At 55.8% G+C, this 104,763-nt stretch overlaps 4 protein-coding genes and 1 long non-coding RNA gene across 6 annotated transcripts; 3 read left to right on the forward strand and 2 right to left on the reverse strand.

Moving 5' to 3' along the window:
* The first annotated feature begins 9,705 nt into the window (after nucleotides 1-9,705).
* MICALL1 (MICAL like 1) lies at nucleotides 9,706-33,866 on the forward strand. Of its 2 annotated transcripts, none has more exons than XM_036237475.1 (16): nucleotides 9,706-10,095; nucleotides 14,486-14,534; nucleotides 14,912-15,053; nucleotides 18,602-18,690; nucleotides 19,777-19,919; nucleotides 21,160-21,608; nucleotides 22,693-22,750; nucleotides 23,648-24,021; nucleotides 25,393-25,808; nucleotides 28,018-28,152; nucleotides 28,768-28,894; nucleotides 29,010-29,100; nucleotides 29,255-29,328; nucleotides 31,182-31,296; nucleotides 31,495-31,541; nucleotides 32,593-33,866. In XM_036237475.1, the coding sequence occupies exons 1-16, from the start codon at nucleotides 9,950-9,952 to the stop codon at nucleotides 32,715-32,717; spliced, it is 2,580 nt and encodes an 859-aa protein (XP_036093368.1). In that variant the 5' UTR covers nucleotides 9,706-9,949; the 3' UTR covers nucleotides 32,718-33,866. The 2 variants fall into 2 exon arrangements, with proteins under 2 accessions (XP_036093368.1, XP_016017245.2); XM_016161759.2 differs by having other exon boundaries at nucleotides 9,927-10,095; nucleotides 32,596-33,060.
* A 1,381-nt stretch (nucleotides 33,867-35,247) lies between these two features.
* Nucleotides 35,248-41,631, reverse strand: CUNH22orf23 (chromosome unknown C22orf23 homolog). The gene is made up of 7 exons (XM_016161763.2): nucleotides 41,481-41,631; nucleotides 41,049-41,160; nucleotides 40,190-40,252; nucleotides 37,129-37,311; nucleotides 36,326-36,457; nucleotides 36,014-36,114; nucleotides 35,248-35,857 (listed from the first exon to the last, which is right to left on the reverse strand). The coding sequence occupies exons 2-7, from the start codon at nucleotides 41,149-41,151 to the stop codon at nucleotides 35,786-35,788; spliced, it is 654 nt and encodes a 217-aa protein (XP_016017249.2). The 5' UTR covers nucleotides 41,152-41,160; nucleotides 41,481-41,631; the 3' UTR covers nucleotides 35,248-35,785.
* Nucleotides 41,632-41,732: 101 nt separating this feature from the next.
* On the forward strand, nucleotides 41,733-50,606 carry POLR2F (RNA polymerase II, I and III subunit F). The gene is made up of 5 exons (XM_016161781.2): nucleotides 41,733-41,851; nucleotides 43,364-43,433; nucleotides 46,085-46,215; nucleotides 49,835-49,906; nucleotides 50,431-50,606. The coding sequence occupies exons 1-5, from the start codon at nucleotides 41,832-41,834 to the stop codon at nucleotides 50,519-50,521; spliced, it is 384 nt and encodes a 127-aa protein (XP_016017267.1). The 5' UTR covers nucleotides 41,733-41,831; the 3' UTR covers nucleotides 50,522-50,606.
* A 3,611-nt stretch (nucleotides 50,607-54,217) lies between these two features.
* Nucleotides 54,218-64,543, reverse strand: SOX10 (SRY-box transcription factor 10). The gene is made up of 4 exons (XM_016161780.2): nucleotides 64,337-64,543; nucleotides 63,354-63,862; nucleotides 58,548-58,816; nucleotides 54,218-56,144 (listed from the first exon to the last, which is right to left on the reverse strand). Exons 2-4 carry the CDS (start codon nucleotides 63,782-63,784, stop codon nucleotides 55,441-55,443), a joined length of 1,404 nt encoding a protein of 467 aa, XP_016017266.2. The 5' UTR covers nucleotides 63,785-63,862; nucleotides 64,337-64,543; the 3' UTR covers nucleotides 54,218-55,440.
* Nucleotides 64,544-65,990: 1,447 nt separating this feature from the next.
* On the forward strand, nucleotides 65,991-73,564 carry LOC107519279. The gene is made up of 3 exons (XR_001599077.2): nucleotides 65,991-66,265; nucleotides 72,993-73,254; nucleotides 73,468-73,564. It is a non-coding gene; the product is annotated as an uncharacterized LOC107519279 (long non-coding RNA).
* The last annotated feature ends 31,199 nt before the right edge of the window (nucleotides 73,565-104,763 follow it).

The following is a 104,763-nucleotide window of genomic DNA, read 5'->3' on the forward strand; positions in this document are numbered from 1 at the left end:
TCTCCAGTATAAAAATCCTGCCCTATCAAGGTGTGCTGTGTCTGACACAGCCTCTCGGCACTCTTCTCACTTTGCTGGGAGACAGGCCATGTCAGGAGCCCAAGGTCCCAGACCCAGAGTGTGCACCCAGCTTGGGCCATTTCCCAGTGACTTGGTCCAGGTCCAGTGGCAGTGCCGAGCAGCCACCAGCTCTTGTAAGGGGGCAGGCACAGCTGAACTCTGCCTGGTACCGCTCGAGGAATGCGGGGCATTCAGCAGCTGCAGCCAACTCGCAGGATCTTTATTCCATCTGCCCAGAGAGGAGGAAGTAGGTTCATAATCCTCCCATGAGTAAAGGGAGTTGTTGTCAGGGAATGGGAGGCTCTGGGTGCTCCCAGTTACCTAAAGTTCCTACACCAGCAAGAGAAAGTAGATCAGATGGGTGGGCTTGGGCTTGCTTAGACCTGGGTTTGAATCCTGACTCTCCACATACTAGCGGTGTGATCAGGGGCCAAGTTACCTAGCTTTTCAATGCCTCATTTTCCTCATCTATAAAGTGGGAATAGCACCTGCCTCAGGATTGTTCTGTTGATTAAATTATATAAAGCACTTAGCATAGCACTGGGCCATAGAGTATGATTAAGGAATGAAGATCATTATTAGCTGTCTGTAGCCTTGGAAATCAGAGTCATAGATTATAAAGGCAGAAAGGTCGTGTGTGGATCAGCATGGCTGCTTTGTGGTGGAGCTGGGACTCGGCCTCCAGACTCACCTAGGTGCTTCCCCGCATCCCCTAGTCCTCCGTGCACCAAAGGCAGGCCTGTGCAGAGACAGCGTAGAGGTCGGTTCAGAGAGGCTGAGACGCTTGTCTAAAGTAGCCCAGCTGCAGAGGAGCTGGGCCTCACACAGAGTGGTGGGTGGCAGCAGGCATGGGGAGAGGCAGAGGAATTCACGAGCCGTTTGGGAGGTAACGCCAGAACGTGGCAGTTGGCCGGATGTGGGGTGAAGGTGGGCGAGATGCCCAGGCTTCTGGGATGGGGCAGGTGGAGCAGTTTTGGAACGGGAGGCCCGTGCAGGTGGGTAGACAGTTGGGTTCACACATGACTTTGAAGAACTTGTGGGACATCCCAGCGGGGATGCCCAGGGCATAAGAATTTGGGTAAAGGCAGTCAACAGCGGGGGCTGGAACCTGGATCTTCAGACCCCAAGGCTGAGACCTGGTTCCTTGCCACGTAGACCAGCCTCTGGTAGTCTTGGCTTCCTTTCACAGTGTCTTTGGCTTCCTCATACACTGGACTGCGAGCCCAAGATGGGGCTTCTCTTTCCATGTGGCCTCAACCGTAGGTGGCTACTGACCACCTCCTCATCTGAAAAATGAGGCATTGGGGCCAGCCGTTGTCTGAGGGCTGCAGTCGTGCAGTTCTCGAATTCTGGGTCACATCCAGAATTGGCCCAGGAGCCCTATTTAATCACCTAAGGAAAGAAGCACTACTTGAGATCAATGGCCTTTGCAGTAAAGACAATTTGTTGAATGAATGAATGAATGAATGAATGAATGATGAATGCATGAGGAAGTGAGTGAACAAGGATTGAATGAAACGATGTAAGTGTACAGCAGGTCCTTGAATAATGCCATTTTATTCAATGTCATTTAATTATAATGTTGACGAGAAAAAAAATCAGTCCGCAGCTGGGGCCACTGTATGGAGTTTGCACGTTCCCCCGTGTCTGTGTGGGTTCTCTCTGGCTACCCCAGTGCCCTCCCACATCTCAAAGATGTGCAGGAGGTGCGCTGGCATGTCTGCATGGTCCCAGTCTGAGTGAGTGGCTAGGCGGGGGGTGCTCCCTGCGAAGGAAGGGCATCCTGTCCAGGGTGGGTCCCACCTCGCACCCCGAGCTGCTGGGGTGAAGCCACCTGTGACCCTGAACTGGAATAAGCAGGTTGAAAAATAATTCCTACTTGTTTTTGTGAATCTTTCTAAAATGTATGCGTAGCTCACATTTAGTTCAATGTTTAATATTAGAAATGTTTTGGGTCCTTAACTAGAAGTTTGGTGATGTTTTGTGACCAGAAATATGCCCTAAGAGCTTTACTCTTGTTTCTGTCAATCAGCCCATGGTAAAACTGGTTTTGTTATATGTCATTTTGCTTAAAGCCACAGTTTCCAAGAACCTATTTGACAATGCTAAGTGAGGGCTTACTGTATGAATAAGTGATGAGGTGTGCCTTAAGTCCTTTCTGGCACATAGAGCTATAGAATGAATAAATGATGAATGTGTATGCACTGTCTGGCACAGTCTTTTAGCAAATGAAAACCATGGCTGTGTCGTCACTGGCTCTTCCTAACAGTGGCCTTTCATCCTCCCCCTGCCCGCCCTGCAGACTGGAGATGCGCTGCAGTGTGCCGTGGCTGGGAGTCAGGAGCTGGTCTCCGGTGTGGGGGGAGGGCATCAGGAAGAGGCTGAGGAGGAGGCAGGGGTGGCCCATTTGAAGGTCCAAAGCCTGAACAGCAATTTCCTGATGTTTTCCAGAGGAAGGTGGGTATGAGAATCAGCGAGTCATCCTGGTTCCTGTGGCTCCACATTCCTTTCAAGCCTGCAGCTGAAAAATCCCAGCTTCTCCTTATTTCTGGCCCCACCCTGTCTTTATCCAGCCGCTTGATCAAAGTCCACATACCTTCCTTCTGCGCCCACCCCCACTCCGGTATCTTTTCCTGGGGTCAGTGGACATGGGAGAGTGGACGTCACTCACTGGTCACGGCTGGGAAGTGGCAGGGAACCTAGGTTCAACCTGATGCTGCTCTCTTAGAAGCTGGGAGATTTCAGACACGTTGCTTAACTTCTGTGAGCATCTTCCTCATCAAATGAAGAGAAAAATTCTTCCCCATGTACCTGGCACTTTTAAGTCTCAGCATATAAAGTCGTAGAGTGTGATACAAGTGTTTGGTGTTACTCATATTCATCCCAGTTGTGTTATATTGTGTCACCTGGAGGTGAGATGTGCCCTCTCTAACTTGTATTCTATTTAGAGGAAAAAGCAACTCACTCTCAGAGGCTGGACAGTCTCACTTCCTGTTTTAGACAGGAAGAGCCGCCATGCTCACCATTCCGTGTGAATAGTCAGGTAAGTGGGACACAAACAGTCCTTTTCTAGTGTTTGACAGCCTTGTCGGGTGATCTGACCTGGCTAACTGAAATCGCTCCAGCCTGACAACTCCTTCTTTGTCAGTTGGTCCTCAGAGGAGAGGTACCCTTCCTGTGTGAGGAAGGCTCAAACCATTTCCACTCTGCCTGCTTTTGACTCGTGGAGCTGGCCAGGTCGATATGGACGGGTAGTTGGGAGGGCTCCAGCCCCCATGATCTCCACCATAACCCCAGGCATCCCTAAAGAGTCAAAGCATAAACAGAGGCTGGTTTTGCAGACCCAACCCTAAGTCAGGCCCTCCAGTCTCCAGCTCCTTCCTGCCAAATTTCTGCCCTGAGCCCCTCCCGTGGAGCAGCAGGAGCCCAGCGCCAGCCCTGCGAGCCTACTGGGAGAATCCCAGGACCCAGTATGTGTATTGTGGTTGGAAGTGAGGTAGGAGCATTGTGGCCAGGGCCTCCAGGGGCTGTGAAGCTGGGGCTCCTGGGAGCTTCTTGCTCACCAACCTCACAGGTACACAACCATGAATGGAAACTAGGTGTGCAGTGGCGAACTGGACACACCGCCTGCCTCAGTCACCAGTGACACATCTTAGTGGTGCAAGTTCTTTGTGAAGTCAGAAAGGGCTGGATAGACTTCTGACTGCACCTTTTGACAGCTGTGTGGCTTCCAGCAGGCTTTCACCTCTCAGAGCCTTATCCTTATCAGAAAGCAGGGATGATGTGATAGTCCCTGGCTCCCCGAGTTGTTGCGAGGGATCGAAAAGGTAGTGCCCATTGACGAAAACATCGTGCATGCACATACACACACACACAGCTACCTTATGCTTAGTGCTCATAAAGATTAGCTCTCTTTGCTGAGGATCTCACAGTACAGTGGGAAGAGATACATATGTACAAAGCAATGCCACAAGATGTAGGCAACTCCGAAATGCCCCCTATTTCATGCAGCCTTCAGACACGTACCTTCAGTCCCGAGGCAGGAAATGAGAGGCTCCTTCTGGGAGCCCTGTGCACTTTCTTTAGCTCCCTATCACATTCTTTATCTTCTCTTTCTGGGGCCATGTTTGCGTAGGTGTTTACATACTGTCTTCCACGCTGGCCTGCCAGTCCCTCCAGAGGAAGCATGTGGATTCGTTTCTGAAATCAGCAAGGGTATTCCCTCTGGGTTCCATCTGATTCTAAGGATTGGATTCTGTGAGAAGACCAAGAGTCGTGGCTTCTGTCTAGGCCTATCAGGGAAGGCTTCAGAGAGGAGGAGATGGCTGAACTGGGCCTTGAAGGCTATGTAGGGTTTGGAACAGTAGCGATAGGCATTTCAGGAACAGCTAAAAGGGGCAAGGGACAGTGTAGCGGGCTGAGACCCAACCAAGCAGCCTGTGGCACAGAGAGAGAGAGGGCCAGGGGGATGGGGTCCAGTCTCCCCTCTCAGGCACATGTGGTCCTCTCTGTTCTGGAACAGTTAGTAGGAGGGTTGTTTGGTTTGGGGGTAAGGATGCAAGTCTACTTGCTTAGTCCCGAAAGGATATCCCAGAATATGTCTGTGTGTATATGTGGGCAGCAGCATGGTCTGTGGAGAAAGGCTTGGGATGACCGAACTATCTTCAGACATAGCTGGGATTCCAGGGGACCCAGGCCACATCTAGGCAGGCCGGAACTCAGGATGTCCTGGCGTGCTCAGGGCATACCTCTGGCCCAGTGAGGAGGTAGGGAAGCTGCGAGGCAGCTGCCACTCTTGCTACCCGAGCCTCCCACACGCCTCCTACTGTCCCTAGGCCCCCACTCTTGAGGTCCCACAATGCTCCTATTGTGCATAGTCTGCCCCTGCAGGGAGCAGCTCAGTGCCCAGGGTCCACGCAGGGCCCTGAATCCTGGGTGCAGCTGGGTAGGTAGAAGAGCAGTGGTCAGACTCACATGGAACTCGGAGAATCCTAGAGTCTGGCAGTCAGGGAAGCTTAGAAAAATAAAATCCTCGAGTTAGAGGACCACGGGTGCCGAGGCTCCAGGCCGCCTGGACCGAAGGGACGGCCCGGCTCCGCAGCGGCTCTCCCTCACCTTTTATGTTTTCATCCTAACGTTATCCTTGCTCCACCTGACTCGCCCAGATTTCTCATCTTCCATTGATCTGCTAGCGACCCTGGTGCTGTGTGGGCAAATTTCCTCTTGTTCATCTGGGGCTGGTTTTACTTTAAAACTAGAGCCTGATTTGCTTCTCGCAACATTGAACTGCAAATAACGTGTGTTGGTATGAGAAAGTTAGAATGACTTTTTTTTTTTTCAAGTGACTGGTTAATACTATGACCAGAACAAGAGTTTAATAGTTCATTAGCAACAAATACGGTATGGTTCCACTTATATTCAGTACCTAGAGTGGTCAAATACAGAAATAGAAAGTAGAATGGTGGTTGCCAGGGGCTGGGGCGGGGGGAGGGGTAGGAAATTGGGAGTGAGTGCCCAAAGGTACAGAGTTTTGGGGGCAATAACAATGTTCTAAATGAAATAGTGGTAATGTTTGCATAACTCCGAATGTACTAAAAACCACTGAACTGCATACTTTAAAAGGCTGAATTTTACGGCATGTGAATTATATCTTCAAGCTGTTATTTAAAAAGTTATACCTGCCTTTGTTATAAATTCAAACCATAATGACCTGTAAAAGGTGAATCTGCCATACCCCACAATCTCACTCCCAGAATTCGCCACCGATAGCATTTGGGCAGGCGTCCTTTCTTCCCGATGTCTTACAATTCCATGTACACGCACATGTAAATGTTTAGATACCTAAATATACATGACATACAGGTGTGTGATACTGTGTTTTGCAAAAATGGGATCCCATTATACCTGTTTTTCCGCAGCTTGCATTTTTCACTTTTTTCGCCTCTTTTGAGGATATAGTTCCATGACATCCTTTTTAACAGCTGTGTGTTTTTCTATTTTCAGCTGTGTCGAAACTGAATGACACAGTCCTTTGCTAATGAACATTTAGGTTGTTCTCAGTGCTTTGCTGCGAGCAAACAATGAACATCTTTGTATGAACATTCGGGGCCCCCAGGATAGTTATTTTGGAGGACAGAATCCTAGAAATGGGCCTGCTGCATCACAGTGTGGGCAAATGCCCACCTTTAACTGATGTTGACATTAAACCTTGGACAGGTGACATTCTTGTCCAGGGTCTTTCAGCAAGTCAGTGGCATAGAGAATAAGTGGTGGGTGACATGGGGCTTCCAGGTACTGCCTTCCACCCCCAGGAACACACGTGCACACATGGACTTCAGGCTCTGAGAAATAAGCAGCCCACCAACCTTCTTTTGAACAGGTGCAGAGTCAGGTGGACTCAACAGCTAGAGGTTGTCTGGGCAATGATGAAATTAGTTTTTCCCACTTCCTCTTCAGGCCCCCTTCGTGGTGGTTCCTCTCCCTCTCATCTTTCTGTAATCTATCTTGAGATATCTGTGTGAAATAAAGGTAAACCACAGGTCTTGGTTATTCATTCACTCGTTCATTCCCAGTGATCTTTCTTTGTTAACTTTCTCCCACCCCCAGAGGTTCTGTTTTTTGCTTCCTGCCTTTGTCCCTCCCTCCTTCACAGCCCTCCTACAAAGCAGGTTGGCGGGAGGAATGGTAAATGGAAAGCATGGCAAGAGACCCCAATTAGTCGGGGGCATCCTCCGGATGCCTGCTGCTCCTTGGGCTTCCTTTCCCCTTGCCCCTTATCATGTTGGACAGAGAAGCGAGGAGACTGTCTCGCTCACCAGACTAGCTAGCACTTACCTGCTGGAATCCTGCCCTCCTACTGGGATTCCTGCAGCTGTTACCTGCAATAAATTAGAAAGGATTCAAACTCTACCTCCCATGGCATCTCTCACTGGCTCACATTCAGCTCGCTCTCTTGAGGGATAGGTATTATTCAGCTCAAATGTCCTCACCCTAAGCAGGTCTTCCCTGGCCACCCTGTTGCCTAGTCTCTACTACAGTGCCTTGCTTTACTTTCTTCTGACTGCCTCCCTCCATCTGAAATGATCTTTGTTGATTCGTTGACGTGTTTCCTGCCTGTCTTCCCAACTAGAACGTAGGTTCCACAAGGGCAGAAACCCTGTCTAGTTCGCCCCGTGAGCAACGACGAGGCAGCAGGTGCTCAGGAAGCATTTGTTGAATCATGTTTGAATATAAATGCCTGCGCAACGTCTGGAAGGCTGTTTCAATCTGACAGCTGGAGCTGCTGCTACCTCGGAGGGTACTGGGACTGAGACATGCAGGCAAGCAGGAACGTTAGCTTTATTTTATTTTTAAATTTTAGATAAGGAGAATGTACTCACTTCTCAATTGACAGTTAAACAAACAAACAAACAAACACACTGAATGAAAGGTCCAAAGCCCTCCATCCTAATCCTGAAATTATGGCATGATTTTGGGCCAGTGACTTGCCTAGCCGTCTGTGGCTTCTGACCTCACCTGTAAACACAGCCCCACCTCCCGCTTGAATCCAGATTTACAGTCTGCACAGCATTTTTCCATCTATTATCTCACCTGATTACCCACAACTGGCAAAACAAAGATTATCCCGATTTTACAGGGTAGGAAATCGGGGTTCAAAGCAGTGAGTTGTCTGGCCTGCGGTCACACAGGCCCTTACTTCCTATCATGGTGAGCTGACTCAGAAATGAGCTTATAAAACCCACAAATGGCTAATGGGGGCCCAGAAGGCTGTGTGTAAGCTATTATTATGGCAATGGGGATCAAGGTCAGTTCTGGAGCTGTCTTCAGGGTCCTGAAGAGAGCCCCTCTGGCTGGTGAGGAGAGGGATATAATCCCTCCTGGGTTTTAACAAAAGAGTCCTGTTGGCCCTTGAAGGCCAAGGTGGGTCTGGTATTAGGGTCCTGAGGCCAAGTTCTTGATGAAATGAGAGCACCTGGAAACCTTCTTTCCTGAAGTTGCTTTCCCTCAGAGGACAGGGAAGGTAGGAGGTGGCTGCGCAGGCTTGTGAGGGGCCAGGAGGGCTGGCCAGGAAGCTGGGCATGGTAGCCCTTTCCTGGGTAGCCTGAGTCCACATTCGGGGCCTACAGGGTGGCCTTCCAGCCTCAAACAGAACCAAAGTGTGAGGCTGACCCCAGGCTGGCAAGCTGGGATCCCTGGCCCTGGGTCATCATTGTATCCTGGACTGGGACTCAGTGGACCTTTGAGGACGTGGGATTCTCCAAGTTGGCCTCTCTCCTCAATAATTTACTCAAAAAGGCCCAGGTGACAAGCTAGGTATGAAATGTTTTCAATTCATTTTACTTGTTTACTAGGTACCAGATATCGATAGTTAACATTTATGGGTGATGACTAAAGGTCAGGGTACATTACATCTTAATCCTCTCAGCCACCTTGTAAAGAAATTATCCCCATTTCTAAGACGTAGAAGCTGAGATTCAGGGCAGCTCAAGTTCACATGTCTAGGCAAGGATTCGAACCTGGGTCTATATGACTCCCAAACCCTTATTCTTTCCATACCCCCTGGCCCCCTAGGGCTGAGGGGTGACACAGATGACTAAGACCCTGCTCCTTCTCCTGTGGGGTGGGGCAACAGACATATCCAGCTAACTATTGCAGGGCTCAGAGTGATATCACTGCCAAGGCGGCTGGCAGCCGGCCAGCCGTGTGGAAGGCTGATTCATCTCCTGGAGGAGGAAAGGCCTCTGGGGAGGGGTCGCAGACCCAAGTTTTAAAGGGGGAGCAGATGGAGAGTAAAGCTGGGGAAGATCCAGGGCAGACCCCCCAATGCCCTGCCAGACAAGGGCCTGCTTCCCATAGGTCCTTCCCAAAGGAGCCCAACCCAGGAGAGGCAGGAGAGGCGCCCCAGTGGGGAGCAGCGGGGAGATCCCCGAGCCCACACAGTGGGTCAAGAGACCTTTGTAGGACAAATGGTCAGGCTCGACACATCTCTGAGTGGGGAGCATGGAGCATCTCTGGCAGGCTTCGGGGAGAGGGGCTGGGGAAGACAGAACTACCTGGAGGTCAGGGGCGTTCGGGAGTGGTGAGACAGAGTGAAGGAAGCTGGTGGCCGTGTGGGGGTGCTTCGGGTTCTGCAGGGAACTGCCTCATTGGCCTGGGGTGGGGGGATGCCTCTCCAAAGTTTCAGGCAAGGGAGGTGGGTGGGTTTAGAGAAGTCAGTGTGGGGGATTTGCAGGTCGTCAGGGCAAAGAGTGGGAAGAAGTCAGGATGGGAGGAAGAGGAGAGTTCCTGGTGGGCAGCATGGTAGAGGTGGTGGGTGGAGGAAGTCATTGTGAAGAGGGGCTAGTCTGCGGTCGGTGAGGGGTTAACGGGCTGTCCCAGTGTTCTTGGAGGGGTCACCGTGGGGAAGGGGTCACTGGGGGTCGCCGAGGAGGGGGGCAGTAGACTGCCGGGCTCGTGTGTGTGTGTGTGTGTGTGGGGGGGGGGGGGTCCGCGTCTGGGGGCGGAGCCGCCGCTGGGTGGGGCGCCAGGCCGCCGCCCCCTCCCCGCTCCCCGGCAGCGGCGGGCGGGGACCGAGGCCAGCCGGACGCCGGCGCCCGCGGCCGGCCCAGAGAGACGGGAGCAGGCGGCGGCGAGTAGGCGGCGGCCGGCCGGGCAGGTCCGGGCAGGTCGGGGCGGGGCGCGGGCGGCCGAGCCGGGACCCCGCGCCGGAGCCCGGCGGAGGACTCGGAGGCCGTGGCCCCACCTCCTCCCCGCCCTGCGCCCGCCCGGAGCTCGCAGCAGCGCCCGGCAGCGCGGCGCGGGAGCCGCCGCCGGAGCCCGGGCCGAGGCGGGCACGAGGGGGAGGCCTTGTTCGCGGGCGCCCGGAGCCGGGCCGAAGCCCGCGCGGCTCATGGCGGGGCCGCGGGGCGCGCTGCTGGCCTGGTGCCGCCGCCAGTGCGAGGGCTACCGCGGCGTGGACGTCCGCGACCTGAGCAGCTCCTTCCGGGACGGCCTGGCCTTCTGCGCCATCCTGCACCGGCACCGGCCCGACCTGCTGTGAGTGCCGGGGCGGCGGGCGGGCCGGGACGTGGGGCGGCGGGGCCCGGGCTGGGGACCCCCGCCCCCCTCAGTGACGCGGGGCCCGGGCGGTGGCAGGCGCCGCCCCTCGGAGACCTAGACCCGACCCTGCGGAGGGACTCTGAGCGCCTCGATGGGCGCCGAGACACCCCCCCGCCCCCGAATCCGGGGCAACCCCCTCCCCCACTAGGTCTTTCTGACCCTGCCCACTGGGGGGACCCTGCACCCGCCGCGTGCTGGTCCCTCTGCTGCAGGGGTGGGGGGGAAGGGGTGACCCCGCCCACAGGGCTTGGATTTCCGCCTAAGGGGCTTAAGGGACAGCCTCCAAGGCCTTGGCCCTTTGAAGGGGCGCCGAGCCCTCCTTGGGGGGACTCTGGGCCTTTTCTGTACTAAACTCTTCTCAGGCAGGCACACTGAGCACCCTCCTCCCCGTGAGGCATTGAGGCCTCTTGGGGGGGGGGGCTTGCTCTGAGTACAGTGAACCTCATTTCTCTGGTTCCCTCATGCGATCGATCTTGTCGCTGGGGCACTACTAGCACAGTGCCTGGCAGGGCGGAAACTCTAGGTTAACAGTGGTTGGATAAATGGGTGTAACCCCACCCCCCAGTCAGGACACGGACCTGCCTCCCGGGCCTGCCCTCCTCAGGGGGGCAGGAAGGCCCAGTATAAACTGGTGTCTGACTGACAGCCACCATTAGGCTGCTCCAGGGTATGAAATGGCCCATTCTTGTCCCCAGCTGCCCAGCGAGGTTCTCATGGGAAAATTTATTCAGACCCCTAGAACAATTGATTTGGGCTTCTATCTCAGCTCCCTCTTACCTTAGGCCCTAGCATCTCATTCATTCATTCATTCATTCATTCATTCATAAAAACACTGAGCGAAAGTTTATCTGGTGCCCACCTTTCCTCTGCTTCCTGTCTCATCTGCAAGTTGGGGACAAGAGTCATGGTACTTGCCTCTCTTGCCTACAGGCCCGACCAAGGGCTCCCGGAGCCTGGCAGGATCTGGAGTCTCTGTATGTGACTCACCGTAAGACCTGCACTCCCTGAGGACTGCACCTGGGAGGGCTTTGAGGAAGGCAGGCAGGAAGGAAAGGACGGCCTCAAGGATTCGATGGCTCATGCTTTTGGTTGGCTCCGTACCATGTGGCACAGTGTCTGTGGTTGGGCCCTGGAGGAGAGAGTTTTAGAGCTGTGGATGCAGAATAAATAAATAAGACGAGGTAGAGACATAGGTGGGTCTTGCCTGCTGTGGGGCATGTGACAACTGCACTAACGGAAGTGGGCAGGGAGGGGTGGGATGGAGAATGGCACCTGGATTGGAGTGGAGGACTGGGCTGGGGGCCAGGCGGCGAGACCAGGAGGCAGGGGACAGGGCCAGTGTGTGCAGGCGCTCGGGTGTCAAGCTAAGCCGCGCAGTGGGTCTGAGCCTTCCAGCGTCAAAGTGCATGCTGATTGGTTTGCTGTCTCATGTGTGCTCCCTTGGGTATTTGTGCTCCCTTGGGTAAATACCGGATCCCTCCGGGTATCAGTTTCCTCATCTGTAAGATGGGGTTGATAGATAATAAGACTGACCTCACAGGATTGTCCTGAGGATTAAATGAGGTAATGAGCATTCAATTAACGTAAGTTATGCAAATAGTGTTTGTTATCAGGCAGTAGGGGATGGTGGTGAAAGTGTCTTATTCCTTCATTTATTCAACAAGTATTTACAGAGTTACTACTCTGCTGGGCACTGTGCCGGGTGATGATGGAGACAGCAACCAACAAAGAGACAAACCCCACACAGTCTCCCACAGCCTACGGGGGTAACAGATGTAGAAGCAGGGACAATAATTCCACGTGGGAAGTGCTGGCTTGGGAAGGCCTCCCCGATGTCACTTAGTCTTCCAGGAGATAGCAGGAGCCAGGTAAGGGCGTTTGGGCAGAGGGGACCACCTGAGCAGAGCCACAGGCAGCATTGCCCATGGCACACGGCAGGGAGGGCCAGAAGTGGCTGAGCCACGGTGCGGTGCGGTGCGTAGGGCCTCTTGCTGGCTAAGGAGGGTGGGTGGGGCCATGGGGAGCCATGCAGGTGCTTGGAGGGGGGATGTGACTCAAGTCGGTGTGGAATGGAGGGCAGCCCCCTCCTGAGAAGAGATCTGGAATCACCCCAGGCATTCATTTCACAAGGCAGGCCAGCGCCTGGGCTGCCAGCCCGTTGTCCCTCAGGACAGTCCTTTTGTCCTGCCAACACAGGACAAAAACCGAGGCCCAAGGGTCACATAAGGCATAGAGAGGACCTCAGCGATGGGTAGGGGAGGATCTCCACGAGAGGAGCGGTGGGGCAAGAATCATCCCCTAAAGTGGCCCTGTGGGCCCTGCCTCTGCGGGGGGCGGGGTTCCGCTGCCGGGTGAGGAGGCTGGTGCATTGCCCGCTACCCCCAGCCCAGGCATCCTTAAGCTCCCTCGAGCGCAGACACCACGTGGGTTTCATTTTTGTGCCCTTCATCTCCCCCAGGCAAATAGAACTCCCTGGGCCTTCGAAAACTCTCAGAAAAATCTCCACCTTACGGAGCCCAGATGCTGATTGGAGACAGAGATGGGGGTGGGGGAAGAGACTGGAGGAAGAATTGTAGAATCTCGGGGGCCTTTATGGTTTTCGCACTGCTTCCCACGTTTCTTCATTCACTAAACATTTATTGAACATCTACTAAGTAGCAGGAACTGTGTAGGGTGTTGGGGACACAGGGTGAACAAAATGTGACCCTAGCCTTCTCGAAATACTGTTGGGAGATTGAAATGAACGACCGAGACAAGTTGCTTTGTCTCATCTGGCCTGGGAACGAGCCTCTGTCGGGGGCTTAGGCTGGTGTCCCCTCACCCTGTTCAGCGTCACAGACCGGGGTTAGCAATGTTAGATAGCTCGCTGAGAGTCCCAGTCTTAGGCAGTGGCAGAGCAAGGGGAGTTAGGGACCCAGCTGGGGGGAGAAGGAAGTGGCCTGGACAGAGGTGGCAAAAGGGGGCTGAGGCACACACACTGTCGCCTCCTCTCTCCCCAGTCTACCCAGCCTGGGGGTACCTCTCTCCACGGTTCTCAAGCCACCCTTTCCTGCCTCTGCCCCAGTTCGCTGTACCTGGACTCTGCCTGGAGAAGCTGGGGTGTGTGGGAGGCGGGCAAGGAGAGGAGGGCGGACCTGCCTGCTCCCTACATCTGCGAGGCCAGCCCTTTACCGAGCCTGGACACCAGTCCTGGACTGGAAGGTGGTACTAGAGCCTAGCCCGGTTCACAGGTGGGAAAATGAAGGCTGCGAAGACTGTTGACCTGCCCAAGGTCACACAGCTCGACCTGGAAGAACAGGGCCTGGGACCTAGACCTTGGAGGATGTGCTGTCTTCTCCAGCCTCTGGGCCCACTGCATCGGGCAGGCAGGCTGCAGTTTTTAGCCATAGAAGGGCAAGGCTCCGGGCGGGTGCACCCAGGAGGCTGCGCGGCAAGAAGGCCAGGCTGCCTCCTCCGGTTTCTGCCACTTCAGCAGCCTGGGGCAGGGAGAGGGAGAGGGGGAGAAATAAAGCAGGCTGGCCAGCCGTCCCCTCCCGGGGTCTCCCAGGCAGGCCTCGCTGCCTCTCGCCTGTCCCAGCTTAGAAACTAGGAAACCCTTCACTGTCCCCCCAAGAGAAAGTGCCCCTAGAAGCGGCACGGCAGGGCCAATCAGCCATTCAGTGTTTGTAAGTATGTACGATTTCCGTTCTTGTTCAAACTTGTTCTATTCCTGGGCCCATCAAAAAAAACACACTCCTCTGCAGGCTGGGTTGCGTTTCAGATTGGTGTGGCTTCTCCAGGTTTGTGACATGCAGTGGAAGGACCAGGAGTATGGACTCCAGGGCTGGCAGGTTTCCCCTCTCCAGGCCTCAGTGCCCTCATCTGGAGCATGGGGTCAATACCCGTCAGAGAGAGTCGAAAATAATGTAAATTCAAGACAGGAGCTCAGCACAGTGCCCGCATGAGGCCCAAATGCCATGGATGTCCCTGTAATTACAAGCATTCGTCTTAGTCTTATCTTTGCCACTGACTCAGGACATGGCTTCCTGAGGAAGGGTGTCCAGAATTTGAAAAGAGGGAAGGGATTTAAACTTGAAAGCTTGGAGCTGAGCCCTGCTTGTCCTGAGTGATTTGCAGTCTCCGCTTGGATGCTCCCGGGTGCCATGAGCTCATCCCGTGCCCCCACCGGGCAGCCCTGGCTCTCCGAGGGTGTGCTTGTTGCCTCGGTTTCCTCCTCAGCAGTCCACACAGTCCTCCCCCTGGGATGAGGTCACCTCCACCGGCTCCTGGACTCACACCCTTGCACAGTCACCTCCTCAGCGCTCCTCCTCCCCTTTGCCTCTTTCAGAGATTTCGATTCACTTTCCAAGGACAATGTCTTCGAGAATAACCGTTTGGTGAGTCCGCAGCTAGATGGCAGCCCAAGGGGCCTTGTGTGGGCGGTGGGGGGTGGGCAGGGGTCTTGCAGGGCAGGAGCTGTGGTCGGGGGCTCCTTCCTGGATAGCTCCCTTCGGAGTGCCCGGCACTCGGGCCCTGGCCGCTCCTCTCCCCTGCCCCCTGCTTAGGTCTAACTCACTTGTTCCCAGAGCACCAGGCCTCTCCCTTCTCTGGGTCATTGTGTGAGGCCAGAGCTGAGGGGAGCCTCTGCCCTGGTCCCCCCATCTCCCTGAGAGAAGCTGAGCCTCAGCCACGGGGCACCCGCTAAACCTGCCTCCTCTTCCTCTTCCTGCTGTGGCTGCTTCTGCCCGCACCCCTGTACCTGTCCCCACCCCAGGCCTTTGAAGTGGCCGAGAAGGAGCTGGGGATCCCTGCTCTCCTGGACCCCAATGACATGGTCTCCATGAGTGTCCCCGACTGCCTCAGCATCATGACCTACGTGTCCCAGTATTACAACCACTTCGCCAGCCCTGGCCAAGGTGAGAGGAAGACAGCCTTTCAGGGAGACTGGCCCTGGGGGTGAGACTGGGGGTGTGTGTCAGCAGGCAGCTAGGAAGGCAGCACATCCTTCATTCACTGGATCATTCCTTCACGCATCGAAATGCTGTTTATTGAGCAAAACCTATAATCGAGCAAAATAATGTGAGAAGAGACAAAGCAGGGCGGGTTCACTGCTGTCTGTGAGTTCACCTCTGCACCCGCCCTCACTTCCTGTTTGCAGGTACTTCCCTGGGGTTTTCCTCCAGCAGGGAAGTGGCCTCCTAGGGCTATTGCGCCTTGTCTTCTCCAGAAGTGACCTTTAAGGACTGAGAATGGAGAAGCCGGGGAGTTGAGGGTGGGTGGGCAAGGGAGAAGGGGGTTTGGGGGGCACAAGCATATTTCTCTGCTCTGAGTCAGGTCACTGGGGGGCCACAGAGCCTCCTGCCTAGAGAATCTCTGTGCAGGAATCTCCTGGGGACAACTGGGCCTCTCCTTCTGCAGAGAAGTAGGCCCAGAGAGGGGAAGGAGGGAGCTCAAGGCACACAGCATGAAAGCTCAAAGGCTGGGTCGAGAATCGAGGTGTCCTGACCCTTGCGCTGGGTCACTGCTGTCCAAAGGTCCTGAGGGGGTGGGCGCCTCGCCCCTCCCCTGCCCCATTTCAGCCCTACCTCCTGCCTCTGCTCTCCACGTGGACAATCCCAGCCCATCTCTTTAAAAAAGCATTCCGTGAAGTCAGGTTTTTATTTTTTTTTTTTAGTTTTTAAAAGTAAAACATGCTTAGTGTGGACAATTTAGAACACAGAGAAAAGAGCATAACAATTAAAATAATTCTTTACTTCCCCCTTCCTGAGATAATGCTAGAGATTAATGTCATACTTGAATAAATCGCATTATGTGTATTTTGATAGAAATCAAAATAAAAGTCTTTGATGAGAGGCAATAGGGTAGAAGTTAAGAACACAGACTCAAAATTTTTTCTCTGGGTGACAGTGGGCCACCATGGTCACCTCCCTACCTCAGTTTCCCCTTTGCAGTGGGGGTGAGAACAGCTCCTGTCTCACAGTGCTGATGTGAGGAAGTGTGAGCCTGTGTCTGGCTCTTGTTTAGGACTCGGGGTTAGTAGGATGTCTTCACTCCATTGGGTAGAGTCGAACTTACTTACCTAGAATCACAGTCCAGCCCTATCTTTTGGAGGGTTCCTTATTGCAAACCCCAATCCTCTTCCCTGGAGGGCCACCTTCTGGGGAGCTTCAGGGTAGGGACCCTCAATAATACTGTCGGTGGTAGCCATTCTGTTCCTGGGTCCTCACAGGCACCTAAGTGGGGGAGGGGAGCTGGTAGCCCAGCTCCCACACCCCCCGGGCCGGTGGGGATTCTTGTTCCTGAAGTACAGCTTATGCTGTTCATACAACTCAGTCCCCAAAGGCGAACCATTTTCATCCCGCCTGCTGCTCAACCAAAGGAAACGCTGTGCTGCGTTCCCAGCCGGGAGGCAAAGCCGGCTGTTAGGTTCTTCCCGCCCGTACTGTACCTTGTGGGCGAGTGGGGGGATTTCAGAGGGTGACCTCACTGGGCCGCGTAACTTTGGAGCCCGGCCCTGGCTGAGACACCGCAGCGCTTGCTGAGCGTTCAGCTTGTGCCAGGCTCCATGGGTGCCGGTGACCCTGGGCACATCAGCTGACCCCTGACTGCCAGTAGCCACTCCTGGTCTGGAACCAGCGTGTGAGCGAAGGGCACCCAGCATCTCTGGGAAATCAGAGGAGAGGTCCTTGCCCCACAGGGTGGCAGGGATGGGTGTCATCGGGATAAAATCTGTCTTTTTACTGGGGCTCCCGAGGGCCTCCCCCCACTTCACCTGAGCCACTCATTGCCCCAGCTGTGGTCCTACTGAATTTCTTATGCTTCTTTGAACACATCACGTTTCTTCCCTGCTAAGCCTTCTTCGTGATCCTCCAGCCCCAAACTCCACTTTCTGTTCTTCCTTTCTCACCCTCGCACATTCTTTCCACTCCTCCTCTAACCTTCCCTTTTGCCACCTCCAAGCAGCCTGCCCTGATATATTGCAGATGCTCCTGTAGCCCCCTGCCCCCAGGTGAACATAAGACTAGTGATAATATCTTGATTGTTCCTCTCTCTTCCCCTGCAGACTGTCTTCGCCTAGTTTACATCTATGTAGCTCCAGCACCTGGTACTTATTCATTCATTTAACAGATATTTATTGAGCCCTACTGTGTGCCAGGGACTGTGCTAGGCAGAGGGATGAGAACAGGACAGACTCACAGAGCCTGCAGTCTAATGGATGGGGGATGAGAAGAGAGAGCAAAGTAATAAGTGATATAATTTCAGGAGAGTCTAATATGGAAGGAAAATAAGGTAATGGGATGGAGAGCAACGGGGGTAGGAGCAAAGGGTGGCTGCCTTAAATGAGTGGTTAGGGAGGGCCTCTCCGAGGAGGTGGCGTTTAAGCTAAGCCTTGAACGAGGAGGAGAGGGAGGCCGTGCGAAGATCTGGGGAGGAATGTTCCAGGCGAGGGGGCAGCAGGGGGCCCGTGTGCCTCAGTAGGCGGCGGGGAAGGAGGAGACGAGGACAGAGGGGCCCGTAGGGACTGCGGCGTGATTAGGCTGCTGGGCCCCAAAAGTGTGTGAACATGACTCTTGGTAAGAAATAACATTTCACAGCACAATCTCAGTTGATGCACATGTATGTAACTGAAACAAGTTTCAGGAAATGATTCTTCCCCTCACGACATGTGATGCACGCGGATCTGTCCTATTTCACTTTTCAAATGTGCTGGTTGCAGTTCACCAAATTGATTTCAGGGTCCATTAGCGGATTATGACCTGAAGTTTGATAAATGCTGTTTTAGACCACAGTAAGGAACTTGGGTTTTATTTTTTTAATTATACAATAAAATACCATTTTTTTTTTTTTTTTTTTTTTGGAATACAGTTCGTGAATTTGGGGGTTTTATTTTACTCACTGGGCGCAGAGTAGATGCTCACTGAATATTTGCTGAAGTAATGAAGGGGTGGAGTGCTGGAGGAGGCCGATGGGGGTGGGATGGGCGGGTCTCTTCTCATTGGAGGGCAAGCAGGCAGGGTTCTGGGCCGCACCTGCCCACGTGGGCGGAGGCAGGGCAGCTCCTTGTCGGCCCAGAGGGCCAGCCCATTTTCCTGAACCTTCAGGCCAGCACCGTCCTGTCCCCTTCGGCCCCCTTACCCGGGGGGAGGGCAGCGACCCGTCCTATCACGTACTGGGTGCCGTGACTTCTGCGATCGCGCCGTTGCTTTATTGTTCACACTGCCCCAAGCAGTAGGAGTCACTGTCCCCCTTTGCAGCAGCTCAGTGAGGTTCAGTAGCTTGGGCTCAGCACTCAGCCTGGAACTGGAGGTGTCCCCTGGCCTGTGTGAAGAGGGAGGCTGCTCCGGTCTCACTGCATTGGGACCGAAGGTGATGCCTGTGGACCTTGAATCTCAGGCCAGACTGGGGCTTCCTGTGACTCCAGGGTTTCCACCTGTCTCAGAGCCTCTTTCTTGTCTCTTGGCAGCTGGGGTCTCGCCACCCAGAAAGGGCCTGGCACCCTCCTCCCCACCATCCGAAGCATCTGCTCCAGCGGAAGCAGGTTATAAGGCTCAGGTAGGCAGATATCTGCGGTGGGTGAGTGGGGTGCAGGTGGAGAGGGTGGCCTCGGGGTACAACTGCCAATGCAGAGTTCACAGAGTGGTCTATCCTTTTCCTGTTGGCTTTGGAAGTAGAATCACAGGCCAGGGTAGGAGGTGGTGTCAGGAGACGCCGGGCCTGGGAAGGGCGCATGGCGCAGTCCACAGCACTGGCTTTGCCATCCTGGGACTCATGGGATCTAACAACATGGTAAATGCTCCCTCGGTTCCTGTCGAGACAGAGATTTCGACTTCCCATGGTGTTTGCTTAATCCTCTCGACAAGCCTTGGAGGTCAGTATCGTGTGCCCCGATGCACAGATGAGAAGACAAACTCAGGCTTGGTCATTTGCCCAAGGTCTCTCAGCTGGGAAGTGGGGGTCACACAGCCAGTCACCTGCTCCAGGTGCTTAGAGAGATGACACTAGCCCTTCACATCTGGACAGCACTTCACAGTGTGCGAAGGACTCTCCCTCCTGCTTCCATCTGCTCCTTGTCGGAGGCTCCGGGCTCAGGGTCGGTGCCCAGTGAGCAGGTGCGGGGCCCAGACAGGCAGGGGACAGGGTTCCAGTTTGCAGGTGGGAACTCAAGGCTCAGAGACACCAACCACTTGCTCAAAGTCACGGTGCTTAGAAGTAGAGAAACCAGGGCTTAAACCTGCTGGGGCTCTAGGAGGGGAGGCAGAGAAGGCGGGTGAGGTGAGCCTAAGAAGAGAGTCACCTGCTGGGGGCCAGCCCGCCTGGACGGGAGAGGCGCAAGAGCAGCTGAGGGGAAGAAGTTCTTCAGCCGGTAGCTGCCTTTCTTGGGGCGGGGGGAAGGCCCCAGAAACTGAAGACAGGACTTTCATGTGTCTGTCCTGACTCAGTGACCTTGAGCAAGTCTTTCCCCATCTCTGGGCTTCAGCTTCCTCATCTATGAAACAGCGCCACTTCCACCACCCGCCCCTCTGGGGCTCTGATGAACTGCATTAGCACCGTGAAGCTCAGGCGCCCTTGGGGGACAGCAGCCCTCACGAAGGCTGGTGACGATGCCCCACCCCCACATGCTCACCCCATTCGCTGCAGGGCGAGGAGCTCTCCTCCAGCTGCCTGTCGGAGCAGGGTGCCCACCGGACCCCCAGCAGCACCTGCGCGGCCTGCCAGCAGCACGTGCACCTGGTGCAGCGTTACCTGGCCGAGGGCAAGCTGTACCACCGGCACTGCTTCCGGTGAGTGGCGGGGGGGGGGGGGGGGGGGGGCGGGGCCTGGGGGCAGGGGCCTCCCTCCTAGCACTCCCGCACCAGAGAGGGAGCGTCCGTGGATTCAGCGCCCCCACGCGCCAGGCCCCGTGGCAGGCTCTTTCTGCTGGAGCGTCCAGCGTATCCCCACTTTACCAGGGAGCAAACTGAGACCTACTGAGGGCACGAGACTTGCTCAGTCCCATAATTAGAGACAGAAATGGGCCGGAGCTCAGGGGTTCTGCCTCCAGTGCCGGCGCTCTTTGAGGTGAACTACCCGGTGATGTTTAAGGAGCAAAATAGGCTTTAAATGCCACTGGGAAAAAAAAACGATTAAAAAAAGAATCATAGTAACAACTTGCTTTTCTTGTATGGCTCCCAAAGGAAACCAGGCTTAGAGAAAATAGAATAAGAGGCCAGGAAGATGCAAATAACTTAGAAAATGTGTGAGAACATTTTACATGTTATACAAAAAGAAATCAGAAAAGAAAATCGAGACGTCAAGGGGAGCCGGTGACTGAGAGTTGCCACATGCATTCGGTCGTGGTTGTGTGTGTGTGTATGTGGCGTGTGTGGCCGGACCTGGAACCCAGGGACCTGACTGCCGACCTGAGATGTCATGGGGGAAGAATCTCAGGGAGGGGAACCGTTACACTGACCCGGACCTATCTGTCCACTAGGGCAGTGTTTTAAAATTTTTTACATGACCCCCAGTAAGAAATCCATTCAACACTGACCAGTTGTAAAGACATACCTGAAGCGCAACGTATATAAAGAGATACACAACTAGAATTAGAGTTTCATGAAACAAGCGTGATATACTCTGACATTTAATTTAGTTTTAATTTTATTCTCTTCTATGAAAAAAAAAAAACAACCCTGATTGGTTGAAAACTGCCGAATTGATTTCCTGAGCCACTAATGAGTGGCAGCCTGCACACCGGATGGCACCCCTTCGGGGCGACATCTTTGCTTCCTCGTGCAGCCTAAACTGAAGGCGTGTTTCAGGATTGATGTTGCTGATTTCACGTGGTTTTATTGTTCTACTATGATCCTGACAGTTGCCATTTGCCTTTTCCTCTGGAAAGTCCAGAGGATGGAGAGAATCCAGGCTGGCAGGTGGGAGGAGGGGAGGGAGGCGGCAGCCTTGGCTGCTGGCGGCGGGGTGGCCAGCGCCTTGGGCCGGGCTGCCGAGCCAGGTCAGATCCCCTGTCCCCCTTCTCCCTGGCAGGTGTCGGCAGTGCTCCAGCACCCTGCTCCCCGGGGCTTACAGGAGTGGGCCTGAGGAGGGCACCTTCGTGTGTGCGGAGCCGTGTGCCAGGCTGGGCCCGGGTGGGCGGTCGGGAGCCAAGTCTGGGCCCCCTCCGCAGCCGAAGCAACAGCAAGAAGCAAAGGAAGCAGCAGAAGGAGCCGCGGATGTGGAGGAAGGCGGCCCCGGACCTGGCGCAGCTGAGGTGGACGCGCCCAAGGCCAGCCCCGAGGCCCGGCCCCAGATCCCCACCAAGCCTCAGGTTCCTGACAAACCTCAGGAGCTGGCCAGCCCCCCAGCGGGCTGCCCCACGCCTGCCCCCAGGAAGGTCTCCGAGAGCACAGCCCTGACGCCCCCCACGCCCCGGCCCCGGTCCAGTCTGCAGCCTGAGAACTCGGCGGAGCAGGGTGGCGGCAGCGGGCTGGTGAACGGTGAGCGTCTGGTGTTTAAACACCGGGAGCGTTCACGGGGCCACCCTGGGTGCCTGCGTGTGCCTCGTGTGGGCGGCGCCTGTTTCTGCCATTGTTAGTTTGTGCAGCAGGTAGTGGCTGAGGGCCCTGTGCCGGGCTCTGCTCTCCATGCTCGGGCCACAGGCTGGACAAAAAAATGTCCTGGCCAGTCTGAGTGCACACCCCAGGCGACCTCCCCCCTCACGCCCAGCCCATGTGCTTGTCGCCTGTCTCAGTGTCTGGACGACTGGCAGGGTAGGTCTTGGGCTGGGGGCAGGGGGCAGCGGGCCCCTGGGGGCTCCCTTTAGGCCGGTCCGAACTGTGGTGGAGACCTCTGCCCCACCCCCCATCACAGGGCCTTCTCAAATGACCTTGCTGGGCTCCCCAGGCTCCTTGTGACCTGAGATGCGCTGGGTGGACCTGATCATTTGGTTAGGGACGGTGGTTAGGTTAGGGGACACCACGAGGGGCCTGCGGGAGAGAGGCTCGGGGTCGTTCAGTTCAGTTCTGCTCCAAGCCCAGCCCTGAGCTGGGCACTGGGGACAGAGATATTGTTTGGACCCGTCTCTGCTCTCAGGCACTGCCAGTCTCCAGGGGCAGACAGGCCCAGGCACGGGGATTTCAGTAGGACTTAGATGCCTGTTAAGATGGGGGGAGCAGAGGCTGTATGGGGTTCACCAAGGGCTCTTGGAAGTCAGGGGACAGACTTCCAGGAGGTGACACTGGGGCTGAGTTGTGACAGTGTTTCCTGTCTACTTTGGGGAAGTGTCTGCGGGGCACTTGGATTCCTCTTCTCAACTGAAGTGCACATGGGGTCTCTGGTGCCCTGGCCTGGCCCCTTTGACCTTCTCTACCGGTCACCTTCGGAGCTTATCTGGTCTCCCTGAGTGCCGGGCTGGGGAAGTAGGTGTGTCCAGGTGCGGCCGAGCTGCCTGTAGGAAGGAAGGGCGGCCTTGGGGGGGCAGGCACTCTGGCCGCCTCGCCAGGTGCCTCGCCGGGTGCGCCTCTCTGCTCTCCAGCCCACAGCTGCCCATGAAGGCCTGTCTTACTCTCCTTTCTCATCTAGGAAGGCTGCACGAACCCCCCGTCCCCAAGCCGAGAGGGACGCCCAAGCTGTCGGAAAGGTATGCCGGCCCTGAGAGGCTTTCAGGGGGGCTGGTAGTGGGAATGGGGGTCCCCCTGGGGCCTCTGTGGGGGGTGCGAGGCTTTCTGCGGGCACCTGGCCCACCCCACACGCTCCTGGGCATGGGCAGGGCTCATCTCTGGGTGGGGCAGGTTTGCTGCGCTCCCTTCCCCGAGGCCCCCCTTGGAGCCTCCCCTGTGGGTGGCAGTGGTTGATGGAGACAGCCCCCTCTGGGGTCCCTTTACCTCTCTGAGCCTCCACCACCTCTGTAGCGTGGGAGACCCAGGTCTGGCTCATAGAGCTGTGAGAATTAGCAGCCAGGTATAAAAGGGCCCAGAAAGGCTCAGCCGTTACGTGGCTCAGGTCTTCGACCCTGGGACCCTGCGTCCCAGGCGAGGACACCCGTTTCCAGCCGTTCTTTGGAGCTCTGCTTCTCCTGCGTGTCTGAGCGGAAGGTGGGCCACAGCCCAACAGCAGTTAATGCTCAGGGAGCACCCGCCGTGTGCCAGGTGCCCACTGGGTCCTTACGGTGACCTTGTGAGGTGAGGCTGCTGCTTGTTTCCATGTCATGGTGGGAGACTGATGCAGAGAGGCCGGGTGACTTGCTCAGGGTCACACAGGGAGCCCCTTGTGGGCCCTTTCCTGGGCTGCGCTTACGGAGGCTGCGTGACGTGAAGGTTTTACCCTCTCTGGGCCTCACAGGGCCCAGCTGGGATGTGACTCTAATAGTCCATTTTATCCTCGGGCCCAGAGTGGCCCCACTGGGCTGGGGGTGGATGAGGAGCAAGGTGCAGTTTCTCATTCACCCCCCTTTGAAATAGACTCAGAACCGTCCAGAGGGAAGGACGATGTCCCCCTTGCCTCTTAACGGTTTCTGCCTCTTCCTGCCGCTCTCCAGGACGCCAGCCCCCAGGAAGGACCCCCCATGGATCACGCTGGTACAGGCAGAGCCAAAGAAGAAGCCAGCCCCGCTGCCCCCAAGCGGCAGCCCCAGGTCTCCGTGCCGGCACAGTGGGCGGGTGGAGAATGGAGGCGTAGAGGGGGGCGCCCCAAGGAGCCCGGCGGTGGCTGGCCCGGAGCCCAAGCCCTACAACCCCTTTGAGGAAGAGGAGGAGGAGCCCCCGGCTGCACCCAGCCAGGCCACCGGCCCCGCTCAGGCCCACCCAGAGTCCACACCCAAGTCCTTACACCCGTGGTATGGCATCACCCCCACCAGCAGCCCCAAGACAAAGAAGCGCCCTGCCCCCCGAGCGCCCAGCGCGTCCCCACTCGGTGAGTGCCATCCCTGCGAGCTCTCCTGACAGTCGCCACTCGGGGGCGGGGCTCCTGGGTCAGCCCAGGGCCCCAGGGCCGGGCAGGGGGTGTGGTGCAGTGGGATCCCCTCTCGGCCAGCTGCCACGTGATTCACGTGTGTCCTCTCACTTAATGCTGGAGCTAACCTGCGAGGTAGGTAGCATCCCCCCATCTGCAAGCGAGGAAACAGGCACAGAGAGGGTAAGCGATTTGCCCAAGGCCTCACAGCACTTTAGCAGTGGAAGCAGGATTTGAACCTAGGCTCTAGACTCCACGCCTAATCCTGCGTGATCTACCTCACGGGTCTTCCGTGAGAATGAAGTGCATGATCTGGTGAAGCACTTAGCACAGTCAGGCTCACGGAAGGCGTGGGTTAGCTGGACTCTCGTCCCTATCTAGTCCCTCTCCTCCGTTGCTGGCAGCCTCGGGCTCTGCCCCGGCCCTGTGACTCAGGCCTTGTGACTTTGAGTAGTTCCTTCCCTGTGTCTGTCCTCGGTCCCCCAAACGGAAAGTGGTGGTGGGTCCGCTCCTGGGCGTGGTACCCCCTCAACCCAGCACCCGCTCTCTCCTCTAGGAACATTGTACTTTGGGCCTCTCACTGGCTTGTAGTCTTAGGCTCTGGGCCCGGTCACCTTCCACCATGGCTGGGGTCCAGCTACCCCCGAGACCTCAGTGGGAGCCCATCAGACAGTGGGGCCGAGAGCATGTTAGTGATTATCAGAGGCAGGTGCTCAGGTGGTGTGGGGTCCCCGCCTTGGCCCGTGCTGGATCCCTGGGACCCTCTAGCTGAGTGTGGTCAGCCAAGTGGAGGTGGCGGGCAGGCGTGGGCCACAGCCAGTGGGAGGGCTCTGAGTCAGACACAGCCGGGCTCGCCCCAGCCCTCGCTCAGGCCAGTGCCTCCTCTCTCAGCCTGTTGTCTCACTTGGAAAACACGACAATACTTTCAAGCGTAGTAGCCCTCACCTGCACGATGATCAAAGTGCAGGGCGGCGCCTGCCCAGAGCCGGCCGCGGCGAGGGCTGCCCGCTCCTGCCCTCACCTGCTGCCCTCCCTCCCACCTCTGCTCCGGGGCAGGGCCGCAGGAGAGGCCAGTCTCGAATATGCCTGTGCCCTCCCCTCCCCTGGCAGATTTGCCATTTAAATTCGGCTTGGCTTTGGGTCAGATGAGACGCGGGAGAAGTGGAGGTGGCAGCCCCGCTGGGTGAGGGAGTGAGGGTGGGTTGTCTGGGCCCTGGCTTCGTCTGGACGTGGAAGGACATGGGTTTCCGAGAGCGCAGCGTGTTAGGTGAGGCCGGAAGCTCTGACCGTGCCCCCTCATTCGTGCGCCCACTTGCTCATCTGTTTGTACAGCTCTCCACGCCTCCCGCCTCTCACACTCGGAACCACCCTCAGCTACCCCATCACCAGCCCTCAGCGTGGAGAGCCTGTCATCCGAGGGCTCCAGCCAGACCCCCAGCGGGGAGCTTCTGGAGCCACCTGTTGTGCCTAAGAGCTCCTCAGAGCCTGCCGTTCATGCCCCTGGCACCCCTGGGACCTCTGCCAGCCTCTCTGCCAACTCCTCCCTGTCCTCCTCCGGGGAGCTGGTGCAGCCCAGCATGGACCAGACACCTCAAGCCAGTCCTGGCCTTGCCCCCAGTCCTAGGGGCGGCCCGGGGTCCCAGCCAGCCAAGCCCTGCAGTGGTGCTGTCCCCACCCCTCTCTTGTCGGTTGGAGAAAAGAGCCTTGTGCCTTCCCCTGGAACCTCATCCCCGCAGCTCCAGGTAAAGGTGAGTGTGTCGCCCTCACTAGAAGCTGCCGTCCTGTCTAGTGGATGGGGGGTGGGGAGTCTGGTCTCAGGGGAGGAATGTCCAGGGCCTTCCATCTTTGCTGGCCTCTGACTTCTTGACTGACCTTGGCCATGTCCATCTGCCATGCGCCTCTCCATTCACTGAGGTACAGATCCTGCCATCCATCCTTCCATCCACGGGCCAGACCCCACCATCTATCTAGTCATCTCTCCACCCGCCTGGCCCTCCGTGCATGGATGCCTTCAGGCACCTGCTTACCTGCCTGGCCCCAGCCACTGTCCATCAGCAGCACATCCTTCCGTCTGCTGGTCCATTCACAGAGGCCCTGTTTATGCCAGAGGCCCCTTCCCAGACCCGCTCTGCACTCTTCTGTCTTCTTGGGGGTGGAGTGGACATGAGGCGAGCGACCTAGGGAGTTCGTTTTCCAGATGACATTTGTGGGCTGTTTGCACACTTGTTTCCATCTCATGCCAAGAACTGGAGGTCGCCAGGGGTCAAGACATTCCTCTGGGCATCTAGTTCCTAGGTTCTATCACCCACTTTTGTCCACTTTTACCCCACGCTCTGCAGCCCTCTGAAGGCTTAAGGCTTGTCCAGCCCTGGTGGAGGGGGCAGCTGTGCCCCTGGGGCAGCTGTGGTCATGGCCTGGCCTGACAGCGTAGGCTGGGGAGGGGGCTGAGCTGTTGGTCCAGTGGCTCCCCACGTGCCTTTCAGATAACCTTCCCTGTTAACCTTCCCCATCCGGGCAATGGCCTCCTGCCCAGCTTTGCCGCCCAACTGCTGTGAGACCTTGAGAAGGCCTCGCCCCTTCTAGGGGCCTTAGCTGGCTCAAGGAGCCCCAGGGTTCCTTGGTGGTGGGAGGTGGGGGAGGGGCTGGCTTTGGACAGCTACCCCACTGGCAGCTTGTTCAAACACTTGTTTTCTGTCCTGGGGGTATGTGTGTAAAAGGTCGTTTGAAGTTGGGTGGCTAAGAAAAGGCAAAGGGGCTAAGGTGTCAGGCTTTTGGGCCCTACTAGGCCCTTCTGGGTGTGAGGCAGAGCCCCAAGTGGGCTTTTTCTGGGGTGCCCCATAGCCCCGAAATTAGGAGAGAAGCCCAGAGGCAGTAGGGGCAGGAAACAGGGGGCTCGGGTGGTGCTGCCCTGCGGAAACCAAACCTCGTCTCCCTGCGCTGCCCGGACTCGGAGCAGCTATGGGTCTGAGAAAATTTCTCACGGGCTGGTGCAGGGGAGGTGAGCAGGGCCCCCTCCTGCCTCCCCCAGCTGCTGGGAGAAAGCTGGGTAAACACTCAGAAGAGCTCTCCACAGCCTCAAGTGAGGCCTCTTCACCGAGGCCTTGGAGTGCCGTTGAACCCGCTGGGTTGAACCCGCTGGATGCCCTGGGGTCGTGATGATGCATCTGTTTCCAGTGAGCTGGGGAAAGTGACGGGAGGTCGTTGGTGTGGCCCATGTGGCAGGCAGGTCCCTTTCCCAGCGCTGGGCCACCCGGCTGTGCCGGCCTCACGAGGGCAGGGCTCTCCCCAAAGGGACAGAAAGATGCAGGGCTCTGGGCACAGGGAGAGCAGCATCAGAGGACAGGGGTCTTTCCTGGGCGGGGAGGGAGCTACCCTTCTCCATCTGCTGGTCGGATGGAGGTGGAATCTCTGCTTTCGGACTTCCTGGCTGTGTGACGCTGGGCAAGGAGCTGTACCTCTCTGAGCCCGGTGCGCCTGCTGGAGAAAGGGTGGCTGTGAGTCCTGAATGAGCTACACTATAGCTCTGTCTGGCCTGAAAATCCATGTCCACTGTCCCCAGTGCTGGATGACTGTCGTGCCCTGAAACAGATTCTTACCCTAGCTTGGGCCATCGGGAAGTACATGGCCTTGAGCCAATTACTTAACCTCCCCGAACTTGAGTTTTAGCTGTCAAATGGGCGTGACAATACTCATCACTTTGGGAGCCATGTGAGAATTCAATAAGAACACATACAAGTCTCCAGCCGAGCAACCGCACAGGGGAGGTGCTGGGAAATAGGAGCGTTTGTTGAATGACAGTGCATCGGGGACTGGAAGCTGGGAGATTCTCTCTGCCTGGGCCCTCCTCCCCCTTCCTGTGGGGTCTAGCCTGCTTTCCACAGTCCCAGGTGATAAGGCTACTGGGGTCTTCCTGCCCCCTCCACAGGCTTATCCTCTGTCATGTTGCCCTGCCTTTAGTCTTCCTGCAAGGAGAATCCTTTTAACCGGAAGGCATCACCCACAGCGTCCCCAGCCACAAAGAAAGCCACCAAGGGCTCCAAGCCAGCGAGGCCTCCTGCCCCAGGACATGGCTTCCCACTCATCAAGCGGAAGGTACCAGCTGGGAGCTCCCAGACTGCCTGGGCCCGGCCCCTCCTTGGTCGCTTTAGGTTCCCCGTGGGACGCTTCAAGAGGATGGGCCGTCTGGGCAGCTGCCCTCAGATGTCGGAGAGGGGGCCCTTGGGTGACCCAGCTGGAAGGTTTAACTCGCAGCCAGAGGGATTTCTGGCGCATCACCTGTTCAGGAGCGATGGGTGGTGCATTTCACTTGTTTCTAATAATAGTTTAAGGATCGAAGCACTCACGTGATACACTTCTGGATAAATAGCTTAGAGTGTTCTCAAGTTTATCTTTCTAATGGGGTCACTCTCACACTGGGAGTGGCAGAGAAGGGGGCAGGGCTGCCGCGACAGGCAGGGAGGGAGTCGTGCCTCCCTCTGGGTGTGCCTGTCCGTGCTGGAGCCAGGGGCATGGAGGGGTCGCGGCTGTCTGCACACCGACCCTTCCCCACACTGGGATCCCGCGTCTCGCCCCACTGGGGCGTGGGACAGAGCTGGGCCCTGGGCCCGTGGTGGCCAGTGCCGGCTGGAGAAATGGCAAAGCTCCTGGCAGCAGGCAGGCGGGAGGAGAGGGCGATGTCCTTTTGGTGACCGGGGTGCTGTTGAGCAGGTCCAGGCTGACCAGTACATCCCCGAGGATGACATCCACAGGGAGGTGGACACCATTGAGCGCCAGCTGGATGCCTTGGAGCACCGCGGGGTCCAGCTGGAGGAGAAGCTGCGTGGGGGAATGAACGGTGCGGGCTCCTGGGAGCGCCTGGCGGGCGGGACCCAGGGCTGGCGGGAGCCCCTCTCCCTGGGGGGAGTGGGAACTGCTGCCAGCCCTGGCCTCAGTGCGCATCTGGCTTCCAGAGAGCCGTGAGGACGACATGCTGGTGGACTGGTTCAAGCTCATCCACGAGAAGCACCTGCTGGTGCGGCGGGAGTCCGAGCTCATCTATGTGTGAGTCCTCCCTCCCTGCCCTGGGCTCCTCCCCTTCCTGGAATCTGCAGACCTTAGGACAGAGAGCCCCCTGTCTTCCTTCCTTCATCACGGACAGCGCAGGCCAGGGCAGCTGTGCGTGGGGCCGGATTAATAGCTTATTCCCACCCCCTAGCTTCAAGCAGCAGAACCTGGAGCAGCGTCAGGCTGACGTGGAGTACGAGCTCCGGTGCCTTCTCAACAAACCAGGTGCGTGCAGCCGCATGCGTTCCTTGGGCACCTGCCCCAGGGACTGGTTCTTCCCCGCCACGCTGGCAAGTGGACAGATAGAGCCCTGACGGGGACACACAGGCAGACTCTGGAGACAGGGTCAGAGCAGAGGGCCTGGAGGTGTCGTCTGGGCTGGCAGGCTTGAGCCACGGTGAGAGAGGAATGTGGACACAAGGGGTGTCGGGGATGACAGGCTCACAGGGAGCGTCAGGCTCAGGAGCAGACTGCCTGTGGCCGTCCCCTCTCCCCGAACATGTGGGTGGGCTGGTTCCCAGCGGGGAGGGGCTCCAGGCCCCAGGGCTGCTCCGCTAAGTGGGTGACAGCAGAGGCCTCTCAGGGGCAGCTGTGGGTTCACGGCCATCAGGCCAGAGCATGGCAGGACATTACGATAGGGGTAAGGGAAGGTAGAGTGACTCATGCTCGGAGTGACTTGGAGTGACTCTGGAAGGGAGGGGCAGGACGGACCCAAGTGGTGGAGGGGCAGCAGGAGGGGTTGGGCTTGGAGACAGTCCCGTGTTCAGCCACCAACATGCCAGTGGACGGGGATGGGAGGCCGGTTTCTCAGCCTCACTGAGCCTCAGGCTTCAGGTGTTAAGACAGGCGAGGCAGAGCCTGTCGGTGGTAGAGCTGAGCTTTGGTTCCTGGCTCCGGCCTGTGCCCCTCCCTGCACACACATGGTCAGTGGAGAGACAGGATCCTGGGAAGCTGGGAGGCTGGATGAGACCCAGAGGCAGGAGGGTCCATGGGGAAGCCGTAGAAAGACCTAGCTTTCTGTTGCTGTTTCACTCCCAAATCTCGGGGGCTGGGATGTGGCTGCCACTCAGAGGGAGCCACAGAGACACCCTGTGGCCAAAGTGGGCACAGCACCTGTGTACCCCAGGCCAGCCTGGCCCTACTGTGTAGCTTCTCCAGCTCTCTGCAGGGTGGCAGCATATCCTGGGCTCATCAGATGTTGCTTTTGCGGGGCGAGACTGGTTTATGAGGCCCCCCAAGTGGGTTGGACCCATGTCTACCACAAGGGCTGTAGCCTGGGAGTATCAGGCTGCCCAGGCTCAATACTGGCTCCACCCCTGCTGTGTGACACTGGTCAAAGACTTAACTTCCCCGAGCCCCAGTTTTCCCACATGTAGATCGGGGTCATAGCTTGTCTAGGACCCAGATTTGGGACGTGGCAGAGTAGGACTTGAACTGGGGTGGTGACTTTGAAGCCCATGCTGTCCCTAGAACTATGCTGGGCCACCTGCCCCTGAGTTTTGACGAGGTGAGGTGGTAGGGGGTTGGGGCATGGCCGAGGGGGACTCAGGATGCTTATTTTGAGACAGGGAGGACTCTTGTGGAAGATGTAGAGGGAAGGCCAAGTGTGGGCATCCATCCTCTGGGAGCCTGTGGGCTGGGCGAGAGGGCAGGTAGGGCCTTAGGGTGGTCGTCAGGGTTTTTGCGAGGAGGCTGGAGACATCAGGGACACTTCCCGGCTGGTGTCCCTGTCCCCAGGGTCCCTCCAGTCTACCGTTCTTCATGGCATTAAAGTCCCAGCATGCCGCACGGGTCGCACTGCTTTTCCTGCATGAGGACCGTTGGGGTGCCCTTTTCTTTCCCCACCCCTGCCCACTCTGGCCAGCCCGCCCTCAGAGGCTCTCAGTGAGCCCAGCCCAAGTCCTGCCTCCTCCAAGAAACTACCTTGAACATTTATTGAATGAACGACTAGAAGCAGGAAGCCGTCTGGCATGCGTCGGTCTCTGTTCTCAGAACAGGTGTGCCGGCCTTCCCAGAAGGGTGTTTTGGTAGGCAGACCAGTATCTTTAGTCTCTTCTATAACTTTCCTCCTTGGACAGAAAAGGACTGGACAGAGGAGGACCGGGGCCGGGAGAAGGTGCTGATGCAGGAGATTGTGACCCTCATTGAGCAGCGCAACGCCATCATCAACTGCCTGGATGAGGACCGGCAGAGGTGACGTGGCTGGGTCAGGGGCCTCCTTGGGGGATCCTTGGGGGAAGGGCCCAGAGCAAGTCGGGCTGGCCCTGCCCTCCCTGCCAGCGATCCCAGTGCACCCTTGCTCAACCTGAGGGGAGTCGGAGGCGGGAAGGGCCCGAGAGATTTTCTGGTCCTTTCTCCTGTGGGACCCTTAGCTTCCCTTTCTTGATGCAGGGAGGAAGAGGAAGATAAGATGTTGGAAGCCATGATCAAGAAGAAAGGTGAGGGCCCCTCCTGGGACTCTGGCCCACTTGAACTCCTGGAGTGGGGGGGACAGGTTGAGCAGAGGGTTGGAGCTGGCGCCACAGGGATGGCGTGTGTCACCTCTCAGCCGTTTTGGTAGCTGGGAAGGCCACGTGCAGCAAGGCAGGCCAGCCTATAACCAGGAAGGCTGTGGCCGGGGCTCGGAGGAGGGGCATGGGATGCCCTGGTGCCCACGGGGAGGATCGTGGGGCACAGATCCTGCCCTGCGCTGTGCATTCCTCCTCGAGATCTGCAGCTGGTCTTGGAGGGGTCTGTGGGCTCGAGTCGCAGTGCCTACCGGGAATAAGAGAATTCCTGAAACGGTTAAAAGAGCACTGGACCAGGAGTCAGGAGATCTGGGTTTAATCTTCGTTCCACCCATGACTCATTTTGTGGCCTCGTGGTTGAGTCCGGACTCCACTCAGACTGCTCGGGTTCCAGTCCCAGCTCTGGTGCTTACTAGTGGGATACCTGAGCCAGCCACCCCGCCCTCTAGGCCTGACTTTCCTTGTCTGCAGAATGGGGACGATAGAGGCCCCCACCTCCCAGGTGTGTGCTGACTGCTGGGATAAGGTGTAAAGCACTTGGCCCAGGGCCTTGCACCTACAAAGAGATCAGTTGGTATCTATTTCAAACCCACATTTTCCTTGTCTACAAAATTAGAGGCTAGGAGAGATGATTTCTGAGGTTTCTTCTAGCTGTGACAGTCACTGTTTGTGTTGGAACCCACTGAGCTCTGAGCACTAGCCCGGGACGTCATCATTTTAAAGATAAATGTGTGCCAGGCTTCAGCGTTCCCAGATGGCTCTCATTCCGCTCTCTTAGACCCTTGCCGGAACACTGGGGAGAGTATGGTTCCCATCTATAGATGAAGAACTGGAGGCTCGGAGGGGTGGAGGGTGCCGTGCCCGGGGTTCCCCAGGAGGGGCTGGAGCTGGGCTGAGCCCCTGCGGGCCGGCACTCCCCGACCTCCGTCACTAACCCTGGCCTGTCCTGCACCGTGTGGTCAAGACTCCCCTTTCTCTCCGGCAGAGTTCCAGAAGGAGGCTGAACCCGAGGGCAGGAGGAAGGGGAAGTTCAAGACCATGAAGGTGCTGAAGCTGCTCGGAAACAAGCGTGACACCAAGAGCAAGTCCCCCGGGGACAGGAGCTGACAGCGAGGGGCTTCCACCCACCCCCTCCCAGCTCAGGCCCTGGGCTGTGCCCCACTGGAGGGGGCACCCCACTTCCCTTCAGGACCAGTTGAGAGGAAAGATGACTTAAGGGGAGGGGGCCTCCGGGTGACGGCCTCTCCCTCCTCAGGGTCCTCTGGCTGGTCTGGACCAAAGAATTTTCCTTCCCTCTTCTCCGAGCCACAGGCATCTGTGGCTCAGCCCTTCCCAGTCTGGTTCCGGTGACTCCAGATGCTGTGATGGACCCAAGGAGCAGGCGGGGTCCTCGGTCCAGGGAGTGGCAGTGGCTGAGCACACCCGCCCCTCGTCTCGCCCAGCCCGTGCCGCGACAGGCAGCTCCTTGGTCCTCCCTTCTGTACGAGGTCCAGACGGGGCCTCGTAGTTGTCAGAGTTCTGGCCTGAGGCTCCTTCCACCCTTGAGGTCTGCCCATGGGTGGCCTCTGGCCTGGTGTCCCACCTCGAGGGTTCTTTCTCTCCTGGCAGGCCAGAAAGCAGGGCCTGGCGGCCCCGGCTTCTTCGTGCCACGGCCCTGGCTCTGAGTCTCTGTCTTCCTTTCCAGGGCAGGCGGCCCTGAATCTGTTTCTCCTCATTCAGGAGCTGTATTTATGAAGTCTCTGATTCAGTTTTGGTTGGTTTCTGTGTCCTCTGACGTGAATGGGCCTGATGGACAAAACCCTCCCTCTATACTCTCTGTCCCTTGAAGTTCTCGGTGCTTCCTTCATCTTCCTCGCTCTCTAGGAAACCTCAGACTACACACTGTAGTCTGACCCCTTGTTGAGGCTCCCTGTGCCCAGGGTGAGGGGACGGGGGCCTGTTCCTGTGTGTGGTCGTCACCAGTTTGCTCATACTCGTCTGTTGTTCATTCTTTCCCGGCTTGTTCCCACCGAAGGACTGATGGCCACTCACCCCTTCGGAATGGCTGTGGGAGAGGAGCCGATGGGGATAATGCCTTTTCCCCAGGGACTGTGCCCAGCAGCTCTTGGTCAAAGCACTATTGCTATAAGCTATTCCTGGGGCTCCTCTAGGGCTCCCTTCCCTCAGCGCACTTCTGGGGAGAGACTGCACTGTATTAACTCATGAGGATTTCCTCACCACCAATAAATGGAGACAACCGCGTTACCGTGCCCTGCAGACATGGGTGCTTTTCCCTTGGCCACATCTGCCTCCTTTCCTGCCCCTGCTGCACCTTGTGGCCAGGCGTCTCTGGTGGCCCAGGAGGGCCATGCAGGGGCTGTCCACTGAAGGGCTCCGGGCCTCGCCCGGACTCCCACCTCTGCGGGGAGAGGCGGCTCCGGCCCCTGTGCAGCCGCTGCTGTCTCCTTCTGAACGTGCCTGTTGGCCTATAGCTGGGGTCACCGACTCCAGGACACATGAACCAGGGATGGCTCCATCAGGGGTCTTGTGTCGGGAGACTCAGGTGGTGGGGACTGGGGTGAACTGGGGTGTCTATGCTACAACTAAAGGGGGAAGTTCTTAAGTCAACTGGAACCTGTGAGAATGTGGCCCAGCATTGTCAGGCCTCCTGTTTTTCAAAAGCAGCTAGAAATCCACACCGTGTGTGTGTGTGTGTGTGATTTGTAGATGTTGGCCACTAAGCTGAATTTAAATCAAGCGTAGGCTGAATTTATGCTGGGGTTCTCCAGTGCTGCCACTGGGCCATGTGGTGCGGCCTCTGAGGCAGAACCAGCTGTCCTCATCCTGCCACAGCCTCTGCCCTCGGGTTTCGGAGGGTGTGTGGACACCAGCTTCCTATGGAATGTTTCTGGGCCAGCCCTGGATCTGGCCCTCAACACTCATCTGTTTGAGGCTGCAGGCGGTGTTTATCCTGCAAACCAGGACTTGGGTCATATGGCCTGTAGGATTATGGGAATCCCTCCAGGTAGGAGCGTTGGTTGACATTTCCAAAATATTTTGATTTATGGGGATGGGAGCGTGACAGAACACAGGAGAACGTAAGGCTCGTGGTGGTCAGAAGAAACGGGGGTTGCCACGTGCTCTGTGCCAGGCTGGGGGGCTGCTCTCGTGGGCAGGTGCCTCCTCAGCAGCCTTTTGAGGCCGCGCCTCACGGATGAGAATCAGAGCTGAGGCTGGGGCTCGCCCAGGCTCACGGAGCATGGGCTGGGACCAGCGCTGCGAAGCCAGGGCTCTCTGGACCCCTCCCCGCCTTTGGGTGTCCTCCCATGGGCTCCGGGTTTAGTGGAAGGACACAAAGTTAGTTTAATTGTGACTGGGCTACTTGCTGGTGAAATGACCTTGGTGGCAGGGTCTTTGTGAGCCTTAGTTTCCACACGGGGATAACACATCATCACTGGACTTTATCGAGCGGATTAACAGAGTGAAACTGAGCACCTGCCAGGGTGCCCAGCAGGGTGCTCAGGAGCACTGGTTCCCGTTTGCCCTTGAAATATGCAAATGGCTAGAAAACACCTAGAAGCCACCGTGATTGAAAAGTTCTAACGCCTTGATCAAATAAGCCTTATCCCTCTGAAAACAAAATGCTGTGTATAATGACCTACGTTAAATGCGTTTTATTGGCCAATTAATCATAGTGGTTAAACATTTGCCTAAGGCTGTTAGAAGTCAAATAAGTAGGTCCTAAGAGAGGTAGGTAAGAAGAAAGGCATCACATTCTTTCCTAAGTTCAGAAAACTAAATGTGGGGACACACAGCGGGTGGAGGTGGTGGCAAGAGGGCCTGCTGGATGCCCTTTAGACTCGTGCAATATCGCGAGACTAGGGCCTTGCTTTCACTACATGGGGCTCTTTCCCCGAGAACAGGCTCGACGTGTGTGTTCGTGTTTGTGACTGTGGGTCTCACAGGTGCAGCTGACCCATTCTCGAGAAGAACCAGTTCTTTCTCTGATGTGGTCCATTTTCTAGGATGCTGTAGCTGCCCGGGGCACCCTAGGCCAGGGCACTGCTGTGTGACCGACCGTTTGACATGGCTGGAAGCCAGGGTGGGTGGGCTGACCTGAGGATGGCCCTGCTCGGCAAGGGGGTGGGCTCCAGTGGTCCAGGCTGGGCTACTCCGCCCCCGTCTCTGGAGACTGACTAAGTGGTGGCGAGAGCCTTCCTAAGCTCCTCACTCCTCTTGTGGTCGATGTCTTCCATTTCCCGTACTTTCTGCAGGGGTGTCAGGGGAAGCTGGAATCAGGCTTGGAACTCTCAGAGCCCACAGCGACGTGAGGGGAGGGCCGGACTGCTGAGCCTCGGCCACAGCCGACCCTTTCTTTCTGCTCACATCTCGTATTCCACACTCATCCCTGTTGCTTCTCCTACCTGGGAGATTTCAGCAAGGATGATCCCTCGGTACTGTCTGCCCTGTCCCAGGGCCTCCATGTCAGCCAGGAACTCTTTTCTCTCCTGGATTTCCTTCACCACTGGACAGGGAGAAGGGGCATTAGTGTACCGGGCTTTGGGGCCTTCGGGCTCCTGGCAGGGGTGGCGGGGGCAGGGGTTGCCTCTCAGGGAGAGGGGGCAATTCTGTGGTCAGTGTTCCTCACTAGTGGGCCCTCGGGGGTCACCCCCTCCCCCAGTTCTGGGCCTCTGCACACATTCTCCCCCTCCATAACTGGCCCACGGGTAGCTTACGTTCTTCAAACCTGTCCAGCTCCAGCGCTGGGCTCTCCTGTCGCACAGGAGGGGGTTTTCTTTTTCGTTCCTGTTTGTCCTTCCCTGTGGCAAAGATGTTTTGGAGCCTGTGCTTCTCCTTCTCCAGATCTCCTGTAAGGCCGAGAAATGGCCTGGTTAAGGCAGGAAGGGAACTCCATTCGTAGTCTGTTCCCAGGTGGGCAACAAGCAGAAGGCCTCTGCAATCCCGGCCCCTTCCACCCAGGGTGCTCCTGCGCCTGTCATGTCAAGAAAGGCAGGAATGAAAAGAAGTCAAAAGAACCAAGGGAGCTTTGTCGAAACCCACACCCTGCTTTGGTGCAGAATGAGGCTAAAAGCTCAATGAACAACATTGTGGCGGTTTGTGTGTAGAGGCTGCGTGGAGGGCCGGGGGCTCTGGGCCACGAGTTGTGTCAAGTGCCGAGGAGGAAGGGGGTAAATGGCTCCATGAAGCAGGCTGGAGTACAGAGGAATTCTGGATGCGAGGTACCGTGTGAGCTTGAAAGAACAATGGCCATGAGACCTGAGAGCCAGCTATTTATCAGAGATTGGTAGAATCCAGTTAATTGTTAGAGTTCTGGAAAAATTTTCAAAAAGAACCACCTAACTGGTTTCCCCTGCACCCTGAATACCCCCAGCTAAAATGTGCCAAGGCTCAAGAAACTGAGAATCTGACTAGACATGTGCACCCGCCCTGGGGGCAGCTTGTCCCCGTCCCCACACTCCCCTGTCCCCCTTGTGGAGGGAGGTGGATGAGGGGCTCTGGTCAAGGCCCTCCCACTTACGGGTGGCTCGAGGCTTGAACTGCTCCCGGCTGTAGGCCCCGTTGGCCTGGCACAGGCTGGCAGGCCGGAGATGGGACCGGGCCTCCAGGATGGGAGGCAGGTAGATGGCCGAGGCTGGCGGCTTGGAGGGCAAGACCCTCTGGCTGGATGTTGGGCTGCACTGTAGGGGCAGAGTGTTTCCTCCTGGGGAAGGAAGGGTTGGGGTGGCAGGACCCACTTGGCTTTTTTCTTAATTTATAAAAGCGATAACCTGCCTGTTATTGCAAGGCAAACAGTACAGGAGCGCCTCCCCTCTCCCCTCCAACCCCTGCTACAGTGAGCATGGTAACGATTTGGTGGTCTCATCGATTCTTTTTGATGCTTATATAAACATGTTCCAAGATATGTGCGCAAATATAAGATCTGTTTTTCAAACACTGGACTATACTGTATTCAATAATGGCCTCTTAACAACTTATCATGGATATCTTTCCAGATCACTCCATTTATATATAACTTATTTTTTATAGCTGTATACTAGTCCTTAGAATGGCAACATTATTTATCCAACTAGTTTCCTAGTTCCAGAAATTCAGGCTGTTTCTTTTCTCTTCCTTTTTTTTTTTTTTTTTTAACTACTTCAAACAATGCTGCAATAAACATTCTTATACATCAACCTTCATACTGGTACTTTTGTTTCTATAGATGGATGCCTAAAACCTGCTTGGCCCATGGCAGGGAGCAATGGTTTGGACATTAATAGACACCAGTCCCTCCTATTGTCCATCCCCACTGCCTGGGCCCAGACCTGGGGCTCCTTCCCCAGGCCCGCCGAGTGTGTCACCTCCGGTGTGGTTGAACAGTCCCTCTCACACGCGAGCTCAGCAGGCCCCACCCACTGTTTGGATCTCGCCCCCGTTTACCTCTTCTCCCTTCCCAGCCTCCTCCTATCATCCACCCAGCAAATATATAATGAGCGTCCACACTGGGCCAGAGCCAGGCTGCTGGGGGTAAAGTGGTAAGACAAAGTCTTGCCCTCAGGGTGCCCTCATGGGTGTGGATGATGATGAAATAAGTAAAATATATAGTATGGTGGGTGGTGACCGTATAGAATGTGTCACAGCGGGATTTATGAGATAAACAGAGAAGCCAGGGAAGGCCTTGTAAAGAGGGTAACATTTGAGAAAAGACTCCAAAATGGTGAGGGCCCCAACCATGCAAGTATTTTGGGGAAGAGCATTTCCAGCAGAGAAAACAGCTAGAATCAAAGCCCTGAGGTGGGAATGTGCCCCGAGAGTCTGAGGAACAGCCAGGAGGCTAGAGTGCCAGGAAAGGAATGAGCAAGGGGGGGGTGTGGTTAGTGGGAGCAGAGGTCAGAGTCATGGAGGGCCAGAGAAGTACAGGGCCTCGTAGGCTTCTGGAAAGACTGGCTTTTACTTTGTATGAGTTCAGAGGCCATCGGAGGGTTTTGGACAGAGGGGTGACATAATCCCTTTGGCTACCGTTGAAAATACAGTGTTGGGGACCAATGGCAGAGGCGGTCAGGATATGGTTTGAAGGTCAAGCAAACCGGTGCTGAAGGGTCAGATGTGGTATCTGGGAAAAAGGAGTCAAGGACGACTGATGTGTCTGCCCTGAGGAACCGGAAGGATGGCGCTTTTTTCCCACCAACCTTCCCGTTCTCACATCCTCTCCCTGGTGCCGCACCATGGTTTATGGCTCGCTCTTTTCTGAAGAGATGCCGTGCCTCCTAGAATGTCCCTCCTGCTCCCTCCACTCCCTATGTCTGTCTCTTCAGTGCCAAATGCTACCTCTTCCTTTGGCTGTTTTCAGAAAATCATTATGCCCCGAGGAATTCTGGGAATTCAGATGAAGAAGAGGAATTTGTAGCTTGCAATAGAATTTGAACTAAGGCTCAAAACAACAATGGGATTTGGTTAAGAGGAGGGAAGTAAAGAGAAGATTCTGGAAGAAAACAGACTCAACACCAATGCTTGGAGGCAATAAAAGAAAAAATCTTCTAAGGGGAACCAGTTACCTGTGTTGGTCTCCCCACTAATGCAATTAGTCCTTGAGTAAAGGAGCGCCTGAGTGCCAGGGCTACTGTGGTGAACAAGGCAGACACAGTCCTTATTCTCTTGGTATTGACTTTTAGTGGAATTTCTAGCAAAGTCTCCTTGTTGTCATGCTTAAGGGGACACTAATTTATTAGTAGAGTGCTGAGTGTAAAGAGTGAGTTGTGATTCACATACATTATGGCATGAGACACTGGCAGCCTGAGTTGTCCTTGTCCACAATAAGGAACAACATCTGACTCCTGACCTGGCCCGATGGAGCCTTCCTCCCCCAACCAGTGCTGAACACACACTGCCAGTATCTGACTCTCCTGTTCCTGTGCTTCTGGGTTGATCAGATGTGCTCCTGAGGCACGTTCTTTCTTCAGAGAAGGCAAAAGCTCTCAGTAGAGTCAAGTAAAATTGGCCTCCTCTCTCAAAGGCAACTTTACAGGTCTCTGTTCTGAACCATTAAATGTTGATTCAGTTAAATCTCAGAAAGCAAGGTTGCTTTCAAGGTTTTAGAGGGTCCCTTGCTATTGTGCCCATGTATGTCCACTTTTTTGTTTTCCTTAAAAACAATTCAAAGTGTGGTCAGAGGTGAGCTGTGGGAAAGCTTTGTTGGGATTCTGTTAGTTTTCTTGTTTCTGCTAGCTAATCTATGAATGAATGAAATGACAAATAAGACAGGTACACAGTCCTTTTCTCTGGAGACTACATATGTCTGTAACAGGAAGGGATAGATTGCAGACATGACAGTTTTGAGACCATTTTGATTGGGCAGAAATTCTCGATTGGGAGGTCAGCTAGAGCCAGCCTACAGGAGGCTTGTTGTTGTGGCAGGACCCATGTCTGGGTGGGGGAACAAAGGCCCCTCAAGGTCACTTCCCCAGGTAAAAGGTCAGAAATACTACACTATCCCATTTTAGTCTTTTAGAATGATGTTCCCTACCCCTCGCTATGGAGGAGCTTTAAATACGTGGCCTAGAATCCCTCTGCCGGAGAAGCCCCTGTGGATTGCCTCTTACTTTTCATGGTGTCCATGATGTGGCGCTGCTGGAATTTAGTCAGTTTGGAGTCCTTCATCATCACTGCAAGATAAAGCACTTCTATGAAGCCTCCTGGGCTGCAGGCAGATGCCTTCATCTCACCCACTGGAATTTAAAATTCTATCACCTCCTACCCCCATTCTGTACCTGAGTACTCCCTTTCTTCCTTTCCTGCTTCATTTTTTTTTCTATAGCACTCATCACCATCTAAGTTCTACATATTTTACTTATTTATTATTTATTACCCTCCTGCTAGAATATCAGCTCCCTGAGAGCCAGAATTCTTGCTTTTTTTTTCTTTTTTAATGCTGTATCCATAACACCTAGAACAATGGATAAAGCACATAGTGGGCTTTTAAAAACTTTTTATTGAGTGAACGAATAAATGAATGAACAAAGGAGCAGGTACCAGGGGCTGGAGGTATAATGGTGAGCCAAAAGAGGAACAATCCCTGCCCTGATGAAATTATGGGCTAAAGGAGTAGATGGATACTGGTCCAATGGGACACACAAAATATCTGACTACAGGTTGCACTAAGTCCAGTGAAGAAAAGATATTTGGTAGTGTGTGGGCACAAAACAGTTGGTTCCACTGTGGTTGTGGGTGGGGAGGAGATAAGTTTTCCCCCTGGGAAACTGAAAGTGTGATCTAAGGGATTCACAGTCGTGAACTACTTACTCTAAAGTTTTTAGTTCTTTGACTTTTGGCCATTTGCAAGTTGTAGGACCTGAATCTTTCCGTAACATTAAAATAGCAATTGCTAAGCCACAAGTCATGAAAGGGAGACCTGAGTTAGAGGGTAACTGTAACCACCACCTGTTTTTTAAGCGCACCCACCTCTCAGGAGCTCACAAGTCCCAGGGGTGTAAGTGCCCTGCCTAGGGCAACTCCAGAGCCCCGTTCCTTTGGTCACTGCCTCCACCTTCTCCTGGGAAGCCATGGGAGGGCCCTGAGGAGGGAAAAAACACAATGACACATTTCCTGTCTCTACTCCAGCACTCCTCTCCACCAAAGTCTGGGAGCGGGGTCGACCACAAGAAAATCGTGATGCTTCCCAACACTACTGCGACAGTGCTTGATCCTCCCACCCCGAAGACACACAGGCCGACACACACACACACACACACACACACACACACACACACACGAACGGAGACCTCATCTTAACCCGATGCCTGTGGCAGGAAAGGCCCTTTGGGGGAATGGGGTCCTCAAGATAGCAATGGTCACCACATTCCCCGTTGTGTCTCGCCCAAATTGAAACCTCACCCTAAAGTAAGACCCCGGCTGGGCGCGCCCCTCCTCACAGAGCACCGCAGCCGGGCTTCGGAGACCGAAACCACAGCTCTAAGGCGGCACCGCGCCGGGGCCGCGCAGAAAACTTTGAGATGTTGGGGTCTACAGCCGGCCACTAGACGCTCTGGCTACCATGGTAACAAGCACATGCCTCTCTGCGCATGCGCACACTTACCGCGCTGGCCTGCCTCCCGGAAGTAGTTTTTCTCGGGGTCATAGCGCAGGCGCAGAGTACGCGTGGCGCCGTGCGAGTCGGAGACTTGCTGTTCGCGGGTCTCCGCGCAGGTCCGGGTCGCAAAGCCGGGGCACTGCGGCGCGGGTGTCATGTCAGACAACGAGGACAAGTGAGTGTGGGAGCAAAGTGGCCTTTGTGGGACCTCGGAAGGGGCGGGGGAGGCGGGAGCCTGGGTCGCTGGAGGCTGAGGAGCCAGGCGTCCAGGAGGGTGGTACCTGCGGGGACTCTCGGAGCTGGAGAAACGAAGGGTGGGGAACCCAAAGCATAGCCAGAGACTGGGTACAGAAGGACTCATGCTCGAGTGTCCAGAGAGGATCAGTGAAAAAGGTGTCTTTTAGCAAACTTCGACTGAGCTGGGTTCTGTGTTTTTTATTGGGAATATTTAGATGGTGTTAGGCATGGTCTCTACTCTCCACGTGCTCTCTTTCTAGAAGCAGGGACAGGTCCATAAACAGATAATATAGGAACCGTATAAGGTTAGGCAGTGAAAATGTGTAGTACAGCAGGTCTTCAAATAACGCGGTTTTGTTCTAACGTTGATGAGATGCTGTAGGAACTTAACCCCTGTTAGCGTAAGGGAAAATTGGCTTCCTCATGCATCCCTTTTTCTTAAAGTCGCAGAACCTATCAACAATGTTGAGTAATGAGGACTTACTGTATGAAAGTACTCCAGAGGAAGGTCTGGTGAGACTTTGAGGTCTGGAAGGGTTGCAGTAATCTAGATGAGAGAAGGTAGCAGCCTCTACGAGGATGCTAGTAGTAGAGGTAGTGAGAAGTCGTTTTGAATTCTGGATTTATTCTGAAGCTAGAGCCAAGATTTCCTGATATGCGTGGTCCGAGGAGAGGTCTGTTCTGAAGATAAAAATAGGGGCGTGGTCAGCATAAGTATATTAGTCAAAACTAAGAAATAGGCGAGATGATCAGTAAAGAGATGTCAGTAAAGAGATGACTGAAAGAGCATACCAACAAGGAGTGCTTAGGCAGGGGGCGGGCTGAGGGTGGGGAGAGGAGAAACCAGTCAAAGAGACTGAGAAGGAGCAGCCAGCGGTGGGGGAAAACCAAGAGAGGGAGGTGTCTTTGCAGTCAAGTGAGGAGAGTGTATTGAGCGAGAGTGTGAGAGTGAGTGGCCTAGTGATGAATGAGAACAAGAACAGGTCACTGGATTTAGCAGTATGGAAATCATTAACAAACTTGAGTGGTTTTAATGGAGCCATGGAGGTGGTTGTCTTCTTGGAGTGAAATTATGACAGAATTGGAAACAGTGACAATGGGTAACTGTTTCATGAATTTCGCTCCTATGGGGAGCATGGAAATGGGGCCCCGTGGGGAGAGAACAGAGAAGTTTTGTTTGTTATTTAAGATGGGGGAATAGCTACATGTTTACATGCTGATGGGAATGATCCAGTAGAGAGAGAAAAGAAACAGTGGTGATGAATGAGTCCTAGCAGATTTTGGGGGCTGATGGGACAAGTTTGAAGGAGTGAAATGAAACAGAAGTTTGATTCATTCATTAAGTAAATGTTTATTGAGCACCTCCTAAATATTGGATGAGATACTCTTTGCCCTCTTTGATTCTAATAAGCGATGCTCTCACTAACTGGCCTCTCTTCTTTTTGTACAGTTTTGATGGCGATGACTTTGATGATGTGGAGGAGGATGAAGGGCTAGATGACTTGGAGAATGCAGAAGAGGTCAGTATTTAGCCTTGGGCTCCACCCTCTGCAGCCTAGGCTGCCAAATAGCTTGACCAATGATAATTGCCTAAATGCATCTGCCTCCTGTTAGTAATCAGAGCGCCTGCCACCAGCACCCATAGTTAGAGCAGAGTTTCAGTCCTGGGTGGTATAGAAGCCTACAGGGTGGGCCTGAGGGCTTTTGTCCACTTGGATCATAGTCCATGGCTTCTGGGGCAGTTAATTCACTAATGGGTGCAATGTCACATTCATATATCAGCAAATGTGTGTTGAATGTTTATTATGTGCCAGGTGCTCTGCAGCATGGGGCTCCTTAGGAACAGCGGGGAAAAGTGACCTGGGATAAAGTTAGAGGAGTAAGGGCTCACATCAGGCAGGAATTTGTAGCCTAAAGTTAGTGAGAAGCCACTGACAAATTTGGAGCCAGAGGGTGGCACGATCCAGTTTACACTTTAGAAAGCATTCTCTCTCCAGATTGAGGAACGAATTGGGGAGGAGCAAGAACGAGAGAGATCAGTTAGGGAACCGTCATAGATCTCCAGGTAAGAGACCTATAGCTTGCACTTGGGCACTGCTAGTGTTAATGATGAGAAAACAGATGAAAGAGATGTTTTGGTGCATTGGATATGGAGCTAAGAAAATAAGAGATGACAAGGATGACTCCCAGGTATCTGGCTTGAGCAACTAGGTGGACGGGTTACTAGCTTCCAGAATCAAATACGGCTTTCTGTATTATGTGACTGATGGAAGAAATGCTTTATGTCTCCTGGAGAGAGAGCAGTGCCTTGATTTTTTTTTAGGCTAGGAAGCTGAATTTTCCCTCTACTTGAATTTTCTCTCTGCATGGCACTCTCATTCACTGTGTCAGAAACCTCTTTTTCCATCCTTCTGACTCTTTCCATTCCTGTCCTGATGATTCTGTCTCTTACATATGGTTCAACCCTGTTCCGTTTCTCCATTCCTAGTGTCTCAGCCTGGTTGAGATCTTTATTGCTTTTCACCCACATTACTGCAGAAATTGTGTTCCTGGTTTTCCTGCCTTCAGTCCACTCCAGCTGCCTTTCTGCCGCCAGAGGCATCTTTCTTACCTGCTCAAGTGATTGATTACTGTTGGTCTTCCTAGATGGTCTCTCTGCCCTTGCCCCCTACAGAGTATTCCCAACAAAGTATCCAGAGTGATCCTTTTAAATCTTCATTCAAATCGTATCTGCTCAGAACCCTCATTCAGAGGCGTCCCATCTCATTCAGAGTAAATGCCAAAAAGGTGTACAAAGTTCTCCATGATCTGGCCACCTGCTCCCTCTGCAACCTTACCTCTTCGTGGTGTCCTTGTCACTGCCTGACAGACTCCTGCTCAAGACCTTTGTTCATGCTGTTGCCGCTTCCAGGAACACTTTTCCCTAAGAGAGGCACATGAGCTGCTCCTCACCTCCTCCAGGTCTTTGTCCAAGTGTCATCTCAATGAGGCCTTCTATGGCCATCCTATTTGAAATTGTAGCATTCTCCCCCTCCTCCCATACCACTGACCCGGCACTCCCTGTCTTTTTTCTCTGTTGTTATCCTACTTATTTTACTTACTGATTTTGTTGATTATTTATTTTTTATCTCTCCTCATTATAATGGAAGCTCTATAGGGGAAGAATTTTTATCTTATTGCTCTATCCCAAGCATTTAGAATACTACCTGACAATAGTAAGCACTCAATATTTGTTGACTTAATTACTACAGAATTATTCTCCTGCTTGCCACCCTATATGCACTTCTGCTGTAATCATTCTCCACATTAGTTGTCCAAACCTAGTATTATTCTCTCCCTTGTCTGTTACTTTGCATATGCAATTCAGCCTACCTGGAAGGACCTTCCCTTCTTTGTCGGTGTGCCACTAATCCTTCTAGACAAGCTCAAGTCTTATCTCTGGACCATCTTTCTAACCAGTTGTCCTAATCCCCCACCTTGTTAACTTTGTTGCACACCTGCGTATCTTCAAAGCACCTGCTGTTTTGTTTCCTCTTGTCTCCTCCCTAGACCATGAATTCTTTGGAGCAGAAACTTGGTTTTCTGTCATACCACCTCTTATGATGTCTGGCACATGACAGACGGCTTAATAAGTAGTTGTTAAATATGCGAATATATATATATACACACACACACATATATATATACACGAAAAATACATATAGTATGTTCCTGTCTTCGCTCTGACTTTTTAGTCACTTGACCCATTGATTCAGTTACTGTGTCTCCAAGATTGTTCCTCGCTCCATGCTTAGGGTGCTTTGTAGTCTATGCTCAAGGATTTCTTTGTATGGGGCCAGTGTTCTGGAACTGCCCGGTCTTAGGACCTTTGCTTCTCTCTTCTGAATGAGGCAGCTGGCTTTGTAATCTTGATCATGATTCCTCTCTTTTAGTAGGTCTGAGACTTTGACCAAGTTAGCTAACTCTCCGAGCCTCTAAAATGGGCACTGTGATCCCTATGTCATAAGTTTATTACGAGGATGAAATGAGGTGTCAGTAAGGTAGTTGCAAGGTCATTGGCATGTATTAAGCAATAGTGATAGTGGTGGTTATAATCATTGTCATAGTCATCTTCCCTGTCCCTCTCAATAATGTACCCTGAGATTTTTCCTCTTTCTGCCATGGTGTCCAGGAGGGCCAGGAGAACGTTGAAATCCTCCCCTCTGGAGAGCGACCGCAGGCCAACCAGAAACGAATCACCACACCATATATGACCAAGTATGAGCGAGCCCGCGTGCTGGGCACCCGAGCCCTCCAGATCGCGTGAGTGGTGCCCCTTCTCTCTCTTTTCCATCGGTCAGGCCACGGTGAGCCTTCAGGCTGTCGATGTGGCACAGCCGGGCACCTGAAAACAGACTCTCCCTGCTCTCATGTGCTAGACAAGGAGGGGTGCCGTCCCTGCGTGCCAGGTACTCTGCTAAACCAGGCCTCTCGGAGTCAGATCCAACAGGAGGAATAAGACACGAATATCTGAGAAGCCAAATAACAGCATAGAAGAATAACAGTAAAAATACTGGTCTCGATGACTGCCTGTCAATTTAGTGAGGCAAAAAAAAGTGTGGATTCTGGGAGCCCTGGACCACTGTGGCCTCGTTAGTTGTGGGTGCTGCGAAGGCACCCATTGGGCTTCAGGTGGTTCTTGACTCAAGGTAGTAAGTAGACTATGGCCAGCCTCCACATACAGGCCATGCTAGAGATAGGACAACACAGAGCAGTGGTGGGGCTCTGGGGATTTGAATTAGCAACCTTTCTCTCCCAAGTTTGGAACCATCTGAAGCAAAACAAGGTTCGGGAGGTAGCTAGTAGACAGGCGGAGACGAGGATGTCCGATGATTGTGTGTTCAGGCAGTGCAGGCTTCCAGAGACTGTCTGCAGGGGCAAGCCTGCCTCCTGAGGTCGTGGGCCTCAGAAGTGCCCTCTCTGCAGGTAGGTGGCTCTGAGAAAACAGGGATCCTCAAGAAGGCTAGGTCACGGATGCTTGCTTTTTCCTGTTTCCCCTGTCAGATGAGTGACTCCTCCTTCCTGGGGAGAAGTAAAGGGACAGAGAGGGCGGGTGTGGCACTGTTGCTTTCATAGCAGGTCTCCCAGGGAAACACGAGGCCGAGGAAAGCAGCGTTACCCAGACTTCGCTGGTGTCGGAAATAGTGGGGATCTGGAAGTCAGGGTGCTTCCAGTAGGGAATAGCGGAATCTAGCCTGGAAAGGAAGCCGGGGCCAGAGTTGTGGAGTTTCACGTGCTGGAACAGTGATGCTGACCCTGCGTTCCCCTCCCTAGTTTTCAGTCAGCATTGGACTTGCTCTCCAGTCCTGTGGGGTGAAGCTGACCACGCGTCCACCTTGATAAAGGGTTGTATGGGCGCGGAACATCGTTCCTCATCTCTTGCGCAGCTGTAGATGTCTTGCCAAGTCTGGTTGCGCTCCTTGCTGGGCTGGGGGAAACTAGAGCTGCACTTGGTGTGATAACTTTGGTATCCCTGGGGTCAGGAGCCTCTAGGTCTGCACCATCAATTATGGTAGCCACTAGCTACATGTGGCTGTTTAAACTTAAATTAAGTACAATGAAATAAAATTTAAAATGTGGTAGTTCAGTCTCCTTAGTCACATTTTTTGGGACTTATAATGGATAATGTAGGTAGAAGACATTTCCATGGCTTATCACTGCTAAAAATGACCAGGCAGAAAGAATAATTCGTAAATTGTTTTTCAAACAAGTAAACTGATTGTATGCAAGGTAAAGTCTTTCAGCATTCAATAAGATACTATGCTTACCCCTGTTGGGGATGCAAAGATGATTAGAGACACATCCCCCAGTCTTCCAGCTGTTTACAGCCTGGTGAGGGGAACGGGCCCCTTCACAAATACCCGGAACCCAAGGTGGACAGGAATGGTGCTTTACAAGAGGCACAAAGAAGAAGAGAAGGAAGTAATTGCATGGATGACTGGGAAAGCCTCATGAGGAGCTTAGAATTCAGGTAGGGACAGGGAAATGGAGGTGGTTTTGAGTGTATACCGGGGATCAGAAACAGCTCAAGGAAAGGTCCAGGAAGACAGAGGCAAGTGTGGCTCATGGGGGAATAGCAAGTAGCTTGGGGCACAAGACTGGAAGAGTTGTCTTTGGAACCTTGAGTGACAAGTTCAGAAGATTGGCCTGCATTTGGTGGGCAGTGTGGAGCATTTAAAAGTTTGGAGGCAGACATTCAGGCCCCTACCAGGTGCCAGCATCTTGCGTTTCTTTGGGAGTAAGGCTCAATCCCACTTAGTTGGGTCTATAGCACTCCTTCCAGTGACAGGCTAGGCAGCTCTCCTACTGAGCCAGAGGACAGCCAGGGCTGTAGCTTATCCCTAGCACTAGGCATGCAACCCTGCACTTAGTGAACAGACATTTCTTAGACAGTTTTTGGATGAAATCTCACTCTGTCCAGTTCCTTAGCACCACCTAGCGGTTGGTGTGGACCACAGCCACTTCCTGAGGATCGTGGCTGGGTTCATTTGTAGAGGTTCTGGTGCAGAGAGATGACCCAAGGGCACACTGTCACACTTTGCACATCGTGTGCACATAGTAGGGCTGGGTGAATAAATGCTCTCGAATTATTCATATCTTGAAAGACAGGCATATGCAGATCAGGAAAAGCACTTTGCCGCGAAAAGCTGCTTTAAAGCTTTAAATTTGGGGGAAATTTAAATACTTATTGAGAGAGGATATAGGGAAAATTAAACATTTGGTCTCTGCCCTTGGGAGATTTTTAGGCCTTTGGGATGAACAAATCCTAATATTTAGTAATAAAATTGGTAAATTATTCAGTATAAACTGGTGGCTCTCAGACTGGCTGGTTACCAGGATCACACAGGGAGCTTTGTATATACAGGTTTTCAGGCTCCTTCACTGGAGATTCTATTCAGAAGGTCTGGGGAAGGACTGGGAACCTGAAATTTTGTCGTGCTCTCCTGGTAATTCTGGGATCCATTGGTGTAAACTTGATTTAGAGGAGGTGGGCCTAAAACTGCACATTTGTGTGCAGAGCCTCTGCCGTGGGTCACGCATTGTGCCAGGGCACGTGGTCCGGGGCCACCAGGAGCTCATGGTCTAACACAGAGAACATCAAACAAGTAGTTACAGCCAGTGAGAGCGATGCCAGGAGAAGCACATGTATATGAGTCAGGCGCCGAGAAGCCAGCAAACGTTCTCCAGGGTGGAGGCATTTGACCCTCTCCTAGGCCTGTAGGGAGAGGAAGAGCCCGTAAGAGGGTACAAAAAGGAAACAGCAGCGTTTGTCCAGGGAACTGTAGGAGTTTGGTGTGGTGGGAACGTGGGGGTAAATATAGGCAAGTGGCATGAGAAGGTACTAGGAAGGTGAGCAGGGGCCAGACTGGGTTGTGCCGGCTGGCCGTGGGGCATCATGGGAGGTTAGTAAGTGGGTGAGCACCTGACGCGGGCCCCGTGTGGAGGCTGTGAGAGCTGGCCTTCTGAGGGGGTGCTGCCAAGATGGGGAAGGAAGCCGGGAGCTGGGCCCTGCGGCAGGGCCTGGGGCCACTGGGTTCGCACGGTCAGGGGTGAGCCTTTGCACATACTTTTTCTCTGTGCTGGAATATTCTGCCGTATCCAGCAGAGGCAGGGCTTTTTGTCTTCATTTTTAAATGAGGATACTGATATTTGGAGAGAAATTTAATGTCCTTGGACACTATTTTAAATTTAACTCTGGTTTTCCGGCTCCCACTCCCGTGCCCACACTGTCAGTGCCCCACCCACCACGCCCGGTAACCTTTCTAGGAGAGGACTGGGGTGCCGATCCAATCCTCTTCGTGCAGTAAGTTCTCCCCGACTTCCTGCTGGCCCCTTCTCCCCAAGTTTGCGGTCTCCTCAACAGCTGTCCCTATACCCGCAGGATGTGTGCCCCCGTGATGGTGGAGCTGGAGGGGGAGACAGATCCTTTGCTCATCGCCATGAAAGAGCTCAAGTAAGTCACCCAGGTCACGGTTCACTGCTCCAGGGCCCTGGGAGGCATCCTCTGCTTTCTCTGGTGCACACCCCAACCCCCACTTCCTGGCTGGGGAAGCGGTGCTTGTTCTGTGAATCCTTGGCTCATTCAGGCCTCAGCCCACCAAGAAGAAGGAAGGAAGGCGTGGAGGGGCAGCAAAGGAAGGGCACAGATGAGACATGGCCTCTCCTGGCTGTCAGGATTCCCTGTTCCTGCTTTAGTTGGCCTTACCAAAACCATCCCCCGCTCCCCCGACACACACATGCCCTTCCGCCTCCTCCCTCCCGTCAGCCGTGGGATGGCAGAGTTCTCTATACCCACCATCCCATCAGGGATGCAAGAACTTTCTTTTTATTATAATTACTTTCCTACAAAGTACACTCATAGCCCCAAGAGGATGCTCCTAAGACTTTTCTTTCCCTGCATTCTGTACACAATTTGTTCCTCCTGCTGTAGAGCTTGGGTACCCAGTCCTCATGCATTGTACTTCTCCCCTGCCACAGGGCCCGAAAGATCCCCATCATTATTCGGCGATACCTGCCAGATGGGAGCTACGAAGACTGGGGGGTGGACGAGCTCATCATCACCGACTGAGCTGGAATCGTCTTCCCCACGTGCCTCATCCCCAACTTCTCACATTCTTTCTACATGTAAATAATAAACTTCAGCCTTTTCACTCCCTCTGCCTCCAACTATCTTCTGTGCCCACCTGCTTTTTCCCTGCTGCCCGGAGGAGGCACCCATCCAGGTGGCCTCGTGACTGTCAGCTCTTTAAGAAGCACCAGGGGCCCTTACTCCCTGTGGATACCCCACATCCCTCCCTACATCTCCCCGTTTACCAGAGTAAAGGCTGCTGCAGGGAGACACCTCAGCTGCCTTCCCAGCAGACAGACGAGCCTTTGTGCCCAGGGAGCTGGTTGCCACGGAAACCCCCAATTTCCTTTCCAGTGGGACTGGCTGCAGGGGCTTCTCCCTTCTCAGGAGTATCACAGAGCAGGTCTCATCAAGCCACCCATTGTTTTCTAAGGACCTGCCTCGAGCCTCTTATCATGGTCTCGGATCCCCTTTCAGGAGCAATGCCCCAGCAGGAAGCTTGGGGACTGGGTGATCTCCCGCCCTCCCCACGCAGAGGCCTGCCGGACAAGTCAGCAGCTGGAGCTCGGACTGAGCACCTGCCCACCTTGCCCTGCTGCCCGGACTCCTCAGGCCAATGCCTACACACTGCCCTCCGGTCCACCTCTCTGGTCTGCCACACCCATACCCTATCATTCCTGGCCTCTGGGAGATGTCCTTTCCCTTCTGGGTGGGGCCTGTGATCCCCTGAGGCCTCCAGTGGGATGGGTGCTGGCATGACGGTAGGTCAGGAAGCGGGGGTCCTGGCTTCCAGGTGTGATGTTAAATCAGGCCTGGAGCTCATCCTCTCTGCCCTAGGTCCTAATGGGTCCTGTTCTCACCCTGCTTCCCCAACCTTTGCACAACCAGTCACCTTGGTTCCTCCCTCCCTTGGATGGGAGCAGAGAGAGATTACTGGCACCAGAGAGAAGGGAAGGTTGGCTCCCTGCATATTCCAGCCTTGACCTTCATTCCGCTGCCAGGTTCCCTTCCAGGAAGAGGCAGGGCCGGCCAGGCTAGCCTGACCTCTGAGAGCTGTGGCCCCCCGGGGTGGTGCGCCCTGGACAGGTTGGGAGCGATGAGCAGCCCCAGGAGCAGGGGGGCATTTGCTGCCTCGGAGAAGGGTTAATTCAGGGAGCAGTGGACTTCGCACCCCCTTCCACCCTCCTCCAAGCCTGTGGAATCCTTTAATCAAGTTGGGTGCTGAAATTTCAGCTCTGAAATGCCGCCTTTGTGCCAGCATCCAGGCGGCTGCCCCAGAGTGCGGGGGTCACTTTCTCGGCCCCGTTTCTCTAAATGGCCTCTTTGTTCCTGCTGGGCCGCTCAGTATCAGATGTGATTAAAGGGAGATGGGGTTTGGGTGGGGGAGGAGAGAAGGGGCTGGGAGAGAGAGTGGGGGGTTAACCCTTAGGGGATAGGGCGTAGAGGAGATGGAGAAAGGGGTGCGTTTCCTCCCGCCTCCCCCTTCCCATTCTGCTCCTCCTTCAGAGGATCCCCAGCTACTCCGCTGGCCAGACCTGGGCCTAGTCGCTTTAATCTCTCCAGAAACACCTGGTCCCTTCTCCCCTTACACGTGGAGCCACTACCTGAGGCCCCAGCACCTCCGGAACTTTGAGTCTAAGGGACGAGCACAGACTAGGTCTTCCCACTTCTCCAGGGTCATTTGTCCTCTCTGGGGCCATTTCCCTTCTTCCCATATCCCCAGTGACTTCCCAGTGGATTGCATGAGATGCAAGGGCCTGGAGGTGAGGTGGTGGTTTCATCTGGATGTAGCCCTTCCCCTGCCCACAGCTCCATGTCCACAGCCCCACCAAGAGCAGGAGCAGTGAACAGACCTGAAGTGGACTAATGTCCTGTTTTTCAGTAGAGGCAAAAAAGTGGGTTGTAGAAATTACGAGCACAAAAGGTTAGTACTGATTGATCCTTAACATGATTCTAGAATAGGTTATTGCATATTTGAAAACATAAAGAAGAGGTCTAGGAACTAACATAGGGTTTGTAAGAATATTGCCAAATGAACCAAATTTTGTTTTTTCAATGGTGACTGGCCTTGTAGGTCGGAGGAATGCCACATATACAGCGAATATTGATTTTAGCAAAGCATTGGGCAGTCTCTGTGTGGCTGTGATGGAGAAGTGTGTACTTTGTGGTGTTATCATTAGATAGATTCAGAATTGATTGCCAGTCTTTCCCTAAGACTGTAGATAACGGATGATCGAGAGGGATTTGGTGGTGTGCACAGGGCCTGCTCCTCTTCATGTCATCCCTTTTATTAGGAGGAACTTGAATGAGGATATTTGTTTGCAGACACATAAAACTCAGGAGAGCTCATAAGTTGTACTCAAGATTCCAAATGGTTTAATAAAGGTGGGAAGTGGTCAAACCCAATAAGATGAAATCTGTTAAAGATCAGTATAAAATCCTGCATTTATCTACAACAAAACAAAGCACCAGGAAACAGCTTATATACAGTTGGGGTGATCTGACTTGGCAGCAGACACCGTCCACAGGATCAGAGGTTTGCAGCTACTACTAAGCTTCATGGGAGCCAGCAGTTTGGGTGAGGTTTACTGAGGAGCTTACATGACGCAGGTCCAGATGGGAGTTCGGTCGCCCTGGAAGACTGGGCTAGACTCCCCGTCCCACCCCAGATCCTCACTAGGAGGTGAGCAGTGGATAAGGGAGCTGGGCACGCTGGTCTGGAGCAGTGAAAGAAGCATCACTTCAGATTTAAAGTAGAAGTAGGGCCTGTAGACAATGGACAGGTGGAAGAGATGATGCTTATGTGTGCAAAGATGGAGTCAGAGCTGCCTGCGCATTCCGGCACCAGCACTCTTTAGCATGAACCTCTCAAAGCTTCAGTTTCCCCGTCTGGAAAATGGAGATGATGATAGGGCCCACTCCCTCGTAGACCTGGACGACATAAAGCTCTTGGCCAGGGAGCACTCACTACATGGTAGCCATTACTATATTATAATCAGCTGGGTATAAGGAAGACTTCCATCTGTTGGAGCCATCCCTCAGTGGAGCACAGTGGTGAGGAGGGTTCCCCTGTCCCAGAGGTGGAGTGGCTCCTGGCCCCTGAGCACAGGTTGGAGTAAGCCCCGAATGATTAGATTACACGTCTGCCATCCTGGGTTTACACTTAGACACCGGAGGCTGCTGTGAAGATGGGGTAGGTCCTGGAGTGGACCAGGTGTGTGTGCGTGTGTGTGTGTGTGTTGGGGGAGGTGGCAAGCGGAGGGGTGCAGAGAGAAGGCCCAGCCACACACCCTAAAGGATCAGGCCTGCTGGCTATAGACAGCAAGAAGTCAGGCCCGACCCGCCTCTTTCAAATACCTGCCCTTTGAATTCTTTGTGAGCCCCCTCCCCTCTGCTGGAAGGTGCCCTGCCTGAGTTCCAGCTTGAGCCAACCAGCGGCCCACCTTCAGGGTGGGCACAGCGGGGTTGGGGGCAGGCCCCCTATCTGAGGCCTCAGCTCCTGAGCACAGACCCACCTTGCTGCCCTGCCAATTGTCCCAAACCACTGTCTTGCCCCCACCTTCTTGGGGGAGAGAGGGGAACTTTGGGCTATCGATCCTTTGCATTCCACCCCTAGCTACTTCCAGAGTGTTTGAGGGAGCACAGGTACGGGGATAAGAGACCAAGAGACAGGCCAGGTCAGGCCCACCAAGCAGGTAACTGGAACCTTTAATTTTATTATGTGGAATGCTTAATGCAGAGTTAATAGGGGCTGGAGAACCTAGGAGAGGAGAGAGGGGAGAGGGAGCTACTGAGATAAATAAGAGGGGGCAATAATGAGTTACATGTGGATTGTGGGGGCTGCAGAACAGGAAAATAGGGGCGGAGAGCGCTACGTACTTTATTCAGATACCACTGGGAGGCAAAGGGCGAAAGGCCAGGGCGGAATGTACACGTCAGGAGTTTAGTGTCTTCAGTCTGCCGCCAGCAACCTGGGTGCTGGGCCCTGCGTCTCCCCCTGGAGCAGAGGGTTTGGGCCCGAGAAGCTGTAGCTCTCTGGGAAGCCCAAGGAGTTGGGGCTGACAGAGCAGGGGCCACAGAGCCTGGTGAGGGAAGAGGGAGTTGGGGAGCCGGGAGGAAGGCTCTGTGAATTGTCTCTGAATCCCCTCCTCACCTCTGGGGATGTGCCTCAAGGTCTGGGAGGTTGTGGTGGATGGAGTAGGACCGGGGGCCCTCTTTCTCGATGAGACAAAGAATGAGGTTACTGGCGCAGAACTGGATCTGGGGGCCTCTGTGCCAATTCCTTCCTGTGTTCAGGAGGGGAGGGGGGACTGGGAGGATGAGGAGACCACCCTCTGATCCCTCACGCCCCACACCCCCTCTGAGGCTGTTCAAAGCTGTCCTCGGCCCCCGAGGGGCAGATGTAGCCTGCGCTAGGCACTGACTCAGGTCCCTGGTTGGCCTTGATCTTAGGCACGTGGCACAGGGGGCGTGGGTTACGCCAGACCCCTCATTCTCCACGAGAGAGGAAACCAGCACAGGAGTGGCGAGGCCTCCGAGTCCCACCCGACCCCGGGTGCTTCCTCTTTCCCAGGGGAGGGCGAGCGGGTCCTTCTCTGGTCCCGGGATCGAGGGTCATCCTGGGGGGAAGGCGCAGCCCCTCAGCGTTCAGTCCAGGGGCAACCATCAACCTCCTTCTCCTCTGCCCAGCAATCGTGCAGGGCTTTGCCTGGGCTGGAGCCTGGATAGGACGGGGTGGGGTCATCGAAGGCAATGGGCCAGACAGAAAGCCTTCCCTCAGCCGTCAGCCTCTGCAGCCTCTGCAGCCTCCTCCCCAGCCACCACCGGGCCTGAGATGGGCAAGGAACAGGGTGCAAGGGCTGGGGGAAGGGGTGCGCTGCCCAGAGGGGCTGGGCAGGGGTGTGGCGACAGCGCCCCCTTTAAGGCCGGGACAGCGTCGTGTATACTGGCTGCTCCCAGTGTGTGGGGCTGTGGGACTGGGGCCCTGAGGGGCTGGGGTCAGAGATGGCCGTGTAGAGGGGCCGCTGTGAGGGCCCCATGTAGGAGAAGGCCGAGTAGAGGCCGGAGGCCTGGCCCGAATGGCCGTAATAGGGTCCTGAGGGCTGATGGTCAGAGTAGTCGAACTGGGGGCGGGAGATGGAGGGGAAGGCGGAGCCGTAGTGGGGCAGGCTGAGGGAGGTGTAGGCGATCTGTGAGGTGGACGGCTGGTCGCTGTAGTGCGGGGGCCCCTGGGGCCCCGCGGTCTCCGTCTTCACCTGGGCTTTGGCATCCACGCCAGGTGGCGAGACTGTGGGCAGAGCCACGCCTGGTGGCTTGGAGATCCAGGCGGAGTGTCCACTGGCCACAGCCAGGGCGCTGCCCAGCCCATAGCCAGCTGCCGAGTAGCTGCCCACGTGGCCTGGGTGCCCATTGGGCGGCAGGTACTGGTCCAACTCAGCCACATCAAAGGTCTCCATGTTGGATATTACCTCGTGGCTGATCTCGCCGATGTCCACATTGCCGAAGTCGATGTGAGGCTTCCCGCCCTCCGCCATGGAGCGCCCGTCCCGCTTGGGGTCTGCTTTGCCCGACTGCAGCTCTGTCTTTGGGGTGGTCGGAGGGGTGGGTGGGCCATGGCTCTGGCCTGGGCGGAGGGGAGACAGAGAGAAGGAGGACACGAGGTCAGAGGCTTCTGGATTGCGGTGGCTCACCTTTGCACAAGAGGCCCCCAGGAGGCTGAGGGCTGACCCCGGCGTGACCTTGTGCGTTTTACACGTTCGGGCAGCCTGAGGTGGCATTTATTTATATCACGGTCTTGGGTTGGTCTTCAAGTGTTCATGAAATTCCCCAATCTTAGGGATGGGTCCTGCCTCCCACCTAGAACGGAACCCCCTGTCACCCCACTCCGGCTTCCTTTTGAAAAGCCTTTGCCATTGGAACATTTTCCCAGACATCAGCTGAAGCCGCCCCCCCCCCCCACTCCCATTGCTCCTTGGCTGCTGAGCCCAGTGGGGTCTGGCCAGGCACCCAGCTCGCCTGCTCCCCGCAGCGCACGCTCGGCCTCTGCAGGCTGCTCTCCTTGCTGACCTCACCCACCCACCCTTCTCGTTGACTCTCCAACTCTTTGTTTCACTTTTGTTGGCTTGTCTATGCCTCCTCCTGCCCTGCCCTGCCCCCCCCCCCCAAATAGAGCTGTGGCCCCGACAAGCCCTTCCCTCCTCCCAAGGCCGCTCGCTCCAGGAACCCTTCCCCCCGAGCCGGCCCCACTGGCCATGCCCTCAGCGCCCACCACGCTGCACTGTGCATTGTTCCTCTGGCCGCCGTCCCCCGCTTGTTCAGAAAGGCGCTGAGATAACTGACCTCCCCACCGCCCCACTCCTTTGTTCATTTCCTCGCTCACATATTCATTCAGCAAACACTCAGGGGGCACCGTGCCAGGAGCGGGGAATACAGACATAAGTAAAACGGGTCACTGTCCGCACAAGTTCCCAGGCCTGGGGAGATCTGAGACCCACACGCGGCCGGAGTACAGCTTCGGAAGTGCTGCGGCTATGGGGCAGGCGGAGAGCACAGGAGACCGCGGAGCGAGCTGCTCGCCCTGCCCTGGGGACTTGGCCAAGGTCCCACTGAGGAGAGGGGCTGAGCCGGGCCTTGAAGGCAGAGAAAAAGCCCATGCCCACAGTTATATTCTGAGGTGGTGGTTCTGTACATGGTCCAGGGTCTTCTGGGGGGTGTGTGTGTGTGTGTGCGCGTGTGCGCGCGTGTGTGTCCCTGGATCTCAGAGGGTGGTGCACACCTGCGTGGGGGAGGTGTGGCTGGACTGGGGGTCCTAGCAGAGAGGGAGGCTTGTGCCTCCGCCATCAGACCAGGGCGATGCTGAGTCCTGCACTGGCCGTGCACTCTGGGCTTTAGGTTTCGGTCCTGGCTCTGTCACTCACTGTGTGACCCTGGGCAGATAGATCCCTGTCTTCTCTTAACCAGTTTCCTTATCAGTAAAACGGAGACAGGACCGAGCAGCTCAGATACGGCCTCCTTCCAGAAGCCTTCCTTCACCAGAGTCTGGTGGGTGGCTGGATATTTTCAGAGACCTGACTGGAAGGATAGTCGGTGACTCATCCCTCGGGTCATGTTCCCTCTGGGTCTTGCGTGGCTCCGTGTGCCCTTGCTCTTTTCTGTGCTTCATTCACGTGCATTCATCCTTGCTCCCTCCCTCAGGCCCGAGTGTCTGCTCCCGGGCCTGGCGCAGAGGAGGTCTCGGCCACGTCTTCTGCAGGCCGAGCTCTGCTCTGGCGGATTTCCCGTGGGCCTGAGCCGTGCATGGTGCTCTATCCATCACGAGCACAAGCCGTGGTGCCCGCAGAGGCCCCGGAGCCAACGCGCCTGGGCTCAGACCTCAGCTGCGTAGCAAGTTACTCTCACTTTTCTCATCCTTCCTATGAGAGTTACAAGCCTCACAGCTGAGGCCTGAGCCCAGGCAGAGTGGCTGCCTCATCCCAGTCTAGGATGATTGAGTGAGTTAATACACATGAGGCAGTTAGCACAGTGCCTGGCACACAGTAGATGCTCAGTTAACGTTAGCTGCTAATATTATGAGAGTGAAACAATGTTTGGCCCTTGCATGGCATGTGCTCAACGGCACACACTGTGTCTTCATCAGACTGGGAGGAGGGCAAACGGCAATGATCTCTTCTCCGTCCGATCTCCCCTTTCTCAGAATCACCTTGTCCTGCCTCTCCCGGTTGTAGCTCACCCCACGGCCTCCTTAACTGGCCTCTTCACTCAGCAGCACAGCCTTCTTCCATTAGCCAGAGTCATCTTGCCCAGCTGCCTCCTCTGGCACCTGAGTCCCCACTGAGCACCCTCTGGGCCCCTGCATCCCAGGTGGGGCGACCGCACAGCCTGGCAAGCCTTTCCCCAGGCCCAGGGCTACTGCGGAGTGTCAGGGCCTCAGGCCATCCAGGCTTCGCTTCTCCCCACTGCCCAGGTCCCCCCACCAACAGCTCGCCATCACACCCCACCCCACCCCAGCTCCCCACCCAGCGTTCACCTGAGGGGTGCTCAGGGTTCCCATCCGACATCGGGGAGCCCTCTCCTGGGTGCCGGTGGTCCAGGTGGGCGCTCTTGTAGTGGGCCTGGATGGCGGCAGCCCCGCTCTGCTCGGCCTCCCCACCGGGGCACTCAGACTCCCCCTGGGCCGCCTTCCCGTTCTTCCGCCTCCGAGGCTGGTACTTGTAGTCCGGGTGGTCCTTCTTGTGCTGCATCCGGAGCCGCTCCGCCTCCTCAATGAAGGGGCGCTTGTCACTCTCATTCAGCAGCCTGGGGTGGGGCGGTTGAGGGAGAGACAGCAGAGGGGCCAGTGTGAGGGTCTTCCCAGGGATGGGGAGCCCGGCGGGCAGGGCTCCGCATGGGAGCTTGCCCTTTGACCTACAAACTGGAAGATGTGAGACTGGAGATGCCCCAGGCTCCGAGGGCTGTGGTCTCACCCTCAGATCTCTCGGGCTGAGGCATGAGGGAGGGGTCAGCCTGCTGCTCCTGGTCGGTCCTGAGGATGGAGTTAGAAGTAGCACTGGCACTTAGGAGGGGCAGATGTGTCCCAGGGGAGGGAACACCCTCATCAGCAGAGCCATCTGCAAGTGGGGCTGGCCGCCTCATGGGGGGCGGTGAGCCCCCTGGGGTTTGAGGTGCACAAACAGAGAAACGGCATGGTGAGGGGCAAAAGCCCAGTCTCTGCCTCCTGCTAGCGGTGTGACCGTGGGCAAATCACTTCTCTGAGCCTCAGTTCCTTCACCTATAAAGTGAGGATGACAATACCTACTTCACGGGGTGTGGGACTGGCCAAGATAATGGAAGCGAAGCGTTTGCACCAGGCCCGGTGTGGGGGGCGGGCGCTTGAGAAATCGATGCTGTTCTCATGCCGCCTGGCGGGGGGTGGGGGGGGGGGTTGGACCGGAGGACCTGGGGTGGGCCCGTCTCAACTCTAGAATCCTGATTCTGTGAATTCCAGTGTTCTGGGGCCACAGGGCAGGATGTGAGTGCCCTTTACTGCCTCTTGGGGAGAGATCATATCCTATCTAGGGGTGACAGAGGGTAGAGGAAGCTCTTCTCAGACCCAGGACAGTGGCAGACGGATCCTCACCCTACTCTGAGAGCAGCCAATGGAAGGCAGCCCTGAAGGCACTGTCCCTGCCCACCCGACTCCAGTCTCAGGCCAGGGCTGGGGAAGGGAGTGTTCAGGGCTTAGCTGCCCCCCGCGTGAAGAGGGTAGGATGGGGTACCTTGCGAGGATGCTAAGGGGAAATAACACAGACCTAGACATAAGGGGCTCCGCAGGAGCAGCTCTGTCCCTCTGCTCTAAGTGCCACTCTCTCCAGCTCCCTGCACCCCCAGCGGGTGCCCTCTTCCCCCAGTCAGCAGAAGGCAGAGCCCTCCCCGCCCAGGATGGGAGGGGGTGGTCATACCAGGCACCTCCTAGCCGGCAGCAGCATTCCTCTGCAGCTTAGCCTCCCCCGCGGCTCCTCCCCCAGGCCGCGGAGCCCAGCCCTAGCCCAGCGTTCTCCAAGGGTCCCCAGTGATGAGTGATGGGATGGGGACCCCAGAGCAGGGCCTCAGGGGTCAGAGAGTGGGATGCACACTTCCTCCCACCAGCCATGTCCCCCGGCCAGGTCTCCGGGAGGCTGGGCCCAGGGGAGTGGGTGGGGCAGGCCCTGAAGGTGTGTGTGGGTGGGGGGTAGAACTGCTACTCAGCCAGCACAGAGGCTCCTGGGATGGCTAGGGACACCGAGCTCCCTCTCCCCCCACAAATGTTCTCTGTGCCTTCTGCCCAGCTGGCAACTGACTGTGGATCAGCGAGAAAGTGGCAGGGGGCACGGAGGGGGGGCACGGGCCAGAAGAGAGAGATTCCGATATTGCATCCCACTGTGCCTCCATGATAGTTCCCCGTAGTACCCTAACCTCAGTGGAAACCTAGCCTTGGGCAGGAGGGAAAGGGGGAGCCAGCCCAGTCCTTCTCTGGCTGCAGAGGCTAACCCCACCTCCGACCTCAACCCCGGGCTCTCTCCTAACCCCAAACCTGTCCTGCCCCATCCCATCGACCCAATCTTAAATCTAACCTCGACTCCAGCGCCGGCCCTCACCTCCCGGATGTCGCCCACAGCTCGAACTGCAAACCTCATCCTCGTCTGCCTCCCACTTCCCGTCCGTCCTCCAGGTCTCGGAGGTTTGGAATAGGGGTGGGGAGAGGGCAGGCTGGTTCCCCACCCAAACCAGAAACCCCAACCTTGGTGGCGGGGGCTCCCAAGGCAGGGCGCTGGCTACTACTCCATCTGCTCCTCCAGGCAGGGAAGGGGCCTGCGGGCCGCGGGCCAGGAGGGGCTCCAGCCTGCTACTTTTAATCTCTTGGCTCTAATTATTCTCCAGGCAGGTCAAACAACACACAGCCAGGGCCACGTGATCCGCACCTAACAGTCCTTTCCCAGGCGGGAACCAAAGGTTAGCGTGACCGTCACAGCTCATGCAGCCACTTAGGAACCACGACCTGGACGCCGGTGTGTCTGACCCCACCCCATTTCCAGCACCTCACACATTGCGTCCATCTGTCTCTCTTCAGGTTAAGGGCCCCTGTTTTCCAGATCTGTCGGCCTAATCATCAACCTTCCCGATGGCCCAGGAATCATGAGCCTGATGGGGACCTCCGGAGGAGCCCACGGGGAGACTGGCCAGCCCAGTCCAGATCCAGACGTCCCCCAAGAGCCCCCCAGGATTCAGGCAGCCCACCCGCATGCTGGTGTAGTTGGGCCCTTGCCACAGTCTCGCCACCCTCCTGTACCTGGGATCGGGTCCTGAGCAAGCAGCGCCTGCTTTCCTGACTTCCCCACTCCACACTGGTCCATGGGGGGCACCCTGGGCCCCTGCGCGCACATTTTGAGCAGTGGCCAGGAACCAGTCCTTTTGAGGGAACCCAAGCCCAGGGTCTGGGCCAGGTGGACAGGGACAGTGGAGGGTCCAATCTTAAGTCTTTAGTGACAAGGTGGTGGGAGAAGTGGGGCTCTATCCCTCCTCCGATGCTCTCCCTGGGCGTGAGCTGTGGTTTGCTCATGGTCCCCAGGGCCTGTCTGCCTGTCTGTCCCATCCTGGAGGTCTGTCTCTCCCTTGTCTCATGGCACCGAGGGCACTGGCCTGGGTGCGGGTGTGGATGGACCTTGGGCAGAGGAGCTAACTTCTACTTCTGCTCTTGGGCAGAGCTGGACCCTCTGGGTCTGTGCAGCAGGCCGGCTGCTGAGCCTGGGGCCCGCCCAGGATGAGCAGAGCGCTGAGGGCTGAGAGGGGGCGAGGGGGTGCCAGGCATTCAGCAAACACATGGCCAAGGACAGGGCCAGGGGGCTGGATGTGAATCCCTCTTGGTCTCTTGGGGGCCCTCCAGCTCCTTCCACCACCCTATGCCTTTGGCCTTCTAGACCCAATCCCCACCGTCCTGGGGGCCAGCGAGAGGGCTGCAGCAGGGGGGTGGTGGGCTCCTCTGACAAAGCCCAAACTTTCGGAAACCCCAAGGTGGCTTACTGCTTTCCTCTTCTCTGCCCTGACCCTCACAACCTCCTGACCGTGGCTTAGAGTAAAGGGGTGACCCACTGTTGTCATCAAGGGTGGGGCTGGGAAAGACCACTGGTCAAAGATTCAGAAGACCTGGTTTCTGGCCCTGGCCCTGCCACCAGCTGTTATATGGCCTTTGTGGTCCCTTAGCCTTTCGGTTATATCTTTTGGGCAGTCTAATGGGGAATTAAGTGACCTCTGCAGGCTTCCATCTCTTGGAGCCCCTGTTCTCTTTGTGGGCTGCGCAGGACTCTGGAGTAGGGGTTGCTCTGCTCAGCATGTCCCCAAGGGGTCAGGGTTGAGACCCAGACTTGAGGTGAGGGTTGGCAGACTTCCCCCTTGGGCAGATGTTATTCCCCAGAGGTTTGGGCTGGTCCCAGGGGGCCTGGGATTCTGAGGGACCGTGAGTAGGAAGGGGGCCAAGGTCTCCTCCCGGCCAGGGCTCTCAGCTCCAGCTTCAGGGCTGGAGAGGTAGGAGCTTACTCAATGCTGGGTGGGGCCCTGGAAGGGAAGATGGCGCCCAACTGGAAGAGAGAGGGAGAGGGAGGCAGGCCTGGGAGCTTGGGGACAAGGTGGGAAGGGGAAGCTTTTGTTCTGTGTGTCTCCTTCCCTGGGGAGGAAGAAGCCCCCCACCTTAAGGAGAGTGGCGTCAAGAAGACACAGCGTGAGCAACTGGGATAGGACAGGACCCTGCAGACTTGTCCCTCAGCATTTTTCTAGCCCTCACTCTTTCGAAGACTCCTGTCTGAATTCCTTGCTTTCCTTGAACTTTCCCTACTCCAACTGGCTGCCTCAGTTTCCCTGCCTCTCCTGCTAGGCCTTCAGTTCTTCCCCAGGCGGTTCCCCCGCATCTCCCACCGCTAGAACTGGTGGCAGCGGCACCCTGGAGTGTGCGTGCCTGTGGGAAAGAGGTTAGGGAAGGCCTGCGGCGTGAGCCTTCCACCATCCTTCGCTCCCCGCCTTCACTCCCCCAGGAGGCAGCCCCGGCCCTACAGCCTGCCACCGACAGAATTCCAACCACGAGGGGGCGCCTTCCTGCCCGCTACCCCGAGTGGGGAGCCAGCCTAGGCCGCGGGAGTTCTGAGCCAGCACCACCCCAAGGGGGTACTTGTGGGGGCAGGGCGGCCTGATACCCGCACCTGGTCTTCCAGCCCCATCAGGAGGTGCTGTCCCCCGAGAGGGGCCCGAGGAATCCCTGTCTGGCCTGAACCCACGCCCAGCCGGAGGGCCCGCGGGGGGTCCCGGAGGCGGGCGGGCGGGCGCTCACCTCCAGAGTTTGCCCAGCGTCTTGCTGAGCTCGGCGTTGTGCAGGTGCGGGTACTGGTCCGCCAGCTTCCTGCGCGCCGCCTGCGCCCACACCATGAAGGCGTTCATGGGCCGCTTGACGTGCGGTTTGCTCTTGCTGGCGCCGTTGACGCGCACCGGCATGGGCACCAGCGTCCAGTCGTAGCCGCTCAGCACCTGGCTGACGGCCTCGCGGATGCACACGGGGAACTTGTCATCGTCCGCCTCGCCGTCCTGCTGCTCCTTCTTGACCTTGCTCAGCTCGCCGGGCCCTGGGCTGGCTCGCAGGCCCGATCCCCCGCCGCCGCCGCCATCGGGCCCCAGAGAGGGCGCGCTCCCGGGGGACAGGCAGCGGGGCTCCTCCGAGCCCACGGGGCTCAGCTCCACCTCGGAGAGGTCTTGCTCCTCTGCCATTTCGCCCCCGGCTGCCGCCGCCTCGGCCGCCTCCCCGGGGCCCGCCGCCGGGGTCCTCGCGAAGAGTCCCACGCTCACCTGGACGGGCAGAAGGGCGCGATGGAGCAGCCGTGCGCGCAGCCCCGACGTTGGCCCCGGACGCGACGCGGGCGCAGCCCCGAGGTGGCGCCCGCCCCGCGCCCCCCCAACTCGCTGCAGCCCCCGGGGCCTGCGCACATGCCAGACCCGGCTTGGCCTCCTAGCTCCCGCCTCCTGGTCCCAACCGTCTCTTGGTGTGGGTGGGTTTGGGTTTTTTTTTTAAACCTCCTTTTGGGTGGAGGTTTGTTGATGGAAAGGAAGAAAAACGGACTCTTTATTCTGCTCTAATCCTGGCTCCTGGAATTTCCCACCTTTTCTCTCACCTTTCCTTCTTCCCTTCCGCCTGCCCCCGACGGAGTCTAGAGGAGCTGGGTGGGGGGCAGGTGCGGTGTCAACCTCTCTCCACCCCACGCCCCACAGCAGGGTCCCAGGCCTGGGCCCAGGAAGGGAGGAGCGGGCTGCGCACTCACTCACCTCCTCGGACCTCTCCTCCAGCCTGGGGCTCGTCCTTAGGAAGTTGAAAACCGTGTCCCAAGGTGTGCGGTCCAGCTCGGGGCTGGGGGGTGACGCTGGTGGGCTGGGAGGGAGGGGCTGGGGGCCCTGAGCCTCAGGCCACGGCCTGGTCAGGACGGAGCCTGAATCCTCACCACCAACCACCCTGGCCGGACAGCCTGAGACTGACTGAGCACCGAGCTGCTGCTGAGGGCTGGGGAAGGAAGGAGGGGGAGAGGGGGAGGGGGAGGGGAGGGAGGGAAGGGCAGAAGGTGGAGCCTCCAGCGCTTTCCTTCTCCCCAACACTCAGGGCTCCTCCGCTAGGCGCCCCCACCCCAGCTCTCCGAGCTGCTATCCCAGGCCCATCCTGGGGTCTGAGCTTAGTTGGGGAGGTGTAGGAGTTGGGGCAGGCAGGCCAGGAAAGCCAAGGGATGCAGGTGGATGGGGTCGGGACCTGTTGCTTGGAGGAATTTTGGGCCCAACTGGAACCCCCCAATCTCTGCCTCCCTTGGCGCCATAGGCAGTTGGCAAAAGTTTGGGGAAGTATGAGAAGAAGGGAGGTCAAGGTTCTGTTGACCCGTGAGGGCCTCTGGCTTGTGTTGGCTCCAGTGAAGGTGCCTTCCTGAGTGCCTGTGGCCAGGCCCTGCTTCCCAGCTCTCCCTGTGTCCCGGCCCCCACACGGGCTGTCCCCTCTGCCTCGCTTCCGGAGATCCAGGTCTACACCCGGTGTGCCAGGGGACAGCTGGGAACCCCTGCCCCGTGCAGATGCCCCGGCTAGACCCCTGGTTCCTTCTCTTCGGAGACTGGGACCCATAAGGGTGCGCTAGCTCCCCGGAAGTTCCCAGGAGGCTGGGCGTGGGGCCGAGGGTCCTCTCCTAGCAGGCGTGAAAGGCTTCTGGGCCCCAACACCCTGCACATTGGGTTCACGCTCTCTTGAGGGGGGTCCCGGTCCTGGTTATCATGAAGTCCTCCAGTCCCCACCCCAAGGAAGAGGAGGGAATTGTCCCGCCTCCCTCTACCTATTCTTTGCCCACTTCTCCCTCAGCTCTCTCCCCAGCTGGGTGAACCCCTCAGTTTTTCTGTGCTGCCCATCACCCAAGGCTCCTTTTTCTCTCCTCTTTCCTAGCTCTCTCTTCCGGAGGTCACAGCCTGTCTTCTCAGTGGGTGGGTGTCGAGGCAGAGGTGGGGCTTGCATGGAGGGCCAGAAGGAGCCTGGGCCACACTGGCCACCAGGTATGGTTCTCAGCTCCTCAGCAGCTGGGCACAGCCCCCGGCCCACCCCAAGGGAGTCCCGTCTGGAGTGGGGCTGGAAAGGGGGTCTAGGCAAGGCCTCGTGCTCGGGAAGGGCCAAGGGGGTGGAGGGGGGTGGGTAGTGGGACACAATGAGGTAGTCACACGAGGCGAAGGCATGTTGGGGGTGGGGGGAGCGGACACACACACACACACACGCATGCTCGCACACACAACCAGCCAGACAATCGGGCCAGTGTGTCTGGGGCCTCGGAGCCCAGTGAATTAGGAGTTTGATAAGGGTTTTCTCTTTCTCCTGCTTGCCGGCCTTGGACAATCTCCCCCCAGTTTTCCTCGACGCCACCCCCGGCGCTGCCAACCCTCCTCCCCCCGCCTCCCTTCTCTTCCCTGTGCCCAGACTCTTGTTCGGGGCCTTGAAACAGTGAGCTGTCTTTGTTCGAAATACAGGTGAACGGCAATCATGTGATTAACACACACACACATAAAAAGCTTTTTAACAGCGCCCGCCTGGCCTCAGAACCGCCCGGAGAGGAGCCGCCCTGGATGGACAGAGGGACGGAGGGACGCGCATCCAGCCGGTCGTGTCCGGCTGCCTGCAGCCGTCTCCGACACCCGCTGCTGCCCGCCCGCTGCCCGCCTGCCTGGCATCTCTCGATCCCGGTGGGTCCCCATTCGCCCTTCCACCCTTGGTTCCTCCTCTTTGAGTAAAGGGCCTCTCGGACCCGCATGGTGTCTGAGACTCCATCCTGAGACCCCGTGGGGCAGGGAGGGGTGGCCGTGGAGGGCGAGGGCCCAGGGTTGGAAGCCGGGTGTGGGGTCCCACGGCTCCTCTCTCTGACTCCCCCGCCCCCTCCCTCATCTTTCTCGGCCCAGCTGTGCCAGGATGGGGGTGGGGATGGCAGTGGGCGCTCTGGGTCTGCAGGGAAGCGACGGTGGACAGAGGGGGGCCTCTCCTCCTCCCTCTGTTTCTTTCTGTCCCTCTCTCCTCCGGTTTCCTCAGTGCCATGCTTGGGCTTTCTGCTGAGAGGTGCTAGATGAGGCAGGTGGGCCTTCAGGGGTTGGGGGGAAGGGCTGTCAGATGCCCAGGGCTGTGGGGGCGGGGGCACCCTGCTGTGAACACTTTCCTCCACCCGCCCCGCTGGCAACTGCGATCCCCTCCATCCCATCCCAGGCTCTGGGGGTCCAGCTTTCTCCAGCAGGGGAGGGCGAAGCCCCATATTCATTCCTGGAGAACAGGGCGTTTGGAGAGGGGGGCGGGGTCCTCATTGAAGACACGGGGGGCCTCTACCCTTGGCAGGACAACACCACCTTTCGCTCCCTTCCCTGCTTGGGAGGGGGGTGGAGGGGTCCCTTTCCCCCTCATTCCTGACCCTTCCCCAGAGATGCTGGTCAGGGCCCGTCCCTCACCACATCCCAATCCAATCTGCCCATCCCCAGTGAGGCGTGGTGACCTTCCTCTCTCCCCAGTAGAGAGGGCCCCAAAGTGTGAGTGTGCTGGTGGAGATTCAGGCTCCCGACCCTGGGCGGAGAGGACTTTTGGGAGCGCCAGGGCTTCCCTGGGATCCACCCTGGGTGCTGGTTGACACTGGTCCCAGATTTACTCCTCAGCTGGCCCCTGAAAGGAGGAGAAAGAATGAAATTCTGTCAATCAAACGTAAAGCCCATTGATGACCCCGCCTGGCAGAGCTGCTTTGGTCAGCAGTGACCCTTAACCCCTTAGCTCCCTGCGCCCTCTTCCCAGGGCACTGGTCCTGCTTCGTGTAAGGCTCCACCCTCGGTTCTCTGCCCTGAGCCCCAGTCGCTCATCTGTCACCTGGGGCAATGATCATCCTCCTGCCCTCCCTCCCTCCCAGGACACACTGAGATGAGGTGGGGAAATGTGCGTTTTCCAGAGCCAGGGGCCGTGCAGGGGTGAGGGGCGGTGCTGGTCAAGTCCAGCCTTTGCTCCAGTCTCAGTTTCCCCAGGTGGGCATGAGACTGTTTTCCCCACTCCCTCGGAGCACAGGGCTGAGGACCGGATGGGCCACACTGGGAGAGCACTCCGCCGCCCTGAGGTGTGCTGTGGATGGCGCTGCGTGGTCCCGGCTGTCTCCTGTGTCCCCTCCGGCCTGTGTCCTCTCCCAGCACCTTAGACACACACTAGCATCTCCTGCGGGGGCCCTCGCACCCCTGCCACCGGTTCGTGCAGAGAGGGTTGGCCTAGAATAGTGCGCTCAGTGTGAAGGTGCACAACCACCTGGCTCCCATCCTTTGAGTCCGGGGTGGGGCCTGAGATTCTGCATTTCTGACCAGATCCTGGGCAGCTACCTAGAGCACTGGTTCTAGCTCTTGGCCACGCTTTAGAATTGAAAGGAGTTTAAAAAAAAAAAAAATACTGAAGCCCATATGCCACCTCAGACTGGCTAATTCTGAATTTCTGGGCATGGGGTCCAGATGTTTACTTTTTGAAGCTCCCTTAAGGCCTTGCTCACCCTCGCTCAGCTCTCTGGAGGCCTGGGGCTCTGATGACCCCTTCAGGACCCAATATTTCAAGGGAGGGAGAGAGGGCTGGGGGCCAGAAGCGCAGTTACACTGGGGTATGGCAGGGGAGGGGCTGTGCTTTGGGGAGAGGAAGGGCTGAGGGGCATGGGTCAGGGGTCAAGGATACAGTAGTGACCAGGACAGAAACTTAGCTGGGTGAGTGTGTGGGGAGCGTGTGGGGGCTCCCTCGAATGTTTCCTAGGTCACCCCCACCTCTGGATAGGCTGTGTTCTCAGTTTGGGGTACAGGAGAAAGAGCACTGGACTTGGAGTAAGGCAAGGCAATCCGGCCACTAGTAATCCACATGGCCATGGGCAAATTATGCTGGTAACCTCTCAGGACCTGGTGTTTGCATGTGTGAAATGTTGATAATTGCATATATCACTGCATTTTCCAGTGATGGAAGAATTAATAAGAACACACACACACATTTGTACTTAGCTCAGTGTTTGGTAGGTAGTAAGTACTCAATACATGGTAATTGGTAAAAGTAATTTATGTACTGGGAGGTGGGGAAAAGAACTCGCTCCAGTTCAAGTGCACGAGTATTTACCGAGCAGCCACTACGGCCTTGCCTTTGGGGGTTTGCGACCTGCCTGCCGACACCCAACTTCAGTCTCTCATGGGTGAGCTTCCCTCGCCTCTGCTCCTAACTTCTAGAGCCGCCCCTTGGGCCGGCCCGGCCCTGAGCGCCCCTGTCACTGGACTCATTCGGTCCTCTCAGCAGCCCGCTGAGCAGGAGCTGTGATCATTCTCCTTCTGGGAGGGGAACTGAGGCACAAAGAGCGATGGGCCAGGGTTCAGCCGGCTGACGCGGGAGGGCGAGACTTCCACCTGCAGTTTACCTTCCAAGCCCCAGCCTCAGACCACCGGGCTCCACGGCCATTAGACCCTGGCCAGGCACGGTCGCACGGCCGGTCCCCCACTTCCCCTCCCCACCCCCAGGCTTTTCCACTTGCTCTGCCACCCTCCACTGCTTCCGGCCCAGCTCAGAGGCCCTCCCTTCAGGAATGCACCCTGGTCGTAGCCTTGGTTGGAATTCTTCGCCTGTATTACTTCCCCGCGGAGGTGAGACAGACATTCTGTGCCCGCCTCACCTCCTCACACTCAGCCCAGCACCCTGGCCAGTCTCCACGTCCTCCCGAGAGCCCCCGAGAGCTAGGCCACGTCTTCCTCTTGGTCTCAGCTTCTCCAAGGCCAGACAAGGCCTCTGGGAGTCTCTCCCCTGAGTTGAGTCGCTGTCATAGTTCTAAGGGGAAAAAGATCAGGGAGGCCGTTGCGGGCAGGAGTGGCTTTCAGAGGTGGAGGACCTGAGCTCTTGGGGAGGAGGACAGCATTCCCGGGCCTGTCCCAACAGGGGCTCTCGCCAGTCCCTGTTTCTGGTCCAAGCGTAGGGGCCCAGACTCGGACCTGGGCCAGGAAGGCAGCTCCTGGGGCCTCAGCCTTCCTTCCCCACTCCCCCGAGCCCCGCCCTCTCCGGGAACAGGGAAGTGGGAGCGGTGCCCAGTGGTGCCTTGGGGCAGCTGACCTCTGCCCTCTTCTTAGAAGCCCTGAGAGAAGGAGACTGCTCGTTCCTGTCGCCCAAACCCAGTTGCCAGAAAGCCTTTCCTGCTGTCTCCCCGAACGAACGTCTCACGCTGTGGTGCACTTTCGTGAATGTATCCTCTGTGCAGAGCACTGGGCCAGGAGCCCGCGCGGGAAGGCGACGGAGGCCAGAGCCTGGCCTTGGGGAGCTCAGAGCCCGATGGGAGACACCTATGTGAAGACTCAGAACCCAGGCTCGGCCGAGGTCCTTTTTGACCACACGGGTGACCGAAGCCCCAAGGGCCGGGGTCAAGTGCCAGCGGGGCTGTGGAGGCCCTGTGTCACCTCGGCCACCTTCCTCCCTCTTTAGGCTTCGGTTTGTCATCTGTAAAGTGAGGGGCAGGCCAGGTTATCTCTGGAGGTGGTTCCGGATTTGATAGTCCACGAATTATATTTCACAGCAAGAGGCCGACGCCTGAGCTAGTGTCTCCAAGGTGGCCCCTCAGCTGTTCCTCAGACATTGACTGCATCTCCTGAAAGACGATTTTGTGGGGAAATAAGTGTGGGAGACTCTGCTCTCCACGTCCTCTTTTTTGGAGATACAGGGCCTGTTAAGTCGTTAACAACTGTAAGTGCTGCAGTTAAGAAATGAGTCTTTGTTTAAAATTCTTTTCCCCGATTCTGACTTCTCCTCCACGCTGGTCCTTTTCTCTCTCCCTTTCTGCCTCCCAAGAGTCGAGAAGGTGCCATGCTCTGCGAAGCTCTGACCCAGGGAGGGCCTGGGTGTCCCTTAGGGCACTGCCCTCAATCCCTCGCCCCCCTGCAATCCCAACGCAGGGCTCCACAAGTCCCACACCCCACCAGCTCCCACCCTTGACTTGAGCTGTGGCCACATCCACTCTCCCCGCTCCCAAGTGTGGCCCAAGCCTCAACAGGCCCAGCCCTGTCCGTGGGACACTTTGCCGATTGGCTGAGGCCTGGAGTCTCCCCTGCCTCCTGCCTCCCCCGCCTTTCCAGCAGGACATTGGGACTGCTGGGGTTCGTACCCGTGAACTGGGTCCATGTCGCCTTCCTCCATGATGCCTGGCACGTAGAAGATGCGCAGTGATGCAAACGAATGAATGGCCTGCTGCTAGGTGTGGCGCTTTCGAGTTAGACAGCTCTGGGTTTGACTCTGACTCCCGGCGCCCCTACCTATTAGCCCTGTGTCCTGGGAAAACGACTTAAGGTCTCTGAGTCTCAGTTTCCTTCCAGGCAGTGGTGAGGATTAAGCCAGATAATGTATGTAAACACTTAGGACAGTGCCTGGTGCATAATGGGGCTATGTAAATGGCAGCCTTATCTCGGGGATCTGCCTGCAGAGGTGGCTGTAGGTCGACCTTGGGTTCGATAGTAGTCGTTGCTTCTTATCCTGCTGAAGCGCCCTCATGGGATGTTCTCCCACTGGCTCCCAGTTGCCCCGAGGGCTGGCAGAGCCAGGGCAGGGTAGTCATCCCGCTGAACAAAAGCAGAAGGGGAAGCGGCTGACTGACTGACTGTGGTCACGTGACTCTTTAGTCATGGAACGCGACCTCTCTGCCTTAACGTTTCGCACCGGGTTTTCTGTAGGCGAGGCTCTGCTGTCTGTGGGGGTAGGGAAGAGGGGCGAGTGTTCGGTTTGTCTTCGGAGGGGCCCGTTGACGAGTCATTCATTCATTCACACATTCCCACACACTTAGTAGGCGATGTGGCGCAGACGTGCGTGGGGATGAAGAGAATGGTGGGCAGGAGGAGGAAAGGAAAGGTCAGGGACGGCCGAGAGTGGCCTTTATGGGATGGGACCCTTGGTGCTGCCGCCGGAGGGGACTGCCCCTGTGGGGAGCAGGGCGGGCTGCGTGTGACTAACGGGAGGCCTTTGTCCTTCCGTGGCTGGCAGACAGCTGGGCAGCCTGGGGGGAGGGGCTCACCAGGCTGCCCGGCTTACAAGGCGACTGGCGAAACCCAGGCCTTCCCACTCCCGATTCCCTGCCATTTCGCTGCCATCAGGGCATAACCGGGGACCAGGGCTGTAGTAACCGAAGGGGCGGGGGGCTGGGCTGGGCGTGGGTGGACGCCCACTGAGGGTGGCACAGCGAGCGAGTCCTCCGTCCCCCTAAAGTGGAAATGCAGCGATCCAGTGGGATCCCAGTGTTTGTGGAGCTCCAGGCGGCCTCCCCGCAATACCTTGTCCTTCGAATGATGTCGCTTTGTAATTAAAAAAAGGGGACGAGCGCTCACAAGCCTCGGATCTGCAGCCAGAGCGACGGGGTGCGAACCTCATCCTTGCCCTGTGCCAGGGATGGGATTGGACCAGCGCGTAATCTTCCTGCACCTCAATTTTCTTGTTTTTAAAAATGAGGATAATAGTACCGCCTTGTGGGAATGTCACAAAAACGAAACATAAAAAAATTAAAAAAACGAGAAATAGCCTAGCAGAGCGCCTGAGACGAAAGGCAGACACAGTGCTCGGCCTCTCGGTCACCTCGGCGGCGGCGAAGGCCAGCGTTTCCCGGGCGGGGCGGCTAACGTACTGGGTATAATAGTGTTTGGGAAATAATAACACCTGGGGAGTCTCCTCCCTTCCTGGGGGGAAGAGATGCACGGACTGTGATGAGAGCAAGGGCCCTGCACACAGCCCTGGGGTGTGCTGCTCACATGTCGGGGTGCTTTGGTGCGGGCAGACGGTGCCACATCCCGCGAGGCTGCCAGGCACGGGACCCGCTGTTCGTCCCGCCGCCCCACCAGGTGGCAAGGCGTGCAGTCAGTTCGAATGTCTCCCGTCTGGGGGCTGCGGCCTTGAGGGGGAGTCTTGCCGTCGTCGGCCTGTGCGGTGGGGAGAGCTGCTCTTGACCCCGATGAGGTCCTGCGTCTTGCTGTGTGACCTTGGGGAAGTCAGCCGCCCTCTCTTGGGTCACTCGCTCATTCATCTGTACAGTGAGGCAGTGGCCTCTAGATCTCCAGGGGTTCTTTCACTCTCAAGATTTTAGGGGTTATCGGAAAAGGCCCACATCTGGTCTTGTCTCCCCGAGGCAGCTGCTCAGGGCTGGACCTGCACGCACACAGCAGGTGCTCAGTAAGTGCTGGTGGAACACCACTAGCCCCCCCCCCCACAACCCCCACCTCCGCTCCTCAGAGAGCCTGCCCCCTGGCCTGGGCCACAGCATTCCTGTTAGCTCTTTGGGGGCAGGACTCACATTCTCTCCCCACACTCAGCCTTTCACTCGTTTGTTCTAAGGCTCACAGAAGCGGCAGACACGTGTGCGCACAGGTAAAGGAAACTCCCAGTCACGGACAGATCGAATCCATGCTTCCTTCTCTCTCTTAGGATGTAAATCCCAGTCTTCAGCTGGGCCCAGCCCGACCCGGCCCCACTCTCCTCCCCGGACTCCTCCGGCCAGAGTGTCTCATCTTCTACTTCCTTAAACTCAGGAGGGGCTTCTTGCCTCTGAGCCTCCAGCCTCCGCAGGTGACCTCTCTTTGCTGACCCCTCCTCCACCGTCTCTGCGCCTGCTCCTCTTCTGGCCTCAGCCTAAAGCTCCATCTCAGAGACACGCCGCCCCCCTCCAGGATCCGTTATTTTCTCCATGGTACGCTGGTCTTTTCCCTTATAGCACTCGTTGCAAGTTTAGATTACATATTTACTGTGAGAGTATTTGTTATTATTACATATCTACTTATATATTATATTTATATATTTACATATATTTATGTTATATAATATAATACAGATTGCGTAGTATTATTGTATATACTATATATTATGTATTTTATTGTGAAATTTGTTGTCTGTCTTCCCTCAGGATGTTGCGTTCGTGAATCCTTGGTGAGCTGAGTGCGTGGCACACTGGCCAGTGAATGAATGAATGAATGAATGAATGAAGGTAGCCTCATGGGGAGGGTGGGTGGGGAGGGGCGATGGGAGGCCTGGAGAGGTGAGGAGAGCTAGGAGGGAGGCTGAGGGTAGAGACTGGAGACTCGTCCAAGGTCTTATGTAACGGAGGCGGGTGTCTTGATTCCCAGTGCTCTTCTCTCTTTTGGAACTGGGCGCTCCTGGAGGGACGGGCTGGGTTTAGTGGGACACCAAGCCCCGGAGGACCTAGGGCAGGAGAATAAAAGGATGGGGGATCCAGCCAGCTCCCCAGCCGGCTCCACCCCTTCCTCCAGCGGGCAGGAAGGACAGGGCAGATCTGTCAGCTGTAGGCGCCACTGCCCCAGAGGACCCAGCCCTGAGCCCACGGAGAAGGAAGGGGGGAAGGAAGCACCCAGTCTTCCCCTCTCCCTCCTGCCCCACCCTCCACCCCCATCTCTGGCTGGAGCTCACAGCCCTAGGCCTTGGCACTAAGGGAACGGGGGTGGGGAGCGGGGGAAGGGAAATGGGGACAGAGCTCCCATTCTGGCTCAATGCCTTCCTCCCCGCATGGGGATGGCGACCGCCCTGGCGGCCCCTGAAGAGCTGGGCCTGGGCCTCGAGGACGGAGGGGAAGGGAGAGGGCATTGCCACTGAAGTCCTTCCCGTGTGCCTGGTACAGGGCGGACCCGCCCAGCAGCGCCGGCTGGGACCTGGGAGGCCGGAGTCCTGGCTCTTCAGGGATTGCTGTGAGGCCCTGGGTGGCCACCAGCATCCTCAACTGCCAGTGCGCCCCAAATCTGGGGCTGCCACCAGCTCTCTGGGGAGCTTACTGTAAATACCGATCCCCAGGTTCCATTCCGCGTCTTAGATTTGGGTGGGAATCTATTCGTAAAAGCTCCGCGGAGATGATGATGCAGCTGGCGTGGGAACTGTTGGCACAGATGATCTCTAAGGCCCCCCCCCCCCAGCCTCAACACTCCCACCTCCGGCAGACATCGCCCTGCGCTTTCGTGGCACCCTCCTCGCCGCTGTGCTGAGCAGGCGGGCACTCCCAGCCTCCCTGAGGCGGACGAAGGCCTCGTCCTCTGTCCTCTTGTGACCGGGGCGCGGTATCTGCACAGGGCGCAGGGAGCCGGGTGGGGGCTGTGCTCACGAAGAAGCCTGCGAGGGGCTCAAGCCCCTTCCTCCTCCTCCTCCTCCTCCTCCTCCTCCTCCTCCTCCTCCTCCTCCTCCTCGAAGCCTTTGCTTTCTCCCTTTTCCGCCTTCTCTCTGCCTCTTGATCACGGCCTCGTTTTACTCTCTCTGCCTTGACTTCCTTCTCTCTCGCCGTCGAGTCCTCTCTCTGTCTACAGCCCCGGCTCTCTAGGGGCCCTCGCAGCTCTCACCCCGCAGTTGGTTGTCTCTGTCTCACACTGTCCTTCCCTTTCCGGCCCGCTCTGTCTCTGTCCGGGTCTCCCTCTTTCTCTAGCCCCTGACTCTGCTCCCCACCCCTCACATTTCTCTGCCTCTGTGCCCCTCCCCCACACCCCTCATCTGCCCTGCCCCTACCTGGAAATGCAGGGAGGCTGCCAAGGGGTGGAGGGTCCTGGTAAAATGAGCAAGAAGGGGAGAGGTGACAACTTAGAGAAACCAGGACTTTTGGAAATGATTGCGGAGCAGCTCTCAGGGCTGAGGGCTCCGGGACCTCCAGGTCCGCCCCGCCTGGCTGCAGCTCACGGTCCCAGCTTGCTTCTCCTCAGGCCAGCTTGCCTGGTCCGCAGCCATGCCCTGGTCACCCTGCCGCTCTCTCGGGCCTCTGCCCAGCAGTCCATCTCCCTCTTCGTATTCCCAGCTTTTCCCCACTGCTTCTGAGGCCCCCCTCAGAGGCGCTGTGTCTGGGGCGGGGTGGGGGTGGGAACAGGAGTGGGGACAGGGAATGACGGGAATGGTGGGCTTCGACTCAGCAGGCCAGCTCTTCCTCCATCCAGCAGGCTCAGAAGAATCACCTCTTGTTTTTCCTCAGTGACCTGCCAGGACAGGTGGCATTTGGCCTCCAGTCCTGTTAACTCTCTCAGGGCTGGGGTGGGGCCAAGGGCCGAGGCCTCTTGAGCCTACCACGCCCCCATCTCCCCAAGGAGCCTCCCTGGGGGCCGGAGGCAACAGGCTGGTCCTGGGGAGGCTGTAGGCCCTGGGCCTTCCATGCTCTGGTGGAGAGGCCTTCTGGCCACCGGGGCCTGGCCCAGAGCCTCAGGCAAGGAGCTGGGTCAGGCTCCTGGGGAGGTTGGGTGGTCCTGCTCCTATCCTAGGGACTTCACCCCAGGAGCTCTGGGCCGGAAGAGCCCCTATTTCTTCCAGACTCCTTCTCTGCACCCCGCCCCACCACCCGCATGGCCCCGGGTGTGGGGACATGCAGAGGAGCAGCCAGAAGGGTTAAGTCAGGAACTCTTGGGATGGCTTTGGCCACGGCTGTTCCTCCAGGAGAGGAGAACAAGGGGCCCATTCTGTGTGTGGGAATTAATAGCAAAGAGTCATCTGGGGTGTCATTCAAGCCCTGATCAGCTCCCAGAGGAATGCAAGGGAGAGAGAGGGAGAGAAAAAGAAAGAGTTGTGGGGGGGGGGGGGAGGACAGGGAGAGGCCTGAGGCAGAGATGTCAAAGGAAGGGCATCAGGGTCCGCTGGTAACAGGAGCCCGCCCTGGTGGGTGGGCCCACAGCCCCAAGATGGGAGCCCTGCCTTTCTTCACAGATGCGCCCCTGTCCCAACTCAGGATAGAGCCCGCTCCTGTGAGCCCCTTAGCAAAGGTCTCCCCCTTCTGTCCTCCCCCTTTCCCAGGATGGCTGTACCTTCCACCCCCATGTGTGACTGTTTCCCTCGAGGCCTGGAGCCCAGCCCAGGCTGTGGGCCTGTTGGGGCGGGCTGATGGCCCACTCTCCGGGACACCCCCAAGTTTGGTCCCATCTTTGCCTAGGGGTCCCTGGTGTTCCCTGTGGGAACAGTCCTGAGGCCGGTGCTGTGGAGAGCTAGCTCGGGTGCCCGGGTTGTGCCGTTTGTGGCAGGGTCCAGCGGCCTGGCTGCAGATGAGCTGAGCCACGTCCCTGCTGGATGACCACAGGCAGCTTCAGCTGCCTGCACAGGGCGGGCACCAGGGCCTTCTGGAGCTCAGCCCCTTCATCCATGCTGGCTGTGCCCTGGCTTGTGAGCGTGCTCCTACAGGCCTCGGGAGACATCTCGAATGACACAGCCTAAGGAAGGGCCTTGGAGAAGCTCTAGGTGAAACTTCTAGTTTCGAGGAGGTTCAGGCTGAGGCCCCAGAGGGCACCCACCTGGCCCCGGGTCATCTGCCTCTTAGCCCAGTGCCATGATTCTGCCCCACCGAGGGCCTCCCAGGCGTCAGCCACGCCTCTGAGCTGAAATGAAAACTTCCTCAACTGTGTGGGGCAGAGAGAGCTACCGGGTGCAAAGATGGGGGCCCCTGCGGGGGTCAGAGGGGGTGCCCACTTCCCACCTGCGTGGTCTGGGGCCGAGCTCCTTAGTCTGTCCAGCCTCAGGATCAGGACGCTGTCTAATGCTCAACAGCCAGCTTTGTTGTGAGGCAAGACAAGGTAACAGGTGTACAGTACCCGACCCAAGAGCTGAGTGCTGCTGCTATTTTTCCTGTGATGATTTGATGATTATTATTGGAGGTCTGGGCGCTTCCAGTGCCCCTGGGCTGAAAGGCACACCGTGTGCGTTTGACTGTCTAAATCTGGCCCTGGCAGCCTGTGCCCTCCCGGGCCAATCTTAGGAATCCCGGCTGCGGTTTTGGTGGGGGCGAGTTTTCCGGCCTCCAAACCTCCCTTGTGCCAGCATCATTTCCACACCTGGTGACTTATCCTCCTGGTTCTGCAGGAACGTGGTGCCTTTTGCCCCGACAGCACGATGCGGGGACGAGCGTGCAGCCAGTGCGAGAGCTCTGGAAAGCTCCGTGCCTCAGTGTCCTCCTTGGTAACACGGCCAGCCTTCCTCCGCATGGGAGATTGTGGGCATGGTGAAACCTGAAGAGATCGCAGAGGTTGTCCCGCCGTGCCCCCTTATGGCACAGATAGGGAGCTGAGGTTAAGCAAAGGGCCTTTCTGGGCCAGTGAGAGATGGGCAGAGCTTGCGGACTCCCCTGCACGGGGCTGGGTCCGGACTCCCGGGTCCCGGCCCGAACTCCGCCTCTAGGAGCCAAGTAGACTGGATGATTCCTTCCCTCTAGCTGAGCCGGGGAGAAGATCTATTGAAAGAAAGGAGGTGGAACCTTTTACAAACTGTAAAGTGCCCTACAATTATGCGGGTTTATTAAGCAGATCACTTTGGGACACTCCATGAACCCTCTGGTCTTGAGACCCTGGGGGGTGGGTTAGGCCTGTCCCCATGCTCTTCTCCAAACCCCGTGTAGGGGTCGAGGGTGGCTGGCGCCCCCAGCCTAGAGAAACAGAGTTAATGTGGGTAAGAGGTAGGACAGCCCAGGGGGTCCCTGCCTAGCTTGGAAGAGGTGGTGGGTATTTGAATGTGACATTCTCCAACATCCTCAGAGTGAAGGGTTGGCTGACAAGGTCCCGCTCACTGTCTCTCTGCTCTGGGCCGGGTCCCTGACCTTGAGGAACTCATAGCCTGGTGACCTTGGCATTCATTATTTGAGCTCTTATTCTCAGCATAGTGCTCAGCACACAGTAGATACTCAGGAAACGCTTTTGGGATTGAATGGGGTGATGGTGTTGAGACAGCGCCACTGCTGGCAAGGTGAAGCGTGTGGGTGGAGGTGAAGTGTGAGTCTTGCCTGGAAGCCGAGGAACGGACAGGTACACAGTGATGGCTGCCAGCGGGACCTGCAGCCGGCAAGGGAGAGGTGCTGAAGGTGGCAGGAGGGTTGGGAGTCGGACAGTCCTGAGTTCACCGTCCCATCCTGCGACCTTTTTATTTGCAAGCTAGTTCCCTATTCTGAACCTCTGTGTCTTTATCTGCCCAATAGGGATAATAGGATCTATTTCATGGATCCAAGGCTCAAAACATAGGTGCATAGTAGGTTTTCAAGTGCATATACGCTGGCCAATCAAACAGTGTGACATGAACAGAGATCTTTGGAGAGGACAGATGTAAATTATAGAACTATTTTATAGAGACACAGTGATAGATACAGAAATAAATATGAGTTGCATTGTATTAGGTTCATACAAGTAAAATTTTTAGAGGAATTCATGAATTTACTCATTCCACGGACGGTACCTGAGTGCCTGCTTCATGCTGGCTGTCTGCTGGCCACCGGGGACATAGAGAGGAATCAAGAACTTCCCCTTGAGCCTGAGGTTCATGGCACCCAGGAGGAGATAGGCAGATAAACGCCCAGCGCTGGGTGGGGACAGCGCCAGTGAGCTCTTCTTCACCTTGGCAGAGAAGGCTCAGGGCTTTTTACCGGGCCACAAAATCATTTGGAAACTAAGAAAAGAGTACCAGTTTCAAAATATGTGAAGAAAATAGCAAAATAGATATTAATAAAAATTTTCAAACAAAAAAATCACAAAAATCCTTTAAAATTGGTTTATAGCCAAATGATTATACTTAGTATGTTATGAGGGTGTATTTTAATATCCTTGATATGATGTGGGGTCAGTCTCAGATCTACCAGGGTCTTATGAAATGATTCTGTGAACCAGGACTGAGGGTACTCAGCAAAGGGAGCTGTGCCTGGGGCAATCAAGGAAGGCTTCCCAGTGGGGGTGATATTTGGATTAAGCCTTAAAAAGAAAGAAAGCTTTAAACAGAGAGAAAAGCAGCCTAATGTTAATTGAGGTAAAAGGAGATGCATGAGCAAAAGTATAGTGAAAGGAAAGCATATGAAGAATTTCAGAGAAGCGCGTTATTTGGAATGCAAGATATTTTGGATTTAGGGTATGGCAAACAGGGGAGGAGAGACCAGAGTGACACTAGAAAGGTTGGCAGGGGATTTTATCCTAAGCAGAATGGGTAGCCATGGATAAGTTTTAAGAAAGAGAAGTGGGTGGCGACATGCTCAAATTTATTTATTTTTCTAAAGTTTACTCCCAAAGCATTAGGGGAGGTTCACAGTTGGTGAGGAGAGGAAGGAGATGCTGAGAGACACTGGAAGCTGGGAGGCCAGTTAGGCTGAAGTGTTAATCCTGGCAAAAGATGATGAGGACCTGTGCTGGGACAGGGCAAAGGTGGGGAGAAAAGAGGAGGAGAGATTTGAGAACTAACCAGGCAATGGTTGGAGCGAGAGATGCTGGAAACAGGCGGTACCGCCAACACCTGCGACTTCCTGCGCGCTCGCTGTTGGCTCGGCCCTTTCTATGATGAATCTCCTTGCTGTATCCTCTAATTTCCCTCGTGGAGAGAGAGATGGGAAGCAGGCTCCACTTGACCGGAATCTGTGTCACATGAACCTTTAACTAACCAGAATTCTATGTGCCCTGCGCTTGAAAAATAATATTAAGAAACCGTAAGTGAGATGCATTCATTGTAGACAAATTAGAAAATAGGAACAAAAAGAACACGGAAACTTACTCCTACTTTCATTGTCTAGAGAATGGTAACAGTTTGTATAGGTGCTTTTCACACTTTTATCCCTGAGTGTGTACAGCTATGTGTACATCTGAATGTGTCTGCGCGTCTGTCTGGGAAGTTCAATGCACAGTAGGCGAGGCGGAGGATGGGGCAGGTGTTTGGGTGCATCTGACCACATGCATATATGAGCACTTGGGCTTACATCAACTTCACAGTCACCAAACTATTCTAGATTCTTACTCTTGCTCACTTGATCCGTCAGGGACCGCGAGAAGCAGGTTAAAATCTTCAGTTTCCAATGTGCTTCAATCTCTCCTTGAATATCCTATAATTTCTGCTTTATGGGGGTTGATGCTATGTTATTTGGTGCGTAAATGTTTGTATTTTTATGTCTTTATTACGTTTAACTTTTAGCGTTATAAATCCCCTTTTTAATAATTTTTAACGCCTTTGGTCTAAACCTAACCTTGTCGGGTAATAAGGTTGTGAGCTCTGACTATCTGCATTTGCCGGATACAGCTTTACCATCAGCAAACAAATACACAGTGTAAATACTTAAACGTTTGAACTCCAGAGGCTGACAGAACTGATCAGAACCCTGTGTTGGAATTCTGATTCTGAGAATCTCTGGGAGTGTGACCTTGGGTGAGTCCTTTAATTTCCATTTTTGACAAAAGACGCCAATAACAACTTCGTAGGGCTGTTGTGATTAAGAGAGAAACGTCTTGCATTAAAAATAAGAGCTCCCGATGAGTGAGCACCTGCTGTCCACAGGGCGGAATTCGAGGATTTCTGAGCAGCTGCCTACAGGCTCTGTGGGGCGAGGGCACATTCATGTGCAGGACCAATGACAGTGCCAGGTGGGACACCCTGCTTCTGCAAGAGTGGCTGGGAGTGTGGGGCCGGAGAGGAGGGGTCCCACCAACAAGACATCAGGATGGAACTGGTGACTGGTCTGTCTAGGTGGCAGGGTGAAGGTTGCCAGTCAAAGTGGGGATGGGAGGGGTGATCCTAGCACCTGAAATGAAGAAATCTAGAGTAGCCCCCTTCCAAGTGATGCCTGGTACCTTCCTGGAAGGAATAAGTACAAACCATAGTTAAATACGGTCCTTAGAAACCCGTGTAGTAATTTGACATTGCTGTAATTTCCAAGAGTACGATTGGGTTTTAGTAATTAGTTTTTATTGTGTTTTATAAAAGTGTTGGTCCACAAAGCATTGGTTTTTAAAGTTTCTCCTTTCCTCCAGCGAGCTGGAGAAGTGCTGGTTTAGAGGGACAGCTGGTGTCCAGGGAGGGCAGTGAGCGGGTGCGTGTGGCTGCGCATGCACCCAAAGGCCCTTGGGATTATTTATGGGGTCCTCAGGTCAGAGTGACCATGGGATGCTGACCACAGCCACTCATCCGGTAGCGAGGGCCACCCTTCTCCAGCCGTTTGCTGAGCGACTATCTGAGGAGCAAACATACACTCAGGGCCAGGACAGGCGCCGGAGCACATGCGGAGGCTGCAGAGGAGGCGAGCCAGGTCTGTCCTTGTCCAGTCGGAGCTGACACCCTCTCACGCTAGTCCCAGCTTGGCAGGGGGTCAACTTGGCTCTGGGGAGGAGCAGACAAGGGGAGCAAGGAGCAGGTTTTCCATCCTATTTGATCCATTGCCCAACTCACACAGAGCACGGGAAGGGCCTGGCTCACGGCAGGGGCAGTGGAGGGCGGGGGACAGAGCACAGGACAGGGTTGGCGGCCATGGTTCCAGTTCTATCACTTCTGTTTGTGCTGTGATCTTGGGGACGTTGGGCACCTCTCTGACCCTCCAGCTTCCTCTTCTGCATGATGGGCATCCTGGGGTCCTCTGTCCTTATCTTGAATAACTGAAATGATAAAAACAAAACAAAAAAAAACCCACCCTGATTAGAAAGAGCTTTGGAGAGGACAGTGGGCTGATTTGGGGTCACTGTTTGAGTTCCCGGGGTGCACCCTACACCTGTCTTGTAGATGTTCTGGGAAACCATAGGCTCGTGAAACCTGGAAGGAACATGGATTTCACTAGATACATGTGCTCCATTTTTTCAGTGAATAAAACCAAGAGGTCCAAAGAGGACAAGGGATGTGCCTGAGGTCACGAGTGAGAACTTGAACCTCACTGCTGACTCGAGGTGCATGTAGCACATGGCACCCGGCATCCCGAGAACCCGCGAGGAGTAGGGCGAGCGCCTGGGTGACAGGGACCATGTCTTCGGCAGGCGCTCCGCCCTAGTGACAGGCTCTGCCCCTTCCTCTCTGGGTCTCCTGACAGCACCCCCCGCCCCCAGGACGATACCTGCTTGGAGGCACCTCCCAAGAGGGCAGCGGGCAGAGGGGGAGCAGGCTTGTGACAGGACAGGCTCTGAGAGACTGGCACGGTGGGCCGTAGTGGGGTGGCTGACAGGCAGGAGGGGCCACCCGTCTGCAGGGACCGATGTTCAGGGGCCGGAGTCCTGACCTGTGAGGACGAGCCAGAACAAGGAAGGCGCTTGGCTCAGAGGAGGCGGGGAGAGGCCGGGGCCATGGCAGGGGGAGGAGGGAGCCAGCGGAGCAGCCCCATGCCACCAAGACCCCCTTCCACGTCTGCAAGATCAGGGGGGGTCCCTCCCAGCAGTTCTAATGGAGGACAAATGATAGAGCCAGCACACGGGGCCTCTGGGTCGCAAGAAGGTGGCTGAGGCTCTCTGTTCCTTGCTGTCCCTGGCATGGGCGTGCACACAGTAGGCGTCCTGTAAGTACTCGATGAATGATCAGTCGTGAATGCATGAATTCCTCAGTGACAGAGAGAGGGAACTAAAACTAGCAGTAGCCGTCGTGATCTCCGTGCTGAGGACGTTATGGATTTCGGCCCCGTCAGGCAGGCTGGGGCCCCACACAGAGCGAGCGCGGTCTGCGGGTCCCGCCTCCCTCAGAGTCCTGCCCGCGTTTCCCCTTGCCGCCCCCACGACTCCCCCGCCCCCTGCTCATGAAGCCCTTTGTGTTCCTCGAACCCTTCCTCGCTCCCTCATGCCGCTGTCTGACCAAGGCAGCGCGAGCGCCCAGGGGAAAGCAGGAAGGCTTATCGTTTCTGTTGTTGCTACAAGATCCGGTTCAGCTCCTGGAATCGAGGTGTGGGTGCGGGGTGCCGGACTCCCGTCGCCGGGAGGAATCGGTTGCAGATGCCAGGTGTGATCAGAAGCTGTGACCCCGGGACACAAAGGCTGGAGGAGATGGCAGAGCTCGCTGGTTCCCGGCTAGGCTCTGGCGCAAGCTGGGGCTTGCTTGACCTCTCTGTGCCTCTGTTTCCCCATCTGTAAAGGGGAGAGCATTACACCACCACTTCTGGGGGTTATTATGACCTGTGAAAAGCACTTAGAACAGTGCCTGGTACACACGAAGCAGTCCTTCAACAGATATTTATTGAACACCTGCTATGGGCCCTCAGACCGCATTCATAAACTATAACAAAAATACAACCAGTGGAGGAAAACAAGTGAAATCCCAAATGAATTGTACGTGCTGTGACATGGGGGGTGGGGGGCGTTGAGCGGGGAGCAGAGAGAAGGGCGGCTCGTGGTTTTAAGTGGGTGACTGCGGCGGGCCTCCCGAGACGGTGCCGGAATGAAGACCTGAGGTGGTTCTGGCAGTTGGGCATATGGGTTTCTGGGAAAGAGTTGTCCAGACGGAAGGAGCAGCCCGGGCACAGGCCCTCAGGGGGGAGCGTGCCTGGGGCTTTCGGGGGCCAGGAGCGGTGAGTAGGGGTCGTGCAGCAGGGGAAGAGGTGCGAGACGGGCCTGAGAATGGCCTGCAGGGCCAGGCAGGAGTCCGGTGACCAGGGAGCGGAAGCCACTGAGGCGGTCCAGAGGACACACAGGACAGCGGTGACAGCCAGGGCGGCCCCGGTGAGAAGCCAGCAGACACCCGGCTGTGTTTGTCTCTCCTGTTTAGAAATCGTCATTTTACCAGCTTTATTGACATAGAGTTCACATGCAATCAACTGCACGTATTTAAAATGTCCACTTTGATGAGTTTTGACGTGCGTCTGTATACACACAGGAAACCATCGCCGCGACCTAGAAAATGAACATATCTGTCGCCCCGAGACTTTCCTCCTGCCCCTTGGTCATCCCCCCAGCCCCCTGTGCCACCCACCCATCCCCGGGCGATCACTGGTCTGTGTCCAGTGACTGTGAATTAATTCGCATTTTCTAGAGTTGTATCTAAATGGCATCATATAGTCTATATTCTTTTTTTTTTTTTTTGGTTTGGCTTCTTTCACTAAGTATAATTATTTTAAGATGTACCCACGTTCTTATGTTATCGATAATATATTCTTTTTATTACTGAAGGATATTCTATTGTATGGATCGATCACAATTTGTTTATCCATTTACCTGTTGATGGATGTTTGTATTTTTTCCCAAAATTTTTAATTTTTTACAAATAAAGCCACTGTCAGCATTCGCATACAAGTCGTTGTGTGGACGTGTGCGTCCATTTCCAGTAGGCAAATACCTAGGAGCGGAAGGGCTGGGTGGGATGATCGATGTGCATATTTAACCTTTTAAGAAACTACTGAACTGTTTTCCAAAGCAGTTATATACCATTTACATTCCCACTAACAGTATGAGAGTTTCTGGACAGTTCCTGGGATGGTCTGTCTTTTTAAATTTTAGCCATCTAGGAAATGTGGTGTGTCTCATGTGTAGTGGTTTTAATTTGTGTTTCGCTAATGACGAATCATCCTGAGCATCTTTTCATGTGGTCATTTGCTATCTATCTTCTTTGATGAAGTGTCTCTTCAAATCTTTTGCCCACATAGAAAATTGGGTTGTTTCTTTTCTTAAGTTTTGAGAGTTCTTCCTATTTTCTGATTATAGTTCTTTACTAGATATACTATTTTAAAATATTTTTCTCCATCTTTGGCTTGTCTTTTCATTTTGAAGAGTAAAATTTTTAAATTTTGACAAAGTCCAATTTATCAATTTTGTTATGGGTTGTGCATTTAATGTTGTATCTAGGAAATCTTTGCTCAAGTTTCCAAAGATTTTAACCTATATTTTTTTCTAAAAGTTTAATATTTTTAGATTTTACATTTAAATCTTTGATCTGTTTTGAGATATTATTATCCTTGCTGTTGTTATTATTATTATTATGTATATTGTGTGAGATAAAGGTCCATGTCAATTTTTTTTTTTTTTATGTGTAGCTATTCAATTGTTTGAGTACCATTAGTTGAAAAGACTCTCCTTTCTCTGTTGACTTGTCTTTTGCACCTTTGTTGAAAGTGACCCACTATATGTGTGGGGCTATTCTTGAGCTTTCTATTTTTTTATTATTTTATGCTAATGCCACACGGTCTTGATTATTGTAGCCTTATAATAAGTCTTGAGATCAGGCAATTTAATTCCTCCAATTTCGTTCCTTTTCAAAATCGTTTTGACTATTTGAGATCCTTTGCATTTCCACATACATTTTAGAATAGCTTGTCAATTTCTCTGGGATTTTTATTGGGATTGAATTAAATCTGTAGAACAATTTGGGGAGAATTGATATCTTAACAATACTGAGTCTTTCAATCCATGAATGTGGTATATCTCTGCATTATTTACATAGTTAATTTCTCTCGGCGATGTTTTATAGGTTTCTTCTTTTGTCTAATCTATACCTAAATATTTCTTATTTTTGTGCTATGTTAAGTGATAGGCTTTTCTTTCTTACTTTCTAGTTCGTAATAATTTTAGGCCTACAGAAGGGCTGTAAAGACAGTACAAAGAGTTCCTGTATATTCACCCAGCTTCCTCCAAGATCCTTTTTTTTGTTTGTTCCAGGATCCAAGCCAGATTCCACACTGCATTTAGCTGTCATGTCTCCTTAGTCTCCTCCCGTTCGTGACAGTTCCTCAGTAGTCTTTCCTTGTGTGTCATGACCTTGACATTTTTGAAGAGCGCTTGTCAGACATTTTGTAGACTGTCTCTCGATCTGGGCTTTTCTAATATGTTCTCATTATTAGACTGAAGTTACGGGTTTGGGGTAATACCACATATGATGTACCCCTCTCTTTGCATCATATTAAGGGGTACGTGATACTGATATGTCTTATCAGCGACGTCAATCTTGATCACTTGGTTAAGGTGGTGTTTCCTACATTCCTCCACTATGAAGATACTGTTTTTCTTGTTCATTCTCTATCTGTTAGAAGTGAGTCCAGCTCACAATCAAGGAGAGGGAAATTAAGCTCCATGGTTAGGGTTTACCGTAGTCTTCACCCATTGCTTATTTGTAATTTCTTTCTCTGACAGTGAAAAACCTGGCTCTCATTATCTGTAGTACATTTACTTACCTATTTGCTGAAATTTAGTGTACATGTAAAATCGTCTCAGAATTGCTAAGCCATGTCTTATGAGAAACAAATTTACCAACTAGCACACAGTATTTGTGCAGTTATTTTTGTCTTTAGCATTATAGTATCTGCTAGAAACACCACTACGCACAGTTATTTCTGTCAGGTTCTTTCTTCTTTACCCTCTCCAGTGTCATTATGTCATATATCTGTAAGACACATTTATCCCTAAGTATTTCATACGTTATGGTTTTATTTTAAATGATACGTAAAAATTTTTAAATTTCTGATTGTTTTTGCTAATATATAGAAATATAATTGATTTTTTTTAGTATATTGACCTTGCAACCTTGCTAAACTCACTTATTTTTGAGTAGATTTTTTGTAGATTATTTTGTAGATTTTTCTATATAGATGATTATATTGCCTGTGGATAAAGATAATGTTATTTTTTCTGTCTAATCTGTATACCTTTTATTTTATTTTATTTTTTTGCCTTATTACACTGGCTGGGATTTCTAGTACAATGCTGAATAAAAGTGAGTTTGGACATTCTGACTGTTTTGAAGATAATGCTAACAGGATTTCCTAAAGGATTGGAGTTTAGTGGTTATTATGAACACTGTCTTTCCTTTGTTGGAGAAAGAGTCGATGCCTGCAGAAGTGGCTTGGGGCCCCAGTGGGGATGGTGGGATGGTTTGGGTGGCGGGGGGAAGGGGTGGTCAGAAAGCCCCTGCTCAGCAGAGGCGAAAGGTGGGTGAACAGGAGACTTTCCTATGCATCTTCCTTCTGCCAGCTGGGCTTAAACGTGAAGGGACTGAGAGTATTCCGTGTGATTTTCTCTTTAAAGAGGGAAGACATGCTAAAGCCAATTTTGGGATCAACCCCCCAAATAGGTCATCTCATACTTCTCTGACTCTCAATCTCAGATTCCTAGTTTTGGGTGTCCATCCCAAAGCAGTTGAGTAGACAGAAAAGACTCTTGGGTTTGGAGTATGGAGTTCTGGGCTGGAGTCCTTGCTCCATTAATGTCAGCTGTGTGACCAGAAGGGAGACCCGGCCCCAGTCGCCCTGTCTGTGGGGCCCGTGGTATGAAGCTCAGGGTGCTTATGAGCTTCCATAACAACAATAATAATGGACACACCTATTGAACCTTGCCATCTGCCAGGGTATGTTCCAAGTACATTATTTGTATAATGTAACATTCCCAAGTACCCTGTGAGATAGGTATTATTCTTCTTCTCATTTTGATAATGGAGAAGCTTCTGTCAGGTGGCAGAGGAGGTCGTCTGATTCCTGACCTCTGCTGGGACCTGTCTGCCATGCCTTTGCTTGTGCTGCCTCCCCAGCTCAAGTTTCAGCTCCTTCCAGAATGCTCTCTGACCATCTTCCATGTTACCCGCCCAGCACTGGCAGCATCTGGCCTACTTTCCTGGGCTCCCACATATCCATTGCCTCTGCTCCCCCAAATTTGGGACTATGTCTTGCTCATCCTCACATCCTAGCATCTATCGAGGGACGCAGCACCCACCAGGGCATCAGCGAATCTCCAAATGCACAGCTCCACAGTAGGCTGGGGCACCATCTTGTAGACCTAATTGTGAGCTCTGGCCACACAGTTGGGGATCACTGAGAAGAAGGCCACCTGCAATGAGGCCATCACTCTGGACGAAGCCCCTGGCCTGAAGGCATCTTGCAGCCAGCTCCTCCCTCTGCGCCACCACCAGCCGGCCCCAGGATGCTCCAGGAAGTGCTGCGCATGACACCCGCCCCCACCCACCACCTCCCAGAGAAGGGACCATTGTGTCCGAAGGGTTAACGAGGGATGCAAGGAAGGGGCCCTTTAGCCATGATGCCCTCTGACCTTTCATAAATCAGAGGGGCTGTGGGGAGAGGGGGCTGCTTGGCAGGGCTTGGTGGGGTGGGGGCTTAGAAGCAGCTGCGCGCGACGTTGACATTGTTCCCACCATTCTAAGTGCAACAAATCCCTCTATTGTGTTCCTGGTTTATCTGGTTCCTCTTGTTTATTAGCAGGGCTCCTTTGGCAGCGGTTCCAGCCCTGGGCGGGTGGAAAGAGTGCTGGCACGCACCGAGGGGGGAGGGGGCGGGAGGGGGCTGCCATCAATGCCCGCATTGTCCCCGCGCTTTTTGTTTCTACTGTAATGACATGTTGGAAGAGAGAGAGGAGAAGAAAAAAAAAAAAGACTCAAGTCGGGGAGGGAAGAGGAGGGCAGAAAAGAAAGAGGGAGCAAGGGCCCTGGTGTGGATTGATGTCTAGGCCCGGGCGGATGTGCCGGCAGCTGGGCGGCTGGGTGGAAGGAGCCAGGCCGGGGCGCCTGGGGGGGCAGCGGTGCGAGTGGCCATCCAGCCCCCCACCTCAGCCTCTGCTGCCTGGCACCGGGGCCCCTCCTGGGGCAGCTGTGGAGCTGTGCCAGAGTGGGGCAGATGCCAGGGTCTGGGGTCTGCATCCCGAGGTGCCCGTGCTCGGCTGGGCACTTAGCCTCTCTGGGTGCCCACGGTCTGCAAAATGGGAATGGTGGAGGAATTGGGCGGTTGTAACATTTTGGAAAAAGTGTCATGTCCTCCCTAGTCCTGGGTCTGTACTTTTGAGACTGGGGCAGAGCGAGGACTCACAATGGGACAGAATGCCCAGCACTGCCCCAGAGAGACAGGCCGAGTGCCAGCTTGGCAAGGTGGCCTCCTCTCCCTTCTCGGCCTGGTCCGGACAGCGTGGTGAGCGGTGAGAGGAGCGTGAGCAGGGCCGGGCGGGGCTCCGGCCCTTCCTGGCTGGACGGGGTCTCTCCTTCAGACGGCGGGGCTCCGGGGCCCCTGCGCTGCTGGCCGCCGGGCTGGGAGGAAGAGCTCAGGGCACCTGAACGAGGAGTGAAACCCTTCAACATCTTGGGGCTGACGGGCCCTCTGAGGCCAGGGGCCTCCCTGCCACATCCTGTAGGCCTCTCTGTAGCACCAGCCAACAAGTCATCCGCCCCTGCTGGCACACCTCCAGTGACAGGGAGCTCCCACCGCACGCGGCTGCTGTCCTTGCCCAGCCAGGCTATGGGGAAGTTCCTTCTGCCATCTGTGCCCCTATGGCTTCTGCCTTTAGGTTGCAGGGAACAAGTTACGCCTCCCTGAGAATCGGTTTCCTCATCTGTAAAATGGGATGATAGTGCCAGCTCTTCTGCACGTAGTGAATCCTGTGGATCCTGTGGGAAGGTCTCCAGATCTTCCCAGGCTTCTGCTAGGGTCTCTGTCCTCGGGAAGGGGTGAGGACATTCCTCTCATGAATCTGGGCAGAGTTTTCTGAGAGGATTAGCTTAGGGTTAGGGTTAGGACAGGGGCTGTCTAGGGTGTGGTAGAAGGCTCTGTATACACAGCATCAGAGATGGTTTATTTGGAGTCAGGGTAAAGGCTCAGTCTGGGGTCAGAGCTCAGGCTGTGACCAGGGTAAGTGTCCATTTCTGTAGTCGGGATCAATGTCCAGTCTGTGACCAAGATCAAGGCTCTAAGCATTCGTTTTGGGTTTAGTGTCAGACCTCAGACTGGGGTCAGGGTCAGGGTCAGGCTTTAGGTCCAGGCTGGGGTCAGAGCTCCGGCTATCACCCAGGTTTGATGGACAGTCTCTAACTAGAGTCAAGGCTGTGCTCGGGCCTCAACCTTGATGTGGGTCAGGACTCAGTTTGAGGCTGTGTCTTTGACTATTAGGTGACCTTCGTTGGGGCTGAACTTCCAAATGTGTGGCTTTCGCACCTTGCTCCGTAATGGCTCCGCCCAGCAGAGTTTTCCAGTCACGAGAAGTTGTCACCACAGCCAGCAGCGCAGGGGCGTGTGGGGAGAGCACAGCAGGAGGGCAGCCTGAGGGAGGAGGCCAGGGTGTGGTGTGTGCGGGACAGGAGGCTGGGGGTCAGGTGAAGTCCTGGGCAGATGGCCTGGGCAGGGGAGGTCCTGACTGTCTGGGGGTGCGCGGGAACCAGGCCCCCAGCCTCAGGATTCCCAACAGATTCTTGGAGGTGTTTGGAGTTGGGAGACGTGGCTGCTGTGGAGAAGAATGGCCAGGGTGGGACGGGGAGGAAGAGGGTAGGATGGGAGGGACAGAGTCATCTCAGGGACATCCGGCCTCTCCTCCTGTGCTTTGAATGGTGATGAGTGAATGTGCGTGTGGACATGTGTGTACGTGTGTGTGCACACGCGTGTGTGTGCACGCGCTGAGAAGGTGGCAATGGCGATGTACTTGTGCTTGTGAGCATGTGTGTGGACGTAACTGTGTCTGGGGGTGCGATTGTGACTGCAAGTGTGTTTGGGGGTACATGGGCAGCGTCAGGATGGGGGTAAGATGACATTATCCTCCACCCTCTCCATCCGTCCATCCCCGAGCTGCCGGTGCCCCTTCTTCAGCCCCTGAGGGTCCCGGCCATCTCCACGTGACCAGCATCTGAGTCCTGGACGACGCATCAGCTGAGAGCTTGTGACCCACTGCCTGGCAGCAGGAGACACTCCAGGAGTACCCTCTCCGGAACGGTCCAGGGCCTCGCCGAGGATATCCTTGAGAGGTGGTTATGGGTCATGGTCATAACCCCTGTGTAGCACACACCTTTCCTCCCTAGTGGTCCAAACGCATCCTTAAAAGGTCACAGGAACCCGCCCAAGGCAAAGAGGCAGATCCCATGGGAGGGCAGTGGTGGGCGCAGATGGGGGCACAGCCGAGGCCGTACCATGGTCAGGGAGGACAGTGTCATCTCTTGTCATGGGGCGGTGGAGGCGAGCTGTAGCCCAGGCCTTCAGTGGCCATGTGAGCAGGTCCGTCCGGTGGGATCCGAAGGCTGCCTGCTCCCCGCGTTCCCATGGCCACTGCTTTCTGGGTTCTTTCCTGCCGGCACCAGCCAGAGGCTTAATGGGTAAAAGGCGCCCATTACCCTGTGCTCTCCTTCCTCTATGTTCTCCTTTTCCTATTTTGCATTCACCTCTACCCACCTAGACCTCTGGGGTTTCTTTCTGGTCTAAGGGCTGGTTGCACATTCACTTCCCTAGCTAAGGGTCAAGGTCATTGTAGGGTATCAACGCCAGAAGGGACCCAAGCCCCATACCTGCACGTGTGGCTGAGTGTGAGGGCTCCTGTGTGTGTCCCTTCTGCCCCTTTACTCCCAACCATTCCCCGAGCCCTACTGCGTAGTAGGCCCCTGGCTGAGTGTCCAGGGCACAGAGGGCGTCCACCGCTGCTGCCAGGGACAACAGCCAGCAGGGAGGGACAGGCTAGGGGAGCGCCCAGCTGGGGAAGGTGGCCTTGAACAAAGGTGTGGAGACGAGGGGGGACTGGCCAGGCAGGGCGTGTATATGTGTGTGTGTCATGGGGGAGAGGCCCAAAACTTGCTGACAAAGAGGGAGCTTGTCCCCCGGGGGCTGCCTTTGCCAAACTCTTCCCCCAGAAGCAGTGTCATTTGGGGGTTAGACCCCAGGTGGGTCGAGTCTTGATTCTGATGCTTCTTAGCTCTGTAACCTTGGAGAAACTAGTTAACTGCTCTGAGCCTCAGTTTCATCATCTTTAAAAGGGGGTAATGGATTCTATTTCCAGGGGGGCAATGTGAAAATGATGGTCTCACTTCTCCCATCTCTTAAATGGGGCCAAAAGACTTCACTCCTCCAAAGGTCTAAAGCAGCTGCCTCTGACTTTGTTGATGGTGCATCCTTCTCGGTAGAAACGTGGGGGCACAAAGTCCTAAAACATGTCCAGATATTCCTTACCATCAGGGTCTGTTCGGCTCCTCAATTTGGATGGCAGCAATCAGATGCCAGGTTTGATGACTGAGGCCATTACCAAAATGCGTTTGGTTCCTGAGCTTTGCAGGGTGAAGGGAGACAGAAAGAAATTTCCTACATCTGTTCGGTTCACGGGTCAGATCTCGAGGCAGAGGTTTATTTACTTATTTATTTACAAATTGTGTACACGTGCTGCTCTATTAAATACACACACAGGGCAAGTTTTAAAGTAATGAGAGTAAAAATAAAAATGGAATGAAAGCTAATATTTTCTTGCTGCACCCCACTGGGCCATTTCGTGTTTCTCTTGGGGTATCCCATCCCTCTCAGAAGGTTCTTGGGCTGAGATGGGGTTGTCGAGGGGGAAAGATGCATCCGCGTGGTCATCCCAGAGGCAGAAGGGGAGGGAATCGAGTCACAGAAGCCACTGCCATCAGCAGACTCCACTGTGTACCTGTCCCGCCCCGCCGTGCCGGTCCTGGGGCGCCCAGGAGCAGGAGACTCGGCACACGCTTGAAGGAAGTAGGGGTCTGTTTGTCTTTTTCTGTTATTCACAACAGGTTATACAGAAGAAACACCTATTTCTTAAAATCTGAAAAGAACTTCTTTGAAAAACTGTGCCTTGTGCCTTTCCCCCGCCCTGCCCCAGTGGTAAACTGTGCATAACCTAAAATTTAGCATTTTAACATATTGTTAGCTGTACAATTTAGTGCCGTTAAGTACAGTCGCATTTTGTTTAACCATCACCGACTGCCGTCTATCTCCAGAACTTTTCCATCTTTCCAAACTGAGACTTTGTCCCCCCCGAACACTAACTCCCAGTCTCCCTCCCCCCGTCCCTGGCAACCACTGTTCTACTTTTTGTCTCAATGAATCTGGCTCCTCTTGGCACCTTCTATGAATGAAATCATACACTAGTTTTCTTTTTGTGTCTGTTTTTTTTTTTTTTTTTCGCTTAACATAGTGTCTTCGAGTTTCATCCACCTTGTAGCGTGTGTCAGAAGTTCCTTCCTTTTTAAGGCTGAGTAATATTCCTTCGTGTGTGTAGACCACGTGTTGCTTATTCATTCATCTGTCAAAGGACACGGGTTGTTTCCACCTTTGGGCTGTTGTGAACGATGCTGCTGTGAACGCAGGTGTGCAAATACCTGTTGGAGTCCCCGCTTTCAATTCCCGGTTTCTTTTATAGAGAGCATTCTTTGACAAGTTTTCCCATGGTTTTAGGTCTAGTGATCACAGTTTTGTACATTACAGCACAGTAATGTACGAAACCCTCATAGATGTATGCGAGAACCCAAGACAACGTTATGGGGGTGCGGCGAGGCAGGCGAAGGGGTAAATGGGGAAGACCAGCACCTGGAGGCTGACCCAGGATCCCCGGGCAGACGGGGTGGCAGGGCACCACGTGGAGGGTGGAGGCAAGGCCATGTGTCTGTGAAGGTGATTTGACCTGGCTGAGGAGTAGGGTGCGGAGGAGACTAGCGGGGGGAGGGAAGCAGGGAGGGCGGGGCGGGGACCAGACCCTGGAGAGTGTGGCCGATGCTGCTAAGGAGCCTGTTAAGCCATGAAGACTCTCGGGTACGCGTGGGAGGGGGCCTCAGGAAGACTTTCTCCTCCCCGGGGTCTGGCCCAACTGCTGGTGCTCCCCTGAAGCAGGGGAGGCTGGCCGCCACCCCGCGGTGGTTTCTCCCTCCTTCTCAGTGCCTCCAAGGCTCTTGCAAGCCCAGGGGGTCTGGTCTTCTTTCCGACTCCTCTAGCCACCTCGAGAGGACGTTCTCCGGTCCCCTTGGCTCCTCATAAGTTGGACATTTCAAGGCGTAGCTCGACCGCCTTCCCCAAGTATTCCACATGTGATCCTGTCACTGCAGACACACACGCGTGCACACTCGCTTGCTCACACACTCATGCATTCGGACACACGCACGCACTCGTAGCATTCACACTCACACATGCACTTGCACACAGCCGCAGCACATACTCACAGGTCACGCACGCGCACACATCCGCTCGCTCATACACACACGCACGCACGCGATCACACACACACTCTTACTCTCTCAGCTGCGACGTTCACATAGACTCTCTCTCACTCACGCAGTCTGCCCTCCGCCACCGTCTCCTCTCTCTCATTTCCAGACTTATTATGGGGTGTCAGCCGATGGATTTGGCTCTTGCCATGCTCCTCGTGACGGCCTTCCTTGGTAGATATCATCATCTCATTGTACAGATGCATAAGCCGAGCCTGGGGAGCTGATGGTGCCGCAGGAGCTGGGGGGCCGGGACCTGCACCTTCCTTTTGACACCGCATGGCCCGCTGGGTGCCTTTTCTGTGTCATAAACTCTCTTTGTCGAGCTGGCCAGACCCCGGGTCAGGACCCTGCTTTCTCCGTCTCTTGTGTCTCCTCCGTGGGCTGGAATTCTGAAGATGCTCAATAAATTCTCTTAAATCAATGACTCTGAATTCCGATGTCTAAGGGTAGTCTCGAGAGCCAAGGTTGTGTCCTTGTGCTGTTCCCTCTGCCTGAAATGTCCCCCCATCCCACTCTCAGGCTGGACGTTCAGGGCCTAGCCCTTGGGCCGTCCTCAAGAACCCTCTCCTTCTTAGCATCCTGACCCCCATGTTCCCGACACTCAGTTTGGACCGTCTCTGTGGGATTCTTTCATGATCGTTGTTCCTTTGTTTATTCATCTGTTTCTCCTGTGGGACTACGTGTTCCCTGGGGACAGGACTGTCTCTGATTCACCTTTGGGAGCCAGAGATGCTCCCGGGGCCCGCATGGAGTAAGCTCCCGGAGAATGTGAAAGAAGCAGCATGTGCACCCAGCCCTTCCCCACACACGGGTTGGTTCAATCCTGACCGGCGCGCTGGCAGGAGGCGTTGGCGGAGAGCTTTCCTCAGGCTCCTCCGCCTGGCCCCCCATCGCGTCCGGGTGTGCTGGCCTTCAGATGTGCCAGGCCGAGGAGGAGGTGGGGCTGAGCCGGTGCCCTTGTCCATCCTCCTGGGCCCTGACACGCTGAGTGGGCAGCCTGCGGGCAGAGCCACCAGTCTCCTTCTCTGTCCCTCGTGCTCAGGACAGCTGGTTTGGTTGACCTCGGGGACCCAGGGCCCCATCCCTTCCAGCATGGGCCAGGCTGTGGGTACAGATGAAAGAGTCCAAGAGGCTGTGATCAGCCCCTTCTCGGCTGCCAGCCGCACCCAGTCTGCCAGAGTCACACCGCCTTTCTGAGCCTCAGTTTCCCTGTCTGCGACACCAGAAGGTTGGTCTGCCTGACCCCAGGGCCTTCCCCAGCTGTGCCCTTCTGTGGCTGTGAGATTCTGAGAGCAGAGGAGGGAAAGAGAGATGGCCCCTCTTTCTCCACCTCCTCTCCCTGTCCCCCAGGGTCACCCTAAAGCCGCCCCCTCCCCAGCTCCCTGGAACTTCCCTGCAGCTGCAGGCTTGGTGAGACAATTGGGTGTTTTAGAGAAATACATTTTTGGGCTAATTTGCTATGCATAAGTGTTTCTCTTACCCTTTAAAGGCGGAGAACAAAGAGGCCTTTCTGCACCCAGGCAGGCTGCTGGGGAGGGGACCGCAGCTGTACTGGGCCGACGACCCTCCTCCCTCCCTCATCCTTGTGAGCGCCCCCCCACACCACCCACCGCCCCCCAGGAGAGAAGGCCTGGACTTTCCCAGCCTCCCCCAGCCCCTTGCCCCCCCCTGCCTCTGAGGCCCCTTTGGCCCTGCCCCACCCCGCCCCCACCCTCCCACCAGCTGCCCCAGGCGAGAGGGAAAGTGCGTGTGGGTGGGAGGGTGGGTGAGGAGGGGGCCGGCGGGGAGGGGGGAGCCGCTTTCCACGTGGTGATGGCCCGGCTGGGTGTGTCAGAGTTCCTGAGGGTTGTGCACTGTGGTCACAGGGTGCGGGATGGTGTCCGTCATCAGGTGAATCACCAGTGTCTAGCGGGGATGAGGCAGGCAGTCACTCCCTTCATTTGTTCGTTCGTTCATTCATTCATTCATTTATTCATTCAACTAATCTCTGCTGTGTTCCCACCAAGCACAGGTCTCAGGGCACTTCTATCTTGATGGGATAGAGAGGCACGATGATTACAGTAAAGCACGCCAAGTTCATGATCTTAGAGATGGTGGTACCTCTGGGAAGAGGCTTCATACACGAAAGTGCAGAGGCACGAAAAGCAGGTGCATTGTCCTGAGTGGAGATGGGGACCTCGTGCATGATGGGGGAACAGGGGGCCGAGCGCAGCCCCTTGTCAGTAGTGATGATCCTGAAGCCGGTGGTTTCTCTGGGACACCTCCCTAGCCACGATTCCTTCCTCTGCCGGGAAGTCTCTCCTCTTATTCTCTGCTGTTCTGAGGCCACGCCTCCCTTTTGGGGGGCCTCTCCTAGCTCCCCACTCTCTGCATCAGAGCTCGGTCTCTCACGGCCTTTGCCTGTCTCCCATGGGGCACCCAGAGGCAGGTGCACGTGTGCATGAAGCAGAGGGTGGCCTGCTCACTCGCTCCCTGTCTGCACCCTCCCTCACCTTCAGGAGCTCACTGCGGCAGGGACCTTGGGTGTCTTCCCAGCACAGGGTGAGCGCACAGCCCTCCATGCTCAGGAAAGGAGCAAGGAGGGCTGGACACCCCTCCTCTGCACTTACAACAGCCATGACTGATGTTTACTGAGCACTTACTGCCCGCCAGACACGGCGAATGACATCTGTTAACTTAATCATCACGACTTCATAAGGCAGGCGCTATTACCTACCACTGTCCTCCAGGTGGAGAAACTGAGATGCCGAGGGGTGAGGACTTCGCTAAAGATCATCCAGCTCCTAGGGAGGAGGCATCGGAGTCTGGCTCTAAGTCATAACGTCCGTATCGCCCCCAGAGCCACCTGCTCCCTGGAGTCTTCTGGGATGGACAGGCCCACACCGGATTCTCCTCCAGGATCCCGCAGCTTGCCCCGTCCCTTCCATCCCTGGGCCCTGACTCTGCGCTGTGTGCGTGTGACAGACGGCGGGACACTGAGCCACTGAGGCCGGGTTGCAGAAGTTCACCTCACATAAGCTGCGAGGGGCTTTGGGACTTAGAGAGGCAGGGCCAGGGTGGGAGGCTGGGGTCACTTCTTTCCTGCTGGACCACGCTGCCTTAAGGTGGGGGACAGCCTTTGGTGCTCGGATTTCAGGACTGACAAGGGACTCAGAACTCCTCGCAATGCCACATGGTCCCCCTGCAGCCAACATACCCGATGGCTTGACTGACACTTCCCTGTGCTCCAAATGTCGGCGTGGGGTGACTGGTACGGGGCTTCGGGCCCTCCGCGTGCACGTATGTGCATGCACTCGCGACTCTGTCTGCGTGTGCCCTGCGCATGTGTGTCTCTGGGTGTGCTTGGGAGACTGAGGGAGGACAGTGGCCCCACAGCCACCTGCATCCTGTGTGTGAGACTGGGAGGAAGGGGTAGCCATCTACCCCTGCACTCTCCTGCACAGACACACCCTTTGGGGGTTGCAATAGAACAGGCAGAGACCTGGATGTGGCCGTTTGCCCTGGGGGCTCGAGGGGGAACCCCTGCTGTGATAGGCAGGCAGCTCTGGGCCTGTCTGAACAGGGACTCTGAGACTCGCCAAGGGCCCTGCAAGCCCTGGCCGCTCCGTTACAGCCCATCGATGGGCACTGACGGGTAGTGACTGTGAGCCTGGCTTGTGGGCAGGGCCAGGGGTGGGTGGGCAAGGCCTCTGTCCTTTCAGAGGAACTCATAGCCTGAGACAAAAGAGCACCCCGAAGAAGGAGTTTGGGGGTCTGAGGCATGAGCAGTGTGGTCTGCTGTGTGTGCGGCGGGGGCGGCGAAGGCGTCTGAGGCAGGGGCATTGCCCCTTCCACTGGAAGGCCGGGAGATGAGGGAAGGAGACTTAAAGGTTGGGACCGATGGAGAAGGAGGGGTGTGTATTCAAAGGATCCTAGCAAGTGAGAGGTAGAACATCCTTGGCGATTATCTCATTCAAGCCTAGTTTATACGGAAGGGGAAGCTGAGGCCCAAGGAGGGGGGCGGGGGATGATTTGCCCAGGACAGTGACGGAGTCAATTCAAGTTGATTCAACAAGTGGTTCCTAAACCTGTGGGCACCGGGCTGAGGACTCAGCCGTAAGTAAGGGCCTGCGCTGCCTCACTGGCTCGGTGTTGTGGGCAGTGGACACACAGACGGGCAAGCCCTGCCCACCACCATGAGCGTGAGCATCGCAGCATGCACAAGACAGAGGGGTGAGGGGGCTGTGGAGAACTATTATCTGGGCGAGACCTCTTGTCAGAGGTAGCATCTGGGCTGGGCTTTGAAGGAGGAAGAGAAGTTCAAAAGGCTTAGTCTGCAAGTAACCTGGGCGGTTTGAGTGTGTTCCTATTTTTGGCATCCCTGAGGGCAGCCACCAGTCTGTCCTCCACGAACACCTCCTTGCCTCAGAGACTATGGGACGGCTGCGATGGCATGAGGGCTCGGGATGTTTCTGTTCTGAGTCAGGGGGGCGGATTCAGGGTTTCCCAGGGCCCCAGCCTTGGCCGAGCCCCCAGTTCAGTGCTGGCTGCAGGGCCTCGATTCAATCCTCTTCCATTCCGTCAGAGAACATTCGCTGGGCACCAGTTACCAATAAACCTTACAGGGTGGGGAAGATTTCAAGAGGTAGAGACGAGGGAGGGCCATTCCAGGAGCAGGGCGCAGCATGAGCAGAGGTGCGGATGCCGGAACGCAAGGGCCGGGTCGACGAGCATCTTCCATGTTCACGTGGCTACGGTGGGGTGGGGTGGCGAAGGAACAGCTCAAGATGCAGCTGGGAAGACTGGCTGCGGCTGCGGCTGGACGGCCCGGGGGAAGCGTTCGGGCTTTAATCTGTGGCAAGCAGTAGATGTTAATGGATTTTGAGCAAAAGCAACTCCCCCAAGAGCCCAAGACTGGTCTGGGAACTTGAACCCAGACGCCTCCAAGGGAGCCAGGAGGTGGGGTCCCTGGACAGTGGTGTGCTGGTAAGCGCCCAACAACCCGCTCTGTCGGGGGAGGGAGAGGCCGTAGAGAAGTGGACTGCCAATCTCCACAATGTAAAAACTCCCACCTGCGCCCATTTTAAGCTTCCAAGGTGACAGCAACAGGCTTGGAAAATTCCAGAGAATTTAACAATTGGCTCTCATGAGCTTGGTCTGAGCTCACTCCAGCGCCCTGGGTTATAAGCCGTAGTTCCCAGGGCTCAACACTCCTTCTCTCCGAGTTCACTCTCAGGTGACCGGCAAATGGGAGCTCAGGGCTGGAGAAGCGCCCCGGAGGACCCCCGCTGGTTCGTCCAAGCTTGGGGGGGGGGCTCTGCCATGGTCTGAGAACCCAGGCCCTGTGGGTTTGAGCCTTGGCTCGACTGCTCAGGTGCTGAGGGACTCAGGCCAACTCCTCCCTCCTCTGGGCTAACTCCCTTTGCAGGATCGCTCCTGGGCTGAGAGGTGACCCCCTGGGGAAGCCGGGGTGGGGCCAGGATTGGGCTGGGAAGGCAGCAGGGCACACGGACAATGGTTCTCTGGGGATCGGGGACAGGCCTCCCGTCCTCCCCCGTGTCCCGCTTCAGTGCATTTGCCAAAAAGTCCGAGATCACCAGCAGCAGGTGGGGCAGGTGGGTCCTCTGAAGTGAGGGCCTGGGGACTAGGCTGGGGGTGGGGGCAGGGAAAGCCGCACGGGGGGCCTGGGCTGCAGACCACCGATGTTTCAAACCCTGCAGGTGGCAGGGTGGATTTCTGAGCCTTGATACATGTTGCTCCCTCTGCCTGGTGCCACACCCTCCCTCCTTGTCGCTTGGAAAACTCCTAGTCATCTATCGGGCTTCGGCTCCAGCACACCTCTTCAAGGAAGCGAGGGTAAAGAGCCCGAGTTTGGGCATCATCAGACCTGTGAGGTCCTGGACCACATGCTCAGTGTTTCTCAACTTCATCTGTAAAATGGGGACAATGATGACATGTAGCTTACAGGACGGGTGCAAGGGTTACATGAGATGAACTTGGCACAGATGGCCCCGCTTCTGATCATTGGGATATTATTATTCCTTGGTCGCTTCCCCTGGCCTCCGCAACTCCCCAAGGTTGGCTTGGCCCTCTGAGTCCCCACCATGCCTTGTGGGAACGGACCCCTTTGATCAGGTTGTGATTATGGCCAGTATCCCTCTCCCACAGGACAGTGAACCCCTGAGGATGGGGATTGGTCTGATTTGCCCCCAGGGCCCCAGAGCCCAGCCCAGTGCCTGGCCTAGCACAGGCCTCCCGCTGTGTTTCAGGTGAGGGAATGACCCTGGCCAGGACCCCGGCCTCAGCCCCGACACTGACCCATGTGGGATACCGGCCAAGTGGCTGCTCCTCACAGAGCCCCCGCTTCCTCACGTGTGACCTCGATGATCTCTGAGGTTGCTTCCAGCCGAAAATGCTGTGAGTCTATGTCTCAAACCCGAGTCACCATCCTGCCCCCAACGCAGCCCCAACCCGCTGCCCTGCCCCATCAATGGCTCCTCTGTTCTCCCGAGACCCAGGCGTGAAACTTCGGAGTCATTTTTGACTCATCGGCCCCCCCTTCATCCCCTCAACGGCTAATCATCCGCCGCGACAGTCTCTCCTTCAAAACGGTTCTCACATCCGTTGTCCCCTCCCTGGGATTCTAGTCCCCTCTGTCTACTTTCTAAGGGGCCACGTCCCCTCCCCTTTCATCACGCCATCTCCCCAGCAGTGCTCCTGAAGTTCCGCCATCACGTTCCTCCTAGAAACGCACAGCTGCTACCTGGCAGGGGCTTAGCTGCCCTTGCCCCTGTCGGCAAGGAGCCGAGCTGCTCCCTCAGGCCGAGAGGGCCCAGAAGAGGCTGGGGACTTGGTCTTGGGGGAGGACAGGGCCCGGAGTGGAGTACGCAGGGGCACCACAGTGAACCTGGACCCTGCCCACACTGCTGCAGGTCATCTCCCGAGCCCGCTCTGGTAGTGGTCACGCTCACACTCACACTCACGCCCACGTGCACCGCCGCTCAGGCACATGTGTCGAGCTCCCCTTTGTTAGGCCCAGTGCTGAGGGCGAGGCAGGGACTCCGGGATGACTGAGACGCAAGTGCTGCCCACACACGGCTCACGTTCTCACTGGGGACACGAAGGCGGACGGCGGCGCAGGCCTGACACATCCACACTGTGCCGCACGATGCACAGGGCGGAGGGCGCGGCTCCTTCGGCCCGAGTCGGGAAGCTCCGTGGAGGCGAGCCCGCTGAGCTGGGTCTTGAAGGTGGAGTTCCGTGGAAGCACAGTGTTTCAGGCAGGAAAGTGGCCTGTCCGTGGAGCTGGCAGAGGGGCTGGCTCTGCGGGACCAGAGGGGGTGACGGGCCTGGCTGCTGGAAGTCCAGGATCGACGATCATGCCCACTGGGCCTTGCCAAGGCCAACCATTCTGGGCTGGCATGCCTCTGTGGCTGGGCCCCCTCCTGGGTGCACTGGGGTGGGGAAGGTCTGGCCCGAGGGAGTGGGAGGGACTGGGGATCGGATTTTTGTTTCCACTTGATTTCCTCAGTTGTTTTCCAAGAGCTGTGGCAGGATCCTGAGGGGCGGGGAGGAGGCGGGAGGCCACCGGAAGGCGCCCCGGCCTGGCTGCCTGCCTGCCCTCCATGTGACTCTCTTGATGACAGAGCCTCGTGGAAGGGCCTCGAGGCTTCCGTCCTGCAGTCGCCCAGCAAGTGTGTGACGTGGACCAGGGCACAGAGCCCACACTGGGTGACTTTCCGCGTGACCCTCACTATCTCTGGTGCACTTTCCATGGGGACCAACCCCTCTGCCTATGAAGTAAGAGGCCCGTGACCGCCACCTGACTCCCACTTTCAGCACGACCCCGGGGGAAGTACCTGGGTGCCCCGAAATCCCGGGACCCCGGTTCCCACGGCTCCCCGCCGACCTCTCCAGCTGCCCCTTCTTAGCAGTGTGGCCGGTTCCCTGTCCTCCTACTCCTCCCACCGCCATTTCGGCCCTGCTGCCTTCCCACCAGCCAGCTGTCCCCTGGCTTCCCCCAGGCCTGGACACGCTGGCGTTACCTGTCCCCACTGATCTTTCCTTCCTCCTAGGGCCGCCCATGCTCTGGTCACTGGGCCTCAAGCCTGGCCTCTGTCCTTTCGCTCGCCCCCCAGGGCCTAGTCCCGTTTGTGCCTTCTCGGACCAGTAGGAGAGGGGTCCACTCCCGGCTTCGGAATCTGCTCCACCCCCTTCTGGCTGTGTGATGGCAGGCGAGTCCCAGGCTTCTCGGCTACCACTACCGCTTCTTCCTCCAGGGAATGGGGGTGATACTAAGGAATTAGCAACCTCCTGGCGCTGGATCTAAGGAGACAGAGGCGTCTGGTGCAGGGCGGGGTGGGGGAGGTAATGGAGTCGCTCAGAGGAGCCAGGGCTCCGAGTTAGAGTCCCAGCTCTGGCACCAGCTCTGCCACTGGACAACGATGTCGTCTCTCTGAGCCTTAGTTTCTCCTCTGTAAAATGGGCATGACAATAGTGCCTTCTCTTTGGCATGGAATGAACTACTCCCAGGGGAAGGAGTCTCAACCCGCTTGGGGTTCGGGGAGGGCTTCCTAGAGGGGGCCATGTGGCACAGCTCCCGACAGTGAGTCAGGATCAGCCAGCGATGACACTAGGCGGGTGCTCCAGGGGGAATGGGAGGGAGGGCTGAGCAGAGGCAGGAGGGGGAAACCAGGAGCTTGAAGCTGGGGGCTGGGGAGGGGAAGGTGAGACTTGGGGCTCTGGCCTAGGAGGAGCTGGGGCTCCCCAGTCTCCCCTACCACCATCCCAGCCAAGGGGCTGATGTCATCTTTCCTTTCCTCCAAGCTGGTCCCCTCCTCTGTGCCTTTCCTTGTGCTGGTCCCTCTGCCTACAAGCCCTTCTGCAACTGCTGGCCTATGCAAACCCTGCCTAATTCCCACAATCCACACACTGGAACTGCTTCCTCTGGGGAGCCTGCTCTGCCCCATGCCATGGGCATCCCCCCGACCCCCGACCCCCATCTCTTTCCTTCTCTCTCCTGCTCCTGTTTTATCGCCCTCCTTTGCAGCACTGCCCACTGCAAACCCACTGTATTGGGTCACGTTGTAAATGCCGCACAGGCCTGGAATCCAGCAGGAGCCCAATAAACACAAATCGACCCCTGCTGTAGCAGCCTCCATGCGGGCTTTACACCCACCCGTGTCCGCACTCCGTTCACTTCGCCTGATCCTCGCCACCATCCTATGGGGCTAGAAGGGATGGGAGCCCTTTTGACAGATGAGGAGGCAGAGGCCCAAGAAGCCAGGGGCTGTGCAAGGGCCCACAGAAAGTCAGTGGGGGGCAGATAGGAACATATAGGTCTTTCTCACCTGCCCCAAGGTGCCTGGACCAGGGCTGGGGCCTAGTTGGGGCATGTTTCCTTTCTGTTCCGTTGGAAGTCCTAAGTCTGCTCAGCTTGTGTCTCTCGGGGCCACACAGCCTCCCTCTCTTACCCACTGGCCAGTCTGCAGTCTGAAGCTCCTCTGACACTGTCACTACCTCCTGTAACACCTGGCCCACCCTACCCCACTGCTCCCAGCCCTTGACCACCTCAGGGCTGAGCCGAGGCCCCACAGGAGCGTCCAGGACATGTAGCGGGCACAGGAAAGCCCTGGCTCTAGGGAGCAGGAGTCACTGCCCTTGCCTTCTGGTGACCATGAGCTGTCATTTCTCACAGCCTCCATTTCCACCCCGGAAGAATGAGCTGCCTTCTTTCATGCACCCACCGAACTTGCGAGGTGCGCGCTGCTTCACAGATGAGGATACTGTGGCTCTGGGGGGCCAGGGACCTGCAAGTGGTGGAGGCGGGCCACTGAGCCCTGATTTTTCTGGGCCACGTGCCATGTCATAGCATGGTGGGGCTGAGGGGTGGGGTGGAAATGCCTTGAGAGCCATTCATGAAGCTTTAGAAACCACCCGAAGAGGAGGTCTTGTCCTTCGACCAGGGAGTCCGTCCACAGGCAGGGTGTGCCCTCCCGTGGCTCCACCTCAGGCACCAGGAACCCTACTGTCATGACTCGCTGGGGACTACCTTGCTCTCTTTAGGAACCTGCCTGTCTGAAAGGAACAGGGCCCCATCTGACAGTCTTCCTCTCTTTATTCACATTTTTGTCAAATGTCATGCCCTCGCAGGGGCCTTCCTGACCACCACTTATTTTTCTTTGTATTTCATTTTATTAAAATTATTGGGGTGACACTGCTTACTAAAATCAAATGAGCTTCAAGTGTACAATTCAACAATATGTCATAGACATGTTGCATTGCGTGTTCACCAAAGTTAAATTTCCTTCCGTCACCAAATATTTGACTTCTCTGGCCACCATGTCTAACATAATACCCCTCCTGTCACTTTCTCCCTTTATCCTGCTTTGCTTGTCATCGTAGAGCTTGTGGCCGCCTATTACCTTGTATATTTACTTGTCCATCTCCCCAAGGGCAGGAGTGCTTCGTTTTGTCCACTGCTGCAGCCCCAGAGCTGGGACAGTGCTGGGTACCTGGCCAGTGCTCAACTCATATTTGCAGAAGACGGGAAGGGAGGAAGGATTTCTTCTGCTAATGAGAGCAATCTGCTACTACCTTTCATTCATGGAGTGGCTCCCAC

Source organism: Rousettus aegyptiacus, unplaced genomic scaffold, assembly GCF_014176215.1.
Source record: "Rousettus aegyptiacus isolate mRouAeg1 unplaced genomic scaffold, mRouAeg1.p scaffold_m13_p_2, whole genome shotgun sequence".
Classification (NCBI taxonomy): Eukaryota; Metazoa; Chordata; class Mammalia; order Chiroptera; family Pteropodidae; genus Rousettus; species Rousettus aegyptiacus.

Coding starts and splice junctions, on each gene's coding strand:
- POLR2F (XM_016161781.2), top strand. CDS start 41,832: ATGTCAGACAACGAGGACAA. Junction 41,852..43,363: donor ATGTCAGACAACGAGGACAA/GTGAGTGTGGGA, acceptor CTTTTTGTACAG/TTTTGATGGCGATGACTTTG. Junction 43,434..46,084: donor ACTTGGAGAATGCAGAAGAG/GTCAGTATTTAG, acceptor CATGGTGTCCAG/GAGGGCCAGGAGAACGTTGA.
- SOX10 (XM_016161780.2), bottom strand. CDS start 63,784: ATGGCAGAGGAGCAAGACCTCTCCGAGGTGGAGCTGAGCCCCGTGGGC. Junction 58,817..63,353: donor ACGCTGGGCAAACTCTGGAG/GTGAGCGCCCGC, acceptor GCCCCACCCCAG/GCTGCTGAATGAGAGTGACA. Junction 56,145..58,547: donor GAACCCTGAGCACCCCTCAG/GTGAACGCTGGG, acceptor CCCTCCGCCCAG/GCCAGAGCCATGGCCCACCC.
- CUNH22orf23 (XM_016161763.2), bottom strand. CDS start 41,151: ATGGCTTCCCAGGAGAAGGTGGAGGCAGTGACCAAAGGAACGGGGCTC. Junction 36,115..36,325: donor GCTGGACAGGTTTGAAGAAC/GTAAGCTACCCG, acceptor CTCCCTGTCCAG/TGGTGAAGGAAATCCAGGAG. Junction 35,858..36,013: donor TCCTTGCTGAAATCTCCCAG/GTAGGAGAAGCA, acceptor ACACCCCTGCAG/AAAGTACGGGAAATGGAAGA.
- MICALL1 (XM_036237475.1), top strand. CDS start 9,950: ATGGCGGGGCCGCGGGGCGCGCTGCTGGCCTGGTGCCGCCGCCAGTGC. Junction 18,691..19,776: donor AAGCAGGTTATAAGGCTCAG/GTAGGCAGATAT, acceptor CATTCGCTGCAG/GGCGAGGAGCTCTCCTCCAG. Junction 25,809..28,017: donor CCCCGCAGCTCCAGGTAAAG/GTGAGTGTGTCG, acceptor CCCTGCCTTTAG/TCTTCCTGCAAGGAGAATCC.